Source organism: Haliotis rufescens, unplaced genomic scaffold, assembly GCF_023055435.1.
Source record: "Haliotis rufescens isolate VD_foot unplaced genomic scaffold, xgHalRufe1.0.p SCAF_1, whole genome shotgun sequence".
NCBI classification, from domain to species: domain Eukaryota; kingdom Metazoa; phylum Mollusca; class Gastropoda; order Lepetellida; family Haliotidae; genus Haliotis; species Haliotis rufescens.
The window spans coordinates 29,756,694-29,900,872 of NW_025963779.1; the positions used below are offsets into that span (position 1 = coordinate 29,756,694).

General features: G+C 41.8%; 5 protein-coding genes across 10 annotated transcripts in view; 3 read left to right on the forward strand and 2 right to left on the reverse strand.

The window, feature by feature from the left end:
• The first annotated feature begins 7,096 nt into the window (after window positions 1-7,096).
• LOC124114095 (sodium- and chloride-dependent neutral and basic amino acid transporter B(0+)-like) lies at window positions 7,097-45,858 on the forward strand. The gene is made up of 16 exons (XM_046474648.2): window positions 7,097-7,456; window positions 24,035-24,161; window positions 29,269-29,400; window positions 30,037-30,177; window positions 30,918-31,089; window positions 32,235-32,373; window positions 33,092-33,226; window positions 34,247-34,350; window positions 34,896-35,020; window positions 35,767-35,879; window positions 36,902-37,030; window positions 39,716-39,815; window positions 40,757-40,884; window positions 41,607-41,762; window positions 42,520-42,672; window positions 44,638-45,858. The coding sequence occupies exons 1-16, from the start codon at window positions 7,331-7,333 to the stop codon at window positions 44,692-44,694; spliced, it is 2,037 nt and encodes a 678-aa protein (XP_046330604.2). The 5' UTR covers window positions 7,097-7,330; the 3' UTR covers window positions 44,695-45,858.
• Window positions 45,859-48,365: 2,507 nt separating this feature from the next.
• On the reverse strand, window positions 48,366-59,228 carry LOC124114094 (coatomer subunit epsilon-like). Its single transcript, XM_046474647.2, has 11 exons — window positions 59,071-59,228; window positions 57,954-58,117; window positions 55,236-55,338; window positions 54,106-54,155; window positions 53,848-53,901; window positions 53,112-53,193; window positions 52,507-52,662; window positions 51,536-51,604; window positions 50,231-50,305; window positions 49,121-49,192; window positions 48,366-48,769 (listed from the first exon to the last, which is right to left on the reverse strand). Exons 1-10 carry the CDS (start codon window positions 59,185-59,187, stop codon window positions 49,139-49,141), a joined length of 924 nt encoding a protein of 307 aa, XP_046330603.1. The 5' UTR covers window positions 59,188-59,228; the 3' UTR covers window positions 48,366-48,769; window positions 49,121-49,138.
• Window positions 59,229-62,323: 3,095 nt separating this feature from the next.
• Window positions 62,324-67,037, forward strand: LOC124114093. Its single transcript, XM_046474646.2, has 2 exons — window positions 62,324-62,670; window positions 64,156-67,037. The coding sequence occupies exons 1-2, from the start codon at window positions 62,496-62,498 to the stop codon at window positions 66,855-66,857; spliced, it is 2,877 nt and encodes a 958-aa protein (XP_046330602.2). The 5' UTR covers window positions 62,324-62,495; the 3' UTR covers window positions 66,858-67,037.
• Window positions 67,038-71,827: 4,790 nt separating this feature from the next.
• On the forward strand, window positions 71,828-77,939 carry LOC124114092. The gene is made up of 3 exons (XM_046474645.2): window positions 71,828-71,928; window positions 73,946-74,134; window positions 74,838-77,939. The coding sequence occupies exons 2-3, from the start codon at window positions 73,975-73,977 to the stop codon at window positions 76,844-76,846; spliced, it is 2,169 nt and encodes a 722-aa protein (XP_046330601.1). The 5' UTR covers window positions 71,828-71,928; window positions 73,946-73,974; the 3' UTR covers window positions 76,847-77,939.
• A 6,906-nt stretch (window positions 77,940-84,845) lies between these two features.
• Window positions 84,846-144,179, reverse strand: part of LOC124114090 (ankyrin repeat and death domain-containing protein 1A-like) — a 65,195-nt gene continuing 5,861 nt past the window's right edge. The window contains exons 1-18 of one of the 6 annotated variants that reach the window (XM_048394418.1): window positions 130,951-131,042; window positions 116,731-116,803; window positions 108,459-108,482; window positions 106,937-107,040; window positions 106,146-106,244; window positions 103,119-103,217; window positions 98,780-98,884; window positions 97,437-97,478; window positions 93,717-93,815; window positions 92,771-92,869; window positions 90,808-90,906; window positions 90,346-90,444; window positions 89,458-89,556; window positions 88,621-88,719; window positions 87,812-87,907; window positions 87,209-87,407; window positions 86,444-86,572; window positions 84,846-86,217 (exon numbers count right to left, since the gene is read on the reverse strand). In XM_048394418.1, coding sequence (XP_048250375.1) covers window positions 86,147-86,217; window positions 86,444-86,572; window positions 87,209-87,407; window positions 87,812-87,907; window positions 88,621-88,719; window positions 89,458-89,556; window positions 90,346-90,444; window positions 90,808-90,906; window positions 92,771-92,869; window positions 93,717-93,815; window positions 97,437-97,478; window positions 98,780-98,884; window positions 103,119-103,217; window positions 106,146-106,244; window positions 106,937-107,040; window positions 108,459-108,482; window positions 116,731-116,803; window positions 130,951-130,962 — 1,647 coding nt within the window. In that variant the 5' untranslated portion in view covers window positions 130,963-131,042 and the 3' untranslated portion in view covers window positions 84,846-86,146. Of the gene's footprint in view, window positions 86,218-86,443; window positions 86,573-87,208; window positions 87,408-87,811; window positions 87,908-88,620; window positions 88,720-89,457; window positions 89,557-90,345; window positions 90,445-90,807; window positions 90,907-92,770; window positions 92,870-93,716; window positions 93,816-97,436; window positions 97,479-98,779; window positions 98,885-103,118; window positions 103,218-106,145; window positions 106,245-106,936; window positions 107,041-108,458; window positions 108,483-116,730; window positions 116,804-130,950; window positions 131,043-144,179 lie in introns of those variants that run through there. The other 5 variants (XM_048394400.1, XM_048394422.1, XM_048394402.1 and 2 more) reach the window with 5 other exon arrangements.

The window sequence follows — 144,179 nt, forward strand, 5'->3', positions numbered from 1 at the left end:
CTGATGGGAAATGAACATGCTAACGCACTGTCTGATGGGATATGAACATGCTAACGCTATATCTGACGGGGTATATGAACAGGCTAACGCACTGTATGGCGGCCTATAAAAAGGCTAACGTACTGTCTGATAGGATATAAACAGGCTAACGCACTGTTTGATGGGATATGAAAATGCTAACGCACTATGGCGGGGTATATGAACAGGCTAACAAACTGCCTCACGGGATATGAACAGGGTAACGCATTGTTTGATGGGATATGAACAGGCATACGTACTGTCTGACGGGATATGAACAGACTAACGCACTATGATGGAGTATATGAACAGGCTAACGCACTATCTGACGGGGTATATGAACAGGCTAACGAACTGTATGGCGGCCTATAACCAGGCCAACGCATTGTCTGATGGGATGTGAATAGGCTAACGCCCTGTCAGGGGATATACTGGGTATGTTCATGTTAGCGCCCTGTCCGGGCATTTTTTTAAATGAAAATGCGAAGCGCCAGTACAGCTAGCAGTAGCCGTCTTACACAACAGATAGAATTTGTACACATATTATGCCGGAACATTTTAATTTAATATTTAAAATGATAGTTCATATTGAAAATGTCTTTCGATAAATTATACGACGTTTTACCCACCAACCGATAAATAAACGTCTAAAATAAATGGATTGTGGAAATGGCAATTCTATATATAATAGAATATGAAAAACGTATTTAAAATTCAATTTTCAGAAATTGAGTTTATGTTGTTCACGTTGGTGAAGTCTTGACCAGTGTGAACTGACCTGAGGCCTAATAGGCTGCGGTCGGTTACCTTCACGCCTGACCTGAAGGTCACCCGTCGCCTTCAGGGCATGATCTAGATGTAATCTGTTACTCAACTCTACCCATGCTCATAATTATAGTTACCCCTGTACTAAGACGCATCCTTCTAGGGGATGACAATAATTATTGGCATGGGTATATTACATTCCAATTGCAGTAGGTCTCGCTGTACGGACGTCATAGTAGATATTAAGGAAAGCGCCTAACAGGATTGTCTAGTCAGGCTCGCTGACTCGGTTGATGCGTCTCATCGTGTCCCAGTTGCGTGGATCGATGCGCATGATGTCAATCACTGGATTGTCTGGTCCAGACTCGATTATTTACAGACCGCCGTCATACAGCGGGAACAGTGCTGCACGGGAATAGACTTGCACGGGCTGTAATGGGTTATTAATTTCAGGGTCTGTATGACAGACTAACTCTAGGTGTCGCCTTTTTCATGATATTTCTGTAGCGTATACATTCAATGACATCAATCAATTCAATTCAATTCAATTCAATTCAATTCAATTCAATTTAGTTTATTTCGTAAGTGTAGGCCATCGGCCCATAGTTACATTTGTATTACAATGGACGTGATGTACACAGCTGTTATTGTTGTGACAATAATGTACTACGAAGTGACATCGCTTGATAGATATAGATAGCTAGACGTTCAATTAATTTACAATCAGTTGTAGACATAATGATATTAAATTTGTGTATGGTCGGATATTCATAAAATGTTTGTGGTAAGTGATCCATGCGTAGCTTGTTATAACCGGAGCAAACTAACAAAAAATGATACTCGTCCTCCACATACCCAGCATTACAAACACAACATAGTCTTCTGTTACGTGGGATATCAGCATATCTCCCAGTTTCAACACACAGCTGATGCGAAAAACATCTAAACCGAGCTAGCGCCACTCTCAATTTACTGACGGTCACACAGCTAAGATACAACTCTGTACCAAACGATACCTTGAATAGAGAATACGAGAAAGATTTACTACCCTTTACCAGAAGACTATGCCAATCCTGTTCATAACTACATTTCAGACGCGACATAAATTCTGTCAAAAACGAATGAGGATGACTTATACACTGGTTTTCCCATACAGAGCCAAAACCCAAGCAGAACAATAAAGATTTACATTTTGATACCAATTTAATTTTACCATTACTTTCTGCCTGAAGCATAATATAATAACATTTCTTTGGAAAGCGATATTGGACATACTCAATAACCTTATCCAATAACCAATAACTCTTTTGTATGCATAAATATATAATGGATACCGCCCACATTCACCTCGAACCATGTTGTTGGGTGTTGACGATTTGACACCTAAAAAGCGCTTGCATGCCAATGTATGTATAGTTTCCATTTCATCATTCTGGTGTAGACCCCAGACTCCGGAACCATAGAGCAAAGTTGGGACTATTTTCATATCAAATATTTTAAAATATAAGTCATATCGAAGAGGATGTAATTTTATCAATGACTTTAAAATTCCAAACATTGCTTTTTTCCCTTGTAGACCAGCATTAGAAAAATGACTTGACCAGGACAGGCTTCTCGTAAAAGTAACGCCCGAATATTTATAGGAGGACACACACAACTTTAGACCTTTATAGTACCAAATCTCTTTTCTTATCTAAATTGACATCTAGATCATAATCATTACAATATTTTTCTAGAACATCAATACGCTTCTGAAGTCCACCTATAGTATCTGCAATTAAAATAATATCGTCTGCGAAAAATAACAGGAATATCTCTGTTATATCAGGATGAAGTTGTATTCCTGGTCCAGAATTCTGTTCAACTTCAGCAGCTAGTTCGTTAATAAACATCGAGAATAAAAGGGGGCTTAACACACAACCCTGACGTACTCCTCTTGGACACTGAAACATCAATGACATCAATCCTGAATACAATACACAGTCAGGTAGTTATTGCTATTCCTGTTTCCTTTGAGTAGTCTCCCTTACAGTGGATGACGCAAACCGTCACTCCCACACTTCTATTGTGTTGGCGTCGAGTCCGCCATCTTGGATTTACTGTATGGCTGTGGCCATTGTGCAATCCTCGACAGATTCCCGATTATGTGCGATTACCAGGGTTCCCAAATTCCAATGAAAGGGTGGCCATGCGAATCTGTAACAATTCTCAACATGAACGACATTTGACGTGAAAAATCTTTTCTTCCTCGTTCTTACAAATGTAAAAAATCGTAAAGACGGGAGCATTCCCGGCTTGTCATAAGAGACACAAAATGTATTTCAGCAAGGCATTTGCTGTACGCCAATGCACACAATTATTACAAGGAAATCGCAGAAGGCACTACTAATTTAATGTTAAGACTGTGGGACTGATTTAAGTGTTCTGATTTGAGTTCTTGTGGTACATATGGGGTAAATACCACTATAGTAATTGATATATCTTACCCTACACAACAGACGCCGTTAAGTCCCCATGCCGTCATATAGCTTGAATATTGCTGAATGCTGCGTTAAACAACAAACAAACGTTACTTTGTTGTTTAACGCCGCACTCAGCAATAGTCCAGCTGTGTGACGGCGGTCTGCAAATAATCGAATCTTGACCAGACAATTCATTTATTGATATCATCAGCATCTATCTAATGCAATTGGGATACGATGACATGCATCAACCAAGTCAGCGAGCCTGACCACCCGATCTCATTAGTCGCCTTCCTTAACAACAAGCATGGGTTGCTTAAGATGAATACTAACCCGGATCTTCAATGGGGCTGTGTGCAATCCGCAACTTTCATGACTTGTGTATGTATATCATTCAAAGTTAACTTTGTTGTTTGTCACTGCACTCAGCAATATTCCAGCTATATGACGGCGGCCTGTAAATAATCGAGTCTGGACCAGATAATCCTGTGATTGATACTTTGAGCAATGGCAAGAGTACGATGACATGAAATCAACCACGTCGCCGAACCTGACCACCCCATTCATGTGGTCGCCTCTTTAGACCAGTTTCGAAATCGGTTCGCCCCGATTATGTTTCTAGGTTTGTCAGCACCATACCCGTGCTCTAGGGTTTCACCGAAGTGGTAAACGTCTTAGACCAGCTCGCCGCGAATAGCTGCAAAATTGCTGATGCGGCGTTAAGCAATATTCACTCACTCACTTAGACCAGCATCACATCGGGCTTTCCTCCCACATTAAGCTGACACGCCGTGATATAGCTGGAATACTGTTAAAAGCGGCGTTAAACCCAATTCACTCACTCTTTCGACCAGCATAGGTTGCTGGGGACTATTCTAACGCCACGCGGGCATTCCGTGTCCACTTGGTCACAACCCATAAAGAAATGCATTGTACGCGAAGGGCCGATGGCTTTTCATTGAAAGCAAATATATGAAAAATAACTGTGGATGGTTCTCAGAGGTAAACAGTGCCTGCTGCCTGCCCATCTTGAAAATATGTTAGCACAAGAAGTCGCATCCAGCGTTCTTTGGCCTGTAGCCCCCGTGTCATCGACCCATTGTTCTTCACGCACCTTGGCCAACAAGCCCAAGGCTGTTCTGCTCGGCTGGTTGCACTTAATGGCTGAACATCCTCGAAATGCATGAAGACATTCAGATATGGACATGCACGACTGACGACTAAGTGCGTGATATAGCGGGGTTACACCAATACAAATAACTCATTCCTCCACTCAAGTCCCACTGCAACTACATAGGCAATACTCATTTAATACGTAGGAGCCCATTTATCCGAAAAGGCAAACACAATGAACCTGTAAGACCGGATTCTTAATATTACTGGTATCACTGAGGGGAAGAGATGTCCTCTGAAACAACAACTTGAACGATCCTTCACTCGTGTCCTGGCACAACGGACTGGGGGGGGGGGGGGGGGGGGGGTGTTAAAAAAATGCGTGTTTTTAAAAAAAAAAAATTAACACCACGGTCTCCTTCAGCTCAAAGAGTAACTGGGTGAGTTGGGTTTAACGCCGCTTTTAACAGTATTCCAGTTATATCACGGCGTGTCAGCTTAATGTGGGAGGGAAGTCCGAAGTGATGCAGGTCTCAGACGTTTACTACTTCGGTGAAACCCATGAGCACGGGTTTAGTGTTGACAAACCTAGAAACATAACCGAGGCGAACCGGGATTCGAACGCCCAATCATAGGTTTCTGGCGTGCCTAAGGGACGCAACTCTGCACAGCGAATCGCGGCGCCTAGACACCCGTGCCCCCTCGGCTCAAAGAACGAACGTCATTTGTGAGTCCGCCATCTTGGATTTACTGTATGGCTGTGGCCATTGTGCAATCCTCGACAGATTCCCGATTATGTGCAATTACCAGGGTTCCCAAATTCACACGAAAGGGTGGCCATGCGAATCTGTAACAATTCTCAGCATGATCGACATTTGACGTGAAAAATCTTTTTTTCCTCGTGCTTACAAATGTAAAAAGACGAAGACGGGAGCATTCCCGGCTTTTCATAAGAGAGACGAAATGTATTTCAGCAAGGCATTTGCTGTACGCCAATGCACACAATTATTACAAAGAGATCGCAGAAGTCACTACTAATTTAATGTTAAGACTGTGGGACTGATTTAAGTGTTCTGATTTGTGTTCTTGTGGTACATATGGGGTAAATACCACTATAGTAATTGATATATCTTACCCTACACAACACACGCCGTTAAGTCCCCCTTGCTCCCTCGGGTGTAACACGATACACTCTGAGGTATCGTCTGTTTGCTACAAGTCTCATGGGTGAAAGGTGCTGTGTTACATTGGGTTGGTGATGTCGCCCAGATACCCGACATTCAGTCTTTTGGTCGGCATTAAGACGACTCCATATAACTACTTACATTTATATCTCATACCAACTTCAGATTTGCTCGATTTCAACCCTGTTTAATGAAAAGTATTTGAGATATTCATTGGGCATATGTCATTCAAAAAATCTAACAAGCAGTGACCTCGGCCGGGCTACAGAAATATTTATCCCCCATATTTCCCAAATTTGTTCACTTGCTTTTTTATTTACGACATGGAGAAACATTTCAAGTGGGTTTCTGTCTGGCACTAGTGTTTTTGCACTTACTTTCATTAGAATTGATTTAAGGATTAACTTATGGATATCGACTTTTTTATTATGAGGAACACAAAGTTTAGGAGTATATACTTAGTACCCATTCATAAGGTGAATGTCAGCAATAAGTTCTCTTCCTTATGTGTATCGCTTCTAAATGCCTTTCAAAGACAAGAATTAAAATTTAGTTAGTTAGTTAAGATTGTTTTACTTTTCGAGATGTTTTGAACAAGATTATGAGAATGCCTGTTAAACCGCTTATGGAGTGGAAGTTACAAATAAGTGCACGCGATTAACAGGGGAGAAGGTCACGGTTTTGCTATCGGACATTAGTACAATTCTATAACTGTTAAAGAAATCTTGTAGATCTAACACTGCTGAGTTAGCTTTGACCTATTTTGGAATGAATATAACAGCATACAGATTAACAGCAGCGAAGGCGTTACCTGCAACAGCCATGAAACCGGTTTCCGATCACAAACATCACAGAAATTACCTGGCCTCTCGTCACACTGCCAACACCTGTATAAAACCGCTCCGGTTCAGAAAACACAAGGCTTAAGTTATCCTATATCTTATCCTATAAAATATATATGTTGCCAGAGGGTTTATATGTTTACACTGTACGGTACACTTCATTCATACCGGTCAGTGTGAGATAAACAGGTGCTCGGAGAGAAAGAGAGAGGGTGGGGGTGGGGGCTGGGTGCAAGAGGAGTGAAAGCGAATGGGAGAGAGAGAGAGTAAAGTTCCGGGGTAGAATTGGTCTTCAACAACCCATGCTTGCCGTAAAAGGCGACTATGCATGTAAGAGGCGACTAACGGAATCGGGTGGTCAGGCTCGCTGACTTACCTGATGCATGTCATCGTATCCAAATTGCGTTGATAGATGCTCATGATGTCAATCATTGGATTGTCTGGTCCAGACGTATTTACAGACCGCCGTCATAGAGCTGGAATATTGCTGAGTGCAGCGTTAAAGAACAAACAAACAAATCTGTAAGCGAGCATTTTTTGGGGTGTCTGTCTATCCCTCTCCCCTGTGTGGGGGCGTGCGTGCGTGCGTGCGTGCGTGCGTGTGTGTCCTGTAGATGTTCAATGAAAAAACAATAACCACTCGTGTTCACACCCAGTAAATCAAGTACATGAGTCATGACTCAAGTTTGTTATCACAACCAAACCCATCCTTCCGTGAATCCCGAATATCATCAAATAGTTCATTCAGCAGCCTGTTCTTGCACGTCGGAAAACCGTTTCTGGCCCTGAAACGAGAACAGAGCGCCACAATACCGTACCCGTAGGTTACCCGGGGGTCTAGCGATCAATCCTTGTCGACAACAATCGGTGGAGTCCGTCCTCTGCGCAACATCTTTAGATCTTGGAAAGTGAGGATTTCTTGGACGTGGATTGTTAAGTGCCAGCCATGTCTACAGATACGGCCTTACAGGTGCATTCCTTGAAACAAACAGTGGATGCGCTGTCGGAGAAAGTTGACAGGAACCACAGCGAATTACTTGCCGCCGTTGGTAAGAAGAAGAAAAAGGACGAGGTGAGTTTTGTGACCCTTACAAATGTGAAGCTACTAACAATTTAGGGAAAGAAGGCCAGTTTGTTTTGAGAAATATCAAATAAGTTGTTTTCCTATATGATAACGAACTCGGGTATTTGTCGGTAAATATATTTTTTGGGAGGGAATACGTGATTGCGTTTGCTAAATGGGTATTGGTCAATGACGAAGACGTTACTAACAAATCACAAATACACATTGAACATGCCTGATTCAACGTTTTCGTCGGCAGCAGGGTATGGTATGAAAATGTATAGAAATGTGGTTGCTTTCGATCTGTTATCATTATTCAAAGTTCACATTTTCGACGACCAAAGTAATCGTGTTTTAAAAATTAATTGTGTAACTTGTAAACTCGCTCGAATCAACAACCCTGCGAGCAAAATTGCCACAGACACTGCATGCACCCCACAACTAGTCCGTGCGCAGCTTAATCACGTAATGTCTGATTCTTGGCACGCTTGACTGTACACATAGGAGTGAGCTTACGTCAGTCGAACAGTCATCGTGAAAGTTTGTATATCCCTGAGCGAAATCATATAGGATGTCTCTAAAAGAAAACCTTATCCGACATGGCGATCAGGAAATCGGCTTATGGTCCTCTGGTGTTGCAATTCAAGAAAGACGTTTAAAGTAACTTAAAACATGTTTGTGCTGTAAATGAAAGTAAGTTCCATAAAAGGTGATAACTCAGACTAATATATTACTCAACATTTGTCAAGGACCGCAAACCCACGTTCAATCTTTTTTTGTGTTTATTAAACATGAAAGGAATTGAAAAAGCTTACGGTAAATCAAATTGAAAGGCGAAACATGGACAAAACTTATCTCTGCAAGATCAGGAATGTAGGTCTGGCCCTGGCCGTTGTTATTCATACGGTGTTGGTTGATTGAAAAAAACGCACCATGCAAACAAGGCCGCTCTGGCTACAAAGTGCTTAAAAAATTGCGTTGTTCATACGTGACCGGTTACGCCCGGTATGCCAGTTGTGTTGGGATTGACAAACAATGGCGTAACATTCAGCTTGGGTGTAGGAGGTTGTGTGTGATAAAACATACGGGCCGGTGTAGGAGGTTGTGTGTTATGTAACATACAGGCCGGGTGTTGGACGTTGTGTGTGATGTAACATACGGGCCGGGTGTAGGAGGTTGTGTGTGATGTAACATACAGGCAGGGTGTAGGAGGTTGTGTGTGGTGTAACATACAGGCAGGGTGTAGGAGGTTGTGTGAGATGTAACATACAGCTCGGGTGTAGGAGGTTGTGTGATGTAACATACGGGCCGGGTGTAGGAGGTTGTGTGTGATGTAACATACATGCCGGGTGTAGGAGGTTGTGTGATGTAACATACGGGCCTGGTATAGGAGGTTGTGTGTGATGTAACGTACAGGCCGGGTGTAGGAGGTTGTGTGTGGTGTAACATACAGCTCGGGTGTAGGAGGTTGTGTGAGATGTAACATACAGGCCGGGTGTAGGAGGTTGTGTGTGATGTAACATACAGCTCGGGTGTAGGAGGTTGTGTGTGATGTAACATACAGCTCGGGTGTAGGAGGTTGTGTGAGATGTAACATACAGCTCGGGTGTAGGAGGTTGTGTGTGATGTAACATGCGGGCCGGGTGTAGGAGGTTGTGTGAGATGTAACATACAGGCCGGGTGTAGGAGGTTCTGTGATGTCACATACAGGCCGGGTGTAGGAGGTTGTGTGAGATGTAACATACAGGCCGGGTGGAGGAGGTTGTGTGTGATGTAACATGCGGGCCGGGTGTAGGAGGTTGTGTGAGATGTAACATACAGGCCGGGTGTAGGAGGTTGTGTGAGATGTAACATACAGGCCGGGTGTAGGAGGTTCTGTGATGTCACATACAGGCCGGGTGTAGGAGGTTGTGTGAGATGTAACATACAGGCCGGGTGTAGGAGGTTCTGCGATGTCACATACAGGCCGGGTGTAGGAGGTTGTGTGAGATGTAACATACGGGCCGGTGTAGGAGGTTGTGTGTTATGTAACATACAGGCCGGGTGTTGGACGTTGTGTGTGATGTAACATACGGGCCGGGTGTAGGAGGTTGTGTGTGATGTAACATACAGGCAGGGTGTAGGAGGTTGTGTGTGGTGTAACATACAGGCAGGGTGTAGGAGGTTGTGTGAGATGTAACATACAGCTCGGGTGTAGGAGGTTGTGTGATGTAACATACGGGCCGGGTGTAGGAGGTTGTGTGTGATGTAACATACATGCCGGGTGTAGGAGGTTGTGTGATGTAACATACGGGCCTGGTATAGGAGGTTGTGTGTGATGTAACGTACAGGCCGGGTGTAGGAGGTTGTGTGTGGTGTAACATACAGCTCGGGTGTAGGAGGTTGTGTGAGATGTAACATACAGGCCGGGTGTAGGAGGTTGTGTGTGATGTAACATACAGCTCGGGTGTAGGAGGTTGTGTGTGATGTAACATACAGCTCGGGTGTAGGAGGTTGTGTGAGATGTAACATACAGCTCGGGTGTAGGAGGTTGTGTGTGATGTAACATGCGGGCCGGGTGTAGGAGGTTGTGTGAGATGTAACATACAGGCCGGGTGTAGGAGGTTCTGTGATGTCACATACAGGCCGGGTGTAGGAGGTTGTGTGAGATGTAACATACAGGCCGGGTGGAGGAGGTTGTGTGTGATGTAACATGCGGGCCGGGTGTAGGAGGTTGTGTGAGATGTAACATACAGGCCGGGTGTAGGAGGTTCTGCGATGTCACATACAGGCCGGGTGTAGGAGGTTGTGTGAGATGTAACATACAGGCCGGGTGGAGGAGGTTGTGTGTGATGTAACATACAGGCCGGGTGTAGGAGGTTGTGTGTGATGTAACATGCGGGCCGGGTGTAGGAGGTTGTGTGAGATGTAACATACAGGCCGGGTGTAGGAGGTTGTGTGTGATGTAACATACAGCTCGGGTGTAGGAGGTTGTGTGTGATGTAACATACAGCTCGGGTGTAGGAGGTTGTGTGTGATGTAACATACAGGCCGGGTGTGGGAGGTTGTGTGTGATGTAACATACAGCTCGGGTGTAGGAGGTTGTGTGTGATGTAACATACAGGCCGGGTGTAGGAGGTTGTGTGTGATGTAACATACAGGCCGGGTGTAGGAGGTTGTGTGAGATGTAACATACAGGCCGGGTGTAGGAGGTTGTGTGTGATGTAACATACAGCTCGGGTGTAGGAGGTTGTGTGTGATGTAACATACAGGCCGGGTGTAGGAGGTTGTGTGTGATGTAACATACAGGCCGGGTGTAGGAGGTTGTGTGTGATGTAACATACAGCTCGGGTGGAGGAGGTTGTGTGTGATGTAACATACAGGCCGGGTGTAGTAGGTTGTGTGTGATGTAACATACAGCTCGGGTGTAGGAGGTTGTGTGTGATGTAACATACAGGCCGGGTGTAGGAGGTTGTGTGTGATGTAACATACAGGCCGGGTGTAGGAGGTTGTGTGTGATGTAACATACAGCTCTGGTTTAGGAGGTTGTGTGTGATGTAACATACAGGCCGGGTGTAGGAGGTTGTGTGTGATGTAACATACAGGCCGGGTGTAGGAGGTTCTGTGATGTCACATACGGGCCGGGTGTAGGAGGTTGTGTGAGATGTAACATACAGGCTGGGTGTAGGAGGTTGTGTGTGATGTAACATACAGCTCGGGTGTAGGAGGTTGTGTGTGATGTAACATACAGGCCAGGTGTAGGAGGTTGTGTGTGATGTAACATACAGGCCGGGTGTAGGAGGTTGTGTGTGATGTAACATACAGCTCGGGTGTAGGACGTTGTGTGTGATGTAACATACAGGCCGGGTGTAGGAGGTTGTGTGTGATGTAACATGCGGGCCGGGTGTAGGAGGTTCTGTGAGATGTAACATACAGCTCGGGTGTAGGAGGTTGTGTGTGATGTAACATACAGCTCGGGTGTAGGAGGTTCTGTGAGATGTAACATACAGCTCGGGTGTAGGACGTTGTGTGTGATGTAACATACAGCTCGGGTGTAGGAGGTTCTGTGAGATGTAACATACAGCTCGGGTGTAGGAGGTTGTGTGTGATGTAACATACAGCTCGGGTGGAGGAGGTTGTGTGAGATGTAACATACAGCTCGGGTGTAGGAGGTTGTGTGTGATGTAGCACACAGGCCGGGTGTAGGAGGTTGTGTGATGTAACATACGGGCCGGGTGTAGGACGTTGTGTGTGATGTAACATACAGCTCGGGTGTAGGAGGTTGTGTGTGATGTAACATACAGCTCGGGTGGAGGAGGTTGTGTGAGATGTAACATACAGCTCGGGTGTAGGAGGTTGTGTGTGATGTAACATACGGGCCGGGTGTAGGAGGTTGTGTGTGATGTAACATACAGCTCGGGTGTAGGAGGTTGTGTGATGTGGATTCGGATTCTGGTTAAAAACGGATATGTGTAAATAGCCCAAAAGTCAACAAACTGTACAAGGGACAAACATTAAGGTATGAGTCAATAACTATAGGCATCTTTTACTCCACCATAAGAGAGTTACAGACATATAAATACAGTATTTACAAGTGTACAAAAATAGGCATTCCTATGTTAAGTCTATGCCTGCTCACATTTCAGAAAATATTTTATGTTTCTTCACAAGGTCAATGTATGTCTTCAATTGGAAGAGACCTTTGACTGCAGCGTTTGCAAAGTTCTCTGCAGTTTCCGGATTTGCTGGGATTGGGGGCCCACATGCTAGCAGACGGCAAACTACCTCTATATCCTGCTTGTTAGGGGGCACAGGTGGCCCAGTCGTCTAAGGCGCCGCGATTCGCTGTGCAGAGTTGTGGGTTCGAATCCTGGTTCGCCCCAATTATGTTTCTAGGTTTGTCAGCACCATACCCGTGCTCGTGGGTTTCACCGAAGTGGTAAACGTCTGAGACCTGCATCACTTCGGGCTTTCCTCCCACATTAAGCTGACACGCCGTGATATAACTGGAATAGTGTTAAAAGCGGCGTTAAACCCAACTCACTCACTCACTCCTGCTTGTTATGGACTTGCACAGGACAAGTGTCGACTGTGCTACACCACAATCTGTCTCGGAGATGCTCGGTCTGTGGACAAATATACACAACATAAACGAGCAAGTCCTTGTGGACACTTGCACGTGTCACACACACCCTGATTTCCACAGGTCTCCAGACTGCCACACAGCTGGATCACCAAGGTTGCAGCTTGCTTCAGATCTGGATTTCTGTCAGCAATTCTCCACGCTTTGTGAGGCGAGATATTCGGATCAACTTGTTTAAAGTGTTTTAGATCTGGATCAGAATTTATGCGTTTTCTCCACGCTTCAAATTCATTAATATGTTCTATTCAACCAAGACGCAGGGGATGAACGTTTTGTAAGCTTAGGTTTATTTGTTTGTTTAACCCCGCACTCAGCAATATTCCGGCTATGCGACGGCGGTCTGTAAATAATCGAGTCTGGAACAGACAATCCAGTGATTGATATCATGAGCATCGATCCACGCAATTGGGATCGATGACATGCATTTACCAATTCATCAAGCCTGATCACCCGATCCCGTTAGTCGCCTCTTACAAGCATAGTCGCCTTTTATGGCAAGCATGGGTTGCTGAAGACGTATTCTACCCCGGATCTTCAAGGGTCTTTTGTAAGGTCATAGCTGACAGTTTTCCAGATCGATATCCCTGTCCTCTCTAGTCCAGTTCCGCTCTATTTGCCTCGTCAATAACACGCTCTGTGCCCGAGGCAAGGTCAACACAGTCAGCAGCGCAAGGCATTCAGCTGTATTCACATTTGCTCAGTATGTCTTATTCATGAGAATAAAGGAGATTCAATGTTCAACACAATAACAAAAGATCGATTCAACGGAAACTGTTGCAGAAATTTAAATTTGTAGCAAGGTCTTTGCGTCTCGCTCGACTTGATGTTCGCTGAACGACGAAATTGACGCGTTATTTATTGAATATGATAGGTGTATATCACACGACTGAAGACGGGGTTTACTGTTTGTCAATGTGGAATCCAACAGCATCTCACTCGTGAAGATCCGGAGTAGAATTGGTCCTCAGCAACTCTTGTCGGGATCGGGTGGTCAGGTTCACTTAAATAACAAACAAACAAAAGATAACACTAGTGTTGTCATGGAGAGGAGGGGAGACGGTGTCTTGCGGTTTGTAATGTACATCAGTTCATTTTCATGATATAACATCACAGTATCCATAATTATACAACACACACTCAAACTGGCAAGGTGAACATACAATAGCAAGTGCGTCATGGGAAAGACTTTCTGAGTCAATGTCTTTCTGTATGTTTTAAAGTTACCATATTTTTTATTTCATGAATGAATCTGGATTGGTAATACAAGCAAACCTTTGCCGGTTCAGGAAAAACAGATTACATTTGGTGACTTTATATAAGCATGTTCATGTTTAATATGTGTATATACATGCACAATACATAGAATTAATCTGCATTAATGTCAATAGTTTGCCCAAAATGTAATTTGGATTATACCTACTGTTCCAATCTTTTACTTATGACAATAAAATCGTCGACTGATTTTCTGGGTTAACACAACGTCCCGATGCAAACGTCTTTGGTGTCAGCCAAAGTGTGATCAGCAGGGCATGGAATCGATATGAAATGACCTGCGGAACGCCAGTGGCTTTAACGTTTCTACTCGGATAGTGCGTAATTGTCTCAGTGAGGCTGGTATGCGGTCACGGAGGGCATGCATTCACATCCCACTGATCCGCCGTCACAGGCTGGTACTTTATGATCAGGCTGAAGATCACCTCAATTGGTCAGGCCAGGACTGGGCTCCACTAGCTTTCACCGAGTCGAGAAACTATCTAGACTTCTCAGATCGTCTGCCGGATTGTGGCGTAGACAGGATTCCAACGTAGCCGAACATCAGCTCCATGGAGGGGGCTCAGTGATGATTTGGGGGGATCAGTAGAGCTGGGAGAACTGATCTCCCTGTCCTATATCGAGGTACGATGACTGGTGTGCGCTACAGAGATGACTTTCTGGATGTGTCCGTGAAACCGTATCGGACCGGACTATCTCCATGGACGATAACGCACGACCTCATCGTGCCAGGGCCGCTGATGCCTACATAGAGCAGGATAGCATTGTTTGCACGGAGTGGCCAGCCCGTTCACAAGACCTCAACCCCATGGAACACATGTGGAACGAGATGCATATCGCCCTCTCACGACGCCCTGTCCTCCCGGCAACTCGGCTGTGTTCTTACTGAAGAGTGGAACAGTCTTCCTTTCCGGACACTTACTTGGGGCATGGGACAACGGTGCCAGGCTGCGATCTCATCACGTGAATCACATACGCTCTTCTGGGAGTTGTTTTTGGACAATGAATAAAAATGATGTTTTCGTGATTTATTGACGTTTTGGTCAGAGAGTATTATGTTGACGGCTGATCTGACTGGTTATTGGTCACATGTTGTCTGTTGACATTGTGTGGCACATGACAACGAAGTTTTGATCATCAAAAATGTCTTCACGCTATATTATCTTTGGCTATTTCAACAGATGCACACAATCCGTAGCAAACTGTGAGTAGTATATTACAACAATAGTGGAAAATAGCCATTGTGAGAGATGTATACCTATCTCCTTATATGGACATGGGACAAGTGTTAAACCCATGTGCTTATGTCTTTCTACTTCTTGAATAGGAATGTCGGTCTGTTACCGAGATCTGCTTTACGAGTGAATGTGATGCTTTCAGTCATAATGGGCTTTGATATGCACCTTTTTACAGTTAGATACAGAGGCATACAATAAAATTAAGACGAAACATTTCAAGTCAAGTGTAATTGAAAAGCCATTACTGTCACATGTTCAGCCATTAAAACCACTACCTTTGAAACGCAAGAGGTATTCCAAACTGATTTGGTGTTCAGTCAATTCAGGTCTCACGCCCTTTGATGACACACCAGTTGAGTTGAGCGAAGTTGAGTTTTTGTGAATTTTCACTCTTTGAAATGTAGTAGACAAACGTGAAACCCTTATGTGTATGTCTAGACACCTCCTGAGAGTAACATATATTTGCATGGGTTCTTGTTTCCACTGTTTAACATACTTATTAATATATAACATTTCGAAGTGTTTTTTCTGTTTAATGGGCCTCGTGGCCTACAGTACAAAAGATCCATTCATATTTTATAGAAAAATGTGAAATTTCATCCAATTACAACATGCATGGGTGGAACAAAATGTCATAAAATGATTTGTTTGTTCAGTTTCAGACTATAAAGAAATTAAATTTCTCTTAAGGAACAGAGCAATTCTTTTTTGTACATGTACATCATGTACATAATTGCCATTAACAATTTAAACTTATCCTCTGAAGGAAAATTTATGAAAATATGATGGAATAAATTGTTGGCGACTATTTCTGTATGCCGGGCATACCAATACAAAATGATACTGCCAAATCACATTTTTCACATAAACTTTCTAATACATTTGAGGAATTTAAATCATTTGAGGATTGTAATTTTTGAATATTCAAGTGGTGAGAAGAGCATCTAAATTTACACATAATTCTTATCAAATCCTTGTGTTCTAAATGTAGAATATAGGATTCGGGAGTTAACAGTGTCTTAAAACTAGAATAAGTTTCTAAAAAAAGAGAATTTTCTACTTTACTATGCCAATTTTGAATTCCAATATCCTTACACCGTTGTTTGCACTGCTGCAGAAATGCATCCACAGCACCATACGATTGCATAATCCAAACATATGAAAAACCTGAATTGAACAAAACTTCCCGAACGTGACTGACCCTGTTTACTCTTCCTAACTTATCATGTGATTTCAACATGGCATAACAAGCCCTGGGATATCTACCACAATCTAAGGTTAAAAGTTTACACCAATATTTGATAACTTTTGTGAAACACTCAACAAATATATAATTTCTTCCACAGTCTCCGAGAACCGCATTGCTGGAAGAATATTTGGATAAACCTATGAACCTTTTCTATTTTATCGTTATATTTAAATCCCCAAATCTCGGAACCATGTGTCAAAATCGGTAATATTTTAGTATCGAAAATTCTACATGCAACAGAAAAGGAAATATTTGGAAACTTATAAAATACTCGAATGACAGAAAATGCAGATTTTCTAGCCTGGATCGCCAATGTTTCACATGCCTTTGACCAAACTAAACGAGAAGAGAAAACAATTCCTAAATATTTATAATATGTAACAGCCGATAACTGAATTCCTTTATAGAACCATTTTTCACAAGCTCTGAGAGTGCCTCCATTTCTAAACACAACAACATTTGACTTACCTAAATTAACTTCTAACCCCCATTTCTTAGTGAACTTTTCTAAACTATTTAGCCGCTTTTGAAGATTAATAACTGCATTCGCTACCAACACCACATCATCTGCAAATAAAAGCAGTAAAATGTCTTCAATATCCTGATTTACAAATATTCCCCTGTCTGAATCTTCCTTTATATCATCAGTCAACTGGTTTATAAAAAATATAAACAATATGGGACTTATCATGCACCCTTGTCGAACACCAGATGTAGTACAAAATGTTTCAGTATACTTACTACCGATTTTAACACATGCCTTTACACGGCTATACATACTTTGTAGAACATAATATAATTTACCATGAAATCCATTTAATAATAACCTATATAATAACTTTTCTCTATCAACTAAGTCAAATGCCTTTTTGAAATCAATGAAGACTGCATAAAATCTGTGATTTGGTTTACTAAGGTATTTTTGACATAGTGACTGAAGAACAAACATATAATCCACAGTTGCATGTCCCTTTCTAAAACCGGCCTGTGATTCATCAACTTTATCAAATAATTCTACCCATTTCCTAATTCTTGATTCGACAATATTAGTAAAAACTTTCCCCATAACACCTAACAACAAAATAGCTCTAAAGTTGATTGGGTCTCGAAGTCTCCCCTTATACAAGGGAATAACTGCACCAATATTCCAAGTTTCAGGGAAAACTCTACTATCTAAGACTACATTAAATAATACAACAAAATCTGATGCCAATAATTGGGCATTCTTAAGAAACTCAGCTGGAATACCATCTATACCTGGGGCTTTATCAGCTTTTAATTCTTAATTGAAGTAATTACCTCCTTCCGTAATCCTACTTGATAAAAAATCAATAGTTTCATCCCTACACAACTGACAATTTTCAACATTATGACCTACCACATAAGTCTTAACTAAATCATCAAATTCTGGATCACCCGACTCACTCTGTGGATTTAATAAAGATTCAAAATACTGAAACCATATATGGGCTGAAATACCACCGCTATCAACGCTTTTTGACGAAAGCAACTGTCTAATCTTTCTCAAAAAAAGTTTACAATCATGCGACTCCACAGCAGCCTTCACCTCAACTTCTATATTTCTTTTATAACAAAATACATCAGCTGACATAGGTGAGTTCATGGGTTTAAGTTGCAACTGTAATGTACATGTAATAGGTAGATGATCACTGTAGGTATTGCTACCACTTCCATATCTACTATACACGAAAAAAAGCCAGTGGACACAAGGAAGTAGTCCACAAGACTTACTCCATTTCTTCCAATAAATGTAAATGCTCCATATTTATCTTTTGCAGTTCGTCCATTTACAATGTGGATATTCCAAGTTTTACACAGTTCCAATAAAGACATGCCAACTTTATTGACCTGTTTATCCTGTGAAACTCTTGATTTATTAAAAGTGTCGGCAGTGTAATGTTCATCTAACTGGAGATAATCTTGATCATAATCCTCTTCCAAAATATAACCATCTTGATTTGCCGTTCTCTCATTTAAATCTCCCATTATAAAAATTTCACAGTCATTTCCATATTCATAACTAAGAACACTGACAGCAATTTTACTGTCTAATTCATCCATTCCATCCGTATTAAAATTTCTGTACATGTGAGATTTTTCAGGTAAAATATAAACAGCACCAATAATGAACTGATGAAAAACGGACTGAAATAAAACAAATACACAGTTTTTCCATTCTGGATGGAGTCTTATACAAAATTTGATAGTAAACTATGGAGATACAAACAACAACACACGAAAATCTACCTCTATCATTGTGTCTTGCGGCAAATGAAGAAAAACAAACATGGTCTGGGAAATAGTTTCCATTAAACTAAGACCGCCTCCGTGGTCTAGTGGTAGAGCGTCCGCCCGGAGAGCGGAAGGTCCGGGGTTCGATTCCCGGCCGCGTCATACCAAAAGACGTTAAAAGATGGTACTTGTTGTTACCCTGTCTGGCGCTCGGCATTAAGGGGCTAAAACAAGGACTGGTCGGCTCGGAGTCAGTATACTGTGTCTGAGTGGGGTATTCATGTTAAACTGCGGCATGGTATTTCAGTGAGCCAGCACTATAAATCGGCATCAGTCCGGACTAGTACAAGCAGCCACACAAACACGTGCATGCACGTCGCTATATAAGTGCAATAATCTTGGACGCGACGTTAAACCCAATTTCACCTCACCTCTATTAAACTAATGATGTGATACGAGGAGAGAAAAGAAAAGAAATCTTGATGACACAGATGTGAGCGCAGCCCACATATATTCCACGAACACAGTGGCAGTTTCCGTCTTATCGATTTTCGATTTGATACTTGTGACACAACAACAGGGATGTGCTGTAACTTGTATTTACATTTTAAAAATGTTCAAGACTGAGGTCAGAAAACTTTACATGTACTCTAAAATTCCAGTGTCTTTTCGTTTGTAGAGCCAAAGCATCACTTCACATAAAAACGTTATTAGTAGCTCGATTTCCATCTAGATTATACAAGCGTCTTTAAAAACTTGACACACTTCTCAATCGATTAACAACAGTATCAGACCAACCCATATCGCCAATTTCCTGCACGTGGTTTCACCGAAGTAGTAAACGTCTGAGACCCGCATCATTTCGGGCTTTCTTCCCACATTAAGCTGACACGCCGTGATATAACTGGAAAAAATGTTAAGAAGCGGCTCACTAATCACAACTCACTCACTCACTTTAGCGGTGATACATTCCACCACAGCTAAGGATCCAAAGATGTAGGAGTAAATCAATACTGACTGCGGTAAATGTGTTCTCTAGCTAAGTTAAGACTGGTCGAACCCGTGAAGATTCCGTGGTAGAATAGGTCTTCAGCAACCCATACTTGCCGTACAAGGCGACTATGCTTGTCGTACAAGGCGACTATGCTTGTCGTAAAAGGCGACTATGCTTGTCGTAAAAGGCGACTAACCGGATCGGGTGGTCAGGCTCGCCGACTTGGTTGATACGCGTCATCGATCCCAATTGCGTGGATCGATGCTCATGATTTCAATTACTGGATTGTCTGGTCCAGACTCGATTATTTTACAGACCGCCGTCATATTGCTGGAATATTGCTGAGTGCGGCGTTAAACAATAAACAAACAAACAAACAAACAATAAGACTTGTCGAGTTTCAGTATAGACCTTAAACTGGTTCTACCAACGCAATCGGTCAAATCCACTTATAACAATGTCTTTGTAGTTGGCCGCCAGATATTGTTGCTCAATCGCCAATGTGTCGTATTATTTCTCCTGCTCTTAAGCCCGAACCTCTACCTCTACCCAGAATATGGGGCGGTCGGGTAGCCTAGTGGTTAAAGCGTTCGCTCGTCATGCCGAAAACCCGGGTTCGATTCCCTACATGGGTACAATGTGTGAAGCCCATGTGTGGTGTCCCCCGCCGTGATATTGCTGGAATATTGCTGAAAGCGGCCTAAAACAATTTTCACTCACTCACTCACTCTACCCAGAATATACTCGAGTCTCACTCGGGTCAGCCCGCCTCCGTGGTCTAGTGGGAGAGTGCCCGCCCGGGGAGCGGAAGGTCCGGGGTTCGATTCCCGGCCGCGTCATACCAAAAGACGTTAAAAGATGGTACTTGTTGTTACCCTGTCTGGCGCTCGGCATTAAGGGACTAAAACAAGGACTGGTCGGCTCGGAGTCAGTATACTGTGTCTGAGTGGGGTATTCATGTTAGACTGTGGCATGGTATCTCGGTGGACTAGCACTATAAATCGGCATCAGTCCGTACTAGTACAAGCAGCCATACAAACACACACACGTACATGCACGTCGCTATATATAAGTGCAATACTCTTAAACCCCATTTCCCCTCACCTCACTCGGGCCAATTGTAGCGATGGTGTCCCTGTGCATTTCCCATTGTGCAATGATGTTGTCATTTGTGAACGTTGGTTTTATACCCTCTGGATTATCGAACAGTACTGATATATGTTCCCCCTTGACTCGTGAATTGTAATAAACCTATCTATAAGCCAATTGTTCACTTATCTTGAAAAGAAATATATCTTCGGAGAAAACAGTCAATGTCTCCGAGCACAGTTCACTCATTGTGGCCACTAATAGCCACATTGGAATGGACTATACTCGACATTTGAGTCCATGGGTAGGGACAATCGGCTAAGCCTACTGGATCATAACATTCATCTGGCGGCATTATGTGAACCAACCGTTGTTCATTGTGTCCGACAAGTTGAAGGCCAAGTTTTCGGCATATGTTTTAATGGAGCACGTATGTGTTCAAGGCGTGTATAAACACCGCTCGCGTATACTTTACAGTACACAGAAGGCGATTATGTTGTAAGGAATACCCACCATGCACGCATTTCTAAGAGATACGAAGACTTAGTGTAAAGTTTGCCGAACAATTCAAGACCCAACTCCGTTGGCCAGTAGACTGCTTTCTTACAGGGTGACATGTCGTATGGTGTACAAGCTTTACGAGCAGAAGATAACCCTGACATGTAGTAGAATTTGGTACGAAATTAAAGATACAATTAATGTTTCCCGGACTGCACTAACTATTGCTCTCCAACAGATGGGTTGGTTGTTTTTCGTTGTTTAAGGCCGCAATATTCCAGCTATATGACGGCGCTCTGTAAATAATCGAGTCTGGACCAGACAATCCAGTGATTGATATCATGAGTATCGATCCACGCAATTATTTGTTTTGTTTGTTTATTGTTTAACGCCGCACTCAACAATATTCCAGCTACATGACGTCGGTCTGTAAATAATCGAGTCTGGACCAGACAATCCAGTGATTGATATCATGAGTATCGATCCACGCAATTGGGATCGATGACATGCATCAACCAAGTCAGCGAGTCTGACCACCCGATCCCGTTAGTCGCCTCTTACAACAAGCATAGTCGCCTTTTACGGCAAACATGTGTTGCTGAAGACCTATTCTACCCCGGATCTTCACGGGTTCCAAGAGATTGGATTTCGATACACTGTGCGTGGCAAAGACCGAGCAGTTTTCAGGGGAAAATATTCCATCCTGTCTATGAGGTCACATTATCTCCGGCCCATTCATAACTATCACAGTCAGGGCGTCCAGATAATTTACCTTGATGAATCATTCCACTGACTACATATGGCTGTCGGCAGATGGACAAAAAGCACCCATGGTACCATCAGGTAAAGGTACTCGTGTCATTGTGTTGCTTGCCGCATCCCATGATATGAGGCTTATTGATGGATGTGTGCTAGTTTTCGAGGCGAAAAAGAAAACTGGTGATTTTCTTAAGGAATTTTTAGGAGTTGATGTGTTCATAGACTGGTTGGAACTTCAGCTATTGCCCATTTTAAACAACGTCAGTGTCACTGTCATGGAGACCCGTGAAGATTCCGGGGTAGAATAGGTCTTCAGCATGCTTGTCGTAAAAGGCGACTATGCTTGTCGTAAAAGGCGACTAACGGGATCGGGTGGTCAGGCTCGCTGACTTTGCTGATGCATGTCATCGATCCCAATTGCGTGGATCGATGCTCGTGATGTCAATGACTGGATTGTCTGGTCCAGACTCGATTATTTACAGACCGACGTCATATAGCTGGAATATTGCTGAGTGCGGCGTTAAACAACAAACAAAACCAAACGAAACCATTGTCATGGATAACGCCAGTTAATACGAGTACGTCCGGGAAACAGATACTGTCGCCCCTGCCATGAGTAGTCTGAAGGCGACCATACAGGAATATATGACATTGTCGACTTCAGACCATAGTTCAACTCATGGGGAAAATCCGGCTGAATAAGAACCAAGTAAAATACAAGACACATGTGTTGGCGGCACAACACGGTTACGTTGTCTTACGTACGCCAGTCAGACATTGTGAGCTCAACCCTGCTATGTTGGCTATGTGTAAAGGGTTCGTGGCAAGACATAACACAACATTCAGAAGTACAGATTCATATACGTCATCAGCGGAGATAAATGCTACCTCAAGGAACCATCTGTAGAACAAATTCTTCTTGATTCCAAAACCTCAACCTTCCAATACTCCTCCCGTTTCATTGCTTTTAACTATTCCATCATGTTTCCAAGCAAATATAATGCAGTGCATATCCAGAATTGCTACCCCATCAACGCACATGTCAGTTAAGTACAATAACAACATTATTTTGAGACCACCCCCAACTTGGGTGACATTTGCACCTGTGAGGATGCACGGGACGGTGTGAGGTCATCACCTCGGGACAAGTGTTAGGTTATTACCTCAGGTTATAGGCCGTTTCATACACGTATGACAACACACGATTTTTTTAAGGTTATCATCATTTTACCTGTAAAAGTACATTTTAAGGGTAATCACAATGTCGGTTAGGACAGGCTAGATTAGGTCAATTCACGTTATTTTGATATATACTCTTTTTATAGTCCTATGACTCGTATTTATTAAATGAAGCCAGAAAGAAAACATTTTTCTAGCATTTCCGACAGTACTTATGTGTAAGATAACCCTAATTGCTTTGCCATGCGTTGTGACGCCATGCATAGTCCCTGGACACGCCAGAAACCTATGATCGTGGGTTCAATTCCCGGTTCGCCCCGATTATTTTTCTTATTTTACATTAAGTTGATATATCTTGTGTAATGTTCAAAGGGCGTTCAACCCTACTCACTCTCTCACCAGTAACGAAAGGTAATATGGTACATCCATAGTTTGTTATATTTATAGTTCCTTATAGCCGTAGATGGATATATATTTTAGGGCTGTATATGCATCTACTTGTTGATCGACTGTGTCGATTCCGGGTTAAAAAGGTCCCCAGCAACCCATTCTGGTCGCACCACTCGACTACATGGATTGGGTTGTCAGGTTCGTTGACTGGGTTGAGTGTATAATAATCAATCACTGTCTTTTTCTGGCTTAGTTATTTGTATCACCGATTGCGACGTTAAGCGACAAACCAACAAAACAACAAAAACTGGTTGAGCGTTTTACATTTAGGTTTCTAAGACTCGATTACTTACATGCTAGATCAAGTGATCAGGCTCGCCGATTTTGTTGATGTATAACAGTGTATCCCAATTGCGTGGATTGATGCTTATGATGCCCATCAACGGATTGTCTGGTCCAGACACAATTACTTAGTCAGTCGCAATACATATATCTTAGTGCCGCGTTAAACAAGAAATAAAAAACTGATTGTGTATGTTTTCAGGGAGATGAGAACGAGGAACGCGGCAACTGGGGCAGCAAGATCGACTTCTTCCTCTCATGCCTGGGTTACGCCGTCGGCCTCGGCAACGTGTGGAGGTTCCCCTACCTGTGCTACCGGAATGGGGGAGGTAAGTGGGGGTGTTTCATTACCATAGGGATGAAAGGAATTTGATGCAAGGAGACTTCTAGGCCTTGACCACCTTCTCAGGACTCGAGAAATAATATAATCCCGAGGACATTCCCGTTACAATACTGCCCCAGCAACATGTATTGGTCGTGAGAAGCGATCTGCTGGATCACGTGGTCAGCCACAGTTGCTCGCTGTGGGAATGTGCTCGTATTTCACACTCTCAGGTCTAGATTCAATTGTGCAAATGTCGCCGTGATTAAGCCGTGGTTCAAATTACACACATGAAAACCATATTGTACAAAACGCTTTAAACTAAAAAGTAGGTGTTAAGAGTTAGATATACCCTGATCTCGCCCTCTGGCAGATGAGTAAGTGAGTGTGGATTTACGCCGCTTTTAGCAATATTCCAGCAATATCAAGGCGGGGGACACCAGAAATGGGCTTAACACATTGTACTCATGTCGGGAATCGAACCCGGGTCTTCTGCGTGACGAGCGAACGCTTTAACCACTAGGCTACCCGACCGCCCACTCTGGCAGATGAACGTTGTCCGCGAGCTACCGTTTTGTAAGAAGAGACGGCTACCAACGATCCAGCAGCTTCGCGCATCACTGCAGTTTGTGTCAGATTATCGGCAAAGTCGGCGAGGGGCCAACGTATCAAGTGGAAACATCCTTTGTCCTCTGCCTCTCTCACATTTCATCAATTTAAAGCCCATCATCTCCTTGTAAGATGTTTGCGTCCTTGAAACAGAGGCCCCCCATTGGGACACCTGGTTGGATTTGAATCTTTGCAACCCATACAGGGTTAAACTATGGTAGTTACGCTTTGTGAAACGGGGCCCTGGTCGTATTTTGTTTTGGTTGTTATTTGACGCCGCACTCGGCAATATTCCAGCTATATGACGACGGTCTGTAAATAATCGAGTCTGGACCAGACAATACAGGGATTGACAGCATGAGCATCGATCTACGCAAATGGGATACAATGACATGCATCAACCAAATCAGCGAGGCTGATCACCCGATCCCGTTAGTCGTCTCTTACGACAAGCATAGTCGCCTCTTGCAGCAAACAAGGTTTGCTGAAGACCTATTCTCCACCCGGATCTGCAGGGTCGCCCTGGTCATAAGAGACGACGTAATGGTCAGGCTTAGATCTCTGCTCATAAATAATAATTGGATTGTCTGGTCCAGATTATATACAGGCCGCCATCATATAGCTGGAACCTTGTTGAAAGTGGCTTTACGTAACACACTGACAGAGGAATAAGCCTAGCGGGATTGAAATAGGCGTACTTCTACTACTACTGTTCCAAGCCCAAGAGGTTGCAAGCAAGATCGGTAGATGGCTACACAAAATTCGACCCAAGATCCACCAAAAGCCATACTGAATTGAAAGGAAAGTTGAAATAGCCATCTCACGCATAAGACTCGGTCCGAAAAAAAGCACTATGAAAAGGTTTGTCCATCTTGCAATCAACCTGAATCCATTGCTCACTTGTTACTGGAATGTCAAGACCATGCCCCAGTCCGTGTTCGGCTAAAACAAGAATTGCTGTTAGATCCGCTACCTGTCGTAGAGGAGATGCAATAGCGAAGGCCAAACTAACTCTATTTCTTAGAGATGGACAGCTACTCGAACGTGTATAAACAGAGCAGCCAAGGTTAAAAATGAAATTATATCAATAAACGAAAATAGAAATCATATCAATACAAAAACAGAAACTCTATGAATACCAAAACTCACAATAGATATGTGTTACGCACGCACATGAGTCCCAAAGAGGGACAGATCAGCCGAAATTGCTTAGGCAGAGGGCGACCTCTTAATCACTTAAAAATCAACTACTACTACTGTTCTTTAACTTCTTGTGAGTACTATGTATCGGTTATCTTACCCGTACAGAAACCGCTCATGCATAAGAGACGAGTGAGTGAGTTTGGTTTTACGCCGCTTTTAGCAATATTCCAGCAATATCACGGCGGGGGGCACCAGAAATGGGCTTCACACATTGTTCCCATATCGGGATTCGAACCCGGGTCTTCGGCCTGACGAGCGTACGCTTTAACCACTAGGCTACCCGACCGCCCCATACGAGAACAACCCGGACGGGAGAAGTCTCCTGATTGACCCTGATAGTAAGACGTAAGATCTGACGCTGTAGTAATGAGAAAATGAGGGGTCTTTATGTATTTGGATATTGTGATTGCAATGTTACAGTGATCTGCTCACGGAAAAAGTATCGTCTGACAAACAACTTAGGTTAACCATACTCGTAGCGCTTTGTGCAACGGAGCCGTGTTACTTTAGTCAAGGTGTGATAAATGCGCTCTTTGGCTCACAGCCTTGAAATGAGCACGATCAAAGGAAATTGAAATGAAGGAACTAGACTAGATGTTTTCAGTAAGTGGTGGTGTGATATTTAAGCATGGGAAAATTGCTGATTTCTTTAGATGTAGATAAAGACTACAAACATATAGGGATCAAGCATCTGGGATCAAGGACGGTTTTATTATCGCTTGAAGTTTGACAAAATGTCCTTCATCACGCCCTTCCTCTAGTACTTGATCTCGCCATATATACAAACCTTGCTAGTGTTTTTTGTTTGTTGTGTAACGCCGCACTCAGCAGTATTCCAGCTTTATGACGGCGGTTAGTAAACAAGTGTTGACCAGACAATCCAGTGCTTGACATCATGAGCATCGACCCACGCATTTGGCATACGTTGACATGCATCAACCAAGTCAGCGAGCGAGCCGGACCACCCGATCCCGTTATTCGCCTCTTACGACAAGCATAGTCGCTTTTTACGGCAAGCAGTGGTGGTGAAGACCTGTTGTACCACGGATTTTCATGCAAGTGTGAAAGGAGCACAGACCAGTTGTCAGTCATTTGAACATGCCAATAATTAATTCAAAATTTTACGTTTAAATTCAACCTCATTAAAATCAGATCTTAGTTCTCGCTATCGCTAAACAAAGATCTGAGGACATCCCATTACGGGTCACGTCAGAACGACCATTCATCCGACCAATCAAAGCGTCGCTTACCAGATCATGAAAGTGACAGTCAGAATGTGTTTACTGATCGTGCAACCTCGAAAACGTTAACACGGGGTATTCCAAATGACAGTTACGGCCCTGATTCCGTCCAAATTATCGTCTATCTCTCGCTTCCATGGGAGAAACATTTAAACGGAAGATGTGTTGCACTGCCATACAATCTCAACCATATATTAGACATTCCGGAATGTTCGTTTGTTCAGTTTTCAAAATGTTAATCGAGAACTGTGTCAACATATTTTTCAAGCGTAGTCTGAAATGGAATCGCCAGGTTGAAACGAGTGATGTAAAGCTAGAGAGAGCTGTTTTCTAATTGGCTGATGTCGTGATGTTAGTCATTTCAGTGGTCGGTCAAAGTACACGAAAGGTCGTTCTTATGTGACCCGTAATGGGATGTCCTCAGATCTTTGTTTAGCGGCAGCGAGAACTTAGATCTGATTTTAATTAGATTGAGTTTAAATTTTAATTTCCAGATTACTTTTTATCCCTCTTTATGTCTCACAGGTATCAGTTTGAGGCATGATTTCTAGACATTTCCTCGATCAATATTTATCTCTGTGAAACCTGACCGCCTCCGCGGTCTTGTGGTAGAGCGTCCGCCCGGAGAGCGGAAGGTCCAGGGTTCGATCCCGGGCCGCGTCATACAAAAAGACGTTAAAAGATTGTACTTGTTGTTACCCTGTCTGGCGCTCGGCATTAAGGGGCTAAAACAAGGACTGGTCGGCTCGGAGTCAGTATACTGTGTCTGAGTGGGGTATTCATGTTAAACTGCGGCATGGTATCTCAGTGAGCTAGCACTATAAACGGCATCAGTCCGGACTAGTACAAGCAGCCACACACACACACATACACGTGCATGCACGTCGCTATATAAGTGCAATAATCTTCGACGCGACGTTAAACCCAATTTCACCTCACCTCACCTCTGTGAAACCTCAACCTATCCATATCGGTGTTGTGTGTTATTTTATGGAACGATAAAATTATTCTGGAATATATACTACTCAAAAGAAGTTGAGGAATATCCGATGTTTTTATTAGTTAATGTAATGACATATCAGAGGAACTCTAGTCATATGAAACAAATCAGGTGTTATTTTACTTCTTTTGGGTAATGTATAATACATGCTGAACGGCCAATATCAATAAACGAATAACTGATTCAACACACTAAGCATCATGTCACTTCATTGCCGTGTACATGTAGGTACAAGACTTGTTCATTATGCTATTCAGTCACAGGATGGCGTAACCTTTTATGCGTAACCCACGTGAAGGTCCGGTGTAGAATTGGTCTTCAGCAACCAATGCGTCCCGTTAGAGGCGTCTATGCTTGCCGTAAGAGGCGACTATGCTTGTCGTAAGAGGTGTCTATGCTTGCCGTAAGAGACGACTATGCTTGCCGTAAGAGACGACTATGCTTGCCGTAAGAGACGACTATGCTTGCCGTAAGAGACGACTATGCTTGCCGTAAGAGGCGACTATGCTTGCCGTAAGAGACGACTATGCTTGTCGTAAGAGACGACTATGCTTGCCGTAAGAGACGACTATGCTTGCCGTAAGAGACGACTATGCTTGCCGTATGAGACGACTATGCTTGCCGTATGAGACGACTATGCTTGCCGTATGAGACGACTATGCTTGCCGTAAGAGACGACTATGCTTGTCGTAAGAGACGACTATGCTTGCCGTAAGAGACGACTATGCTTGCCGTAAGAGACGACTATGCTTGCCGTAAGAGACGACTATGCTTGCCGTAAGAGACGACTATGCTTGCCGTATGAGACGACTATGCTTGCCGTATGAGACGACTATGCTTGTCGTAAGAGGCGACTAACGGGATCAGGTGGTCAGGCTCGCTGAATTGTTGACGCATGTCATCCTGTCCCAATTGTGTAGATCGATGCACATGTCAATCACTGGATTGTCAAGTCCAGACTTGATCATTTACAGAACCCAGTCATGTAGATGGAACAAACACGTCTATGCATAACCTTTAATGGAAAAAATTATATTCCTACCAACTGATTCACATTTCAGGTGCGTTCTTCATCCCCTACACCATCATGCTGGGACTCGTGGGCATCCCCATCTTCTTCCTCGAGCTCTCACTCGGCCAGTTCACCAGCAGTGGACCCGCCACCTGCTGGAAGTTTGCACAGCTTTTCAGGGGTAGGCAACTCTTCTAGTGAGGTGGTCTCGTAGTTTCTCCAGTTTACGTGACTATCTCATTACTTTGCACAATATTGTTGCAGTGACTCTTGTGTAAATGTTACTCGATATCAAATTGTATACGGACATGTCTGTTAACCATAAACAAAACGTTTCTCAAAAACAGCTGACATGTCGAAGGAGTGATATTTCACCTCCACTCCGTTTAAAATATTCACAATGATTTAGGTTATTTTGGAACTTATTTGCTATGGCGTGAAAACAATGAACATTAGCCGTTACAATTCTGTATGTAGCATATACTTTACAAATATTTCTATTAATAAAAAAAATGCTTTAAAACTCTGCAATGCAGTGTTTCAGTCTGTATCGTACCAAGGTGCGCAAAGCGTGAGTACGAATCCAATATTTGATTCCATTATAATCCTTCGTCTGTCAGTATCATACCCGTTGATTTCGTCAAATGGTGGCATCACTTCCGTCTTCGTCCCAAGCCGCCGTCGTAGAACTTCATATTCCGTACAAAGCAGCGTTACATCCAAATCACTGCCCAGTATCCGAAGTACAACTTTTGAAAATATACATATATGAATGATGGGTGATATTTGCTTACATTCGATGTGTCTGCCCCTGCAGGTATTGGTCTGGGCATGGTGATCGTTTCTTCCCTCGTCGCCGTCTACTACAACATGATCATCGGCTGGGCCTTCTACTACCTGTTTGCCTCCTTCACGTCCAAGCTACCGTGGTCCGAGTGTGGGGATTGGAGCTCAGAATGTAAGACTTCACTTCGTTATTAAAGCCCCGTGAATAACACGACTCCCTACAGTCAAAACACGACTCCCCACAGTCAAAACACGACCCATCACAACTCCCCACCGTCAATACACGACCCATCACAAATCCCGAGCGTCAACCCGCCACGACCCATCACAACTCCCCACCGTCAACCCACGACCCATCACAACTCCCAACCGTCAATCCGCCACGACCCATCACAACTCCCTACCGTCAACCCACGACCCAACACAACTCCCCACCGTCAACCCACGACCCATCACAACTCCCTAACGTCGTACTTCTAAGGTACCCGTGGAGATCCGGGCTAGAATTGATCTTCAGCAACCCATGCTTGTCGCAAGAGGCGTCTAACGGGATCGGATGGTCAGGCTCGCTGACTGGGTTGATGCATGTCATCGTAACCCAACTGCGTCGATCGATTCTCATGTCAGGCACTGGATTGTCTGGTCCAAACTCGATTATTTACAGACCGCCGTCATATAGCTGGAATATTGCTGAGTGTGGCGCTAAACAACAAAAATACAAACAAACATACATACTACCAAGACGCATCACATGTTGACTCCTATTGGTTTCCTTGTCCTAGCGAGTGTTCTAATGTTCCCAAGATGCGTTGTGAATCAACTGGACCACATTAGATTTCAAGTACCTCGCGTTGTGAGGTGCGACTCTGTTACCATCATTAACATAACCTGCTACTGTCGTGTGTCCTTCAGACTGCTTGGACCGTCTGCCGCTTCTGGAGAACTGTACCATGAGGAACTGGACTGCCACCGTAAATGGCACCTGTTTAGACGTGAACCGTACTCTCATGGCACTCTACAACGAGACCCTATCCAAAGAGACCATGGGTATTAAGAGGAAACTGCCAAGCGAAGAATACTTGAAGTAAGGCAGTCACAGGAGAATAGCAAATCACTAAGTTTAAAATGAGACATAGTTACTGAAAGTTCTCATCTATTATATGATTTGAATACGAAACAACTCGACTCGTGAAGATCCGGGGTAGAATAGATCTTCAGCAACCCATGCTTGCCGTAAAAGGCGACTATGCTTGTCGTAAGAGGCGACTAACGAGATCGGGTGGTCAGGCTCGCTGACTTGGTTGAAGCATGTCATCGATCCCAATTGCGTGGATCGATGCTCATGATATCAATCACTTGATTGTCGGGTCCTGACTCGATTATTTATACAAACCGCGGTCATATACAGTAGAATAGGGATATAACGAACTACAATGGACCGGAGAAATCAGTTCGTTATATTCCTTGTTCGTTATATACGTTTTCGCTCTGAAACGTCAGCCATCTTGGCTAAAACAAAATACAATACACATACACGTTTATACACGTTTCCTCCCGCATCTACCGGTGATTCAGTTAAAAAGTACCAACAGTTTAATGCAATGGTCGGACGAAATTGTATCTGAAGTTATTATTTGATCAGAATTAAGATAAACATAATGCAAGTTTACCTAGGTTGAATCGTCACCAGTAATTGTGTTGATTCGCTTCTGATTGCGTACATCCAATTGTCATTAACACTTGACACTGAGTGAAATTTCTCAGTTCGCTATACACGTCACTAATTAGTGGTAGATGGGCTTGTCGGGGGATCAGATATCAGTTGGCTATATCCGTTAGTTCGCTGTAGAGGGTTCGTTATGTACGTAAATTTTATATGATAATATATAGGAGATAAATCGGGGATGTTTTAACAGTTCTTTGTATCGGTTTGTTCGCTCTATCTGTGTTCGTTATATCCGTGTTCTACTGTAGCTGGAATATTGCTGAGTGCGGCGTTAAACAACAAACAAACAAACAAACAAAATACGAAACAACTCACGGAGTTTGTGTTTGGTTCAGCAAGAGAGTTACACTAGTTTGCAGTGGTCCTCGGAGGAGCTACCAAGTCTCAGGTCCACGCTGGAACCGAGGGCGTTCACTCCCATTTTAAACCGACTCAACGTGATAAAGCTGAAAAAATGCTAAACAGGGTGTTAAAGACACTCACTCACTCACTTCTTCTTGCAGCAACGTGGTGCTGGGATCTGGCTTCAGCGACGGGATTGGTGACCTCGGTCCTGTAAGGTGGCAGCTCGTCTTGTGTCTCCTCCTGGCCTGGATATTCGTGGCAGCCACTCTCAGCAAGGGCGTCAAATCCTCCGGCAAGGTGGGTCATGGCAGGTGGGAAGGTTGGTCATGGCAGCCAGATAGTTGGGTCTTGGCAGTCGGCGAGGTGAGGCATGGCAGGTGGGAAGGTTGGTCTTGGCAGGTGGGAAGGTTGGCCATGGCAGCCAGGTAGTTGGGGCATGGCAGCCAGGTAGTTTGGGCATGGCAGCCGGCGAGGTGGGGCATGGCAGGTGGGGCATGGCAGGTGGGAAGGTTGGTCATGGCAGCCAGGTAGTTGGGTCATGGCAGCCGGCGAGGTGGGGCATGGCAGGTGGGAAGGTTGGTCTTGGCAGCAGGCTAGGTGGGGCATGGCAGCCAGGTAGTTGGGGCATGGCAGCAGGTGGGAAGGTTGGTCTTGGCAGGTGGGAAGGTTGGTCTTGGCAGCCGGCGAGGTGGGGCATGGCAGCCAGGTAGTTGGGGCATGGCAGCCGGCGAGGTGGGGCATGATGGCAGGTGGGAAGGTTGGTCTTGGCAGCAGGCTAGGTGGGGCCGAGCAGCCGGCTAGGTGGGTCATGGCAGCCGTCTAGGTGGGCCACGAGAAGGTGGGAAGGTTGGTTATGACAGCCGGTTAGGGGGGTCATCATGGCAGCCGGCGAGGTGTGTCATGGCAGGTGGGAAGGTTGGTCATGGCAAGTGGGACGGTGGGTCATGGCAGGTTGAAGTTTATCATTTTATCTTATGTTCCAGGTTGAAGTATGTCGTTTTATCCTATGTTTCAGGTTGTTTACGTCACCGCAACCTTCCCCTACATCGTTCTGATCATTCTCCTCATCAGGGGTGTGTTGTTGGAAGGCTACGAGAAGGGAATAGAATTCTACATCACACCTAAGCTCGACAGGCTCTATGACGCCAGGGTACGAGATTACAACAGATTTCATCAAAATCCTTAAGAATAGATTTATTTGTTTAACCCTGCAGTATTTGCAATGTACTTTTATCCCGACGTCCCGGCATTTTGTGGGGATGGTAGCCAAAAGGGAAACTGGTATCGGATGGCTACCCCTTGAAGCCCACAAACCCAGTATAGTCAAACCATGAATCATTATCAGGGTGAAACTGGGATTCGGAACCAACATCCTAGGATGTTTTCATGTCTAACGGCCACTCATATGATCACATGGCGTTGCGTGCTGGTGTCATCGTTCCTCAACCCTGTGGATCGTTCATGCTATAAATCGGGGCGGTGGGGTAGCCTAGTAGTTGAAGCGTTGGCCCGTCACGCCGAATACCCGGGTTCGATTCCCCACTGGTTCAATGTGTGAAACACATTTTCCAGAGTCCGCCGCCGCCGTGATATTGCTGGCATATTGCATAAAGCGGCGTAAAACCATACTCTCTCATGCTATCAATCACTTGTACGCCCCGGGTATGCTTATCAATAGGCCTAAGTTATGCAGCGGAAACATTGCTCACATGTGTGTAGCTTGTACTCCCTCACTAATCTCACAAACCAGCTAGGGGGAATTTAAGGCGCCGCGATACGCTGTGCAGAGTTGCGTCCCTTGGGCACGCCAGAAACCTATGGTTGTGGGATCGAATCGCGGTCCGCCCCAATTATGTTTCTAGGTTTGTCAGCACCATACCCCTCCCACATTAACTGACACACCGTGATGTAACTGTAATACTGTCAACTCACTCACAAACCAGCTGACCCGTGAAGAATAGGTCTTCAACAATCCATGCTTGTCGTAAGAGGCGACTAACATCACCAGGTGGTCAGGCTCGCGTTGATTGATGCTCATGATGTCAATCACTGGATTGTCTGGTCCAGACACCATTATTTACAGACCGCCGTCATATAGCTGGAATATTGCTGAGTTCGAGGTTAAACAACAAACAAACAAAAAACACAAACCAGCTGTTTTTGTCTCCAGGTGTGGAAGGATGCAGCTGTACAGATCTTCTTCTCGCTTTCGGCCTCATGGGGAGGACTGATTGCCCTCTCCAGTTACAACAAGTTCCATAATGACGCTTTCAGGTGAGACTGTCGTGCAGAGTTACGTCCCTTTGGTAGGTCTACCGGGATCATTGTATGATCGTTTCTCAGCACAAAACCTGTGCTGCTTTCTTTCGCCAAAGTGGTTACGTGTACGACATTCATCACTTCTTGCTTTCCTCCCACATTAAGGGCGACACGGATGGCCGAAGGCGCCACCGCTGTGTTGAGTTGCGTCCCTTTGGTGATCCAGAAACAAACATCTTGATTTCTGGATTTGTCCACACCACATCCGTCTTCGTGGGTTACACCCGTGGCAAATGCCGAACCCCTTATCAATTTGGACTTTCCTCTCACATTATCTGTCCCGCCTATATATAACTGAAATCATGTTCAAAGCAGCGTTGACCCGTGAAAATCCGAGTTAGAATAGGTCTTCAGCAACCCATGCTTGCTGTAAAAGGTGACTATGCTAGTCGTAGAGGCGACTAACGAGATCGGGTGGTCAGACTGGACCAGTCCCTTGAATGGAACACTGTACCTTCCAGGGTGTGATCCAAACGTTTATGCAATTATTATGATTTCAGGGATGCTCTGTTGGTTTCCCTTGGGAACTGCTTGACCAGTCTGTTTGCTGGTTTTGTCATCTTCTCGTACCTCGGCTTCCTGTCCACTGACCTCAACATGCCCATAGAGGAAGTCGCGGAGAAAGGTATTTCCTTCATTTGAATTAACGAATGTTCATGACATCAAAACTGTGTACATCCAGAAGAACCAAATGTTACGACAGGTCCATCATAGTATCTTTGCCCATGACGATCCAGGTTAGAATAGGTCTTCAGGAACCCATGCTTGCCGTAAATGGCGACTATGCTTGTCGTAAGAGGCGACTAACGGGATCGGGTGGTCAGGCTCGCTGACTTGGTTGATGCATGTCATCGTATCCCAATTGCGTGGATTGATGCTCATGATGTCAATGACTGGATTGTCTGGTCCAGACTCGATTATTTAGACTGCCGTCATATAGCCGGAATATTGCTGAGTGCGGGGTTAAACAACAAACAAACACAAACAAGCTGTTTTTGTCTCCATAGTATCTTTGTAAATATACTACTCAAAAGAAGTTCATGAACCCCCTATTTTTTTCATTTTACTGTAGTTAATCTGCCATGGCATGATGGAATAAGTGTATAATTGTGAAGGAATCGGGTGATCTTGAGCTTCTGTTTAGTTGTGCATAATGTAGAACGTATGGGATCCCCATTACAGCAAATGTTCGTAGATGTTGTCAAACAAATAGCACGTTCTATTCGATATAATGAAACAACCAACGCAGTTAGTTTAATTTCTATTGGCCATTAACTTGCAATGCGTTGTTAGTTGTCGCTTGAGTTCCTTAACAGTTTGAAGTATCTGGTACCACAAGTTGAGTTGTGTAGTATAGGTCTCTCTGTTCAGGGCCCACGCTGACATTTGTGGTGTATCCATTCGCTGTGACCAAGATGCCCATCTCGCCACTGTGGGCCATCCTGTTCTTCATCATGCTGGTCACTCTGGGCGTGGACAGCGAGGTGAGTGGGCGGGGCGCTAGCCTGCAGGTGCATTAGACACATGTTACAACTGATAACGGTCTGACACTGCCAACTCTCTGTCACATTCATACTCAAAATAACAGCGAAACTAACTTGGAACGCGAAGCAGTGTTGTCAGGCAGTCTTATAAATTCAAACCATTCTATTGTGTAACGTTTTTGTTGAAATGTGTTTCTTTTGTACATTCAAAACAAAGTGGGGGGCACGGGTGGCCCAGTCGTCTAAGGCGCCGCGATTCGCTGTGCAGAGTTGCGTCCCTTGGGCACGCCAGAAACCTATGATTGTGGGTTCGAATCCCGGTTCGCCCCGATTATGTTTCTAGGTTTGTCAGCACCATACCCGTGCTCGTGGGTTTCACCGAAGTGGTAAACGTCTGAGACCTGCATCACTTCGGGCTTTCCTCCCACATTAAGCTGACACGCCGCGATATAACTGGAATAATGTTAAAAGCGGCGTTAAACCTATCTCACTCACTCACTCAAAACAAAGTGAAAATTGCACAAAGAGGTGTTTTTGCAATAAAGTAGTATATGTCGAATGTGTTGGTAAGATAGTAAGTAGTAAGGTGTTACAGATGTAACATGAGGGAGCGGAGGAACATTGTTTGTGAGAACTTTCAAAACTTCCTTGGATTTCTGCCAGTAGAGAATAGGTTAGATTATTGTAAAACATCAAACGTCTGTCAAGGTATGAATATTATGGAACGTTTCAATGCTTATTGAAACATTGTCTATGATCATCATCCATTTGAAATTTTGGGTATGTGTAACAATCAAACTTGGCATATTAGATTTAAAATGTGGTTACCATATATTGTATTTATAACGGTACATGTTGGCGCTGGAGTTTTCACTTTTTTATACTTTCTTGTATAAAGTGAGTGTGGGGTCGGGGCGTTATGAGACACTTTGCCCACTTTCCTCTCATGCTACAATTAACTGATTCTGTGTTGGCCAGACTGGTTTGTTCTACTGGGTAAACTCCACCTGTTTCCTCTTCAGTTTGTCCTGGTCGAGACCGTCACCACCTCCATCATGGACATGTTTCCCCAGACCCGGAAGTACAAGACCTTCACGGTGGTCACGTGCTGCGCCGTGTTCTTCCTGCTCGGCCTGACTCTCACCACTAATGTAAGCCCTGCGTTAATTACTCGTGTAATATATATATATATATGATAGCTACGCGATAAATCGACCGTGTGCGAAATACGCATCAGTCGGAAAACGCACGTTAAATCTCCAAAGTAAGTAAGTAAATCGCAAAGAACAATGACGAACGAAGCGTGGTTTAATTCACGATAAAACGTTGTTCTATCATGACGTCATGTCTGGAGATTCGAACATGCGCACGAGAGGGAAGTGTCTAGAGTGGGTTGTTCCCCATAGATGTAGCTGGGCAAAGCAGATAAACGCAGCGGCCGAACAATCGCACCTCAAATGTCGGAGATATGACAAACCGTATTGGGAGGAAATATGTTTATTGTACGAAAAACAACTCCCACTCGTCGTTTATTTCTTATATATGTATACTCACCGACAAAATAAACGCGAATACCATACATGTTGGTTAGAGATATTAGATATTGTAAAATAACACAAGCAAAGATGAAGTTTGACAGTCCAAGTTTGTAATGGCGTTTACAAACTGTATGTTTAATTTTGGTTTTAATGTCAATTTTAACAATGTGGACAAAAATTATTAACAATGTGATGAAAAATTATGCCAATAAATACCCCCAGTTTTGATCAACTGCTATTAAGTCTATTTGATTTTATTAACAGGGCTCAGTCTCCAAAAAAGTAATAATATTAAGTTATATTAGCTTTCTTGTCTTGAAAACATGTTATTATAAGTAATAAAATGTCAAGAGATTACTTCTTAATTTGGCCTTAAAATGTATCAAAATATGTTACTAGTGGTAGTGAATGATAAGTAGAAGTGTCCAAGACCTTGACCCGTGATCGTCACGACAAACAGAATTTGTGCTAATATCTGATACAATGATATTTAGGACAAGGATAGATTCAGACCAAGCGACTGGGAGGACAGTTTGACAGACGTCAAACGTACGCTAAGACCATTGGCAAAATAGGCTTATAGGAGAAAATATGCCCTCATTCCAAGTATTGATGTTGCCCTATATGTCCTTGAATAATTCGGACAGTAACACGATTAATTAAAATACTTGGCAAATATTAACAGAGAAACGGACAAACAGATTGTCAATATTGCCTTGAACTGTCGGCAATGAAATGTCATAACAGAACGACTGTCATATTGCAGACCTGTACAAATGCAAGAAACATGGGAATGTATATGTTGTCCTCTATGTGTCTGAATATTGCAAATCTAGATTAGACTGCAGGAAAATACTTTATCATGAATCTATGACTGTGATGTGAAAACGGTCATCCAAGCTATAAACAGTCACTATGCCAAGCGTAAACATAATTGACAGGTCACCGTAACCTTAGAAATGTCAAACAGATCAAATGAGTTATTCAGTGCGATCAAGTGTAATTATCATTAATATCCAAAGCGAAATATACTTTGAAACATTTTAGAGCAAGAAAGTTATCAGAAAATCTCCAATAACCAGTGTATTAGGTCATTGTTTATCTGGATCAAATGTCAACTTACTCAGTTACTGTCTCAAAATATCCACGATGCAAGAGTGTATACAAGAAATAGTCCCTGACAAACACCGTTCTTATCACTCAAAATACATCATGAATCCAAACAGTGAACAAATATAATCACAAGGTAACATGGAATGCATCAACCTGTACAATCATAGTGCATAATGATAACAGTAGGTATATTATTCATGAATGTAAATAGCGTAGTGACACACACTGGTAATCAGGTCATTCCTGACAAGTGCTGCTCGCGCGAACGTTCAGTGATAGATAAACATAGCTATCAACAGTGAACATGGCCCACAAAGTTGATTCAGATAGATGAAGTTCATTTCCAGGTAACTATCTATGGTACTATAATCTTATTATTTACTTTAATGTGAAAATTATGTATGGACATTTGCAGATGGATCGTGATATAACGAAAATAGGTGACACTTATGATGGACAAGGTTTACTAAATGTATTTTAATTACAATTATTGCTTATATTGGACTTCTGTAACAATATGTATATCGTTTAAGGGAGGGGGGTGGGAGGGTTGCTTGCGCACAGCTGCGTTAGTGTTGAAGGCGTCATTATGGAATAATATATGTGTATACTAGGGCTGCAATGAATAACCTATGAGGCGAATACGATTCGTATCACGAATCTAGGGTAATGAATACGAATATTAGGCCTAATTCACGAATACAATAATACGTCAGCAGTTGATGTATTATTTGTTATATTCAGTGAAACATTAACAACATAAATTATTTGACACGGTTTGTTAATTATTTATATTATACATTTATATACTGCACTTGTCCAGGTACTTAGTCTTAGTATCTGCTCAAATGCTACAATGACCAGTCACCAAATTCCTGTCAAATTAAATATTATAAGAGTGGTGTCTGTAAAGAAACCTATGCATATCATATGTTCTTATGGACATTTTAGGTACAGGGTATGTAAATGCACATGATTGCATATTCATAAATATTCGATTCTAGTGGCAACAAATAACGAATTCAATTCATGAATGGATACGGTTCGATTCACCGAATACGTGAGTGAATCGTAGCGGCCCTAGTGTATACATGTAGGGCTTTATGTATATATGTTGGGCAGTCTTGTGACTGTAAGGATCTGTGTACACTGTAAACTGCGACTGTGTGACCTTGTCTCGTACAGGGCGGCCTGTACATGCTTGACCTGATGGACACCTACGCTGGTGGATGGAACGTGCTGGTCATCTCAGTGTGTGAATGTATCGCCATCAGTCTCGTTTATGGTAAGTCAAATTCTATATCCTTTGATTTCTCAAACCAAATAGGGGACCTGGGTGGACCAGTCGTCTAAGGCACCACGATTCACTGTGCAGAGTTGCGTCCCTTGGGCACACCAGAAACCTATGATTGTGGGTTCGAAATCTTCCCTCCGATTATGTTTCTAGGTTTGTCAGCACCATACCCGTGCTCGTGGGTTTCACCGAAGTGGTAAACGTCTGAGACCTGCATCACTTTCTGGTTTTATCCCACATTAAGCTGACAAGTCACGATATAACTGGAATAATGTTCAAAGCGACGTTAAAAACCCAACTCACTCACTCACTCTCCAACCAAATGAGTAGCGGGTCATTTGTACATCCATCGGTCATTCTATATCATCAGAGGAAGGATGGTCAGGCGCTAAAACTCGATGTGTAGGGCCGCTGAACCACAAGAAGTCCATGGTATTTTCTACCGGGAGATGCGGGGTAGAATAGGTCTTCAGCACATACTTGTCATGAAAAGCGGCTATGCTTGTGGTAAGAGGCGACTAACAGGATCGGGTGATCAGATTCGCTGACTTGGTTGATGCATGTCATCATATCCCAAATTGCGTGGATCGATGCTCATGATGTCAACCACTGGATTGTCTGGTCTAGACTCGATTATTTACAGACCACCATCATATAGCTGTAATATTGTTCAGTGCGTCGTTCAACAAACAAACAAACTTTATTGTTTCGTTTGCAAATACTACATGGGGCCTCCGAGGTGTGTACAATTGTATCGGATCATCGACGGGAGCCAAGTAGACATTTAGGATCATGGTGGGTGCGGCATTAAACAGCAAACAAACAAACTGGGAGCATGACCTTCACGAATAAGGGTTGGTAGACATCCAATCTTCACAAAGATCTTCACTGTAAACACTCCTGACCAATGCCTGTACTGTTTGTCTTTCTAGGTGTGAGGCGGTTCCTCAATGACATTGAATGCATGATTGGAAAGAAGGTGTGCGGCTTCATCCCGTGGGTGATCATCAAGTACTGGTGGGCGGCCTGCTGGGTCTTCATCACCCCCTTCGCTGTGACCGTGAGTAATTTCCCTATATATATATATATGTTGCCCTGATCCTACTGTCTCAGATTTAAGAAACCAATGATCTTACTAGGTTTGTCGTCACTCCACCTGTGCTCTTGGAATACAGCTATTACACTGACGACTTGTTTTTGTATATTCAGCTGATCTCATGTGTGGACAAATTATATGCTTTATTACAACGTATTCTTTATGATAAAAAGGGGGCGGTCGGGTAGCTTAGTGGTTAGAGCATTTGCTCGTCACGCTGAAGACCCAGGATCCCCGACATGGGTACAATATGTGAAGCCCATTCTGCTGCCTCCCACCATGATATTGCTGGAATATTGCTAAATGTGGCATCAAACCATACTCACTCACTCTTTATGATAAATGTTTTACATCGGTATTCTACCACTTCCCCGGTAATTATGACACTCAACATTGTTCTTTGATGTTGGGTAGGTTCTCAATAAGACTGGATGCGCTCTTGGCATGTGTTGTCTGGAATTGCCAATATATAAAAGAGCATAAGCCATTATCATCAATAATAGGGGCGTTCGCTCGTCACTCCGAAGACCGGGTTCGATTCCCGACATAGGTACAATGTGTGAATCCAATTTCTGGTGTCCCCCGCTGTGATATTGCTGGAATATTGCTAAAATCAGCGTAAAACCAAACTCACTCACTCATCAATAGTAGCAGTATCAAATAGATGTTATGGCTTCTTGTTGCAGTGTGTCATGGTGTTCTCATGGTATGATTACACCCGTTTGGATGGCTACCCGCTATGGGCTGACGCTCTAGGATGGTTGATGACATTCGTGGTCATCCTTGGCATCTTTATTCCTGCTATCATCTACCTCTGCATCACACCAGGAACTTGTGGCGAGGTAAGTATATACACTGTTTGAAGCACTTACCCGGCCCTTCGTGTGTGTGTGCTGATCAGCTCCAAGGATGAGACAGTCGTGGTTCAGAATCCTTGATTGTTGATGTTTGGCCTGTCAGGTGTCTCTCATTGGTTTCCTTTAGTGGCAAACGCCCTGTTGTCCCACTTGAGCTGATGCATGACAGTAGGAAGCATTCCTTAAACAGGGGACCAGTGAAGATCCGGGGAAGAATAGGTCTTCAGCAACCCATACTTGCCGTAAAAGGCAACTATGCTTGTCGTAAGAGGCAACTAACGTGATCGGGTGGTCAGGTTTGCTGACTTGGTTGATGCATATCATCAATCCCATTTGCTAGGATCGATGCTCATGATATTAATCACTGGATTGTCTGGTCCAGACTTGATTATTAATACAGACCTCCGTCATATAGATGAAATATTGCTGAGTGCGATGTTTAACAAAAAAAACAAACAAACAGCAACCTTAAACAGGATTGAACTGCTTCACTGATTGAATCGGAAGACCCAATGCAGTCTGGGCTAAATATGGTTGATACAATAATGGCAACCGATGAAACTCGATCGTGGCTGTGAAATATCATATTCAGTAACGCAGTACCCATAATATTCACTACAAATACACATTCCAAAGGTAAATGCAATGAAGCTGTGTTAGTTCTGTCAACGTAAAGCACCATCAATCAATCGGTCAAACCTTACTGTTGTTTATCTTGTTAGTCAAATTCAATCTTCAACAGAAATTACGGACACTGACGAATCCACTGGTTGAATGGGGTCCCGCCCTCGTGAAGCACAGACGCCTTGTGGCTCGCTACGTCCCGAATTACGTGGTGGATCCCTGGGGAAAGGAGGACCAGAATGGCATCGCACCTTCTGATATAGCTGTGGAGGTAAAGATCTGAACAACCGTCAAGGTTGTTTTTTTCCCATACACCAGGCGTTTACTCATGCTTTAACCGTAACGCCTCCGTTGTCTAGTGGTAGAGCGTCCACATGGAGAGTGGAAGGTTCGGGGTTCGATCCTCGGCCGCATCATACCAAAAGACGTCAAAAGATGGTACTTGTTGTTACCCTGTTTGGCGCTCGGCATAAGAAGCTAGAACAAGGACTGGTCGGCTCGGAGTGCCTGAGTGGGGTATTCATGTTAAACTGGGGTATGGTATCTCAGTGTGCTAGCACTATAAATCGGCATCAGTCCCGACCAGTACAAGCATACACACACACGTGTATGAACGTCGCTATATAAGTGAAATAATCTTGGACTAGATGTTTAACCTCACCTCACCTCACCTCACGCTTTAACCATTGTGATGACTTCACTCTATTGGTGCATTTGATTCAGAGACCCGAATTCGTTTGCCAACTCTGTATGTGCATTTTAACATGTAGGATCAACAAATTCGAGCGATAACTATTTTCCATTACGAACCATAAAGATACTTTTCAATATCAACACTCACTAAATCAACATTACAGTAATTTACACAGTAACTTGTTGTTTTTTTTGTTACTGTTTGTATTTTTTGTGTTTTGGGATGGGTTACCCTCGGTGTTATGTTTGTGTTTTGGGGGAGTTGGGTTCGATTTGTCTGTTCCTTGACAGAATAGGTGACCAGTTCAATATGATTGTCGTGAGAATCGTCACAGATGTTCTGCCGCCAGTTTAGCTAAATGCTTGTCATTGTGTACATGGATCGTTACTCATGCTTTCAGTGGGGCGGTCGGGTAGCCTTGTGGTGTAAGCGTTCACTCGTCATCCCAAAGACCCGGGTTCCATTCCCGACATGGGTACAATGGGTGAAGCCCTTTTCTGGTGTCCCCCCGCCGTGATATTACTGGAATATTGCTAAAAGCGGCGTAAAACCATACTCAATCATGCTTTCAGTCACTGGTTTCTATGGTAAAGACTTTAATGGCAGAAATATTGCTGACTGTTTAACACTTCATAATCTAAGGGGCTACGGGTGGTCCAGTAGTCTAAGGCATGGCAATTTGTTGTCCAGAGTTGTCCCCTAGAGAAACCTATGAGCGTGGTCTCAAGTCCTTGTTCGCTCTGATTATGCACTAAGTTTTGTCAGGTCAAGCTCATGGGTATCGCTAAAGAGGTAAACGTCAAAGACCTACCTCCCACATTAAGTTGACAAGCTGGCTATAGCTGAAATACTAGTTAAACCAACACACCCACTCGCTCATTGGTACAACATATCTGAAAGCATCAGTGATCACTGACCCCACTGATCCCACCACTGCCTCCGTAGTCATACCAAAATACAAAGACACTAATAAATGGTACTTATTGTTACCCTGCCAGCATTAATGGGATAAAACAAGGACTGGTCAGCTCGGAGTCACTATACAATGTTGGAGTGGGGTATCCATGTAACACTGCAGCATGGTACCTCTGTGGGCTAGCACTATAAAGCCGATACTGGTCCGGACTAGAACAAGCACTCACAAGTGTACACACGTCACTATATACACAACTACTAAAAGAAGTTAAAGGCAACCCGATTCTTTCATATCACTATGATCAATCTGTCATAGCAGATGTTTGCCGTAAGAGGTGACTAACGGGATCGGTTGGTCAGGCTCGCTGACTTGGTTGATGCATGTCATCGTATCCCCATTGCGTAGAACGATGCTCGTATCAATCACTGGATTGTCTGGTCCAGACTCGATTATTTTACAGACTGCCGTCATATAATTGTAATATTGCTAAGTGTAGCGTTAAACAACAAACAAACATGGCAGATAGACTATAGTAATGTAAAATAGATCGGGTGGTCCTTGACTATTTTTGAGTAGTATAAGTGAAACCCATTTCACCGCACACATTCCACCACTTTTTTGTTCAGATGCAAGATGCACCTGGCTACACACCAAGTCCGGAATACTACGCCCAGAAAATGTGAGAACTACTACAGCAACGTCTACAACAGCTACTACAGCTATAACTACAACGCAGCGATCAACATTCTCACGATCACGTCTGTTAGTTTGGACATAAGGGGCAAATGCCATTGCATGGAAGTTGTGTGTCCAAGGAAGATAACTATTCAAGACCCATAGAGCATCAAGCATGTAGCATTTCCCCTTCTCTTGTGAGTTAACCTTGGAGAAGAGTTACGCCATAACTGGTTTGGGATACCCGTTAATGTATTGTATAGTTACAAACATGTCGACGAAACCCCAATAATTGTAAATGCAGTGAGTGGATGATCACATGTAAATATGTACAAAGTTGTTAGAACATTCAAGTGCTTGAAGGTCAGGATCATTTGTCGGGTTGAGGTCGTTGCTACATTTTTACAGGACTACATTTGTTTTCACGTGTTACTTTCTTTACTGATGTCAGAGCCATTGATTCCATCGCCCCCATTGACATAAAATCGCAAAAGCAACCGGGTTGTTAAGTCATCAAGGATGTTCCATCGGGTGAAGCTGACATGCAAGTTATACTTGTAAGCAGAAGAGTGTTCAAAGCAGTGTAAAACCAAACTCACTCGGTGGAGCTAAGAGAAAGTGTAAATCAAAGAAAACATGAAATTATAGGTTTTTTCTCTGAATGCAAAATATAAGAGTATTGTCCCTTTCCATACTCTACAAGCTCCTTCCAAGCGTGTGACACCTTTGTTACACTCTCGATAACAGTGAGCTCAGCACAAGGGCTATCGCTGTGAGGAGCTTGATCATTCTAAATGTAAATCTCGCAACTCATCGGCTTTGGAAATAAGGCGTCATTAATACATTACATTTGTAACGGATGTATTTGTAAACCAAGTAAATCCTTGTCTACGCCTTATATATGTTATTGCACTGTAAGTTCTTAAATGATTGTGTCAGATGTAGGCAGTGTTCTATGGGGTAAGGCATGTTGAATGGTATATATATATATGCAATATTTGTACACATACATATATAGTTGGAACAATGTATTTTAGATAAAATCATGAAAAAATATTTTCTTTCTATGAAGCAAAGATTTTAGAATACAGGACTTTACTGATCTATATATGTTTACAAGAAGATAGATTTTTTTTAAACTTTTGTAATAAAAATCACATACTTGTGTCAAATGGACTTTGTTTTGTGGTATATTGCCTAAGTTAACATACTGATTGAAAGACGGTCAAATGGGCATTGCGACATTTCTCCGGAGAAGGTAACGTCAACTGTCCGACAGTTCTTCTGTGGCGGTTGAGTATACAGTGCGACATTTATGTGACGGTTGCGTCGTCTGTGTGGCAGTTCCTCGCGTAGGCAGCGGTGTCTGTCACCCCAAAAGACGTTAATAGATGGTACTTAATGACTGGTCAGCTCGGAGTTAAACTTTAAACTCCCATTTCACCTCGGCTCCTCAGCGGTTTTTAGTGACAACAGCGTCAACAACAGTACGACTGTTGTAACTCAGCAGCATTCATAGTACTTCAGTTCCGACAGTAAGACAGATCTCACTAAAGCCAACATGTGATGGTATTTTAACAGTACTGAGTGAAAGAAGCCGAGCATTCGTGACCAACTCGTGCCATCCAGGAACAAAGCTAATGTAGGTTACATAAAGATACGAAAGGTGAGAAATGGATAGCCGGGTTGTACGACATAACCAAGGTTCTCCGTGAAGTTGATAGTTGTCGAGGCAGTGATGACAGTACATTGGTTTGACTTCGTATCACGCCACATGATGATTTCCCGAAACGACAAAGTTTGGTTCTTTGCACACAAAGAAAGATCACCAGGCCCATGTATAAGATATCTTGCATGATTTATTTGATAATGCAATTGGGATACGATGACATGCATCAACCAAGTCAGCGAGCCTAACCACCCGATCCCCCACAGTCGCCTCTTACAAGCATAGTCGCCGGCAAGCATGAGTTTTTGAAGACTTCAAGGGTTACTTCATTTAGTGAAGTGAAATATGTTGACTCAAAAATGTTTTATATAGATAAAAAATAGGTAAAAATTATATATAAGGTTGTACATATGGTGTTGCTAGAAAAGAATCGTAACACTTTGGTTTACAAATATGAACAATATTTTGAAAAAGTCTCATACATTAAAACAATAAAAAATACGTCTCTTCTGACCAGTCTGAAACAACTCCTGGATGTGGGCATGCCATGACCGGCTGCACAGAGTTGTCTTCCTTTGGCACTCCAGGATCCTATGATGGATTTCTCAGCACCCTACCAAAGAAAGTCATCATTGGTCAGTAAATAAAAATATATTTTTTCGGGTTTCACCGAAGTGCCACTGTGGTAAAAATGTCTGAGACCTGCATCACTTCGGGCTTTCATCCCACATTAAGCTGACACGCATAATGTTAAAAGCAGCGTTGAACCCAACTCACTCTAAGACCTGTTCAGAGTGGCATTTAACTCAATTATAGTACTCGCTACTTGAAATAGAATCAGGAAATATTGCCATTGATAATGAACCAAGATAGTTACGTGTTCTAATACTTCTAAAGTGAAAACAAGCCATTCTGGTGATACAGAATATTACTTATGGTTAGGACAAATTGCAAAGTGCGCTTTTAAAAGATGTTTCAACCATTAGGCTGAAGATCACCATTGAGTTTTGATCACATAGTTACAATCTCAGTAAGGATTAGCAGTCATGTGTCTATGAGCATGTTCAGCAGTGCGTGCATCTGGAACTAGGTCAATAGCACTTTAAATGGTACATGTGGACGTTTTTCTGTCAGTTTGTACCAGTAATCTCGTGAGTGCAGCGCCAGCTGTAAGTTAGTATGTTTGATTCCAGGTTAACTCTGAACATGCAACATATTCATTTACATGCTTGTCCAGTCTAATAATCGAGTCTAGACCAGACAATTGAGTGATTGACATAAGCATCGATCCACACATTTGGGATAGGATGACATGCATCAACCAAGTCAGTGAGCCTGACCACCCAATCCCATAAGTCGTCTCTTACCCCAAGCATTGGTTGCTGATGATCTGCCACAGGATCTTCACAGGTCTCATTAACATGCAATACAATTACACCTAACTTTCATTAAAAAATTTGGCTAGATTTTCATTACCATTTCTATTTACATTTGGTAATGTATTGACTGCATTGTGGTCTTATTACTGCTTCCTCTTTGACAATATCAAGTTATCTATAATTGTAATTTAAAGATGACTTCTAACTTTAGAACCCAGACTAGTTGGTTCTACACTGCTATTGACTTTGTTCAAGATGCATGCACTGCTAAATATAACCACTCAGAGTCAGCTGATGATAACCCGTGATTCTGTTTCTAGTGGGGAGGTTGGTTGGTTTGTTGTTTAACGCCGCACTCAGCAATAGTCCAGCAATATGACGGCGGTCTGTAAATAACCGAGTCTGGACCAGACAATCTAGTGATTGAAATCATGAGCATCGATCCACGCAATTTGGGATCGATGACATGTTTCACTGAAGTCAGCGAACCTGACCATCCGATCCTGTTATAGCCTCTTTCGACAAGCATGGGTTGCTGTCACAACTTGCTGAAGACCAATTCTACCCCGAAATGTTTCCCAGGGATACAGCAACCCAAGGTGTTTGACAATAAACAACCCAAAGTAAGTCAAATTGTGGACATTTTATTACATCTTATAATATGACAGAATAAATATACAGTGTCCAACCCAATCTGACCCTGTCCTGTCGTTGAGAGATGGGCTCTGCAAGTCTATAAGCCTCATCTTCCAGCAGGGGACTCCTGGCCACTGGTGAGTGCAGTTTGTTAATAACAGAAAAGAAATGAGTTCCACGACTGCATGAAATTCCCTCTATGAATGCTTTCCAGCAGAACTGTACAGTAGTGGCCCCTGCTGTATCTGGTGCCACATGCATGGGCTCAACTAAAACACACTCCATCAACCTATACTTCCGTAAATAGTCAGAGAGTTTTTGTTGTAATGTCCAATGCCTGCAGACACAGACAGCTGAGATGATGGATGGTATCAACAAGCTTCTACCATACCTCATTCCCTGAAAAAAAAGAGAGAAAAAAATACCTGTAAAATCTTTCATGTCTCTTGATAAATAAAACTGATTAGTATCCTTAACAAAGTTGAGCAGTATGTACAAGAAAATTGTTTCATGCACATACCGGAAGTTAAATTCAGTATTATTCTGAATAAACCATTGGATATGCGGTATCTGTTCAAGAAATGACTTATTTATATGTTTGTGTTTATGGAGGTACATCCATACAGTGATCTCACTTGGAATGTATTTATTCTGTATTACACTGTTGGATAAACAATTGGATCATAAGTACAATCGACAAATCCTGAACGAACACAACATGTAGATGTCTGCATGGTAAGTCATTCTTACCTAATAAAAGATGTTTGATCAAGCCATGACAGAGGGAGCATAGTTACGAGATATCCGGTCAAACTCACTCTCCTGAAACACATGAATATTGGTCAGGAATATTGGTTGGAACATCAACATTATGGAACAAATAGTTAAGGCTTAAAAAATAAAAGAATTGGTTCTCAGGCAATGACTTTTGGAAATAAAGTGTGGGCTAGTTCGGTGGTATTTTTTTCTTTTGCTTTTTCAAACTGGTATGTAACCAAATAAACAGTTGTGTACTATCAACTTGGAAAAGGGCAGCCCTACATAAACAAGCATACAAACTCATTGCTGCCATGACCATAACATGCGATGCGCAGTAATGCAGTGTGCATGTAAAGGGAAGTAACTGTGTGCTTTTTTGGATCGCAATGTGTTTAAGTATTAGGATTTTTATATTTTTTTGAAAATGGAAATAAAAACGAAACGTGCAGCAGACTTTTTGATGATGTGGACGGTGCCTGAGAACCAAGACTATTAATTTTCTTAGCCAAGAGGACATTCTTTTCATTACAATCCCTTAGAAATTATTTGGGACATTTTGAAAACAGTCTGTCCGGAGATCGGGACAAAACCAAAGCATGTTACTCCATTTGTCAGTTGTAGAGGGCAACAAACCATGCGTGGGTGAGGATGGTTTTACGCCGCTTTTAGCAATATTCCAACAATATCACGGCGGGGAACACCAGAAATGGGCTTCACACATTGTACCCATGTCTGGAATCGAATCTGGGTTTTCGGCGTGACGAGCGAACGCTTTAACCACTGGGCTGACCGACGCCCCCACCATGCATTGATGAACATTCTCAGACTATTAAGGAAGTAACATGCTTTTGTAGTTTCTGACAAACAGTCCTATTGAGTCTGGAATATATGATGAAAGCTGTCACAGGTGAGGATATTGATTTTTCCACAAAATGGGGGATGAACTGGAAACTGCAAAAATGGTAACACATATTTCAGAAAACACTTTGCATTTACTAGCCAAAATTCAATCGAGCGCCATTTTGGCCAACAGATTTATTAGTTTTATGTGACATGATCGTTATGCTTTTGGACCCGTGTATGCATCATGAGCTGTCCTACCTTGAGGAGATAATCTCGGACAAATGGGTGGCTTCGATGGGAGTCCTTCAGTTGCGACACGTAACGATTGCTCACCTGAAATAGTTACATATGCTGTTTTATTACAATTGCATGTTTCTATGTTCTTGAAAACTACTCACTTGCTCAAAAGTCCTAAATGACAATAAATACATTATAACTGAAAGTAACAACTCACATCCAAAATTAAGTAGTTCACCCAAGGAATGTAATGATTCAAACATTCCCTACCTTCCTAACAGTGGAAAAAGAGAAGACATAAAACCCACTTCTAAAATGTTTGTATGACCAGTTTACACTTACTCGATGAACTCAAAAATACTATCAGTCAGCAATTCCTTAAATGAAAAGCATACCTCATACCAGTTGTATCACAGTGACCTGTGATGGATTACATTCATATCAGTGGACCAAGAGAAGAGAGATGAGTAAACAACAAGTACTGCCTCACTACCCATGGGTTAGGATAGGTCTTCAGCATCCCACACAAAAGGGGACTAGCGGGATTGGGTGGTCAGGCTCGCTTACTTGGTTGATGAATGTCATTGATCTCAATAGTGTGGATCAATGCTAATGATATTGATCACTGGATTGTCTGGTCCAGACTTGGTTATTTACAGACCGCTGTCATATAGCTGGAATATTGCAGAGTGCGGTGTTCAACAACAAACAAACAACACTGCCTCGCTTGCTGAATGGGAAACTTAAGGGGTAGCAATGTGAAGCAATCTCATTAAAATCAGATCTTAGTTTTCGCTACCGCTAAACAAAGATCTGAGGACATCCCATTACTGATCACGTCAGAACGACCTTTCGCGAATTTTGACCAACCAATGAAATGACTGACAAGAAATCAACATTAGCCAATCAGAAAGCAACTTTCTCAAGCTTTACGACACTAGTTTCAAACTGGCAACTATGCTTCGAAACATATTTTGACGTGTTCTCGATTAAAAATTTTAAAACTGATAAGAAGGACATTCTGGAATGACTTATAGATGGCCTAGATTGTATGGATATAATCATAAAACCTGTAACTGTCGTTCTTAATACCCCGTGTTAAATATTTCGTGGTCACATGATTAGAAAACACATTCCGACTGTCACTTTCATTATCTGGTAAGCGACGCTCTGATTGGTTGGATGAAAGGTCGTTCAGACGTGACCCGTAATGGGATGTCCTCAGATCTTTGTTTAGCGATAGCGAGAACTAAGATCTGATTTTCATGAGATTGCAATGCGAAGAGTGTTAACATCTGTAACATGGTGTCCGCCTGCTGAGCTTACCTCAGGGGCCTTCCCCATGTGCTGTGTGAGGAGGATCATGTTGACCAGGGTCTCCGGGTTGTTGCTGTCCTGAAACACAATCGGCTGGATGAGAAACACTCCTTGAATCATCGATTGAATCATCCTTGAATTGAAAACCCTTTGGTTTGTCACTACCTTACCCGCACCCTAGACATCAAGATCTGCATCACTTTTCATCATCCTCGTACCTACAGCCATCCCGGAACCTAAGCAACTGAAATACCATCATCCACTCATTCACTGTCTTGACAGGTGGATGAGGCGTCAGTGACTGAGTTTGGATTAACGCAACCTCAAACAGCTTTTCAGTTACATCATGACGTGTCAGTTTCATGTGGGAGGAAAGCACAAAGTGATGCTTGTCTCAGACATTTACCCTCTTTGTGAAACCCATGGGTATGGTGCTGACAAATCTAGAAACATAATCAGGGTGAACTTGGATTCGAACCCACAATCACAGGTTTCTGGCAAGATGTCACAGATCTAAATATTTCCTTCACTAAATCCTTTGAGGTTTTCATAGCTTGGTAACCTACTATATTTGCCACAATAAGCGCCCTTAGACTAATCTGTAATTAATCTTTAGAGGCACCCCCACTAAGAGTCCCAAAACTAACATGACCGTCAGTATTTACTTTGAATACAGAAAACTGTAGCATAGAAGGGGTATATAATTGTTCAGTACCAGTAACTATCATTGAAAACAGAGTTTTATCAACATTTTAACTAATCATGTTCACTACCACTTGATTTCTGAAAACAAATTTAACTTCTTGTGGGTGGTCTTAAAAACACCTCTCTTTGTCAGTTTTTTAAGTGACAAGGGCTCGTATTATGGTGAAAGTGGTAACTTAATTTTGAACATTGTTGAAAAGGTTTCTGTTTTGATTAAGCCACCTAAGTCTTAGTGAGATATGATGCACCCGATGAGGGTGATTGTTTCTCCTCACCTTGTCCATTGCCTCCTGCAACACCGACTCAGCATCATCAAGCCTGCTCTGGGCCATGTAGCACACCGCCTGACCATTGAGGAGCAGCGGGGTGGATGCATGCTTGTCACTCATCTCCTGGAAGATGTAGTAGGCATCCTGGTACTTGTCTCCTCCCTGGAAACAAGCAAAACATTAGAGAGATGGGAAACATCAGAAAGATATGGGAAACATTAGAGAATTGAGAAACATTAGTAACATGTGGGAAACATCAGAGAGGATAGGAAACATTATAGAGATGGGAAACATCAGAGAGGATAGGAAACATTATAGAGATGTGGGAAACAGAGAGATGTGAAAAATTAACAAAATGGAAACAATAGAGATAAGGGAAACATGTAAGATAAGGAAACATCAGTTAGTTGGTTGTTTAATGCCAAAATGCAATATTCCAGCTCCTGATGTCAGCTATCCCAATTGAGCAGAGAACACTTAACAAAGTCTGTCCAGCATGGGTCACCTTTGCAATGAGCCTGACCACACCTTAGTCACTCCTTATAATGAGCAATAGAGTTGTGTGGGCCTTTACTCTGGGCCACTGAGTATCTATGTGCCAGGGTACTCACAACAGAGATGTTAAACCAGGCCTGTGCCAGCTGGGTAAGGATGCTGTCCTCATCCAGTTCCTGCATACGCTTCAGCTCCTTCCTGAAAAATGGACATATCATTGTTATCGGTTCTGTGTAATCAGTAAGCATTTGGATGGTTAATGAGAAGTGCCCTGAGATTTCATTTGGAATCAACAACACTCATGTCCATTTGTTTGACAATGTAACATTACTAGATTTGGGGAGAAAACAAGTATTCCTACACAATTTTGTCAAACACTGATCTTGGATAAGTGGACGATTGGATGTGTCTAACCCTGTTAACAGTACTCTTAAGTCATACATCCATAATCTGCACCACCAAATTTGACATATGTTGTACGTTGGCTCCAGGACCCACTTGCACAAAGCCATCTTAGCGCTAAGATTATCTTAAGCCTATATTAAAGTTTGGGAGTTACGATCATTTTTGCGATAAGATTGCTTTGTGCAAGTGGGACCAGGTCTTACCATTTTGAACTCTCGTCATTCCAAAAAGGATGTGATTTTTCTTATAAATACATGCATTTGTCTTCTAATGTTCAGGCATTTAAGTTCAGATAGTTGATAAGGCAATCATTATCAAATTCCAATCCAATATACCAAAGGTAACATTAAAGTTGTCTCATATTTGTTTCAAAAGTATTGTTTCTGCCATCATCCGTGTTAACAGAGATGTTGGTGAAGGGAGACAACTCTGGAGAAAATGTCTTACTTTGCCAGGTCAACTCGATCCAGTTTCAGCAGGATCTGCACAGTAAGAGCAATGCTGCAACAAATCGTCCAAAATTACAGTATGGAAACAGAGCTATATTCCTCATAATGTCTTATTCCAGTCTGTCATTATGTTGTCTGATGTAAAAACTTGCATAATGAAATGTGCATATCCTAAATTACAGCCTTTTTTCACATGCAGCATCTATTATTCAACTCACTTTGTTAAACTTCATGCACAATTACTTCACAATCTTACCATTCCAGGTTGTCTGACTGGTGCAGTGTTCTGAGTGCAGAATCAAAGTTCTGAAATAGATAAGTAAAGATAGAGACATAGAGAAAAGAGTTTATTTCTGAAATAGAATCAAAAAGGAAATCAAATATATAAAAGAGACAAATCTCACCCATGCCTTGACGTTTACGACATATTGACAAGTGTTGATGCAGCTGATATAACAATTTGTAACAAGTGCAAGTTGTGCATTTTTTTATTTTTCAAAATTTAAAGCCTTACTCCATTGTCTATGTAAAGAAGCATCATATGAACGTCCTCTGAAGTGGGAAAACAAACTGTTCAAATCAATATGCTAATGGTTACTTAGGTGAAGAGTTGACAAGTAGGCAGTATTTCTCTGTCAAATGTTTGTTTGTTGTCAGCAATATTCCAGCTATATGACGGTGGTCTATAAATATTCAACTCTGGACCAGACAATCCAGTGATTGACATGAGCATCTATCTACTCAATTGGGGTACAATGACATCATCATCTAAGTCAGTGAGCCTGACCACCCAATCCTGTTAGTCGCCTCTTATGACAAGCATAGTCGCCTCTTACAAGCATGGGTTGCTAAAGACCTATTCTAACACGGATCTTCCTGGGTTCTCTGACAAATTAATACTCTACCTTGTAGTAGCCAAGGACATGTTATGCAAGGCTGATAATGTATAATCAGCAGAATCATAGACTCATAACAAAAGCTCATGTTGATGATGTCAAAGTTGTAAAAGCTGCAGTGTTTGTGGTAGTAATTTTCATCACCAGAGTGATATGTGTTGGAAGCCAGTAGGAGATATATATATATTGACAGTGGGAGATATATATATACTGACAGTGTATTAATCCGACACTTGTTAATCCGACAATCGGCTTTATCCAACACAAAAGATGGGAACCGATGAAATCATTGCTATTTAGACATGTTAATCCGACAGTCTCCCTCTCCGACTCCAACACACCTAATTTGCAACGAATTGCTGAAATCACTCATTAATCAGTCTCGTTAATCCAACATAATCATGTGCAACCAATCATGTGGGATTTATGGGACTTGACTGTACCATGTTGGTAAGGGCCTACTACACCACTACAAGTGAATCAGTATTACCTGTTCTTGGTAGTAGATGGATGAAGCCATGAGAAGGAATGCACTGTTCGAGACATCAACACTCGCACTCATCTTGGAATCCAAGTCTCGCACAACAGCATCTCTGAAATAAACACATTTGACAAACTCAATCTCTAGAACAATACCCTGCAAATTAGCAACCAATATGACAAAAATATGTGCCTAGTAACCGTCCACTGATTTTACATTTGTCCAAACAAAATTATCAGAAATGTTTCTGAATAATTGATATTGAACATGTTGAAAGACCGTAACACAGCTAGTTACAAACGTGACTTGTGTATTTTAGATCTTGACTGAAACTGCCAAATATCCTAATGACATGTACAAAACATTCAAACACTTACTTACATGTTACTTTAATAGCAACATTAGAATGGCCCCTCACTAAACTCACTAACAGTACATTTGTTTATTACTTTTGGTAACTAGTTATTGCCAGCCACTTACAATAATTGTATCTATTTTCGGCAGAACAAACAAATAAGGGTAATAAAACCAAATGAGATTTTTTTTTGTTCAACCAAGGTATATGCAGTGATCACTCCTAATGTTCATGTTTAGTGTGTATGTGTGCACTAAGCAACATTCCAGCTATATGACAGCGACCTGTAAATAATCAAGTCTGGATCAGACAATCCAGTGTTTGATATTTGTGAGCAGCGACCCACACAGGGGTACGCTGACACGCAATTACCAAGTTGCGAAGCTTTACCACCTGATCCATCAACATGATTAAGCTTCTTCTTATGATAAGGATAGGTTGCAAGGAACAACTTCTGACCCAGAAATCCCACGAGTAACCAGAGGTACAGAAGCTTTCTTTTTTTGGTTGACTTTGACATACTTGAGTAAGAGCATGCTAAAGTGGATTTTTGGTGCTTAACATTACAAAATGTTATATGTAACAGTTTTACATGTGAAAATCCCCAAAATGTTGTTGTATATATATAGATAGTCTTGGGTGTGATATCCAACAATCAGAGCTCCCCAACATTGCTGTATCATCACTGATCAGGCAATAAACAGAAACCAAAACGCCCAAAAGGTAATTTGAACATAAACAAAATCTTGTTTTTGAGAAAGAATAATATTTTCATTGACTGCCTCTATTAAAAAAAATCATCTCCACCTGAAATTCTGCATAATCAGACTATGGTCATGCATGACATAACTGAACAATTTTCAAAAAACTTACTAAACTTCATACCTGTAATATACTATTTAAAAGAAGTTTAAAAGAACACCTGATTCTTTCATATATCTATACAGTTAAACCTCGTGTCAAACTCATGAGGACCCGGAAAACGTTTGAGTCATCCAGGATTCGAGACAACCAACAAAATGAAGTTTCAACAACCAAACAAATTATTAGTAGGTCAGGATGCAAAACTAGATTTCAAGGTGTATATAAATTTCAATGCCCAGACTACCGGTAGTGAAGAGGTCGGTGTATCATCGATCTCACAGTCCCAATCTGGATTGGCGTCATTGTTTTAGTCATATCTCGAATGATAGATTCACTAAGATAATCTTAATCTGATTCAGTCATTTCTTAATTTTCAGGTGTCATCAGAAGTAACTTGCTACCAATGTGTATTCAGTAATCAACTTACACCTTTTAGGTAAGGTGTGCTTGTTAATTAGGCTTGATTGGATATTGGCATGTTGTTAGAAGGTATCATGCCTTTGATGTAATTCTGCCACAGTGAGGTCAGTCAATCGTATGATAAGTGGTAAGGTGAATTGGGGTTTAACGTCGCTTCCAAGATCATTGCACTTATATAGCGACGTGCATGCACCTGTGTGTGGATAGGGGGGGGGGGGGGTGAATACCCCACTGACACAGTATACTGACTCTGAGCCGACCAGTCCTTGTTTTTGCCCCTTAATGCCGAGCGCCAGACGGAGTAACAACAAGTACCATCTTTAAATGTCTTTTGGTATGACATGGGCAGGGATCAAACCGAGGATCTTCCGCTCTCCGGGCGGACGCTCTACCACTAGACCACAGAGGCAGTCGTGTGTTAAGTGGGTTAAAAGTTTGGCGAGTGTGGGTGTGTGGAAGTTATTTTTATTTGAGCTATCATGTCATTGGGGGAATTTTAAACTTGATTCAGGGACTTGGGACTCCCAAATGAGTTTGAGACAACAAGGAAAGTGACGCATCCAGTTCAAGAGATCCAAGTATTAATGATGATAAATATGGAAGAAATTTGCAGGGACCAAAAAGTGAGTTTGAGACAACCGAGAATTTGACACATCCAAGTTCGACACAACAAGATTTGACTGTAGTCTACCTTTCATGACTATATTTACTTACTTTGTCCGGGCAAGATTATTAAAATTTTGTGATATTTCTAAAAAATAGCTGAGATGGCATGAAACAACATTTACCAACTCACTTTACAAAAATAACGGACTTGGTGAAACATTGTGTTGTTCATCTGATTCAGCCACTGTATCTTCCTCTCCCAAGTGTCAGCCATGAAGTCATTCCACCCACCCACTGCTATCTTCTTCTCACACACAATACATGTACAAGTGTCATCTATTAGTATTACGTCACCCTTTCCACTCACTGCTATCTTCCCCTGCTATCTTCCTCTCCACATATGTGCAAAGTAATAAGTCTTCCCACCCATCCCTTGCTGTATGCCTCTCCCACAGAAGTCCAATTTTGTTTGTCTCACTCACCGCCTGCTATCACTGGACAGGTAGTCGGCATACATTCGCACTGCCTGGAGTTCTGATGAGTTTCCTGAGGTAATCGCATCCAGGACCACCCCATACTTCCTCTGTGCGATGTAGGAACGATAAAGGATCACATCTCTCTGTGACTTCAGATCAGAGTTAGACAACTGGAAGCCAAGTACAAAAAGTTTATTAATTTCAATAAGAAAGTGCAAAATGAAAATATTCACTGTTCAACGTTTAATTATAGATCTATGCATGCTATGTGTCTTTTGAAATACTAGACTTCAATCATTTTAGATATGTTAAGATTTGCAAAAAGCTTGGGTATCCAGAATGTCCAGAGGCAGAGAAATAAAACAGTTTCGATAAATAGTCCAGCTTTGTTTCCATTTCCTTGCTAAAACCCTTTTATCAAATTGTGGATGGGACATGATATAGGCTTAATTTTGTTAATAAATGATGTGGTACATTCACAAGACCTGAAGTCAGATTTTAATGGAAATAAACATTTTCATCATATTGAGATGAAGTTTGCACAGACATTCTTTGCCTGTTCAAATCTTAGGGTTAGTTAAGTCAGTCTAGGTAACCACAACTCTAGCCTTTCCGATAAACGCTCATTTTCTATCACTGTGTTAGGTACCCCTCTCCTGACAAATACCTTTTCCGATCCTTAGTGTCATTTGTGAGTTAATCTATGAGAGAGCTACTATATAATTGTTAACGAATTAATTTAATGCAGTGTGAGAAAAAATTACAGCTCAGAGCTGCTGTGTACAAGGTGTACAGTAGTCATGATAGAAGATCAGTTTTACTTTTGCGTTCTTATTTTTAACTTGTTACTAAAATCTTTAGTGGGCTAGTCAAGAGAAATGTGACCGGTAAAGTTCAATACCCCGGGGGCCAATACACCCACAACAAAGTTAGATTTCCGTTAATCTATAATAAAACCGATAACCTAAAATAACTTTTGACAGTGAAAGAATGTTGTCATATGTGACTGTGAGCGAAAACTGGGGGACAATACACTTCCTTGTTATCATCACATGACGAACGTTAATTTTATGATCAATTATTAAAAACATAATTCCAACAACTGCCACAGACTAAGGCTTACCTTTAGCTTTTGAGCTTCATTGATACAGTGCTGATAATTGCCAATATACAAGGATGTTCTGATGTCAAATAATTCGTCTACGTCTTGGCCGGCCATCTTGACAATAATGACACGCATGCGTCGCCAACGTGGACAAGACTCAACTTCCGGGACAAGGGAAATAACTCTTTGCCTCGTTGGAATAAGAGTCGTGGCTCTATCCTTCAATCAAGGACAAGATCTAAAAAAAACGAAACAAAATAAGAAAATGTCCGTCCAAGAGGTACTTAATATAATTGAAAAAAACCACTGTTATTCACACACACACAGGTTTCATGCACGGATACAGAAGGTGGCCCTGCAAAAAGAAAAATAATAATTCGGGAACAATTCTTCAGCAGCAGATGAAGTTATATGCGATTTCGGATTCTAGTTCATGTTCAAATATCCATTTGTTTACGTTAAAAGATTTTAAGGATGTTTTTTAAAGACGTCTTTTTTTTCTTAGTGTTGAATGATAATGCTCACTTTGCACAAAATTGATATAAGTAAATCGAACGTATTTTAGTTACCAACAGAGATAATACATAAAAACCCTTCAGGGCCCTCTTATATGGTCCCTGGTATTCCTGCACCATGACTGTGGAATATATTTATTTTATGAAAATAAACACAATCTAGAAACGTATACAAAAGCAAGTCTAGCAAGCTCTAGCTAGCTCTATTCCACATTATGAAATCAGCATCGGGAAAATTATTATTTTTATTTTTAGAGTCAATTTAAGAAGTGTATTGTGCAATATAAGATTTCAAAGACTAAATGTTAGTCTAGGTCTCTGGTATCAATCATTCAAATGACTAATGCCTCATTCTAGTAGTATTTCTATACTATTCAATCGAATATAAGCAACACATATGTAATTGTGTAAAAATTACTATATCGTGAATATAATTTACGTTTGTCGATAAAGTTATCATAATTCAGAACAAATATGATGAGATACTCCTGTCTCATAGTCTTGAAAGTTTGATATCATCTAAAATACTTAAATGTGGTACGTTGAATAGAATAAATGTAGAACTTAGAGCCAAAAGGTGCCAAAATGCATTTCCGTGTGTGGTTGAGACTGGTTGTTCAAGAGATATTACAAGTTTGGAAACATTATTATTATGTTTCAACTATTTCAACAAAGTTGGCATGAGTTTAAATCATTTAAAAGAGCTTCAATAGTATGTGTTTATACTGCCAGTAGTAGTTTTATCAATCTCACGTGTTAAATCCCATGCAAATGCCTGAGGGTAAAAAAGGCCAAAATGCAGATATTGGCCTTTTCCACAAATTAAAAACGTAAGTTTAGTTCCTTTTTTGAATGTTTTATTATAGCAACATTTATATGTCTGCTGTCAGAATGTGTTAAAGATTAGGAATTTATCGGTGAATAAAACATGTTCATTAGCAGGCTTAAAGTTATTGTTTTCATTACTTTTCTCAAAACGGACTCCACACGACATTGTCCCTTATGGCTCTAAGCTCTTCAAACGAAAAGACAGAAATTGCGTAATTTTTGCAATATATATCGCTTCGGTGAAGGTTCTAACACCGTCATCAAGCAAGTGATGCTAAATGCCTATCAAAGAAGAAACTCTTTCCGTCTGTCAGATAAACGGGGGCACGGGGGGCCCAGTCGTCTAAGGCACAACGATTTGCTGTGCAGAGTTACGTCCCTTGGCCACGCCAGAAACCTATGATTGTGGGTTCGAATCCCGGTTCGCCTCGATTATGTTTCTGAGGTTGTCAGCACTATACCCGTGCTCGTGGGTTTCACCTAAGTGGTAATTTTTAAACGTCCGAGACCTGCATCACTTCGGGCTTTCCTGCCACATTAAGCTGACACGCCGTGATATAACTGGAATACTGTTAAAAGCGGCGTTAAACCCAACACACTCACATTCTTGGCATTCAGGTTTGTACATGGGTTCAATAAGTAATGTTTCACGAAGGGTGATCTCGTGTTTTATCAAGGCTATACCGTAAAGGACATTGGCAATATGGCTATGAGATTTATGCCGTATTTGTATTGTATGTTTCATTGTTTGACGCTAGACCGACTTCTTCTACGATTGAAAGTACAAGAAAGTTGAGTAGAAATACTAGGAGACTTTTTATCTGCAGCTACATTTGTTTGTGATAATGACGACGGACGGGCTTGGTTTAAATTGTAATGTTTCTAATGTACTTTTTGGACAAAGCCTTATAGAAACTGATAAAATTACTTTCATGTTTTTTAGGTACACGGCAGTTTTAAAAAAAAACATATTCCCAGTACTGGCTAGCGATCAATTATCGCCATTTTCTCGTGTTATTTCTGACAAATTCCACGTATAAGCTGACTGTACCAATAACTTTGATTTTTGTGAACTATGAGCAAATACGCTTAAATTATTTCTGTCTGTGGAAAAAAGCTTCAGTAGATTTCTCCGTTGACAATCTGTACCAGTTATCGCCATCGTTTACACATCATGGGCCACGTGCTTTAGTTATACAGGTTACATTTTTTGCTGTCTGGTATCGCATTCGATTATTTTACACTTTAAAATATTATTTTTATCTATTTGTCGTTTGCTAAATGACGTAAAACAATATTCCCCAAATTATCTACACGTGCTTAGCCGTACAGCTATATGTACTATGGATTTGTTAATACATACAGGTTTGGAAAAAAATATCTAAATTAGAAGAAGTGACAGACAGATGGAAAGCAATGACAGAACTAAATGTGCATCATCGTGTTGTCATTTCTGTTACGCGAGGAAGTCACGTGACACCACCCACTTAATATCTTTTCTAAAGTTGTATCATATCAAGGTGCTCATATGGTGTGTTTTTTTAAAATATTTTCTAACACGTGTCATTTTTGTTTATTATATTAGGATAAACATTTCTCATTTCTTATGAAAACGAGCAAACGTAAAACGAGATGCGACAACGTGCGCGCTATAACGGAGGTCGGCGATACTTGGTCCAAGGCCATAACTGGTTAACTGATAATTGGTTTACAGGAACCAAAGCGTACGCGACTATGATCAAAGAACGTTAAACATATCAACAGCCACGGAAGACAACGTTCATGTCAGCAAATGCTCAGTAGAGCATTAGACGGCGAGATTAATCAAGATTGACGAGCACCTGTATGCATGGCGCTGATATTTTAGTGGTATATCACAATAAAAAAAGGACAGTTCACTCCCCTTGCAAGGGGAAATAACTGGGGAATCTCAAAATGGCGTGCGAAAAGTAAAAATATAAGGAACTCACATTTTACGAACAATGTTCAGTTATCTCAGGGCAATGCTGGGTGTGATTCAATGAAGTTTATGGTCGAAAACAAGTTTATCTGTGGAAAAAACAAATCGGATTTAGGCTAAAGTCTTCACAGGCCTTAGAAATGGCAAACATTTCACGGAAAGTAAATTTTGCTCAAATTTCTGTTGATTCATCCAAAAAGGTTATTGACATATCGAGCAAATACACATATGGAATCAATACATTCAAAAAGATTGTAGGTGCTGTCACTATAATCTTCACTGACAACGAAAGCAGCTGTGAAGAGCCTGATCATGGTATGTCCCGAAACCTACTTTACTTTGTACTTACATTTCTTATCATGTGCTTATTTACGGGAGACATGTTATACTTGCCATCGATAGTAATGTTTTCCCCAATATAATAATAATACGTGGGAAAAAGCTCCTATTTGTTACTAAATACTCTTAGCTGTGAATCGTAGCTATGAGCGTATAGTGTTTGTACTGTTCTGCATGTACTAATAAACCTATTTAATATCTTAAATATTGCTGGAAAGCTCCTCCTAGAGTAACAATCTGCCCAAAATCATATTGAGTCTACTACCAGGGATACATATAGCCTGTTAACCCGAGTCAGTGTGTCTGATGTTAATGTTAAAGGATCCTGAGGGCAAGTAGCATTTCAATCTTTTTAGGGTGTCCTTTTATGTTTGCGTTTTTGGGGCTTGTAAATGTTTACAGTTAATTTTACCACTACAAGCATGGAATCTTCCCTCTGTATCTTATTCAGTACATTTGTTTCCTTTCGTACTATCTATCATCAACTAAACATAATGGACAAAGACAAATTCTACCGGACTCAGGCTTCAAAAGTTGCAGACTGTAGTAACACTCAAGCAAGTGATCTAACGGTGTTAGAACATACACCGAAACGGCGCTCCTAGTTGTATTATTGAAGTTGTTCATCCATAAATCTTATCCTTACTTAGTTCCAGAATCATTGAAGTTTAAGTACATCAACATTACTTTACTTTCAAATACAGGTGCAACATTTGATCTATCAGTAATGATTAATCTCATTACTCAGACCCGTTGGTGATTCGAAGTCTGAATACATACCAAATTTGAAAGAGCCAACTAAGCTGAGGGTTGAGTGGTGAAATCTGGTGGCTTGTCTGATTGCATGTCACCGAAATACAATGACATAGATTGGTGTGCATTCTCTCAGTCACTTATTTGCCTGGTCAAGACTATTATTTGTAAGCTGTCAGCTAGAATACTGCAGACGGCGACATTACACAACATGCACTTACAGGGTTTTAGATGATTTCATTTACTGCTTATGCTGACTGGCATATAACAAATAAATTGTCCAAAAGATAGTCTTCCAGATAGTTTGGTAAAGATGTAGACATGATATAAAAATGTCCTTCCAAAAGTTGAAAAATTATTTTATGCTGTTTGTCTCAGTAAAGTCAAAGCACTTACTTAATCATTCATTGCACAGATTGTCATTTGTTGCCCTTACTATGAGCCAAGTACTTTGTACATCAAACTTAGTAACTAGTGTACAGTTGACCAGTTCCATCATGTCCATCTTAGCAATACTTTGACGTGTCTCACATGGTCTAAATTGAAATTAATTGCCATGTTGTTGATCTTTCCCTAGCTAAACCACATGTACAAGGCTAATGATGCAAATGAACGAATGTTACTTCTTGCTTTAATGAAAATATTGAAGTACTAAAAAATAGGACTACATGACTAAATCCTTTTCATTATCGTTTTCACTTGTTGTAGAATCTGACACACAAGACCTGGATAAGACAACATGGAAGAATATTCCGGCTTCGCTGTCTGTTTTACCAACTCCTGGATACAGACAAACCATGGACATGTCAAGACATGATGTAGGTCTCAGTTATCACAACAGCTTGCCTCATTGCTATGGAAACATTCAAGGAAGTGAACAAACACATACTGATATTATGGATGATTCTGTGGCAGGCAAAATCAATGCAGAGAACAATCAAGAGACCTCTGCACTGTCATCACAAGAAAACATCACTTCAGTTTGTTCTGAAGGAGAAACAATATATATCAAGAAAGAGCCAACTTCACCATTTCCAGAAGAGTTTGATCAGAGAATGGAAACAAGTGTTGAACATTCAACCAGTGTTGAACAAATTGGTCTGAGTCAATCCCAGGTTTTTAATGGTAAACAATCGGATGGTTGTTTTGACAAGAAGCCTCTTAATGCTGGACATAATCCCCAATCAACTTGTTCTGTTTGCTTTAGAGAAATTCAAAGCAAAAGAGAATTTATTTTTCATGCTAAGGCACATAAAAATGTTTTAGGTGTTGGAGAAAGCTGTCCAATTTGCCTAAAATCATTCACAAGAAATGTTGGTTTAATGAGACATTCATCCCTGCATATTACAAATGATCTGTACAACTGCCCTGTCTGTGGAATCAATATTGTTCAGTTGGACGGTTTTAAGAGGCATTTCCACAAACGACATCCAGGCTCTTTGTTCAAACTGAAGTGTTATCTTGCAAACTTCCGTCATCATTCAATAAACAGACTGGCATCACAAGACTCTGGAAGAAATGGCCAACCAATAAGCTCAGTATCAGAGGGTAGACACTATCAAGCTATGCAACAGATGAAAGGAGAACCACATGCGGCGATGACAAGCAGTGATTCAGAACAGTTTGAAAACAGACAAGCTTCCTATCATCCCCCGTCGCAGGGAGGTTCCAGCACGCAGATGATGCAGCTGCAGGTGAATGCTGAGGGTGTACAGAGTGTGAATGTGCTCACTGAGCATCCACAATGTCAAGATACTTTTGATGACAGCACCATCACATTGGATGGATGTGATTCTGCTGCGACAAAAATTGGGTCAAAAGAGGATAATCAAAGCAATATTCATGTGCACAAAAACAAAACAGGTCCTCGATCATCGGGCAAATCTAATGGTAAAAAGTCTGCGAAATGCTCCTTCTGTTGGTCTGAAATGACGAACATGGAGGACTTCTTGAATCATATGGAGGCTCATAAGAGTATTATGAAGGTTCCCCACACCTGCCCAGTGTGTCTCCATGAGTTTAGTGATAAGATGAGAGTTAAAAGGCATGCATCAAAACATGTCCTAACAGCAATGTTTGCCTGCCCATTTTGTCCCGTACAGATCCCCAGAATAGATAGTTTCCGGAGACACCTCAGGAAGGTCCATCCAACATATGCAGATGATTTCAAAGTAGAAATGAACTATGCTACTCCACTTTCAGGTCCCATAACCGACCCAGATGATATCAATGTTACAATTTCTTCTATGGATGCAAACTCTTCATTAACCAGATCAACAGAAATTGAAATTAAGAAGGAATGTACCACTTCATCGGGTGAAGATGGTGTCATGTCTGATTATTCATCTTGCCCTGTGTTTGATCTAAACAGTGAGAGGGTGCTGACCAAATTCCCTAAAAGACCAGGTGCATCATCCTCATCATCACCAAGTCCTGTATCTCAGAGTGAAGCAGGCTGCCAGAATGAGTCTGACCTGCCCGAAGCAGGGGCAACAGCAGGGCAGACCTTCTTCAACACATCCACTGGGTCTAGTACTGGTGCAGACCTTCAGGATCAACACAGTAACCATGGTAACTGCTCAAAGAATGAACCTGAGTTGTCATGGAAGCTGAATTCAGATCAGCAGCACACACAGATTAATCCTTTCATCCCACTAAATGTTGACAGGTCGTCATCACCTGTTACACACTCATGGGGACATTCAGCTGGTGTGGCTTCTGGCTCAGGCAGATCACATCCACCCACAACCTTTAACTCTCCTAAGCGAGGGGGTTCTAAACCACACACAGACATACGTAACATCCACATGGATGTAAAAAATGAACCAACCCAGTTTCATAGTCCGAATTCAGCGAAGAAGAAAGGTAAAAACAACAAACAGTTGACCTCTACATGCTTCTTTTGCTCTTCAACCTTAACAAGCACTCAGGAATTTCTTGAACATGCACGATTGCATGCCAAAGATGACAAGATTACATGTCCTGTTTGTGTCACTGACTATGCCAGGAAGCTTGGACTTGTCAGACACTCTGTGAACCATGTTCCAAGTGATGCTCATGTTTGCAGCGTCTGTGGTACAGCATTTGCACGCCGAGATGTGATGTTGAGGCATTACAGGAAAGTGCACAAAATGTGTCTCACATACTTTCGGCAAGGAGCCAGGAACTCGGACAGTGGGGCCACAGCGAGCACCCACGATCATGATGATTTGCAGATACTCAGTTTTGATGCGATCACTGCTCCCAATATTCCCCCTTTGCCCGGTGATGGGGACTGCAACATGTCCCCCGCAGTGATGGGTATCACTGACGATGATGACATGATGTACTCGTGTGGGCTGTGTGGGGCACAGTACCACGATGCTGTCAGTCTCCAGGAGCATGTGCAAAACCACCCTCATGATATCTAATTTAGGGTATGAAACTTGTCCGATTGTACCAAACTACTGAAATAGAGACCCTTGAACATACAGGGTAGAATAGGTCTTCAGCAACCCATGCTTGCCATAGAAGGCGACTATGCTTGTCGTAAGAGGCGACTAACGGGATCGGGTGGTCAGGCACGGTGACTTGGTTGATGCATGTCATCGTATCCCAGAGTTCACACTAGGAATTTTCTGACATTGGCCCTTCTTGTGAAAATATGAAATATTCCAGAGGTACGCCTATACAGCACAATGTTAAAATTAAAATGTATTTGAAAATGTGGGCCTTTTTTTTCAAATTTAGGGACTATAAGCACAAGGCCCCAACCTAGAATTATCCCTGGTATCCGAATTGCGATTGCATGATGTCAAATCAATGGATTGTCTGGTCCAGACTCCATTTACAGACCGCCTTCATATAGCTAGAATATTGCTGAGTGAGGCGTTAAACATGTTAAACAACAAATAAACAAAACAAAGTGAAATACTGCCAGATTCCTTGTTTTATGCAAGTATTTTTCAGTTAATGTGTATTGTTATTATGGTTAAATGTTCTTTATTATCATAATAATTGTGTTGAAAATACAATGTAGTATGAAATGTGAAGAAATTTCTTTGTACAAATATCACTAGTGACAATGTGTAAAATGTTCTATGGCAGGTTACCACAAAGTTATACATTTTAGTACATCAGAACAACTGACCATTAGATTGTTGTAGTCTGTTAACATGAGGCAATAATGTATTCCCTTATGGTGCACATGTAGTAGTCATGTGATTTTCATCATGAAGAAATTGCTTCATCACAAAGAACCGGTTGCTTGTATTGGGAGAACAGATACCTCTCTTGGACATTGTTTTGTCCCATTGTTGACACAATATACAATTTGTACTGGTTACATTTTTGTTGACACAATGTACCTGTGACATCGTCGTTGACACATTGTACTTGTGACAGCATTGTTGACACACTGTAATATTCTTTACCTGTATCATCGCTGTTGTACTTTTTGTTAGGTCAATTTTTGACACATTGTACCCGTGACATCAATACTGACACATTATACCTGTGACATCATTACTGACACATTGTACCAATGTTGACATTTTACCCATGACATAATTACTGTGATTTGCTCAGTGCATGGATCGTGATATGGCTGCAATATTGCCGATGCGATGTAAAATTTTAACTCACTCACTCAGTGCATTGGACATTCTTGAAGTGGTGTACAGCATCCAACGATTTCTTCTGTAGACCTGTGTTCAAGCCTCTTGTGTATGGAATGTTTAGTAACAACTTATTTGTTTATGAATGACAGATACTCTACCAGAATTTGGAAATTACTCAGTGCCGATTGGTCAGTCAGAGGTATCAAATCACAATAACCACCTCTGATTGAAACAGATGATTGAAAGCCACATCACCCCAGAAGATAATATTTATAGAAAAGTACTTTTGTCTTAATCATTGTCGGTAGGTATTTTAAAATAATTATATGTACATTAATAGGTGACAGAGTCCCAAGTTTTGATTAATACAATATTCAAAGTATATGTGGCAATACATTTTGGGCTTGGCTAAGTTAGTGTATTTCAAGTTTTAGGGATAACAGAGAGATTGAAATTAGACCTGTTTCTAATGCCGACTCTGAGTGAGCGGGTTGACGTCAAAATACATGTAGTGACATGCGATGTAAAACTAAACCTTGCGAGGCTTGCTTATTAATATTGAGCGGTGCTCACTTCAGGCTGGCTTATGAAGTTGCTATGCTACCTACTGTCAATGCCTGTTTCATGTGCAAGTAAAGCACAATGAGTTGGAAATAAATAATATTGCACATATACAGCGCCATAATTTGTTTAAAGGCCTTGACTCAGTCTTTCCTTCATTCAAAAGGACAACCCACTGAAAACACTGGACTCAACCCATGCCACTTAACGAGTTTGCTTTCATTTTTTCATGATAGAATGGAGGTAAATAACTGTTTTTTCAATGTCGAGCTTTGTTACCTGTTGATTTAACCATGCTATATTTAAGTTTTAATTTAACTTTTGAAACCTTACGCTGCGCATTTGGTTTCAAATCCAGTTTAGCACGGCTGCATCCACAGCTAACGTAGCTCAACATTGAAAACACAGTATGTTTATTTCCTAATTAACTATACTTTTGTAACATTAATAAATGTTAAATGGATAACCTGGTAAAATTAACACGTTCTTTCTTTTAATTTTTTATATTTATGTTTAATATTAATAAGGATATATTTGTGTTGTTACATATATATCAGATATATCTTATGCTTTCATATTCCTGTATGGCATTTGTACAAATATACAATGACCAGTGATCAAAAGATAACAAACTGAAACTTCTGAGAAGAAAGTACTGACTGTGATTTCCCATGTTCAGCTGAGATATGAGGGATGTTTTGAAAACTCGTACATAGCTTACAGATTGTAAGGAACGTTTATCCTACCATATATGTGCTGTATGTAAATGGTTCAATTCAAATTGAAGTAAAATGTATTCCATTATCTGTATCTTACTAACACTTTATACCTATGTAGGTCTATTTACATCTACTGTAGGTGTACATGGTGAAAACAAAGGCTTAGAAAAATCAAAAGGAAGTCAGTAAGCATGTGACCACTATGACCATGATGCTATTAAGTTTCTGGGGGCACGGGTGGCCCAGTCGTCTAAGGTGCCACGATTCGCTGTGCAGAGTTGTGTCCCTTGGGCACGCCAGAAACCTACGATTGTGGGTTTGAACTGTAATATTGCCGAAATAGGTGTTCATTGGCACCAAAAGTGTCTTTGATTGGTTCTGATATTGAGAGTCCCAGACATACACTATATATAGGAAATGTTTCATCGTGTCTTCTACTTAACTTATCCAGAAATATATTCAGATAGCATATTGTTTGTCTGGTAGTAGACTCATGAAGACGTAGAGGATGGCATAATTGACATTGGTAGATCTAATGTGTCACATTTAGCAAGTAGTTTCCCTGCTGCAAATGTCTTTACATTCTACATTGCCCTGTAGAGGTATTGTGTGGTTGGATATTCAGTGCAACATTCTGAAGTTTCTGTATGCAACAGGTTTTGTCTGCATAGTAAGTGTTGTGTGTGTTTGGACAGCTGTATTTTACATGTATTACAACTATACAATTGTTGGTAATTTGTGTTTTACATGGTATGTAATTACATGTATGTAGTTAAAAATAAAATGATATTTTTTATCTTCAAAACAATTTGTTGAACATTTTTATTTCAACACTAATAGTCCAGTGTTCCTCAGGGCTAAGACTGTTACAGTGGTGGTCAGGTAGCCTTTGATTTGTTTGTTTGTTGTTTATCCCCGCACTCAGCAATATTCCAGCTATATGACCGCGGTCTGTAAATAATCAAGTCTGGACCAGACAATCCAGTGATTGACATCATGAGCATTGATCCACGCAATTGGGATATGATGACATGCATCAACCAAGTCAGCGAGCCTGACCACCCGATCCCATAAGTCGCCTCTTACAATGAGCACAGTCGCCTTTTACAGCAAGCATGGGTTGATGAAGACTGATTCTAACCCGGATCTTCACGGGTCCGGTAGCCTAGAAGTAAAAGTGTTGGTTGGTCATGATTCTCCACATGGGTACAAGTGTGAAACCCATGCCAGTTTTAAAGTGCTAGCCTACTGAAATGTCATGCCACAGTTCAACATGGATACACCACTCAGACACAGTATACTGACTCAAAGCTGACCAGTCCATGTTTCATCCCTGTCATGCCGAGTTCCAGGCAGGACAACATCAAGTACCATCTTTTAACATATTTTGGTTGGACACGGCCAGGGAATCGAACCCCTTGGCCTTCTGTTCTCCAGGCTCTCTGGTTTAGATGGGCACCTGAAACCAGCTCAACACACTCAAGAAAGCAATCTAGGTGCACAACAATTGTTGGAAGTAAGTGTGGAATTATTCCCCAGTATCACATGCTTGTGTAAGAGCTGGGCAAAATGTGTTTTGCAATGTGTGACCTGACTGATTGTGTGCTGCTGGACGGAGTGGATCACAGCTTATGACATTGACGACTGGTCGGTCTGGCTCTCACTTGCTTATTTACAGACCAATATTAGATATAGCTACTCATAAAACTACATTCACACATCACTATATACATGTAACAATCTTGAACGCCACGTTTTATACGCTTTGGGAGTTGATGTGAAAAACATTGCCTTGCACCTTGCACAAATACAGTGAAGAAAAAAACTCACTCCATTCACCATTGATAAACTGGGGATTTAGATCTAGTGGTTTTCGTAAGGTTATTCATACATAGATGCGTAGATATTTGATCCTTTACAAATTTTAAACCACTATATTTTTAAAGGTTTCAAACATTCCGTCGCAATGTGTTTTTTCAATCAGTTGGTGCAATTTGTTCAAACTGAAAAAATATTTTAATGGCGGCACATTTGAGTGAAAGTGTAAACAAGGGGAATTTGACTAACTCCAAAATCCAAATGTATTATTTATTGACAGTAGATTTGGAGATATGACACAAATGTGTTGGAAATTTACTATATTTTGCAAATTATTTGGGCATGGGGCAATCCAAATTGTTTTTATATCAATTCTTTTAACATGATGTTTATGTCCCTTTGGCACAGCAACTGCCTTTTGTGTAGGCCCTATGTCCAAATGGCATCCTGTTTAATTAATCACCTAGCTGTTTCAATCAGTGGTTGTTATTGTGATTTGAAACCACTGATTGACCAAACAGAAAGGAGCATTTTCCATATTGATAGGTGAATATCCACGAGCAATTTGTGATATCACCTAATCACTGCTGCAGATACAACTGGTTCTTATTTTGAAGGACGCTCGTCAAATCTTGACAAGCACCCAGTCGAAACAGGCATATTAGAGTTATGTCCCTTGGTAAATTCTGAGATGCGGAAACGAATTTGACGACAAGCAGCAGTGGATGTGTCTGTCCTCCATTCGCAATGATCCAGTTTGATCACAAGATATAACCATATTACAGGTACGAGGGGCATTATATATGAGATGATTTATCTGTGCTGTACTGTATTAGTACCGACATCGTGAAATGCACCGACCTGACTGCAGATAGCAGACAAGGCCAGATCAAGTGTGTAGCTCTAACAGCAATACTTGAACCGATGTAGCCTAAGTGATGAAAGGCTGTTACAGGACTACGACCAGCGTTTGTGGGCCTTGCTACAGTAAACACAATTTTATGATAGATCGACTCATTTCTTTTACTGATGTTCGTTTGTATATTTCATTCTGAAGATGATGAAACTGAAAAAAAACACACAACTATTTTGTGTGATTCATCCTACAAGGTTTCAGATCGTTCTATTTCTTGGAAAGGGCCCACGCTTGCCCACTTCACTGATTAGGCAATCCTGGTTGCATGTTCTCCGAAAACCTTGGAACCATAGAATCCCCAAGATGCCTTTTTTTTGGGATCTTATAATTAGGACAAGCAATGTCATAAATCTATAGAAAGAATTTCCCAAATTGGAAGTTTTTTTCTTGTTTGAGAAAGGTAGACAAGTAGATCTAGATCTAGTGCACTCATTTACATGTGTGTCTGTTTTTCCTTTCTAATTGGCTTATATTAAATGTTACATAGATTTCTATTCTTTATTCATTGTTTAAATGTCTTTAAATTATACAAAAAGAATTGGTTCAGTTGTATGACAGGATAAGTATTGCAGATAAGGAAAGACTTGTCATTACTTATTAAGCTGTTGCTGCCTCCCATGAGTTGTGGTAAGGCCTTCCTGGACCCACTTGCACAAAGCGATCTTAGCGCTAAGATGATCGTAACTCCCATACTTTAACATAGGCTTACAATAGTCTTAGCGCTAAGATCGTTTTGTGCAATTGGCCCCTGATATTACAGGATGCTGAATTGATTTAGATGGAGACGTAGTAGACAACATGTCTATCATGAGTCTTTCAGATACGAAATAAGATGCTCTTAAATCGGAAAATCAACTGTATCCCATGTACAAAAACATCTCCAGCCAGTTGATAGAGAGCCAGCGGGTTTTGTTTCTGATGGAGATGTAGTGTCAGAGCAGATGTCAGTGTTGTCCATGTCAACAATGTTGAGGCCAATGGTGCCATTATGGCTGAAAAGAGAACAGTTTACTTTACACTCATTCTGCTCTTTGACATTCCAAAATAATATGCCCGCCTATCTGGTCTAGTAGAGCATCCGCCCGGAGAGCGGAAGGTCCGGGGTTCGATCCCTGGCCACGTCATACCAAAAGACGTTAAAAGCTTGTATTTGTTGTTACAAGGACTGGTCGGCTCGGAATCAGTATGAGTTGGGTATTCATGTTAAACTGCAGCATGGAATCTCAGCGAGCTAGCACTATAAAATCGGCATCAGTCTGGACTAGTACAAGCAGCCACACACACACACACACACACACATGAAACTATGCTTGTCGTAAGAGGCGACTAACGGGATTGGGTGGTCAGGCTCATTGATTTAGTTGATGCATGTCATCGTATCCCAATTGCGTGGATAGATGCTCATGATGTCAGTCACTGGATTGTCTGGTCCAGACTCGATTATTTACAGACCGCCCTCATATAGCTGGAATATTGCTGAGTGCGGCGTTAAACAACAAACAAACATGCCTGCACGTCTCTATATAAATGCAATAATCTTGAACATGATGTTAAACCCCATTTCCCATCACCTCACCTTGATTGAAATACTATATAGCAGCAAACTTCAAAGACCCCAGGCTTTATAGCCTTGTAAAGGACAGAATATGTTAACAGTGTATATCTAGCCACTAGTGCTCCACGTCTTGTCATATTATGCAAGTAGTGAAAATACAAAACAGTTGGACAGTTGAGAGCATTGGAGCTGTCATTAGTTGAAACATCTTTAGGTTAACATCATAGTGTTAATGCCCTTATGGATGACTAATACAATACTCGTAGGCCTTATTATATTATGTGGTGTAATTAACAGTCGTATAAACAATATGAATCCATTTTCATTTCAGATACGAAGGAAAAAGCAGACCCTACTATAATGCTGGCCCAGTCAAGTAGCGCAGAGGTGTTTTTTGATAAAATTCGACAGGAGCTTCGAGTGACCAGTGTTCATCACTGTAACAGCCTCAAGTCCCTGGGAAAGATCATAGGAGCAGTGACTGTAGCGTTTCTGGAGGAAGAAGCTAAATATGATACTGGTATGACATGGTCTGACTTTCTTAATGCATACTCCTATATTATGTGGGTATTCTGAGAAGAATATGGAACTATTTAACTATTAAGATGATCATTGATTGCAACTTGATTGCACTGTGTATAAAATATAAAAAGTGTCAGCATTGATAGTACTTTCTTTCAGCAGTTTTCCATTGATGTAAATTAGTATGAAACCTAGACTGCCCAGTGCTAGAGTACAGAAAATATACAGGTGGCGCACGTATCAGTATATTCATCACTGTGGTCCAATTGTGCTGTGCTTCCTGTAAAACATGCTAACAAGAGTTAACTAACCATCCTGTCACTGCCTACATTCAAGAACACATAATAATATGTATATATAATAAACTCCTTTACAGGTTATGCCTAGTTAACATGGTGTCCAATAATACGTTTATAGCCATATACTCACCACCAAACATGAATACCATGTTAGTTAATATTTGAAGAATTACTCATATTCAAGAGATATTAGATTGGTCTGATGTACAAACGAACATACTGGTATGTTGTGTGAACTGATGCTCATGAATGGGTCACATGTGACATCGCAGATTCAGGACTCCAGATACACCATTTGTCTCATGCAGGATTAGCATGTGAAGCCTGTAAATCATGCATAGTTAATGTGTCTGGTAATGACATTTGACAAACCAGGTAAGAGATGGTGTTTGTGTATTGCAGATGACGCTGACGAGGTGCAGAGCTCCGACCAGGTGTCCCAGTTCTTGCTGGACCGAAGCAAGGTCTGGGGAGGTATCCCAGCCTCCCTCTCCTTCATCCCCATGCCAGGCTCCTCCAAATATGGAGATGCCATCCCACAGCAGCTCAGTCCTGTGTCACGGTCAGATAGTGAGGTGGATAGCGTTCCGCAGGCTCCTTCCAGGGTGAAGTCGGAGACAGGCAGCTGTAAGAGATCCGTTCCTGAGATTGTGTCAAGTGCCAACGACCTGTGTGAGTTGTCTGTTCCAGAAAGGAAGAGCAAGGGAGAAGGTGCACAGCCATCTACAACTGGAAACAAGAAACCTCCTTTTAGAGACTCATCTAGTTTTCCAAGAAAAGCAGTTGGTGGACCCTGCTGTGACTCATTGGACAGATACAGCGAAGACTGTAGGTCAGTTGAGGCATCTTCATCTCATGTCAGTAACCATGGTAACATTGAAAGGGATCACAAGAAATTGTCTAGTCCATCTGTGTCAAATAGTGGCTTCTCTCACAGAAAAGCTTTGTGTGGTAAGGATGTCCGAACTTTGCAGTATTCTGCTGCAGCAAAAGAATCCAGTAGATGTCATTCAAGTGATAATGAACACTCACAGAACGGCGCCTCTAAACAATTTGGTCATATTTTGTCAACGCCTCAATCGTTTATGACTGATGATGAACATATTGAGCAACGACCCTTTCCTAAGAATGTCAGACAGTGTAAGTACCTCCCAGAGGAATCTCACGGCCAGGACAGACTTGACTGTCATGTAGAGGACGTTCTGATTAAGGCTGAAGTATATGATGATTTGTGCAACTCTAGCGTCAACATGGAGGACTCGACTGCAGGAGACAACAAAGATGATGACAGTGATGATCAAGATGAGGACATGCTAGAGGAGTGTGATATCAGCAGCCAGGACCACAGTGCTCTGTTCCGACAGTCGGATCTATCGTTAAGTACCTATGCTCTTGGAGAGATGGATTCCCCCTTCATGCAGCCTTATCCCACCTCTGTCCACGGTGAAACAACATTCCCTGGGATTCCAGTCATGGATCCATTGAAGTCTGCTCCAGCAAGTTCCGTTTTTCCTCATGGAGCATCTCCCTCAGCAGGATCTGTGTTGAGATGGAAGAACTTTGTAGGGCATGGGGAGTCTATGCCACATATTGATTCCTCATCCTTGCATGGGCAGACGTCATCTTTCCTGCCTCAGTATCAATCATCATTATCTCGCTTGCATTCAAAACCCCCCAGGAAGAAAAAACCCAACTTTCCGACATGCGCTCTGTGTAATGCTGAGATCAGAGACAAGAACGACTTTGCAGCCCATGCATCCTTACACAGTGTAGACTACCAGCAAAACTGTCCAGTCTGCCTTAAGATCTTCTCCAACAGGGCCAACTTGTTGCGACACGCTTCCCTGCATATCCTGGGTGTGCTGTACCAGTGTCCGATCTGCTGCAGGATGATCAAAAGGGGAGATAATTTCCAAGTCCATATGAGGAAGCAGCACCCCGGCCAGAGTGTCAAGATGGGCAGAAGTCTGTCAGGGCAGGAGCCAGGGAGGGCCAAAATTGTATACTCTGGGACACCCAGCTCGGCAGCTTCTGAAGCTCCTAGCAGCTTATGTATTGGAAGACCTGGCAGCCGCTCGGGAGTCCGACCTAGGTATCTGTCAGAGGGTGACGTCAGCAGAAACAGAGTGCAAGCGGACTCCAGCTGTAGTGCCCAAACTGAAGCACCTGATTTCATTGATCAAACCACCTCGGATTATTTGTGTATTTTTTGTGCCAACAGGTTCATGTCTTCCAGTTCCCTTGCTATTCACATGCAGGATGTGCATGGGAGGTTCTCCTCCGTGAAGAGTAGATCCCGACTCGGTGTGCTATCATTGTCCTCAGATTACCCTGTTGACCTGGAGCAGCCACCTTGGTCAGCCGGCACCAAGGTCGTGGGCAAAGGGCCGGAAGTAGATCAGACTGACTAGCTCAACAGCCTTTGTTATTCTTGTGTTGTCAAGATGTAATGAAGTGAAATCTCCTGCTTCCATGGACAAACGATGGTGTGATACATGTGAAACTTAGTCTAATGTTTTCTGAGGGGTAGCAGTTTCAGTCTTGTAAATGTTTCTTATACAGTGATGGCATGCTACTCAAACAAACTCAAAGAACACCTGATTTTCCGATGGCCATGACAGATTAACTATTAGTCATATGAAAAGATTTAGAGTTCTTTAACTTCTTTTGAGTGTTATATGTTGTTAAATAACTTCATTCCTAAGTCTTCCATGTATCATAATGTAAGTTTGTATTCCTAACTTATTACTTCAGTATTTAATATCTCTTGAATACGCCTTTGTTTGATGAGGTCGATATTAGTTGCGCTGCTATAATGGTGCAGGTTTTGATTCCATAAGGACATATCAACTCTGCACAGTGGATGTATTAGGCTTAAAAAATAATAGTCTTGGTTCTCAGGCTCCGCCCGCATCATCATAAAGTCATCCGCACGTTTTGTTTTAATTTCCATTTTTTTTAAAAACATGAAAAAATCCTAATACTTAAAAATAATCCAATCCAAGATAGCACACAGTTACTTCCCTTTACATGCGCACTGCTTTACACCGCATCTCATGTTATGGTCATAGCAGCAATAGGAGTTTGTATGCTTGTTTATGTAGGGAGGCCCTTTCCCAGGTTGATGGTTCACAACTAAATATTTGGTTACATACTAGTTTGAACAAGCCACACCATAAAAACCGCCTGTCCTTGCTATATTTTAAAAAATCATTGCCTGAGAGCCATTCTTTTATTCGTTTAAGCCTAATACATCTACTGTGCAGAGTTGATGTGTCCATAATCTGACTGTTGCCTTGATGTCAGTCTTTATGTGAACATTCAGCAGGGTGAATCTAATGTCAGGCTATTTGATGATAAGGCAGAGTTCAAAATTACTTGAAGTGAGTGAGTGAGTGAGTTAGGTTTAACGCCGCTTTTAACAGTATTCCAGTTATATCACAGCATGTCAGCTTAATGTGGGAGGAAAGCCCGAAGTGATGCATGTCTCAGACGTTTACCACTTCGGTGAAACCCACGAGTGCAGGTATGGTGCTGACAAACCTAGAAACATAATCGGGGCGAACCGGGATTTGAACCCACCATCATAGGTTTCTGGCGTGCCCAAGGGACGCAACTCTGCACAGCGAATCGTGGCATCTTAGATGACTGGGCCAACCGTGCCCCAAAAATTACTTGTATGAAAGTGTCAATGGCCTGATTAAAAATCATAATGTCATGAATAAAATAAGTTTCTGGTGCTTAAAGCGCACACTTCGAAAACACATTTTGTTTAATAAACATACCTTCTGAGTCTTTTATGCTTTGTATATTGTCAAGCTGGAGATAAACGTACATCAGCACATGTCAAACACATCAAAAATGATGAACATACTCGGCTAAATGAGCAAAAGTTCAAATCACCTATTGCCTTTTTCAATGAAAATAATGGTTATGCTTAAGAAAATAAAAGAATTGGCTCTTTGGCAATGGCTTTTGAAAATATAGTGTGGGTGGGCGGGTGTCGTTTTTTGGTTCAAGTATTGAAATATGTAACCAAATTTTGTTTACATTAATTTCAGTGAAATCATGTTGTTCTTAAGTATTGTAGCATTTCACTGGCGGGCTCATGTGTTCGAGACACGGAATATTTCAAGATTATTTTAAGAAAGAAAAAAAAAAAAAACGTGCGGCGGATTTTATGATGCTGCGGCCGGTGCCTGAGAACCAACACTATTATTTTTTTAGCTTTATCACCCGTAAATCACAAAGGGCACACCTCAACATCCTTACAGACCTCACTTGAGGTTCAGAAGCAAACCATGCTTGTGGTAAGAGGCGACTAATGGGGTCAGGTGATCAGGGTCGCTGACTTGGTTGATGCATATCATTGTATCCCATTTGCATGGATCGATGCTCATGATATTAATCACTGGATTGTCTGGTCCAGACACGATTATTTACAGACCGCCGTCATATAGCTGAATAATTGCTGAGTGCGGCGTTAAACAACAAACAAATGAAAATTAAAATGAGGTTCAGAACATGACACACTGCTTGTAAGGACATCAGGAATATCTCTATTCGTGTGACCTAGTAATATGAAGTTTGGAGAGGATTTCTTTTAACCAGACCATTAAATGATGGCAGGTTATTATTACTGTATCTGACAAAAAACATCCGTCAGTCAGGGAGTTTGCTAGAGACAAAGGCTCTCTGTATTATAGCCTTATCAGTGTGGTAATATTAAACATTGTGATGATAGTCCTGTGACATATTTCCAATGTACGCCAAGAAACCAGTAATGGAAACCAACTTAAGCACTGGAGGTGGCTGTCTTTCATTGGTTGTGTTGACAATACATTGCCTCCAGCTTTCAGTTGATTTGCTTGATGACTTAGGTTTGTCCATTAGGACTCAATGTCAATTCATTGAAATGATTAGTTAGGTCTGTTAGTTTGATCTAACCATTTCACCAATAAGACATCTAGGTCCGAGTGATCTTACCTATTTAAGCCATGGCTCACAACCTCTGCACCGAACTTGCTGAAATAACACCATATTTTGTACCAGTCCACTATTGGAGTGCGAGTAATTCCTACCTGTCTATCCACTATTGGAGTGCTAGTAGTTCCTACCTGTCTATCCACTATTGGAGTGCTAGTAATTCCCTCGTCTCTATCCACTATTGGAGTGCTAGTAATTCCTACCTGTCTGTCCACTATTGGAGTGCTAGTAGTTCCTATATGTCTATCCACTATTGGAGTGCTAGTAGTTTCTACCTGTCTATCCACTATTGGAGTGCTAGTAATTCCCTCATCTCTATCCACTATTGGAGTGCTAGTAATTCCTACCTGTCTATCCACTATTGGAGTGCTAGTAGTTCCTATATGTCTATCCACTATTGGAGTGCTAGTAGTTTCTACCTGTCTATCCACTATTGGAGTGCTAGTAATTCCCTCATCTCTATCCACTATTGGAGTGCTAGTAATTCCTACCTGTCTATCCACTATTGGAGTGCTAGTAGTTTCTACCTGTCTATCCACTATTGGAGTGCAAGTAATTCCCTCATCTCTATCCACTATTGGAGTGCTAGTAATTCCTACCTGTCTATCCACTATTGGAGTGCTAGTAGTTCCTACCTGTCTATCCACTTTTTGGAGTGCTAGTAGTTCCTACCTGTCTATCCACTATTGGAGTGCTAGTAGTTCCTACCTGTCTATCCACTATTGGAGTGCTAGTAGTTCCTACCTGTCTATCCACTTTTTGGAGTGCTAGTAGTTCCTACCTGTCTATCCACTATTGGAGTGCTAGTAGTTCCTACCTGTCTATCCACTTTTTGGAGTGCTAGTAGTTCCTACCTGTCTATCCACTATTGGAGTGCTAGTAGTTCCTACCTGTCTATCCACTATTGGAGTGCTAGTAGTTCCTACCTGTCTATCCACTATTGGAGTGCTAGTAATTCCTATCTTTCTATCCACTATTAGAGTGCTAGTAATCCCCACCTGTCTGCTATTGGAATGCTAGTAATTTTTATCTGTCCACTACAAGATCCGGTTTAGGCGGTTAACGGGGTTGGGTGGTTAGGCTCACTGACTTGGTTGATGCATGTCATCGTATCCAAGTTTCATAGATCGATGCTCATGATGTCAATCACTGGATTGTCTGGCCCGACTCAATTATTTTCAGACCACCATAATAAAGCTGGAATATTGCAAATAAGGCAATGTTTCTAACAGATCACGATCTGAAAAATACTATCATGAAAGTGTATCCCATGGATAAGCTGACCCCTTTCTACAAGTCTTTTTCCGGGTCCTCAAAATTGGGCTTATCTGTGGACATATACGGTACAAGATGTAAGAAACAACAAAACACTGGAGCAACCACATATGCAAACTGTCATTATGAAACAGCAGGCTGGTTTATTGGATGACCAGACTGGGGTAAGGCAATGTAAAATGGAAACACCATTTGGAACTGCTGTTAACACTGATTATTGTTTAAAGGACTGACCACAGTTCTTTATAGTTGGAGGATAAGTAGGATAATGTGAAAATAATAATAATAGCTTCTTATTTTTCAGATATTTTTCGTTTGAATAATGTTTTCACCTGTATATTCAAGCCCTTCAAACAAGCATCATTACACACAGATCCATAAACCCTCATCCTACAAAACACTGATGTTATCAGTCTCTGAAGACACAACTTAATGAGCGTCTTACAACAAAAATTAAGACATCTTGAAAATTCAAAAAGGTATCACACATGACCATCCATAATAGGAACTAAGTTATGGAGCAAGTGCCATACTCTTCACTGACCCATGTGCATAACTCACCCCTTTCCTGTCCCAGTGTACTCGAGTGGTCAAGGAAATTAAGCAGAGTGCAGATTACCCACGTTCTAGGTAGCTCCTTGACTAATTCTATAAAATTATTTACACCTGCATGGATACATAAATTAGCAGGTATTATTACTTCAGCATTATAACTTGAGCGTTATGGAGAATTACCTACTGAGGCATTATGAAGCATTAGAACTTGGCCATTGTAGGGCATTAACTACTGTGCCATTATAAAGCATTATAACTTGAGCGGTATGGAGAATTACCTACTGAGGCATTATGAAGCATTATAATTTGAGTGGTATGGAATATTACCTACTGAGGCATTATGAAGCATTATAACTTGAGTGGTATGTAGAAGTACCTACTGAGGCATTATGAAGCATTAGAACTTTAGTGGTATGGAGAATTACCTACTGAGGCATTATGAAGCATTATAACTATAGCATGTATAGTGGTATTGAGAATTACCTACTGAGGCATTATGAAGGATTATAATTTGCGCGGTATGGAGAATTACCTACTGAGGCATTATGAAGCATTATAACTTGAGTGGTATGGAGAATTACCTACTGAGGATTATGAAGCATTAGAACTTGAGCGGCATGGAGAATTACCTACTGAGGCATTATGAAGCATTAAAACTTGACCGTTGTGGGGCATTACCAACTGAGGCATTATGAAGCATTACACATGGGGCATTATGAAGCATTACAACTTGAGCATTGTGGAGCAATATCCACCAAGGCATTATGGCGCATTCCACCTGGGGCATTACATATCATTACAACCGGGGTGATGACACTTTATAGAACAGTATTAGTTAGTGGAATGTTAGTACCATAGTTATGGAATAGTAAATTGTAAGTTGATTTAACTGGATTTTGCTTTTTTTTTATTGGTTATGGAACAGTGTTACCTTCGTGGGGTCATATGTATTGAATCTTGAATTGTAAGTTCATATAACTGGATTTTGCTCTTGTTTGATTGGTTGTTGCAGACAATTTGGTTTGTGATTAGTTATACAAGCATGATTGATATTTTTTATGTACTGCCATGTATGCATAGTTACCTTTGGGCATTATGAAGGATTGATAATGGGGCATTATGAAGGATTAATACAGGAGTATTATGAAGGATTGATACAGGGGCATTATGAAGGATTGATACTGGGGCATTATGAAGGATTAATACAGGAGCATTATGAAGGATTGATATAGGGGCATTATGAAGGATTGATACAGGGGCATTATGAAGGATTGATACAGGGGCATTATTGAGATGATTTTGGGGCATTATGAATGATTGATACAGAAGCATTATCAATGATTGACACAGGAGCATTATGGAGGATTGATACAGAGGTATTATGGAGGATTGGTACAGGGGCATTATGATGGATTGATACTGGATCATTATGAAGGATTAATACAGGAGCATTATGAAGGATTGATACAGAGGCATTATGAAGGATTGATACAGGAGCATTATGGAGGATTGACGCATGAGCATTGTTGAAGACTGATGCATGGAACAGGGAATTCGAATAGGGTACTGGAACTGGGTGACTATTAAGAACGGAGCAGTAGGCAGCATAACCAACGGGGTATTTATGGAACATTACAACTGGGCATTATCGGGCATTACAACTGGGCATATTTGGGCATCTCAACTGGGCATTATTGGGCATCACAACTTGGCATTATTGGGCATTACAACTGGGTCATGCACGGGGTATTATGCCTGGGGTGTATTTAGAGCATTAGAAATATTGAGAGACGTTGGAAATATATGACGTATTCCGAACAACTTGAAACATCTCTAGAAACAGTTCACTGCAAGGGTAAGTTCCCCACGGGAATAACAAGAAATAGAAAACACGATACACATCTTTGTAGAAAAATCACTTGAACACGGATAAAAACAGCAATGTCAAAATTTAACGGTAACAAACGAGTTCTGATACATAACATAAATAAAGATCGTTCACGAAGTGTACATATGTAGATAGGACTGTCGACGCTCATCTAAAACACGACTTAAAATTCACTCAACAAAGGTAAGATATATCATTCTATTTGGTAACAACCATACACTACACATACACTGACAAATGTCAATGTCTTTGTGTACCGATTCGGCAACAAGATGAAACGTACACGCCAAAGGTAACGGGTATATCACAATCCAGGTCTCCCTGCACAGAGGTAGAAGCAAGCACTCCTGAAAGCCTGTACACCTTGTAGCCACTCTCAAGCATCCACAACGCCATCACCCAGAAGGCCGTCACGCTGAATGACATCCCACTGAACGTCATCACTCTGATAGACTTCTTCGGGACATACCCGGATGTAATTGGTCACCATTAGAGACTGGGTTACTGTTAGGGTACAAGAAACATGTTTAGCAGAGGGTTACTAGGTTACAAGTAGGGTACAAAAATATTCACGGTTTGTCAGGAGGTACAGGGTTTTTATATGGGTACAGCCTTACAAGCAGTAACAGAAACTTGTAGGCATTTAAAAGGACGTTACACGACTGCGCCGGGTTACTTCAGTGATGGTCATATCATCACGAGTTACTGGGCTGATGAAACGACAGAGTTAAGCAATGAAACTGCATTTGCTAGTTTTCAATGAACCGTATTTGCTAGTTTTCTGCACTGAAAGAGATAAGCATGTGACCGGAGGTTCCTGGGTTCCTGGTAGAGTCCAAGCGGTTTACCGGAAGTTACAGGGATAACTTTTAGGGAACGAGTAATGTATGTGATAGATTCATGCAGTGAAGCGGTGTTTGTATTGGATACTACAGAAATAAAAGGGATTCGTACGTTTGATGTTATTACATGACCCGTGATTACTGCATGAACTCGGACAGACACTAGACCGAAAGTCATGGGCAGTATTTCAACTTCACCATGTTGTTTCAGATTGAAGTGGGAGGAAATCCCAAAGTGAAGCAGAGGTTTATCGCTTTGGTGAGTACGGGTATAGTGCTGACAAGCCGAGGATCAACGGATCCCGACACGATAAGGGACATAACTCTGCGATTGCCACACCTACATCACTTGAGTTAGCAGGCTCAGGAAATCACTTCATATGAAAAGATAAAAATGTTCATGGTTACTGAAACTGTAACATGTACAAGGGTTTACTCTGTCACGGGTGATGGAAAGTACCACGATAATACGATGGCCCAGGCAAGAAAAGAGATAAATAGAATTGTTTCACGACCACTTGTAACAATGCCTTCCCGGAATGCTGCACCGGAACTGGCTGTAACACTGAGTGGTCCTTTGAGGGCATCCGAGGCAAGGGAGTTAACCGACTATAAAAGTCCAGTTTCCACCCTTGCCGAACTAGGCTGCAATTATGGAGTTACATTATGGCTGGGCTGACGAGTCTATGCATAGTCAAATCAAAATCGCGTAACGAACTAGACATCCGGTTCGTACACGACATGGATTTCAACGTGAAGATTTCGGCTGCAGTATTTACAAAGCATGTGTACCGCCAACTGAGCGTCGACAGATATTTTGCAAATTCTTTTATGTTTTTAATCAAGGTGTTCACGTAATTTTATGCACATCGCGGGGTAAGACCCGTTTTATTACAATATAGATCTTGATTATCGATCAGATCGTCTTTACAGGGCGCCGCCATTTTGTTTGATGGAAATTCATGTGATATGAGAGATGTACTCTGATTGGTCACTAGGAGGAACATTGAAGGGACGTAACTCGTAATAGCCACTGGTGGCGCTACGATCGAGCATAGAAATTCCAGCCTAGTTCGGCAAGGGTGGAAACTGGACTTTTATAGTCAGTTGACGCCCTTGCCGTGGGAAGATGCTTTGAGGGCTACAGTCACTTTGTATTCATACAATCGGTACATAAGATGCCTTTGATATGTCGTTCCGTCCACTGTGTCGTATCCTGGTTGTAACCCTTCAAAACATCAATGGAACCAATTTCCATGGTAACACCTTTTCAATAACACGTAAGTAAAAGCGATGATATTGCACCATATTCTGCCAAGGCAGGCTGACCGGAATCATTGGCTGTTATGTTGTACAGGTGTGTTGTGTAGGGAAGCGGCTGCCCGGGAGTGCCAACGGGAGTTCCAGGGAGTGCCAATGGGAGTTCCAGGGAGCGTCAAGTCCTAGCGTGTTGGGTACTGATCCTCTAACCCCTGACTCGTGTTTTCACCCCGTATTTACCTTCACCCTGCATACAGTAACGCACATTAGTATACGTTGCGAAAGTAGTACCATGCAGTAGAGTCCCCATGATGTAATTATAGAATCACGTATAATGAATGATCAATTACTCCGGCATGTCGACGCTTCAGGAGCGCCTGTTGGTATCAAGCCTGTCTTACCACATCCGGAGTACACTGGCAAAGTCAGTTTGTGATGATGAGGATACCACGAAGTAGTACATGTATATTAAATAAGGCAACCTACGTTATACGGAATCGCCGCTATAGCACAAACAGTCCTCAATCTTTACTCTACTCCTCGGAAAAGCAAATATCGCACCATTTCGTTCGTATACCACGACAAGGCCTCACTATAACGTGTTTCCGCGAGCAAGGCAAGAAGACTGGAATCGCCCGACGTGGAACATCAGCAGATGGCGCGTTTTACCGAGGAGATACAGTCATTAGCTGCTCATGGGTGTGTTCTTTCCTTGGTGTTCTTCATCCACCTTGACATTGGTGTCGGTGTGACAATACTTGAACATCTTCAGTTCTCATGCACGTGTCGCAGACTCCTGAGAATTTAACACACAGCCACACACCAAGACGCATCTCTGTCCCATGCAGCGTTGACAAGAAGCGACATGCTTTGGTTATATGTCCAGTCTATACCTGGAGGAGCTGCTAAGATATTTCACAAAACGTTGGCGAACATTGTTTCTGAGCTTGTAAGTTGGCTTTCCTTCGTATGGACTCTGTGGAGTAGAAGACGGAGGATAACTAGGTGCACAGATACATGCTCACGGACATATATAAGTCAGAGAGGTAGCGTAGCGTGGTAAAACATATAAATTTAAAGAGGCTGTAACATGGGGTTTGGTTGGTTTAAGGTATTAACATGGATAGTGGTTGGTGTAGACTTTGTGACATAAAGAATAGATAGTGTAGACTTTTTAACATGGAGAATGGTTGAGGCCTCACCTGCTAATTGTCTCTTGTCTACACTGACTAGAGCCTCGAACAGCAGTTTGAGAACATTCTCGTCCTTTCTCACTCCGTGCAGCCAGATCATCAGTAGCCTGTAGCCATGCTCCTTGTAACTGTTAGGACCTGCACAGACATGGGCACATGTAATAGTTTCACGATGTTCTAGGGAGAGCTACTCGTGTGCTGGTGTTCTAGGAAGAACCATCCGTGTTCCTCTGTTCCAGGAAGACTGAACCATATACTGATGGTCGAAGACCCACCCGTGTATCGGTGCTCTAGTAAGACCCATCCGTGTTCCTCTGTTCCAGGAAGACCGAACCATATACTGATGGTCGAAGACCCACCCGTGTATCGGTGCTCTAGTAAGACCCACCCGTGTTCCTCTGTTCCAGGAAGACTAAACCATATACTGATGTTCTAATAGCCACCCATGTATCGGTGCTCTAGTAAGACACACCCGTGTTCCTCTGCACCAGGAAGACTGAACCATATACTGATGTTCTAAGACCCACTCGTGTATCGGTGCTCTGGTAAGACACACCCGTGTTCCCCTGTTCCAGGAAGAGCGAACCGTATACTGATGGTCGAAGACCCACCCGTGTATCGGTGCTCTAGTAAGACCCACCCGTGAACCTACATTCCAGGAAGACTGAACTATATACTGATGGTCTAAGACCCACCTGTGCATTGGTGCTCTAGTAAAACCCACCCGTGTATCAGTGCTCTAGTAAAACCGACCGTGAACCTATGAAGACCAACCTGTATACTGGTGTTCTATAGATCTGATATGTTCTGGTGTGAACCTCCACTGGACTGCAAGCTTCTTCCAGTCGTACTGCTTGAGCTGTTTTGTGGCGAGTTTCCACATCACCTCCTTCATCTGCGAGGCTGCAGGGTGGGCAAGACGACGGAGGTACTGGTGCGGGTCCACGTAGCCGAGGTCCATGTCGTGGTAGTCCTGATACAGACAGAGAGTGGATGGATGTCGTTTAATGCCAGCGATATTCGTGCTACATCAAGGCGGCATGTACATAATCGAGTCTCCACCTGGGAAACCAATGTAGGGGAAAGTCCGCGGTGATGCTGCTCTTACACTTGTACCACTTAAATGAAACCTACGAGCACGGGTATATTACTTACAAACTAATGATCATAATCAGGGCGAATCTCGAGGATCATATGATCATGGAACTCCTCCGGGACGCAACTTTGTACAGCAAATTGAGATGACTGGGCCAGCCAACTTGACAAAGTCTAAAGGCTTTAAAAGTATTCCTTAAAGGAGAGAATCAAATCATGAGTCTTAGCAGCGTTGGTGAACATGGTTGATGGTTAGGATGAAGCGCCACTTATAACACTCACCCTCGCTATGGCGTAGTACCTATCTGCTTTGATGATCATGTCTACTATGGCGACAAAGCTCCCCCTAGCGGCAAGTTGGAGAGCCGTCTTACCCGTCTGGAATTCAACAATATATTCAATCAGATCCGTCCTTGATCGGCCGTCAACATAGAACGTACATATGGCTGACTATGTCCTATGTGTGGTGTAGCTGTTCCAATGCACACATCTCGACTTTCATGCTAAACCGTCCATCTGCTTTGTGTATGACTACTGTATGATATTTGTCTGGCAACTAATGCATCTTCTCTAGTTTGTGCTACTACTGTCTGCTTATCTGCCGTGTGTGTGACTATTGTCTGACCGTCTATTGTGTGCGTGACTTCTGTATAATTGTCTCCAGTGTTCATGGCCCCTGTCTGTCTCCAGTGAGCTTCTCTGGTGCGTGCAACTGCTGTCTGATCGCCCCACATTTTCTGACTATACTGTCTTATCACTTCCACTGTACTGACCGGCTCATCTGTTGCTGAACGTCCACAATGTGCGACATCTATCTGACCCCCACTGTGCCAGGCAAAAGAAAGTACACACCCATGTTTGATGGTGGCAAAAAAATATGAAATAAACGAGAAATGGTTATTCGATAATGATGTATTTTATACCGTTACCGGTATCCTAGTTGTGTTTTGAACCTAACGATAGCAGTGTTTCGACGACTGTCTTCAGCCTCGTAACATTTGGATAATGTTTCTGATTTATTAGTCAAATCCAATTTTCAAGTGTATACTTTCTTTTGCCCGGCAGTGTCTGTGACGTCCCGGAAGCCCCACCTTCTCTCTGGCCTCGAGACTAGCTCCACCGGCCAGCAACACCTCCACCACGTCCAGGTAGCCGTTCTCCACCCCCACGTGTAGCGCCGTCTGGAGACGCTGCCAAACAGATACACACGCCTGCATATACACACAACGTAACTATGAACAAGTATCTATACGCTGAAAATCCCTTTAGGACAAGGAATCAGTATCCCTGTGCCTTTCTATTCAGTTCAAGTCTGCGGTCCATTCTCTTTACTTCATATGAATGTTCCAAAGTACAGGTTGTAGAGTTTGAGAAATGCCAATTAGATATCCCAAACATGTTCCAGTGTTGACATATTCCAAACGTGTTTCAGTGTTTTGATATCCCAAACGTGTTTCAGTGTTGACTTATCCCAAACGTGTTTTAGTGTTGACATATCCCAAACGTGTTTCAATGTTTTGATATCCCAAACGTGTCTCAGTGTTGACATATCCCAAACATGTTCCAGTGTTGACATATTCCAAACGTGTTTCAGTGTTGGCATATCCAAAACGTGTTTCAGTGTTAACATATTCAAAAGATGTTTCAGTGTTGACATATCCCAAACGTGTTTCAGTGTTGACATATCCCAAACGTGTTTCAGTGTTGGCATATCCCAAACGTGTTTCAGTGTTGAGATATTCCAAAGATGTTTCAGTGTTGAGATATTCTAAAGATGTTTCAGTGTTGAAATATACCAAACCGGTTTTAGTAATTCAGAAATGACCCCCGCTACCCCACTTTCACTGCTTACCTATTATCAACAGGTTTTAGAGAAAAGACACACCAACATGTTTACCATTTACAATATATTCAGTTGAATAACTTACGTGATTAGGAAGATCTAGTTCGCAGTTACTCTCAACAAGCACCAGAGCTACTTCTTTGTGGTTGGCTAAAGCTGCCGTGTGTAAGGCGGTATTCCCCTGCTAAAATGTAAAACATCCAAGCATTGATTCACACAGCAACACCGGTCCGTACAGTACAACGCAGCACCCTGTGTTCAGGATTCATACCTCAGTGGAACTGGGTGAGCGCAAGGGAGTTATAAAAGTTTCCTTGCCGAACAAGGCTGGAATTCCCAGGCTCGATCGTAGCGCCAACAGTTGCATTTCCTTCAAACAAAATGGCGGCTCCCAGGCATGACGATCTGATCGATAATCTATATTGAAAAAAACCCAGGTCGTGTCCCGCGAAGTGCATCAAATCACCTGAACACCTTGATTAAAAACATGAAGGATTTGGAAAATATCTGTCGACGCCTAGTTGACGGTACACGCGCTTTGCAAATCCTCCAGTCGACCGAAATCTGCACGTTGGAATTGCAGGCAAGTTCGGCAAAGGGTGGAAACTGAACTTTTATATTCAGTTAGTTACCTTGACTCGGGAAGATGGTGTGAGAGTGAGTGAGTGAGTATGGTTTAACGCCGCTTTTAGCAATATTCCAGCAATATCACGGCGGGGACACCAGAAATGGGCTTTACACATTGTACCAATGTCGGGAATCGAACAGGGTCTTCGGCGTGACGAGTGAACGCTTTAACCACTGGGCTACCCGACCGCCCCTAGACATTCAGAACAAAAGCTGATGATGTTAGGCTGTTCAACCAATACCCATTCTCGCATCTCCGCCAAGCTTTAATTACTAATCGGACAAGAGATAAATGTGAGACTAAATACAGTCTAGATTTGAAGAAGTTAGAAGTAAAAATACTTACAAAGTTTTGAGCATTAGCATTGCATCCGTATTTGAGGAGGCTCTGGCAGACATCCACGTTGGCATGCATTGCCGCCAGGTGGAGCGGAGTGACTTCACGCTGCAAGCAAACATGGCGGCCGTTACACATGCGACGTAACTTTCAACAGTGAGATATCCACATTAAACACACAAAATGACAGTATTTTACGATAACATACCAAAAGCATTAACTAAATACAAATGAAATACTCTATTTGTCTAAATATATTAACATGATTATTTCATGATACTAAATGTGTATTTCACCCTCTCTTAATGACCCTATGATTTCAAGCTAAAAATACCAAATTTGGCGTGTGTGGCAAATATCTTCTCATCTCGTAACCTAAACATTTGACATGTTTATGCCATGACATGTCCGACATGTTATTTGAAAGAAAAGTAAACTATTCTATTTATTTTGATGCCGAGTAATACTCACAACAGTCTCGGCATTGGCACTGGCCGTGTAGTCGAGGAGGAGGTCAACGACCTCTCTATGGCCGTTCTCGGCGGCAGCATGCAGGGCGGTTCTACCCTCCTACAGCAGCAGAAACAAAGTGATTTCAACGCAAAAAATGAACTACCCATGCATTTGAAATAGTCTCTCTACCTTCTTCTGTAGAGAGCGAATTGGGCTCAACGCCGCCTTGAACATTTCAGTTATATCATGGAGAGGGACTGGATGAAAAGGTGAGGTGAGGTGAAATGGGGGTGAGCGTCGCATTCAAGATTATTACACTTACATAGCGACGTGCATGCAGGCGTGTGCATGCAGGTTCTCAGTAATATTATAGTTATGATAGTCTGAGGTAGACTAAATTCTGCAATATTCTGCACAACGTTCACTTTTCCGATCTTATGAGTTTGTGCGTCAGAATTATAACTCGGCATCTTCGTTCTTTACGACACACGTGCACGAGAAATGACGTAATACATCGATCACTTCAGCATGTATTGATCATGTACTGGGGACGTTTTACAAATTGTAGTGCCATCTGGCGTTCTTTATTGTCAACGTTGTCTTTTAGCAGTTCAGTGTCCTTTTTGTGTACTGATGTTCTTTAGTACACTTTATTCTTTCTTTACACATGACGAATTGTTCATTGGTATCGTTTTGTATTTTGAGTTCATTATTCGAATGTCAATAATGACCATTAATTGAAACATTCATTCTTTATATTTGATAATCATTGCGTACGTTTTTCCTGTATTTCAACTTTGTATTTCTTGACTGTATGGCTGCCAATAGGCTGCACTTCTCGCGTTCAATTTTTCATTAGAAACGGAAGTTGAATTTCGCGCCAAGGCCGCTTAGATCACGAACAAAAAATCAACTGAGCTCGATCTCAACTGCGGTGCTTTGAGAAACGTGTTTGAAACTCAGTTTGAGATTTGAGTAGAAATTTGAATTTGTTTTGAGAAATTGGGGCAAGGTCGCAGACCTTTTTCAATTGTATGAATCCCACGAGCAATGGTCGGGTGCTGTCACACTAGAACCATTCAACATCAGAAACATTCAACACCAGAACTGTTAGTGGGGGAAATCTAGTATTCAAACCAACATTCAGCGGTTTCAGCGGTTGATGGATGTAACTCTCCGCTGCGAATCGCGACGCAAGTGCTCCCTTGTCAGAAATGAGTCAGCTTTTTCCACCGTCATCAGTTTCAAATACATATTAACCATCGGACAACAAGGAGTCGCTAGCTCCCAAAACATGCGTTGTAGTGATCAGACACTACCAGGTTGCCGTTGTATGTCTGATGCCTGCCAACGTATGCAATATTAATCGGTTGATATTGACAGTTTTACAAATGACCAACTGAGAAGTGAACTCAGACACGCAAAAGTATTACACCAGTACGCTAATTAGTATCCGGTCAGTTTGTAAGCTGATCCGGTCTGATTAAAAATTGATAAAGAGATCACAGTGCGCATGTCAGAACACGGTGTGCATGACAATAGTGTAGTGTGTATAAGCATCTTTGGGACATGGGATTAAAGCCGGAAGTGTTAATGGTCAACAAACATTATTTCAATTTACAGATATGTCGTTGATCAGTTATGGGCTGGAGAATGGAATCAGGCGAGTCTCAAGTGTGTACATAAAGGAAAGATATGTGTGTTTCAGTCTTTAAAGTTTCAATAATGAGCTACCGGCTCCCTTTATCTCCTACCAATCATCTGAGGATTCGAGACATATAGTATTACATCGCGGCATGGTGACATAGTAGGTGGTAGGTGCATGTTGTATACATACTTTGATATAGCCAGAGTCCACTGTAAGGTCAGGTCACTCAATGTATGTGACCCATAAATTCTGCACCACCATCCTCACCACCATCCTCACCCCCACCCCACACCCGCCCCGCCCCCGGCTCCGCCCCCTGCCCCGCGGCCTTACCACGTCCCTGTCGTCAACCTCGACACCACACAGCAGTAGACGTTTCAGCACCTCAGCGTGGCCGTTTTTAGCCGCCAGGTGGACGGCGGTCTCGCCATTCTGCACAGAAAATCAGTTACACTTTGCAGGGGTCAAGGCCACCAGGAACTCACGTATCGTGGTTGAGATGTAGAACGTTCGAAAGACAACGCTGACTTTAACTTAGAATGAGTGAATGTAGTTTTACGCCGCTTTAACACTAATTTTCATATGACGAACCGATGCGAACAGTCGGGACAAACAATCACCCCTTGTGAAATTGAGTGAGTTTCAAATATTAGCCTTAAGAAAATGTTTAATCATTAATATTTCTCAATAATCAATGTCAATACATTCACTCTCAAGTATATTGACTTAAATGCAACAAAACGTATCTGTGACATCAATACAAGGGTATGCACTTGGGTAATAACAATGGCATCCAGCTACTAACAACGCACATCAGCATAGTGGAGATCTGACGCCGACATAGAGGGACATCTGACACTAACAGAGAGGGAGATCTGACGCCAGCATAGAGGAGATGTGACGCCAGCATAAAGAGAAATGTGACGCCAGCATAGAGGGAGATCTGACCCCTGTATAGAGGGAGATCTGACGCCATCACAGAGGGAGATCTGACGCCACCACAGAGGGAGATCTGATGCCTGCATAGAGGGAGATCTGACGCAAGCATAGAGGGAGATCTGACGCCACCACAGAGGGAGATCTGACGCCACCATAGAGAGAGATCTGGCGCCAACATAGAGGGAATCTGACGCCAGCGTAGAGGGAAATCTGACTTCAGCACAGAGGGAGATCTAATGACCACATAGAGGGGGTCTGACGCCAGCATAGAGGACATCCGACGCCAACATAGAGGGAGATCTGACGCCAGCAAGGACGGGATCAGTCATCTGAGCTTTACCTTATCTTTACGCTGGATCTCTGCCCTCATCTCCAGGAGTTTAAAAATGACGTCAAGGTTTCCGTTTTCAGCCGCTAGGTGAAGCGCAGTTCTGTCATTCTGTGGACATATGAATCAACAATTTACCCTTCAACCCGAAGAATGTCAACAAGCACGTGTTTATAAATGTTGAACCTTGATTAGAAACATTATATGTGACATAATTGTTAATTGATATGTTTAGAGCGGAAGAGTTAGGTAATAGCTACATCTAATTAACTGGAGTATGACGCAAATTCACCATATCAACTATTCAATCATGTAGTTATGCTATCATTAACATTATATGTCTCATGTTCTATCACAGTTAAAGGTGGGTGATTAGAAGCGTTTGTTAATTAGCACAATTAGTCAAGGATCGTGGTATCTGCATCCACCATAACTTCCCAATCTCAAGAGGACCTAAGAGGAGAAAAGGACTTAAAAAACAGTTTTGCCTTTTCTCAAAAAAGTGTTCGATAAATGTCCTAAAACTGTGCGGCTAGAAAGCAAATTGTATTTCTTCAAGCATTGACGGAAAATATATTTTCCCTCTATCAAGAATCCAGAATATTGAATGGACGTTCTATAAAAAGGAAAATAATAAATAAATGGAGAATTAAAAACCATAGAGTTGCATTGTATTATGACTCTAAAAATGTTAACTGTTAAAAACAAACAGCGTTTGCAGGATTAAAAGAAGTCCTGCATGGTTGCCACCTGTTATCGCGTCTGTAGAGTGGTCACATCTAGACAGGCTCACTGCCTGTGCAGGGGGCGGTATATATACTGGCAATACTGTAATATTTATTGATTTATTGTTAAAGAAGAAACATGCCATGCAGAGTCTTTTGGCCACACCATCTGTAGATATCACGTGACAGGCAGTCGATGTAATAAGATAGAAAAGTTGTAATTTTACGGAGAGAAACGAACCAGAGAAGAATATATATCATGAAAATGTATGTTTTTAAAAGATTGTTATAATATTTGATGCTGAATACAGATGTGTTAAAATGAATATATGTAAAGTATCTAATACCATAGTTCCTCACCAATGAACATTTGAGATGATAAAAGACTTGAATAAAATTGATTCAAATTGATAACGAAAAGAACCCACACGATGAAAATAGTCTTGTCCAATGTGTCAGTAGAAATATGATGCAAGGTAAAGAGAAATAGAGAAAAAAGAACAGGCCGTGGCACACTGCAGGGGTTCAGAACCAGGTGAGCTACCGTACGAAGAACCAGTTACAATGTTACAGGAGGGTCAGCTTAGGCTGGAGGGAAACGTGATCTTGTTCCGAAACTGCTACACTGACAGAAATAGTTAGTTAAGTTTCCGGACGTAGTCCTTTTCCACTCAGGCACTTACATGTTAGTAGAATTTACTAACCTAATAGTAACTGTTTACTACTAAGATTAGTAATGGCCTAGCGTAGATTATTAAAATCACTATCGATCTAACAAAGAACTAATGGTTTAAGTAGTGAATTATACTAATTCAATCAGTGCTATTTACTAATCTCATAATTTACCAACTGTAATAGTATGTTTACTGAACTTTTACGTTTTACTACACTTTATTTAAGGCTCGTTTCTAGGTCTTTCTGCTCTCCCTGTTGACATCTGCTAAATCAAATTTGTACAAAAATATAAAGATAACACTTGACATAAACAATACAGGAGAAAGATAACATTTATTGATTTTCAGCGGCATTTTAAGTTTATTTACATAATATTACGAAAAGTACTTACGATATAAACAAATCTCGTTTAATACTGGCAAACTTAATTATCTTTCCTTCTTCATTGAGGACATGCTATGAAGTTCATAACTTTGTCAGACACGAGAAAAATAACATTAACAACGTTACAAAGTCAATACCTAACACATTGACTCATAATCATCTTTCATGTTTCGAAATGGCGAACGTGACACGAAAGTGCGAAAGTGAGCAATTACATCAGGTCTTGGCTCCGAAAGTGAACCTCCAGGCAGGATAGTGAATGTCTACTAACCTTCTAGCCGCTGTTACTAATTAAGGTAGTAGGCTTTTTTCTCAGTTTATATGTTACACCCAGTCTGTGCAACTGCCCATTGCCTAAGACCTACCAATTTTAAATGCGTGCTTTGGGCAGAACAGTTCCCTGCCCATGGCGTGAAATGAGCAAGCTGGTTGCCAATATTGTGAAATATTTGGAGAATTATTTTTCATTCGCATGCAATGAGTGAGTGAGTTGGGTTTAACGCCGCTTTTAACAGTATTAGAGTTATATCGCGGCGTGTCAGCTTAATGTGGGAGGAAAGCGCGAAGTGATGCAGGTTTCAGACGTTTACCACATCGGTGAAACCCACGAGCACGGGTATGGTGCTGACAAACCTAGAAACATAATCGGGGCGAACTGGGATTCGAACCCACAATCATAGGTTTCTGGCGTGCCCAAGGGACGTAACTCTGCACAGCGAATCGCGGCGCCTTAGACGACTGGGCCACCCGTGCCCCCCGCATGCAATGAGCAGATACTTGTTTGCACATTGCATGCATTGGGCAAGCTGTATGCAATGGACAGTTGCACAGATTGGGTGTAACGTTGTGCCGGTGAAGTATAACGTTGAAATGGTTGGAACACATGTAACCAGATCCGGTTGAAGCATTTCCATAGTGCTTTTAGCAATATTAAAAAAATATCCCGGCGGGACACAAGAATGAACTCATTGTACCGAAAAAGGGACCCGAACTCGGAGTTTGGCATGACGAATGGACGTTTAAACAACCAAGCTATGCCACCAACGTGTGTTGTATTGAGAAGAACGATGGTGCCGGTGATTATACCCGACTGACCCCTTCCCCGGCTGATCGCCGTGTAACTTGACACTAGGGAGTGGTGCAACTCGGTAAAACGGGCGTTTTGCCTTTACCGAACCTTAACTACAGCTGTGAGACTAAAATACGAGATTCTAATTATCCCCAGGTGATATCGATTACAGCTTATTACTTTGGTGCAAGGGACTGACTACTGTTAAGCACGTGTAAAATACTAATCGAACAGAGCAGCTAGGCAATCAGCTAATATCTCGTAACTTACGGGTAAGCATTTGGGGAATCTAGAAAATGAACTCGCATCTCTTTAACCTATAAGCTTCTAGAACAACTAGGCAATGGCATGTCTAGAACCTACTGATATGCGGCTAGAACTAGGATAGGCAGAGGAAATAACTGAAACCCATACTTATCCTCGGATATATCTTTATTTACTACAAAACTGGACGACCAGAACCAAAAACTCGAAAAACATCAATCTGTAAAGTCCAGTCTGGATTTCAATACTGATTCACTTGATATTTTAACCGGAAGATGTTATAACCGGAAGTATGGGTCACCTCCGTCATGTGCAGGTGACTCTCGTTATTTGGAAATGGTAAGGAGGGCATTAGCGGATCTGGAGAGGGGTGCCATGTGACTAACCCGGTGCCAAGTGTTTGTTTAGCATGCATTCAGGGTATCCGAGTTTCACATAACGAGAGTCACCAGTTCGCGGAAGACTTTTTGGATTGGTGTCTAGACTGCATTGAACCAGTTATACCTGCACCAATTAAGCAGGGGGGGGGGGGGGGGGGGGGACTCAGGTGCACAAATAGGTCAATCAACTTATCAGAGAAGAGTAAACGTGTACAGGATGGTTACTTATCCCCACCTTGATAGGTGTGTCCACAAACGGTATTTTTCGTCGCTTGAACTGAATGTGAGAAGTGTTAGTGAGACAAGGGTAATCTTAGCTTGACATGCATACATACTGCAACCTGGAAAATATACCAAGTCTCTTAAGATAAAGAAGTGAAACATATTCACGTCACGTCATTATATAACTAACACATGCCAAAATTGAGCCAAATGAAACATAACGTCATGTTATTATATATAGTCTGGAACGGGAATCACGCACGTTGAGACGCCAAACGCTAACACCATATTCGTGCGTGCGTGATTCCCGTGCAATCTTTCGGGTTGAGTTGATTGGTTCAACTGTGTCATATGGCCACCATGTGACGCAGGGGTAGCATTATGCAGATGGCTGTTTCAATGAATGCTCGTTCCACCCGTGACGAACAGGTCTGGTTGTTGATGAAATATAGTGATAGCTAAATAGACAGATTTTTTATTCATGCCCCGATTGTCTTTAAATGTAATATCCAGTTATGTATGACTGTTTAATAATCTCATACCAACTTTGACTGGAGCAGGTCCGATAGTTTTTCAGATATTGTAGCAAACGTCGGTACCTTAAATTACCTTCCAGACTCTAACTCATGCATGCGAAAGTTTAGCCATAGGAGACATATTGTTATGTCATTATATAACTCATGCATGCCAAAGTTTAGCCATAGGGGACATATTGTTATGTCATTATATAACTCATGCATGCGAAAGTTTAGCCATAGGAAACATATTGTTATGTCATTATATAACTCGCGCATGCCAACGTTGAGCCATAGGAAACATATTGTTATGTCATTATATAACTCATGTATACAAAGCAATAAGAGCATACGTTTGACCAAAAGAGCATGGTATAAGTTGACGTAGTGCATTTCGCTGTACATGACACAGTGATGGAGACTAAGGAGAATGTGAGAGCGTAATGGAGGGACCAGCAGCAGAATCTGTATTGGAGGGGGTACGGGAGCGTGGGTAGAGATGGACACAGTCACGGTGTCGTCATGCACAAGCAACAGGCTAAATCACGAAACTCAAGGAACTATAACTGGACAAAGGAGACACACCTGGCGATGTACCTGTTTATTAGTGTTACTAGGCTACACAGGTAACGTTGAAGATGCACAATGAATCTGTGCCATATATGCATAATTTGTTAAACATCTAGCAGTCGGTAGCATTAGAATTAATCTGCATTTAACCTACAATTGTTTTACAGCTATGTAACTATGTATAGCCTGCTACATTTTGCAAAGGGCTATATCTACCAATTGTTACCCACTTACAAAGACCTTAGTTATACAGGCAGTTTAGTGTAGCTACCTTCTCCGTGATGTTGACGTTCGGGTTCTCCAAGGCTTCGAAGAGGAAGTGCATGACTTCCACTTGGTTATTCTCAGCAGCGCAGTGGATCAGCCCGAGACCTTGCTGGAATATTAACACATGAACATGTAGGCCTTGCTGGAATATTAACACATGAACATGTAGACCTTGCTGGAATATTAGCACATGAACATGTAGACCTTGCTTGAATATTAGCACATGGACATGTAGACCTTGCTGGAATATTAACACATGAACATGTAGACCTTCCTGGAATATTAGCACATGAACATGTAGACCTTGCTGGAATATGAGCACATGGACATGTAGACCTTGCTGGAATATTAACACATGAACATGTAGACCTTGCTGGAATATTAGCACATGAACATGTAGACCTTGCTGGAATATTAGCACACGGACATGTAGACCTTGCTGGAACATTCACACATGAACATGTAGACCTTGCTGGAATATTAGCACATGAACATGTAGACCTTGCTGGAATATTAGCACATGGACATGTAGACCTTGCTGGAATATTAACACATGAACATGTAGACCTTGCTGGAATATTAGCACATGAACATGTAGACCTTGCTGGAATATGAGCACATGGACATGTAGACCTTGCTGGAATATTAACACATGAACATGTAGACCTTGCTGGAACATTCACACATGGACATTTAGACCTTGCTGGAATATTAACACACGGGCATGTAGACCTTGCTGGAACATTCACACATGAACATGTAGACCTTGCTGGAATATTAGCACATGGACATGTAGACCTTGCTGGAATATTAACACACGGACATGTAGACCTTGCTGGAACATTCACACATGAACATTTAGACCTTGCTGGAATATTCACACACGGACATGTAAACCTTGCTGGAACATTCACACATGGACATTTAGACCTTGCTGGAATATTAACACACGGGCATGTAGACCTTGCTGGAATATTAACACACGGGCATGTAGACCTTGCTGGAATATTAACACATGGACATGTAGACCTTGCTGGATTATTAACACACGGGCATGTAGACCTTGCTGGAACATTCACACATGGACATTTAGACCTTGCTGGAATATTAGCACATGGACATGTAGACCTTGCTGGAATATTAGCACATGGACATGTAGACCTTGCTGGAATATTAACACATGGACATGTAGACCTTGCTGGAATATTCACACATGGACATTTAGACCTTGCTGGAATATTAACACATGAACATGTAGACCTTGCTGGAACATTCACACATGAACATGTAGACCTTGCTGGAATATAAGCACATGGACATGTAGACCTTGCTGGAATATTAACACATGGACATGTAGACCTTGCTGGAACATTCACACATGGACATTTAGACCTTGCTGGAATATTCACACACGGACATGTAGACCTTGCTGGAACATTCACACATGGACATTTAGACCTTGCTGGAATATTAACACACGGGCATGTAGACCTTGCTGGACTATTAACACACGGGCATGTAGACCTTGCTGGAATATTAACACACGGGCATGTAGACTTTGCTGGAATATTAACACATGGACATGTAGACATTGCTGGAATATTAACACATGGGCATGTAGACCTTGCTGGAATATTAACACATGGACATGTAGACCTTGCTTGATTATTAACACACGGGCATGTAGACCTTGCTGGAATATTAACACACGGACATGTAGACCTTGCTGGAATATTAACACATGGACATGTAGACCTTGCTGGAATATTAACACATGGACATGTAGACCTTGCTGGAATATTAACACATGGAAATGTAGACCTTGCTGGATTATTAACACACGGGCATGTAGACCTTGCTGGAATATTCACACATGGACATTTAGACCTTGCTGGAATATGAGCACATGGACATGTAGACCTTGCAGGAATATTAACACACGGGCATGTAGACCTTGCTGGAATATTAGCACATGAACATGTAGACCTTGCTGGAATATTAGCACATGGACATGTAGACCTTGCTGGAATATTCACACATGGACATGTAGACCTTGCTGGATTATTAACATACGGGCATGTAGACCTTGCTGGAATATTCACACATGGACATTTAGACCTTGCTGGAATATTAGCACATGGACATGTAGACCTTGCAGGAATATTAACACACGGGCATGTAGACCTTGCTGGAATATTCACACATGGACATGTAGACCTTGCTGGAATATTAGCACATGGGCATGTAGACCTTGCTGGAATATTCACACATGGACATGTAGACCTTGCTGGAATATTAGCACATGGACATGTAGACCTTGCTGGAATATTAACACATGAACATGTAGACCTTGCTTGAATATTAGCACATGGACATTTAGACCTTGCTGGAATATTCACACATGGACATGTAGACCTTGCTGGAACATTAACACATGGACATGTAGACCTTGCTGGAATATTAACACATGGACATGTAGACCTTGCTGGAATATTAACACATGGACATGTAGACCTTGCTGGAATATTAACACACGGGCATGTAGACCTTGCTGGAACATTCACACATGGACATGTAGACCTTGCTGGAATATTAACACATGGACATGTAGACCTTGCTGGAATATTAGCACATGGACATGTAGACCTTGCTGGATTATTAACACACGGGCATGTAGACCTTGCTGGAATATTCACACATGGACATTTAGACCTTGCTGGAATATTAGCACATGGACATGTAGACCTTGCAGGAATATTAACACACGGGCATGTAGACCTTGCTGGAATATTAGCACATGAACATGTAGACCTTGCTGGAATATTAACACATGGACATGTAGACCTTGCTGGAATATTCACACATGGACATGTAGACCTTGCTGGATTATTAACACACGGGCATGTAGACCTTGCTGGAATATTCACACATGGACATTTAGACCTTGCTGGAATATTAGCACATGGACATGTAGACCTTGCAGGAATATTAACACACGGGCATGTAGACCTTGCTGGAATATTCACACATGGACATGTAGACCTTGCTGGAATATTAGCACATGGACATGTAGACCTTGCTGGAATATTAGCACATGGACATGTAGACCTTGCTGGAATATTAACACATGAACATGTAGACCTTGCTTGAATATTAGCACATGGACATTTAGACCTTGCTGGAATATTCACACATGGACATGTAGACCTTGCTGGAACATTAACACATGGACATGTAGACCTTGCTGGAATATTAGCACATGGACATGTAGACCTTGCTGGAATATTAACACATGAACATGTAGACCTTGCCTGAATATTAGCACATGGACATTTAGACCTTGCTGGAATATTCACACATGGACATGTAGACCTTGCTGGAACATTAACACACGGACATGTAGACCTTGCTGGAATATTAACACATGGACATGTAGACCTTGCTGGAACATTAACACACGGACATGTAGACCTTGCTGGAATATTAACACATGGACATGTAGACGTTGAAGATGCTCATGTCATGGACCTACAGCACATGTTATACGGTCATGGGTGTATATGACATTATCAAGTAACATATTGGGAACTTCTTAGGTCCACACCATGCAATATGTATGTTGACATTTTTTGTGATATACTACATTGTAACATGACATTAACAAAGCCGCATTTCTGCATATTCGCATAAGGTATATAATACTTATCTGTGAACTGTTTTCCGTTTTACAACGAACATCATCTTCCCGAGGCAAGCGTGTCCACTACCCTATATCTAACCCTAGTTTCTACCCTTGCCACATCAAGGCCACGTTTCTTGGCTCGACCCTGGCGCCACCTCGCGTAGATCACGAGTTGTGCCCCTTGTATAGCTTCACAAAGATGGCGACGGCCAAGTCGATCAGGCAAAGAAAACATTCGCGATTTCATCCCTGACACAAAACATAGGCAATCGTTTGGGGGTTTAAAAGATGAAAAAGACACATCCCAGGGGTATATCACTTTCATACGAAGGTGTACCAGTCGTGGATGTTGAGTTTATGAAACGTTCTCTGATTGGACTAACGATATGTGCGGATGGCCCAATCATATTTAGCACAGGAACGACTTTGATAAAAAGGCTTGTGGACGCTCTTGCCTCCGGGAGATGAACGAACAAATCAGGATTTCATTTTCTGCAGTGCTCACAAAACTGACAAATTCTAGATACTATGCAGCTATTAGAACTCTGACCATTTATCTGATAGCTGTTCACTTGAGAACCACCAGCAGTAATGCTCGAAAACCGATTCCATATTAAGATGCTGTATGGGGTTGCCACATGATCAGGCATATTCCGCTCACCTTGTTCTGACAGTGTGGGGTAGCACCAGCGTTAAGAAGGCATTTTAATACTGGCAGGTGTCCAAACCAAGCCGCCCACAGCACCGCTCTCATCCCGTACTGAAACAGACAAATAGTGTCATACACGTGCTTCTATTTTTACCATCAGAGTGCATTATATATGATAGCCGAACTTCGGGCAACCACCACCACACATATATATGATACCCGACACCAACACTCATATATATGAAGACCGTACTACGGGCCAACATCAACACACATACATATGATGACCCTACTTCGGGCAACCACCATCACACTCATATATATGAAGACCGTACTACGGGCCACCATCAACACACATACATATGATGACCCTACTTCGGGCAACCACCATCACACTCATATATATGAAGACCGTACTACGGGCCACCATCAACACACATACATATGATGACCCTACTTCGGGCAACCACCATCACACTCATATATATGAAGACCGTACTACGGGCCACCATCAACACAAATACATAAGATGACCCTACTTCGGGCAACCACCATCACACTCATATATATGAAGACCGTACTACGGGCCACCATTAACACACATACATATGATGATCCTACTTCGGGCAACCACCATCACACTCATATATATGAAGACCGTACTACGGGCCACCATCAACACACATACATATGATGATCCTACTTCGGGCAACCACCATCACACTCATATATATGAAGACCGTACTACGGGCCACCATCAACACAAATACATAAGATGACCCTACTTCGGGCAACCACCATCACACTCATATATATGAAGACCGTACTACGGGCCACCATCAACACACATACATATGATGATCCTACTTCGGGCAACCACCATCACACTCATATATATGAAGACCGTACTACGGGCCACCATCAACACACATACATATGATGACCCTACTTCGGGCAACCACCATCACACTCATATATATGAAGACCGTACTACGGGCCACCATCAACACACATACATATGATGATCCTACTTCGGGCAACCACCATCACACTCATATATATGAAGACCGTACTACGGGCCACCATCAACACACATACATATGATGACCCTACTTCGGGCAACCACCATCACACTCATATATATGAAGACCGTACTACGGGCCACCATCAACACACATACATATGATGATCCTACTTCGGGCAACCACCATCACACTCATATATATGAAGACCGTACTACGGGCCACCATCAACACACATACATATGATGATCCTACTTCGGGCAACCACCATCACACTCATATATATGAAGACCGTACTACGGGCCACCATCAACACACATACATATGATGACCCTACTTCGGGCAACCACCATCACACTCATATATATGAAGACCGTACTACGGGCCACCATCAACACACATACATATGTTGATCCTACTTCGGGCAACCACCATCACACTCATATATATGAAGACCGTACTACGGGCCACCATCAACACACATACATATGATGATCCTACTTCGGGCAACCACCATCACACTCATATATATGAAGGCCGTACTACGGGCCACCATCAACACACATACATATGATGACCCTACTTCGGGCAACCACCATCACACTCATATATATGAAGACCGTACTACGGGCCACCATCAACACACATACATATGATGATCCTACTTCGGGCAACCACCATCACACTCATATATATGAAGACCGTACTACGGGCCACCCCCAGCACACATACATATGATGATCCTACTTCGGGCAACCACCATCACACTCATATATATGAAGACCGTACTACGGGCCACCACCAGCACACATATGCAGGCACATCATCAACGTGGATTATCAATAACTACCCTACTACGGGCAAAAGCAACATGCATTATAAATGAATTGCCGAATACAGGCAGCTCATCAGTTGCACAATCCATGATCTTCACAAATTGATTAAGTGGAATCATCGTAAATATGGTTCAGACCTTTCACCAACTACATCGTACTTGAACATAGAGACTATACCCTGTCTTAAATATACATAGATACTATGCCCTGTCTTTAACTAAACATGGAGACCACCACCTTGAGTTTACTAAACATAGAGACCACACCCTGTCTTTAACTAAAGATATAGACCATACCTTGTCTTTAATAAACATAGAGACCATGCATTGTCTTCACTGAACATAAAGACTTTACCCTTGCTATAACTAAACATAGAGACCATACATTGACTTTACTAAACATATAGACTTTACCCTTGCTAAAACTAAACACAGAGACCATACCTCGTCTTTACTAAATATGAAGACTATACATTGTCTTTACTGAACATAGGGACCACGTCTTGTGTTTACTAGAGAACATACCTAGTCTTTACTAAATATATACCCCATACCTCGTCTTTACTGAACATAGAGACCATACCATGTCTTAACTAGAGACTATACATTGTCTTTATTAGATATCATGCCTTGTCTTTACTGGATACCATACCTTGTCCTTACTAGAGACCATACCTTGTCTTTACTAGATACCATGCCTTGTCTTTACGAGACACCATACATTGTCTTTACTAGAGACCATACCTTGTCTTTACTAGATACCATGCCTTGTCTTTACGAGACACCATACCTTGTCTTTACTAGAGACCATACCTTGTTTTTACTAGAGACCATACCGTGTCCTAACCAGAGACCATACCTTGTCTCACTAGATACGAAACCTTGTCTTTACTAGATACCATACCTTGTCTTTACTAGATATCATGCCTTGTCTTTACGAGACACCATACCTTGTCTTTACTATAGATCATACCTTGTCTTTACTAGATACCATGCCTTGTCTTTACGAGACACCATACCTTGTCTTTAATAAAGAGATCATACCTTGTCTTTACTAGATACCATACCTTGTCTTTACTAGAGATCATACCTTGTCTTTACTAGATACCATGCCTTGTCTTTACTAGACACCATACCTTGTCTTTACTAGAGACCGTACCTTGTCTTTACTAGATACCATACCTTGTCTTTACTCTCCAGATCGGCCCCGCCCTCTATGATAGCTTCAGCGGATTCAACATTTCCGTTAGCCGCGGCCCAGTGAAGAGGAGTCCGGTCCAACTAAAACATGGCACCACGCATATACAAGGTCATATTCAGTTCTGTAGAACACGTTCCATGGTTATTAATGATGGATACAAATATTCAAAGACCAGTCAGACTCCAGTATGAAGGACCGATTCTACATTATATAGGTGCATGCTCTAAAGCCGACGAAGTGAGTGAGTGAATTTGGTTTTACGTCGCTTTTAGCAATATTCCAGCAATATCACGGCAATATTCACACATTGTACCCATGTCGGCGTGAGGAGCTAACGCACCTAACCACTAGGCTACCCGACCGCTAAGCCGACATAGTCTTATTATTTTAAAGTAAAATGCCAATAAGTGAAACTCCTACTTCATTATCGTGGTCCAACTGAGGCTCATCTTAGGCTCACGCTACACTGATCTTTACTTGTGTAAATATTTAACTACAACGCCAGAGAATAATGAGTCTCGAGTTTCTACCGCAACAGATTCCATTGGGCGTAAAAGGCAAAATAGTGGTGAAACAACTGAAAATCAGGTAGTAGGATTTTTTACAAAACACTTTTCGGTCACTTGTTCGAGACAAGAGTTGTTGGCCTCTGAAAGGTGTATCGAACCAGTCGTTCAAATAGTCGGTCCCTATAGGTAGATTCTACTGCATCTTCCATCCCTATCACCATGGCAACCTGACACAAAGACTTTGATGTAGATAACGGACATACGTTGTTCCTGCAGTTCAGGTCCACCCGCTCCTTGGTGAGCTTCCGAATGATCTCGACCTCGTTGTCCCTGGCCGCCTTATGCAGCCGGTGCTCCCGCTTCGACACTGCAACACGACGTGGACGACGACGGTTACATCACCAGCCCCACACAATGTCCTACATATTAGCCTGAGCCAGACAAACCTTGGACGAGAAGCGACCTCGCATTCGCGTCACGAGGTCTTCAACTACCGCTGGGAAACATCTTCAAGCTATATCAGGGCGTTATTATATCACAGGACACATCAATGGTCAGCAACGATTCACGCACTCAGGTTACGAAGTAGGGTTTGGTTTAACGCCGCTTTGAACTGTATTCCAGTTATATCACGGCGTGTCATCTTAATGTGAGCGGAAAGCCCGAAGTAATGCAGGTCTCAGACGCTTACCGCTTTGATGAAACCCACGAGCTAAAGGATGGTGCTGTCAAACCAAGAAACATAATCGGGTCGAACCGGGATTCGAAACCACGATCATAGGTTTCTAGCGTGCACAACGAACGGTTACGAAGACACATAGGAACATGTTATAGCTCCCTGGCGGCTGACAAACCATTGAGGAACGATGATCCACGCCTTTGGGTTACCAAAATACGCATTTGACCACCTTCCTGTAGTTATTCAGCTTGCGTAACTTTATAGTACGGATACCGCTATGCGTTGGCCTGGAAACATCCCATACCTTAACGTCTGCATCCCCATCGGTCTTACTTGAAGTATATGTTTGTAGCAGCAAGAATTGTAGTTGTAAAATACAACGCAACAATATTTCTAGCGAAAGTACGAAATAATTCTAAATGGTAAACACTTCTAAACATTGTTTAACATGTAACATCAGCAACTTTGAAAATACATTGAGAACTGAAAATAAATACATTCGATGCACGATATTACAAAAGACAAGGGCATTCCTATTTTCTCTTCTTTGATGCTGATATGACATTGGATTGAAAAATAGGAATATCCAAATTCTAATAAAATGATAATTACTAAAGATTAAGCATTAATTTTTCACGCTTGAAAATTCCAGAAGACACACATACCTTTAAACAGACATAACACTGTGCAAATTGTGCATGAAATCCAGAACTATTAGAAACATGTTTATTTCGACGTGGACATTCGAGAGAAAATACAAAGACAAACATTACACATGTATCCGATCTTTCCGGGATAAATGTTCACGAAATAAAAACAAATAAAAGCTAAAAATTCATTAAGATATATAGGAATATATAAGAGTAACACTACATTCAAGAAGATATGAAGATAAAAACGGAGATACGTAGGAAATGTACACCTTCATGTAGACAATGGTGGTGCTCTGACCGGAGTCTCGCTTTATGGGCCCTTCAGAGCACCATACATTAGAAAGTTGTGCTATACTCAACAGTACAGTTAAAAGCTGAAAATGACACCGTGTACAAAGGAGAGATTTGAGAGAGAAACCGTCAAAATGCAGTTACTCCATGCTTTATGCTTACTGATGTCAAAATCGCCGCTCCGCACTGAAACACAAGCGAAATTATGCTTGATAGAGGAAAGAGGTTCCTTGCCCAGAGTGTGGGCTATAGTTCAGTTGCTATGGAAAGGTAAGGTCAATACAATACGTCCAGGCGGTACATTCTTGCACGGCTCCATGTTGTGAGATGTACAACACTCAGGACAGATTCTGAACCAAGGATGCACATTGGTCACAGAGAAGCAAAGGCTTTCAGATTGGAATTCATACGGACAGAAACCATCGCATGCAATACAAAAGGGAGACGTCATCATATGCATACACATTATACCTCTGTGTTTGGTGGATGTGTCCTGTTTGAGACCGACTACATTTTGCCCGAGGTATAGTGTCCAAGTACCAGATCTATATAACGGCAACTCTGGAGAATAACCAGTCTCGATTATTTGCCGAAACTGATTTCACTGAGCGTAGAAGGAAAAATACTGATGATAGTTATATAAATGGATCACTGAAGATCAGTGATGACACCAGATGTTCGCCAAAAGACTTAAGCATGTCTTGTATCCGTACTTGCCAGTAATACCGCCAGTAATATTCTGGCCTGACACCGCACCCAGTAATATTCTTGCCTGACACCGCACCCAGTAATATTCTTGCCTGACGCCACACCCAGTAATATTCTTGCCTGACGCCACACCCAGTAATATTCTTGCCTGACGCCACACCCAGTAATATTCTTGCCTGACGCCACACCCAGTAATATTCTTGCCTGACGTCACTCCCAGTAATAATCTTGCCTGTCACCGCACCCAGTAATATTCTTGCCTGTCGTCACTCCCAGTGATATGCTTGCCTGACACCGCACCCAGTAATATTCTTGCCTGACGCCACATCCAGTAATATGCTTGCCTGACGTCACACCCAGTAATATTCTTGCCTGACACCGCACCCAGTAATATTCTTGCCTGACGTCACCCCCAGTAATATTCTTGCCTGACGTCACTCCCAGTAATATTCTTGCCTGACGCCACACCCAGTAATATGCTTGCCTGACACCGCACCCAGTAATATTCTTGCCTGACGCCACACCCAGTAATATGCTTGCCTGACACCGCACCCAGTAATATTCTTGCCTGACACCGCACCCAGTAATATTCTTGCCTGACGTCACTCCCAGTAATATGCTTGCCTGACACCGCATCCAGTAATATGCTTGCCTGACGTCACACCCAGTAATATTCTTGCCTGACGTCACTCCCAGTAATATGCTTGCCTGACACCGCATCCAGTAATATGCTTGCCTGACGTCACACCCAGTAAGATGCTTGCCTGACGCCAAATTCCAGTAATATTCTTGCCTGACACGGCACCCAGTAATATCGCCACATGACGCACTCAATAAAAATGGAATATCGGCACGCACATAATAATTTCCTCAAGAAATAACACTAGAATCCGAAATGTGACGGTCACGGCATCAATGTACGAGTACATACGATATGTATGGAATACTGTGTGAGACATTCTCCCGATCTCGCATTCTTGCACTTTGGCATTTATTGCTTGTTTCCAAAGGTCGAGACAGCAAGAACGCGAGAATGCTCCTTACACTATTCCATAGATATGGACCATGAGAAGATTAATTTTCGTAGACACGTATTGGTAAAACATCAAAGTAACCAAGAGGCACGGAGGCCGCGGTGTCATGAGGCCCGATAACACTGAAATACAGATGAAGCAGTTCATTTTAACCCAGATAACTAGTTCATACAATGTCAGCAATAACATCACACCTTCACAGCCACTTGGTGCTGATGCCGTTCATGACGTCGTTGTAAAGACGAGGGGGATTTTTCTTTGTGTTTGGTACTCTGTCCATTGTTAAGCATCAGATTTAATGACGTCACATTCTAAAGCAGGCTGCTGTACAAGGCGAGCTATGTTTTCAGCACATTACGGAACGCTAACACCTAGATCGTGGTTCCATGAATATAGATTAACAGTGGACAGAAACAAGTCGTCAGGAGATGGCATCCCCCCGGCTCCAACAAACATTAAACGGTTTTAAGACACGGCTTGAAACGGTCTTAACTTTCTACTTATTCCAAGAAAGGAAAAAAAAGTTAAAACATCCATTAGTAGCACATTGCAAAGTCTGATGTTTCCTGAAGATGAATACAGTCGTTCCTATTGTTCATTCCGAGTGAGGTAAACAAACTTATTTAACTTGATCTAATTATCCAACTTGACATATTTGTCCAACTTGGTTAAACCTAACTGCGAAATAGCAGTATTATACTCCTACGCTTGTACTATCCGACATCCTCGCTGACTTGGTTGATGCAATGCATCGATCCCAATTACGTGGATCGATGCTCATGATATTAATCACTGGATTGTCTGGTCCAGACTCGATTATTTACAGACCGCCGTCATATAGCTGGAATATTGCTGACTGCGGCGTTAAACAACAAACAAGCAAAGAAACAAACACCACACACCTCAGCCCCTCAACACACACCTCAACACATTCCTAAACCCCTCAACACACCTCCAACCCCTCAACACATTCCTCAACCCCTCACCACACCCCTCAACCCCAACCCATGTCACAGAAACATATCAGAGCGAATTAGATATTAAAAAAAGCAATTAACGATGAAGTAACCATTTTGATAAGAAAACCGTTAATTTCCCAGGAGATGCCCTTTAACACTATAATGCTAGTCAAGGTGTCAACTCGCCAGGTGTTGTGTGATGTACAACAACATCTGCAGCTGGCTCCTTCCACCTGATACAACACACGGCCTGCAGTATCGACCCCGCACGTGTTCTTATGTAACAAACCAACACTTCGAGACCGACGTTTCTCTCCTACAGGAGTGTGGAAGACATGGGCGCCAGGGATATTAAACCTTAATACAGGGTCATTATAAACGTTCAGCGAAATAGAAGACACACCATTCTTTGTATTCTAAAATGTCATGAGGATTACAATATAGGGATAATAGATATTTCGTCCGACAATTGATATAGTATAAGTAACGGAGAATTCATGAGAACTATTGAAGAGGTGAGTTTATTTTAATACAAAATCGAGTGATTTTTTCAACATATAATTTATATTTAAATTCTCTATAATTCTGCAGAGTGACCTACAGTTGTTTCAGTTTTACTTGGCTGGAATGTTTACTCGTTTGTTTGTTTGTTTGTTTGTTGTTTAATGCTGCACACAGCAATATACCAGCTATTTGACGGCGGTCTTGTAATTTCAAAAAAAAAAATCCAAAACAAATGACCCTAAAAGGTTTCCGTACATGACGTCATCATAATGGTTTAATAATTGAAACTTCGATCCAAACCAGGTCGGAACAAAACTTCTACCAGATGCGTCAAATAACATTAGCTATCATTACCCATACAGCCGAAAAGCCATCTTCGCTCTGGGGCCTGGCATCAGTCAACATGGATGCACGTTTTGTTTGTTTTTATAACAAAACGCATACTCATTTGACCTATACATTCTGCTAGGGGAGTGGTTGAGTAGCATCGTGGATCGACATGCTGCCGATTCGGGTTCGATTCTCAACATGGCTTTAATTAGTGAAACCATCCCTGCAGCCCCAGCAGTGTTATTGCTGTCATATAACAAAACCGTCGTCTCGCTCCTGTTATCAGATGATTGCCTCTGTGTCGTCGGTCAAACCACGCGCACATGCTCACTCCGCACACAGCATTGTCGTCGCTGTATACACAACACTACTTCTCCACAGTTAGACAGCACCACAACTACCCCCGGGACATCACGAGGTGACCCAAAGGTCTGGTTCTGGATGAATGGCGGGAATCGTCCCGGAGTGGCGCGGCGTGTGGCTTCTAATGCTGATAATCACATACCATACCATAGAGGTACTGGTTGGTTGTTTGTTGTTTAACGCCGCACTCAGCAATATTCCAGCTATATGACGGCGGCCTGTATATAATCGAGTCTGGACCAGACAATCCAGTGATTAATATCATGAGCAACGATCCACGCAATTGTGATCAATGACATGCATCAAGCAAGTCAAGCGAGCCTGACCACCCGATCCAGTTTGTCTCTTACGACAAGCATAGTCACCTTTTACGGCAAACAGGGGTTCCTGAAGACCTATTCTACCCCGGATCTTCACGGGCCATACTGACCTATACAGGTAGGTATATTGTCTTTAAATGCCTGAACCCGCAGAAGGTTGTCTGTGGGATGGGATCATATTGTTAACAGTTTAGCATTGTTATCGATTCGACCAACAAATAGTTTTGACCTTTACAGAGGTGCTCTATCAGATTTAGCATCAATGTATTTTTCTTTCTTTAATTTTTATGTTGTAATAATTACGATTAGCTTTCGGCACAATCAACTTAATGTCACAAATACGTGAACATGTTAGTACGTCTATTTTAAGGTAAGGGTGTTACGACAGCGGTGGAGTTAAGAGGTCTTTGGAGAACGTGGCCCTCCACAACCGTTATAACTTAACTGATATCTCGCGAGAACCGTATGTCAGCTGTACAGACAGGAGTAATATCGGTTTTCATATTCGATAAGCCAAACAAACAGTACTGACAGTTTCTAGGGGAGGAGATATTGACGCCTGTGATGTTTTAAACGCTGCTAAATGTCAATCCTAAATTAATAAAAACAAGGTGTCTGGGAAATGCGTGAGTATATGGTTGCTTTCATTACTAGGGCAACACAAGGATGTCGGTCAGTCCAGCGTGTTGATGGCGTAATAAGATTGAAACTACACATTCTAGCAAGACACGATGCTTCTACGGTTTCTTCCCATTCCCCCACTTTCCCCCGGTTGTTTTGTTTGTGTGTTGTTTAACGCTTCACTCAGCAATATTACAGCTATATGACGGCAGTCTGTAAATAAGTTTGGGCAAGACAATCCAGTGATTGACAACATGAGCATCGATATCTTATCGATTAACGGATCGGCTGGTCTGGCTCGCTGACTTGGTGGAAGCATTTCATTGATCACAATTGCGTGGATCGATGCTCATGATATCAATGTCTGGATTGTCTGGTCCAGACTCGATTATTTACAGACCACCGTCATATAGCTGGAATATTGCTGAGTGCGGCGTAAAACAACAAACCAACAACAAAAACAACTAAATGTGTCAAACCTCTCTCATCAAATCGTAATAACCTATACAATACAAGGCGTTTCTGTGTATCTGACCGATATTTCAAACATGTTACTGCTTACGAGTAACATTTTGTTTTTTCTCGGGACAGATATCTGACATTGAAATCTGATTGAAATGAAAGCTTCTCTGCTCTTCTTATCATAGTTCATAGCTTATGTCTTAAACATAACCTGGATTTTATATCTTAGTTCACGACTTAGTATCATACATAACCTCGTGTTTCTATCTTAGTTCCTAGTTTGTCTCATATATAACATCGTGTTTATATCTTAGTTCCTAGTTTGTCTCATACATACTCTGGTGTTTATATCTTAGTTCCTAGTTTGTCTCATACATAACCTCGTGTTTATATCTTAGTTCCTAGTTTGTCTTATACATAACATCGTGTTTATATCTTAGTTCCTAGTTTGTCTCATACATACTCTGGGGTTTATATCTTAGTTCCTAGTTTGTCTCATACATAACCTGGTGTTTATATCTTAGTTCCTAGTTTGTCTCATACATAACCTGGTGTTAATATCTTAGTTCCTAGTTTGTCTCATACATAACCTGGTGTTTATATCTTAGTTCCTAGTTTGTCTCATACATACTCTGGTGTTTATATCTTAGTTCCTAGTTTGTCTCATACATAACCTGGTGTTTATATCTTAGTTCCTAGTTTGTCTCATACATAACCTGGTGTTAATATCTTAGTTCCTAGTTTGTCTCATACATAACCTGGTGTTTATATCTTAGTTCCTAGTTTGTCTCATACATACTCTGGTGTTTATATCTTAGTTCCTAGTTTGTCTCATACACAACCTGGTGTTTATATCTTAGTTCCTAGTTTGTCTCATACATACCCTGGTGTTTATATCTTAGTTCCTAGTTTGTCTCATACATAACCTCGTGTTTATATCTTAGTTCCTAGTTTGTCTTATACATAACATCGTGTTTATATCTTAGTTCCTAGTTTGTCTCATACATACTCTGGTGTTTATATCTTAGTTCCTAGTTTGTCTCATACATAACCTGGTGTTTATATCTTAGTTCCTAGTTTGTCTCATACATACCCTGGTGTTAATATCTTAGTTCCTAGTATGTCTCATATATAATCTGGTGTTTATATCTTAGTTCCTAGTTTGTCTCATACATAACCTCGTGTTCCTATCTTAGTTTCTAGTATGTCTCATACATACTCTGGTGTTTATATCTTAGTTCCTAGTATGTCTCATATATAACCTGGTGTTTATATCTTAGTTCCTAGTTTGTCTCATACATAACCTCGTGTTCCTATCTTAGTTCCTAGTTTGTCTCATACATACTCTGGTGTTTATATCTTAGTTCCTAATTTGTCTCATACATAACTTGGTGTTTATATCTTAGTTCCTAGTTTGTCTCATATATAACCTCGTGTTTATATCTTAGTTCCTAGTTTGTCTCATATATAACCTCGTGTTCCTATCTTAGTTCCTAGTTTGTCTCATACATACTCTGGTGTTTATATCTTAGTTCCTAATTTGTCTCATACATAACTTGGTGTTTATATCTTAGTTCCTAGTTTGTCTCATATATAACCTGGTGTTTATATCTTAGTTCCTAGTTTGTCTCATATATAACCTGGTGTTTATATCTTAGTTCCTAGTTTGTCTCATACATAACCTGGTGTTTCTATCTTAGTTCCTAGTTTGTCTCATATATAACCTGGTGTTTATATCTTAGTTCCTAGTTTGTCTCATACATACTCTGGTGTTTATATCTTAGTTCCTAGTTTGTCTCATACATAACCCGGTGTTTATATCTTAGTTCCTAGTATGTCTCATATATAACCTGGTGTTTATATCTTAGTTCCTAATTTGTCTCATACATAACTTGGTGTTTATATCTTAGTTCCTAGTTTGTCTCATACATACTCTGGTGTTAATATCTTAGTTCCTAGTTTGTCTCATACATAACCTCGTGTTTATATCTTAGTTCCAAGTTTGTCTCATACATAACCTGGTGTTAATATCTTAGTTCCTAGTTAGTCTCATACATAACCTGGTGTTTATATCTTAGTTCCTAGTTTGTCTCATATATAACCCGGTGTTTATATCTTAGTTCCTAGTTTGTCTCATACATAACCTGGTGTTAATATCGTAGTTCCTAGTTAGTTTCATACATAACCTGGTGTTTATATCTTAGTTCCTAGTTTGTCTCATACATAACCCTGGTGTTTATATCTTAGTTCATAATTTGTCTCATACATACCCTGGTGTTTATATCTTAGTTCATAGTTTATGTTTTATACCTGACCTTGTGTTTATATGTTTGACTAATAATTGCAGCTTGTTCATTGTCCGGGCTTTTATACATTCTAATGTGACTAACTGACAGTATGCCTTGTCTGTAATGAGTCTAGTTTGTATATTCGGATGTGTAGATCGGCTATTTCAGCCTTAGTCTTGACCATATAACTGTACAAGATCTATATACGATGTTTAGATCCCATATGGAATGTTTATGACGTTAAAACCGCCTAATCTCGAGCTTAGTAAGAAATCATAGACACATACAAAGCATGATTCCTGAACGTATGATATAGATCTATTGTAAAAGGGTTGGATCTGATGTCTGATTATAACAGTCAGGCATATCACCTCAGACACAATACGGGGATTTGCCCTTGCAGGAACTGGCCTGTTGCCGCATGCTACAAGTACCCCGCTCAGGGCACACCTACCCGTGTTTATGTCGGGCACACTGGTGAATGTACACACTGTCCGTAGACGATAATCTACTGGAGAATTACACATATTAGAGGCATATTTTACTGAATGTCACAGCGATCCACTGCAATGTTTTAGAGTAACTCCACATGCAAACACGAGGAAGAGGAAGGAATCGATAACTGGAGCATGGGATGAGCACTGCCCCATCCAATCTATTATCATACACAGTCGTAGTGGACATCATGCACTGCACCTACGACCTCCACAGCTGCACCACGACGGCACACCCAAGCATGCGGGTGGATAATATGCCTGGACAGACGGACGGTTGGTCAAATGCCATTCCAGGACGGGCAGACTATACACGAGCGTGACCTCCATAGAAACTAAGGTAATACATACTGTCGGTCGGCTGCAGGATGGTTGTAATCTCACAGGCGAACTCATTCTCTTTCTTCTTCATGTCGTCCGCAGTCTGTAAAAGATACACACAGTTGTTATCATTCTATAAGGGAGGATGTGCAGTGGATGTGCTTCCCGCGCTTCAAGTGGAGCAGACGACAGTGACTGGTTGCCGCTTGGATCGATACACGCGCCACCATCGCGTCACTGTTTCTCTCCACATTCAACTGTGGATAATTTATTGGGTCAGGGGGAGTGGGAGAATTAGACTGTACTACGGCCAAGGCCTTGAAATGATACGGTTGATGTCACGGGGGATACGGCGTGGTGTAATGCCAGTCCGCGCTCCCGTGGATGTCGATAATCCCCAGGGGAGTACGATGAAGTCAGCGACTGTGAATAATAAATGACTTCTGACAACCCTGAGCAAGGTATTCTTAATAGTTAACACTGGAAGGCATCTAAGGGCACATCAATGACCTGTGTGCAATATGCAGGTCAACATATTTGCCAACCATAATGTGGACGTGTACGTGTGAAGGCGGGAGACGAACGTTTCTGTTCATCAGGATGTCTATACCATTCTCTCTTATATTCAGTGTTCCTATCGCTAACTGTTCCCCCTCTATGATTAACAGTTGACAATCTATGTAAAACAGTTCAGTATCACTTTATGACGGTCAACTGTCGACGTATTCAGTACTTTGCAAGCGTGTTCAGTAAAGAACAGTACAACATATCAAGTTTCTTTATTTCGTACATGTTTAGGCCAACGGCCTATGGTACATATATTGATCCACAGTATCAATTATTGACTCACGGTAGATAAAGCATAATACAAATACATTGCGGTATTTCGAATTGTAGTTTGGTTACAGTCAGACATAAACATATTCAATTTATCCAGGGTAGGATGGACATAAATCTTTTCTTGGATATATTGTTGTCTTAAATTATCATAGGCTTTGCAAATTATCAAAAAGTGGTATTCATTTTCCACATAACCAATATAACATAATTTACAAATCCTCAAGTTTCCAGGTACATTGTTATATCTTCCCGTTTCAATATATAAGGAATGCGAACTGCAACGAAAACGAGCTATTGCCGATCTAAATATACCAATAGGTACAGCAGATATATATGGTTCAACACCAAATGACATTTTAAATAATGAAAAATGATACATTTTAGAGCTTCCGAAAATTGCTGAATGCCAATCCTGTTCATAAATACATTTTAGACGTGATACAAATTCAGTAATAAACAAGTTTGGGGAATCAACTCCCTAAACATATCATGTATGTACCATAAACCTAGCATGAGTTGCAGGCAACACCAGAGAGAACGTAAAGTACTGCAATCAGTGGAGGTTGTGTCACCGACAGTAGACATACAGTGTTATATATAGTCGAGGTTGTCACTGACAGTAGACATACAGTATAATATATAGTCGAGGTTGTCACTGACAGTAGACATACATAGTTGTATATAAGGCAAGGTTGTCACCGACAGTAGACATACAGTATTATATATAGTCGAGGTTGTCACTGACAGTAGACATACATAGTTGTATATAAGGCAAGGTTGTCACCGACAGTAGACATACAGTATTATATATAGTCGAGGTTGTCACCGACAGTAGACATACAGTATTATATATAGTCGAGGTTGTCACTGACAGTAGACATACAGTATTATATATAGTCGAGGTTGTCACTGACAGTAGACATACATAGTTGTATATAAGGCAAGGTTGTCACCGACAGTAGACATACAGTATTATATATAGTCATGTATGTACCATAAACCTAGAATGAGTCGCAGGCAACACCAGAGAGAACGTAAAGTACTGCATTCAGTGGAGGTTGTGTCACCGACAGTAGACATACAGTATTATATATAGTCGAGGTTGTCACCGACAGTAGACATACAGTATTATATATAGTCGAGGTTGTCGTCGACAGTAGACATACAGTATTATATATAGTCGAGGTTGTCACTGACAGTAGACATACAGTATTATATATAGTCGAGGTTGTCACCGACAGTAGACATACAGTGTTATATATAGTCGAGGTTGTCACCGACAGTAGACATACAGAGTTGTATATAAGGCAAGGTTATCACCGACAGTAGACATACAGTACTATATATAGTCGAGGTTGTCACCGACAGTGAAATACAGTATTATATATAGTCGAGGTTGTCACCGACAGTAGACATACAGTATTATATATAGTCGAGATTGTCATCGACAGTAGACATACAGTATTATATATAGTCGAGATTGTCACCGACAGTAGACATACAGATTTGTATATAAGGCAAGGTTGTCACCGACAGTAGACATACAGTATTATATATAGTTGAGGTTGTCACCGACAGTAGACATACAGAGTTGTATATAAGGCGAGGTTGTCACCGACAATAGACATACAATATTGTATTAAAAGTCGAGGTTATGTCACCGAAAGTAGACGTACAGTATTATATAAAGTCGAGGTTGTCACCGACAGTAGACATACAGTATTATATATAGTCGAGGTTGTCACCGACAGTAGATATACAGTATTATATATAGTCGAGGTTGTCACTGACAGTAGACATACATAGTTGTATATAAGACAAGGTTGTCACCGACAGTAGACATACAGTATTATATATAGTCGAGGTTGTCACCGACAGTAGACAAACAGTATTATATATAGTCGAGGTTGTCACTGACAGTAGACATACAGTATTATATATAGTCGAGGTTGTCACCGACAGTAGACATACAGTATTATATATAGTTGAGGTTGTCACCGACAGTAGACATACAGAGTTGTATATAAGGCGAGGTTGTCACCGACAATAGACATACAATATTGTATTAAAAGTCGAGGTTATGTCACCGAAAGTAGACGTACAGTATTATATAAAGTCGAGGTTGTCACCGACAGTAGACATACAGTATTATATATAGTCGAGGTTGTCACTGACAGTAGACATACAGTATTATATATAGTCGAGGTTGTCACCGACAGTCGACATACTGTATTATATATAGTCGAGGTTGTCACCGACAGTAGACATACAGTATTATATATAGTCGAGGTTGTCACCGACAGTAGACATACAGTATTATATATAGTCGAGGTTGTCACTGACAGTAGACATACATAGCTGTATATAAGGCAAGGTTGTCACCGACAGTAGACATACAGTATTATATATAGTCGAGGTTGTCACCGACAGTAGACATACAGTATTATATATAGTCGAGGTTGTCACCGACAGTAGACATACAGTATTATATATAGTCGAGGTTGTCACTGACAGTAGACATACAGTATTATATATAGTCGAGGTTGTAACCGACCGTAGACATACAGTATTATATATAGTCAAGGTTGTGACCGACGGTAGACATACAGAGTTGTATATAAGGCAAGGTTGTCACAGACAATAGACATACAATATTATATTAAAAGTCGAGGTTATGTCACCGAAAGTAGACGTACAGTATTATATATAGTCGAGGTTGTCACCGACAGTAGACATACAGTATTATATATAGTCGAGGTTGTCACCGACAGTAGACATACAGTATTATATATAGTCGAGATTGTCACCGACAGTAGACATACAGATTTGTATATAAGGCAAGGTTGTCACCGACAGTAGACATACAGTATTATATATAGTTGAGGTTGTCACTGACAGTAGACATACAGAGTTGTATATAAGGCAAGGTTATCACCGACAGTAGACATACAGTATTATATATAGTCGAGGTTGTCACCGACAGTAGACATACAGTATTATATATAGTCGTGGTTGTCACCGACAGTAGACATACAGTATTATATATAGTCGAGGTTGTCACCGACAGTAGACATACAGAGTTTTATATAAGGCGAGGTTGTCACCGACAATAGACATACAATATTGTATTTAAAGTCGAGGTTATGTCACCGAAAGTAGACGCACAGTATTATATATAGTCGAGGTTGTCACCGACAGTAGACATACAGTATTATATATAGTCGAGGTTGTCACCGACAGTAGACATACAGTATTATATATAGTCGAGGTTGTCACCGACAGTAGACATACAGTATTATATAGTCGAGGTTGTCACCGAAAGTAGACATACAGTATTATATATAGTCGAGGTTGTCACCGACAGTAGACATACAGTATTATATATACTCGAGGTTGTCACTGACAGTAGACATACATAGTTGTATATAAGGCAAGGTTGTCACCGACAGTAGACATACAGTATTATATATAGTCGAGGTTGTCACTGACAGTAGACATACAGTATTATATATAATCGAGGTTGTCACCGACAGTAGACATACAGAGTTGTATATAAGACAAGGTTGTCACCGACAATAGACATACAATATTGTATTAAAAGTCGAGGTTATGTCACCGAAAGTAGACATACAGTATTATATATAGTCGAGGTTGTCACCGAAAGTAGACATACAGTATTATATATAGTCGAGGTTGTCACCGACAGTAGACATACTGTATTATATATAGTCGAGGTTGTCACCGACAGTAGACATACAGTATTATATATAGTCGTGGTTGTCACCGACAGTAGACATACAGTATTATATATAGTCGAGGTTGTCACCGACAGTAGACATACAGAGTTTTATATAAGGCGAGGTTGTCACCGACAATAGACATACAATATTGTATTTAAAGTCGAGGTTATGTCACCGAAAGTAGACGCACAGTATTATATATAGTCGAGGTTGTCACCGACAGTAGACATACAGTATTATATATAGTCGAGGTTGTCACCGACAGTAGACATACAGTATTATATATAGTCGAGGTTGTCACCGACAGTAGACATACAGTATTATATAGTCGAGGTTGTCACCGAAAGTAGACATACAGTATTATATATAGTCGAGGTTGTCACCGACAGTAGACATACAGTATTATATATACTCGAGGTTGTCACTGACAGTAGACATACATAGTTGTATATAAGGCAAGGTTGTCACCGACAGTAGACATACAGTATTATATATAGTCGAGGTTGTCACTGACAGTAGACATACAGTATTATATATAATCGAGGTTGTCACCGACAGTAGACATACAGAGTTGTATATAAGACAAGGTTGTCACCGACAATAGACATACAATATTGTATTAAAAGTCGAGGTTATGTCACCGAAAGTAGACATACAGTATTATATATAGTCGAGGTTGTCACCGAAAGTAGACATACAGTATTATATATAGTCGAGGTTGTCACCGACAGTAGACATACTGTATTATATATAGTCGAGGTTGTCACCGACAGTAGACATACAGTATTATATATAGTCGAGGTTGTCACTGACAGTAGACATACAGAGTTGTATATAAGGCAAGGTTATCACCGACAGTAGACATACAGTACTATATATAGTCGAGGTTGTCACCGACAGTAGACATACAGTAGTATATATAGTCGAGGTTGTCACCGACAGTAGACATACAGTATTATATATAGTCGAGGTTGTCACCGACAGTAGACATACAGAGTTTTATATAAGGCGAGGTTGTCACCGACAATAGACATACAATATTGTATTTAAAGTCGAGGTTATGTCACCGAAAGTAGACGTACAGTATTATATATAGTCGAGGTTGTCACCGACAGTAGACATACAGTATTATATATAGTCGAGGTTGTCACCGACAGTAGACATACAGTATTATATATAGTCGAGGTTGTCACCGACAGTAGACATACAGTATTATATAGTCGAGGTTGTCACCGACAGTAGACATACAGTATTATATATAGTCGAGGTTGTCACCGACAGTAGACATACAGTATTATATATACTCGAGGTTGTCACTGACAGTAGACATACATAGTTGTCTATAAGGCAAGGTTGTCACCGACAGTAGACATACAGTATTATATATAGTCGAGGTTGTCACCGACAGTAGACATACAGTATTATATATAATCGAGGTTGTCACCGACAGTAGACATACAGAGTTGTATATAAGACAAGGTTGTCACCGACAATAGACATACAATATTGTATTAAAAGTCGAGGTTATGTCACCGAAAGTAGACGTACAGTATTATATATAGTCGAGGTTGTCACCGACAGTAGACATAAAGTATTATATATAGTCGAGGTTGTCACCGACAATAGACATACAGTATTATATATAGTCGAGGTTGTCACCGACAGTAGACATACAGTATTATATATAGTCGAGGTTGTCACTGACAGTAGACATACTGTATTATATATAGTCGAGGTTGTCACCGACAGTAGACATACAGTATTATATATAGTCGAGGTTGTCACCGACAGTAGACATACAGTATTATATATAGTCGAGGTTGTCACTGACAGTAGACATACATAGTTGTATATAAGACAAGGTTGTCACCGACAGTAGACATACAGTATTATATATAGTCGAGGTTGTCACCGACAGTAGACATACAGTATTATATATAGTCGAGGTTGTCACCGACAGTAGACATACAGTATTATATATAGTCGAGGTTGTCACCGACAGTAGACATACAGTATTATATATAGTCGAGGTTGTCACTGACAGTAGACATACATAGTTGTATATAGTGAGTGAGTATGGTTTTACGCCGCTTTTAGCAATATTCCAGCAATATCACGGCGGGGGACACCAGAAATGGGCTTCACACATTGTACCCACATAGTTGTATATAAGGCAAGGTTGTCACCGACAGTAGACATACAGTATTATATATAGTCATGTATGTACCATAAAACTAGCATGAGTCGCCGGCAACAACAGAGAGAACGTAAAGTACTGCATTCAGTTGAGGTTGTGTCACCGACAGTAGACATACAGTATTATATATAGTCGAGGTTGTCACCGACAGAAGACATACTGTATTATATATAGTCGAGGTTGTTACCGACAGTAGACATACATAGTTGTATATAAGGCGAGGTTGTCACCGACAGTAGACATACAGTATTATATATAGTCGAGGATGTCACCGACAGTAGACATACAGTATTATACATAGTCGAGGTTGTCACCGACAGTAGACATACAGTATTATATATAGTCGAGGTTGTCACTGACAGTAGCCATACATAGTTGTATATAAGACAAGGTTGTCACCGACAGTAGACATACAGTATTATATATAAGGTCGAGGTTGTCACCGACAGTAGACATACTGTATTATATATAGTCGAAGTTGTTACCGACAGTAGACATACAGAGTTGTATATAAGGCAAGGTTGTCACCGATAGTAGACGTACAGTATTATATATAGTCGAGGTTGTTACCGACAGTAGACATACAGTATTATATATAGTCGAGGTTGTCACCGACAGTAGACATACAGTATTATATATAGTCGAGGTTGTCACTGACAGTAGACATACAGTATTATATATAGTCGAGGTTGTTACCGACAGTAGACATACGGTATTATATATAGTCGAGGTTGTCACCGACAGTAGACATGCAGTATTATATATAGTCGAGGTTGTCACCGACAGTAGACATACAGTATTATATATAGTCGAGATTGTCACCGACAGAAGACATAAAGGATTCATTCAGTGGAGGTTGTGTCACCCACTGTTGACTTACGGTATTGTATATGAGGCGAGGTTGTCACCGACAGTAGACATACAGTATTTCATATAGTCGAGGTTGTCACCGACAGTAGACATACAGAGTTGTATATAAGGCAAGGTTGTCATCGACAGTAGACATACAGTATTATATATAGTCGAGGTTGTCACCGACAGTAGACATAAAGGATTCATTCAGTGGAGGTTGTGTCACCCACTGTTGACTTACGGTATTGTTTATGAGGCGAGGTTGTCACCGACAATAGACATACAATATTGTATTTAAAGTCGAGGTTGTGTCACCCACTGTTGACTTACAGTATTGTATATAAGGCGAGGTTGTCACCGACAATAGACATACAATATTGTATTCCAAGTCGAGGTTGCAGTTGGACTACAATGGTATTGACAAGTGAGTCACCAGGCTGTTTGTGGATGGCAGATGTGTTCAGGAACAAGGCCGTATTACTCTCATGTTGCTGCACTGTCCTTTGGGGAAATATATTACATTGTCCATATTGCCTAATAAATTGATTAACGTATTGAAACCATGGCTCCTGTGAGCCAGTCATTCTTGGCATTGACGAAACTTCTAATGTTGGTCATATGAGAAATTGCATTCTTGTCCCGGAACACGCATTTCATGGTCCGAATCGCCAAAGAGGGAGAGAGAGGTGCACGTGGGAAATGCTTAGGGAACATTTTTCACGTGCGAAAGGTTCAGGGAACATATGTCACGTGCATCACGTAAGGTCGTCTCACAAAGTGTTCTTACAGTTAAAAAGCTCTTGAGTATCTCTTAAAATACGACCCGTGAAGATCCGGGGTAGAATAGGTCTTCAGCAACCCATGCTTGCCGTAAAAGGCGACTATGCTTATCGTAAAAGGCGACTAACGGTATCGGGTGGTCAGGCTCGCTGACTTGGTTGGTGCATGTCATCGATCCCAATTGCGTGGATCGATGTTCATGATGTAAATCACTGGAATTTTCTGGTACAGACCGCCGTCATACAGCTGGAATATTGCTGAGTGTGGCGTAAAACAACAAATCAACTAAAACTCTTAAAATACGGTTATCAAAATACGGTTTGGTTCTTTGAATGGACGTTTTTCGTGATTTATATTGGTTAAACCACTCAGACGGGTTTTAAAGGACCGTGCCAATGATTATACGTCTAACACTCCTAGTCAAACCTACACTTTCTCGGGGCGGTCGGGTGGCCTAGTGTTTAAAGCGTTCGATCGTCGCGCCGAAGACCCGGGTTCGATTCCCGACATGGGTACAATGTGTGAAGCCCATTTGTGGTGTCCCCCGCCGTAATAGGGCAGGAATAATGCCAAAAGCGGCGTAAAACCTCATTCACTCAATACTTTCACATTCAGATATTAGTACAGTGTTGTCGTACTCGGGGGCCAAACAGGGATTTTATGTACGCCTCCTACAATTTCTCAACCCTGCTGGTGATTTCTATCCTCCAATTAGTTTACAAATTCCTGTTATGTGGAGTGTATTATAAGGTTCACATATTGAGCATAACGAACTTTGTGGAAGACAAAAACCAATAGGTAAATGACAAGTAGATGTGTTACACACAGAGACGCTGTCTATCCCACAAGGGGATCGGGGGCACGGGTGGCCCAGTCGTCTAAGGCGCCGCGATTCGCTGTGCAGAGTTGCGTCCCTTGGGCACGCAAGAAACCTATGATTGTGGGTTCGAATCCCGGTTCGCCCCGATTATGTTTCTAGGTTTGTCAGCACCATACCCGTGCTCGTGGGTTTCACCGAAGTGGTAAACGTCTGAGACCTGCATCACTTCGAGCTTTCCTCCCACATTAAGCCGACACGCCGCGATATAACTGGAATACTATTCAAAGCGGCGTTAAACCCAACTCACTCACTCACTCACAAGGGGATGCTTTTCTGACAGGGATATGTCGCATGTTCCTTGGCCAGGTTCGTTGGCCAGTCGGGCTGGGACAGCGTAATTTGTTTGCAACCGCTTTTCTGAACGTCAGACTTTTACAAAGCCAGCTATAACCGATGAGGTTTTTACATAACGATTTACCTATTCTTCTTAAGGGTGGTGAAATCATGCCATAGATATCCTTGTTTAACAAAGTTGATAACAAATTGAGCTGTGTCAGGTGGATGCGGTCGTCTTTCTTTGTATGTTCATCATACGAAGCGCAGGGTATCTTATTGGACCAGAGTTTTACGTATGTGTGACGAAACATGCTTATTATTTAATATGTGTAGTCTAGACAATGTTTAGGTAAGTTTAGATATCATGGGTGAATATAGAAAAAAAATATTCAGGGATTACTTTGGTTGTTGTTAGATTATTCAGAATGTAATATGCCTATTTGTTGTATTACAATTTTCTAAAAGGCTGAACGATTTTTGAACGTATACAAATGTTACCACACCCTCCAAATTTTCCACCTCTGAAATCCTGAAAAATGACTATTACAGAATGAATTAAATTATAATAGATATTGAACGCACTACGTGGGTTTGGGTGTTCTGGACATAACGACAGAAAGATGGAGATGGTTAGGGAGAGCCGGATACTGTCCATTCTGTAAATTAGAAAACGTATCTAAAGATTGGCACCATTTGTATTGATGTCCTACATTTAAAACTTCGAAACTCCTACATTCAGAATGTCTAAATAATGCGCCCATGTATACTTTTGTTATCTACCTCATGATTTCTAACAATAAAACCATTTTAGACAAACTGACAAAAGATATCATCTATGTTTGGTGGCGTTGTAAAAGGCTCATGGATTAGGTAAACTATATATTCATGTCTTCATAGATACTGTATATATGCGTGTAGTTGTTGACACTGAGAAAAACATATTTTCTCGCTTTCTCTCTACATCAACACGGTCGCCGGCAGTTTGGGGGTACTCGGATATGGATGTGTCAATTCCTAGCAGCGTGTTTACTGTGATGACCCTCAATGTAATGATGTTTATTTATTTGTTTGGTTGTTGTTTAACGCCGCACTCAGCAACATTCCAGCTATATGACGATGGTCTGTAAATAATCGAGTCTGTACCAGACAATCCAGTGAGTGACCTCATGAGCATCAATCTACACAGTTGGACACAATGACATGCATCATTCAAGTCAGCGGGCCTGACCCCCGATCCCGTCAATCTCCTCTTAAGACAAGCATGGGTTGCCGACGGCCGATATAACTCGGATCTACACGGTTTCCATGTAATGAAGTAGCGGTATATGTATGATTAATAAAACTACAAGCCAAACACATATTTTAGATAAATCTTTAGTTGCCCTTGAGCAACGAGTCTCAACTTTAAAGCCATGGAGTTGTCCTTACAACCGCGTTTACCACTGTTGTTGCCCTAACGCACTGAATCGAAATTTTGGAGCCATCGACTTACAGCTGTGTCTGTCATCAGTGATGTGACCCTAACGTAACGACTCTGGTATGGGAGCCATCGTGTTGTCGTTACAACCGCGTTTATCACTGTTGTGTCCCTTACGCACCGAATCTAGGGTTCAGAGCCATCGTGTTGGCATTATATCTGAGCATGCACATCGTATAGGACGACCACGCTTGTCGTTCCATGCAGTATGGACCATTGCACCTCAATTACCCTCATCCTAAAGGGAAACAGCCACTACGGAATGGACTGAGATGGCGTTTGAAGTAGGTTGGAACATCCATGCACAGCCAGAACACATGCTTGGGGTTCCTGAGAGAGAATCGGCTTCTGGTTATGGCGCGGTCCAATGCGGTCTAGACGCTGTAATTGCTGCCTTGTGTGCAAGTGTGGCATTGTCGCTATGTAATTAGGACACTCGTGTATTTCTATATTGATCTAGGTCTTTGAGAGCCATTTAGAAGTGATTCACATAAGGAAGAGAACATATGGATGTCAACTTCTTTATTATGAGGAACACAACGTTTCGGAGTATATGCTTACTCCTTCATTGGTCACCTGATGAAGGAGTAAGCATATACTCCGAAACGTTGTGTTCCTAATAATAAAAAAGTTGACATCCATATATTCTCTTCCTTATATTGATCTAGATAATAAAAAATGAGCTGGCAGAAGGTGAAGGTTGTTTGAGTGACCCTATTATTCCAACTTGCTAAGACCCAGACCATTCATCTGACCAAAGCTGTATCTGGTGTATACATGTGCCCGGCCAAGAGACAATACGGTAAATTTAAGAGGTAACAAATCCTAGACATAGATGTACTCATAACTGTTTCAAGGGAACCATGCCTTCAGATGCACCTGATTGCCGCCTCGATGGTATATCATTGCAAGTAAAGAGACGGTAGTAGCGATCTAGCCTGGAGGTGGTGTCCTCTATGAATTTCTGCACTTATGCGCAGCAGAGTAATTCAAAATTAACGTATCGGAAAAAAAAAAAAAAAAAAAAATATAGAAAAAAAAAAAAATAAATAAAAATTAAAAGAATTAACGGGCATTACTTATAAGTTGACGGATGATAAAGTAGACTATGGATCTATACCGAAACGTCGCCTTTACAGTATTAAAGAAGTTGTTACCCGTAAATTGTGTCTACTTTAGTATCGCGTTTAGTTTCAACAATTTCAGTAAACGCGTTATCGTGTCACTCCAGTGTTTGGTCTGTCACGGGGTTGTCTGGTCAAAACTTGATTGTTTTCAGGCCGCAATGGTATGGCAGGAGTCCTGCTGTGGGGCGTCAGGTAACACATTGTGTGAGGGGAGGGTGCTACCGGTAGAGCAGGACATGCTTCCCCCTTTTCGCGAACTCCCGGTGTCATCACTGGTTTTCTGTCATCCATTCACAAAATTGGCACAACTGTTTTGCCTTTTACGCCCAATGAAATCTGTTTCGGAAAATAATCAAGACTGGTTATTTTCTGGTGTTGACGATTTATATTCACCTTCCGGTGACTCTGTTGCCGTCATTGACTTTAGTATAGGGGTATATACAACTCCAACAGAGTGAGTGAGTGAGTTCGGTTTAACGCCGCTTTTAACATTATTCCAGAAAGCCCGAAGTGATGCAGGGCTCAGACGTTTACCACTTCGGTAAAACCAACGAGCACGGGTATGGTGCTGACAAACCTAGAAAAATAATCGGGGCGAACCGGTGAACCCACAATCATAGGTGTCTGGCGTGCCCAAGGGACGCAACTCTGCACAGCGAATCGCGGCGCCTTCGACGCCAACAGGATATTAACATTACTCATATATATCTATGAGGATATTATTTATTGTCTGTGCCTGACTCGGAATGTAATAATGAGTTTATTTAATAAGCGTACGCGACACGGAACCAATACATGGCGCATTGTGGATATACGGTAACACTGGGCATTGTATATTGAGTAGAACTTACTTCTGTGTGGTTCAATGTTGGGAGGCTGATCGGCTGTGATAGAGGATGGGATAACCACGTTCTATTCTAACATTCACAGATTACAATGATATTGGTCTGTAGTTACTGAATTAGATTACAATGGAAGGGTCTTCCACACTTGTCAACTTAAATCTGGCTAAGACCTGCCTTGTTGTAGAGTACTAAATATCAGCACGTATTTATGGTAAAGTTGACACGTATTTGTGACGCGTTTTCGTTGCAATGTCCGCGAATATGTGAGGCATATCAGCACATATCTTTTACAATATCAGCACATATTCAAGTCATATCAGTGCGTATTTGGGGAAAAAATCAATGCGTATATGTGGCAATATCAGAACGAATTTGTGGCAGTATTACGTATTCGTGTCAGTATTAGGGCGTATTTGTATTTTTTGTAATTTGAAATGATTAACATCAACATTTATTTGTGGCATTATCGGCAACTAGTTGGGGTTATGACAACATGTATTTGAAAAAACTCGAGTGGCATTTTCATTGCTGTTACCACGGACTTGTTATGTAGGTCCGTGCTGTTACATATGTCAGCATCATACAACATAACTTGTCGCTTCTAAGATTCTTCGAGCATTGCAACGAGTATAACGAGTCTGTGGCCACTTTCACATCACATCGAGGTGACGACGTGAACACCACCAGACACCCGCCCACAAAAACACACACATCTCACACTCCTAAGTCTCGTATCTCTCACGCAAAGCCTCGTACCTATCACGCAAAGCCTCGTAGCTCATACTCAAAGCCTCGTATCTCTCACGCAGAGCCTCGTATCTCTCACACAAAGCCTCGTATCTCACATTCAAAGCCTCGTATCTCTCACGCAGAGCCCCGTATCTCTCACCCGAGCCTCGTATCTCTCACGCAAAGTCTCGTATCTCACACTCAAAGCCAGGTATCTCACTCAAAGCCATGCATCTCACTTAAAGCCTTAAATCTCATTCAATCCCCCATGGAGTCTGAAATGATTAACTGCCGTGTTATACAAAAGATATAACATGCCTGTCGTGCCCTGCCAACAGCGATGACAAATGCTTCACGATATAAGCGCCACATTCCTTCCCGGTAAACCTAAGTACATGCATATGCAAATGGGGGAGTGAAGGGACACGTCCAGCGCTCTCAGTGGTAATAGTTGATGTTATTATAGATATTACCCATTTTCGTAAAATATACATATGCCCTACTTACGTTTGCTCCCATCTCTAGTGTAATTTGTGTTCTCCGTAAGACAGTTGCGTGTGAATGTTGTGCTGCTGCTCCACAAGTCGTGATGGCGTCGCAAGTATGTAAATTGCTCAATTATCTGGGTAGGTAATTAGTGGAAATCGCAGAGTTAATTGTATCGAGCTGAGCGTCCATCAGAAGTCGGCCATCTGGCGACGATTTACGTTTGCAGTTGGCCACACCCCTTTAAACGTTGCAGACAGGGCGGGGTGGTGAATGATTTGAGATCGGGGGAGTAGTAGGGGGGTGGGTGGTTGTAGAGGGTTAAGGGTAGATGGTAGAGGCAAGGAGGTTGGGAAGAAGGGTGTAGAGTGGTAGGGGTTAGTGCGGTGGGGTGGAGTTGGTGGTCTTGGAGGTATAGCCAGGGTTGGGTGGAGCAAGGTGGAAGTGGGTAGTTGAAATATGGTAGAGTGGTCGAGAGGAGGGGTTGTGATAGAGGGTAGGAGAGTTGGTTGTAGATTGTAGAGAGGAGTGGGTTGTGGTAGAGGGGGTTGTGGTAGAGAGGGTTGTGGTAGAGGGGAGGGGGTTGTGGTAGAGGGTTGGTGTTGTGGTTGAGGGTAGGGGGTTGTGGTAGAAGGTAGGTGTTGTGATAGAGAGGGTTGTGGTAGAGGGGAGGGGGTTGTGGTAGAGGGTTGGTGTTGTGGTAGAGGGGAGGGGGTTGTGGTAGAGGGGAGGGGGTTGTGGTAGAAGGTAGGTGTTGTGATAGAGAGGGTTGTGGTAGAGGGGAGGGGGTTGTGGTAGAGGGTTGGTGTTGTGGTAGAGGGGAGGGGGTTGTGGTAGAGGGGAGGGGGTTGTGGTAGAGGGGAGGGGGTTGTGGTAGAGGGTTGGTGTTGTGGTAGAGGGGAGGGGATTGTGGTAGAGGGTTGGTGTTGTTGTAGAGGGGAGGGGGTTGTGGTAGAGGGGAGGGGGTTGTGGTAGAAGGTAGGTGTTGTGATAGAGAGGGTTGTGGTAGAGGGTAGGGGGTTGTGGTAGAGGGTTGCTGTTGTGGTAGAGGGGAGGGGGTTGTGTTAGAAGGTAGGTGTTGTGATAGAGAGGGTTGTGGTAGAGGGGAGGGGGTTGTGGTAGAGGGTTGGTGTTGTGGTAGAGGGGAGGGGGTTGTGGTAGAGGGGAGGGGGTTGTGGTAGAAGGTAGGTGTTGTGATAGAGAGGGTTGTGGTAGAGGGGAGGGGGTTGTGGTAGAGGGTTGGTGTTGTGGTAGAGGGGAGGGGGTTGTGGTAGAGGGGAGGGGGTTGTGGTAGAAGGTAGGTGTTGTGATAGAGGGGAGGGGGTTGTGGTAGAGGGTTGGTGTTGTGGTAGAGAGGGTTGTGGTAGAGGGGAGGGGATTGTGAATGTGGGAAGGAGAGTTGGTGGTAGAGGGGAGAGGGTTTTGGTAGATGGTAGGTGTTGTGGTAGAGGGGGTTGTGGTGGAGGGTAGGGGGTTGTGGTAGAGGGGAGGGGGTTGTGAATGTGGGAAGGAGAGTTGGTGGTAGAGAGGAGAGGGTTTTGGTAGAGCGTAGGTGTTGTGGTAGAGGGGGTTGTGGTGGAGGGTAGGGGGTTGTGGTAGGGGGTTGGTGTTGTGGTGGAGGGTAGGAGAATTGATGGTAGAGTGTTGAGGGTAAGGTTTACCTGCGCAGGATCGAGTATCATTAAGTGTCTGTAACATCAAGGTAACACCATGCAAAGGAAATAAGACAATGTCATACGTTTTGACGGTCGACACTTCAGACAACGCTGACCACGTGAATGGTGAACTTAGACCGGGTCAACATTCGGCATCCAGCCTCCTTCAGTGTAGCGTTAGATTCTGTCTGCACAACGCATTAAGCACATGCATTCTTCAGTCATTGTTGTAGACCATAGCGTTACGCCGTCATATTGTTGATGATGGTGGCAATTACACATATGGGACACGCGACCTCCACTTTGACACATGATCTCCTATGGGACATGTGACCTCCATCCTAATAATGAAATTAATGCGAAAATGCGTGTGTCCCTTGGTCTCATCACTAAAGAGACAATGTAAAACTTCAATAAACCTTGTTCTCTGTGATGGGACCATCGCTCCACATAACGTGATAACACCAAAAATTATTTTTGCAAGAATGCAACCCTGGGACATGTGACCACAACTATGTCACGTGATCACCCCCCGAACATTTCCCACCGCTGTCGCGTCAATAACTCTGTGATCCAAAATGTCACGAAATCAACTCTGGGACAGGTGACTTAAACTGTCACTAAATCAACTCTGGGACAGGTGACCAAAACTGTCACGAAATCAACTCTGGGACAGGTGACCAAAACTGTCACGAAATCAACTCTGGGACATGTTACCAAAACTGTCACGAAATCAACTCTGGGACATGTGACTAAAACTGTCACGAAATCAACCCTGGGACATGTGACTAAAACTGTCACGAAATCAACTCTGGGACATATGACTAAAACTGTCACGAAATCAACACTCTGGGACATGTGACTAAAACTGTCACGAAATCAACTCTGGGACATGTGACTAAAACTGTCACGAAATTAACTCTGGGACATATGACTAAAACTGTCAAGAAATCAACTCTGGGACATGTGACCAAAACTGTCACGAAATCAACTCTGGGACATGTGACTAAACCTGTCACGAAATCAACTCTGGGACAGGTGACCAAAACTGTCACGAAATCAACTCTGGGACATGTGACTAAAACTGTCACGAAATCAACTCTGGGCAGGTTACTAAAACACTCACGAAATCAACTCTGGGACATGTGACTAAAACTGTCAAGAAATCAACTCTTGATTATGTGACGTCACTGTAACATGTGATCACTTCTCGGCCACAAGACCATCACTAAGGTCACGTGATCAGCTCCTGGCAATGTGAACACAACTGTGACACTATACTTCATCACCACAGGGGCGTGACCTGACCTGTCTCATTTAAATATGCCTTATTTGACCTTTCTTTCTTTTCATTCACGGACGTGAGAGATCACGTGTCAAGTGGAAGAAGTATAATTGCGAGAAAGTAAACGCTATCATACAAACATAATTGATCTTGCCGGTCGTATTTACTTTCAATTCTTATCAAATGTAACTGCTTAAAGTGTTTATGATTTTGTTAATGGCATTTTGACTATAATTTCTTTCAAACATATCAAAATTTAAGCGGAAATACTCAATGATCCCAAACATGCATGACTGATTATTATTATCGACTGCGTCTACTTTTTGACATTCATTGTCAAAGTTGAACTGTTTGATTAGCATTTTTTAAAGTTGGTAAGTGACAGTAAAGTTATGGATGACAACTTCTTTATTCTGTTGTTAAGCAAGCATTCAAACGTTGCTGCATAATAGAATCCAATACGTCTTCATCCATAAAATATGTTGTCTTTTCTCTCTCAAAGTTCTTGAAATAATGGCTGGTTTTGGAATGTTAACGTTTTTACCGATATTCCTTCCATGGTTTTTTTATACGGTCAACGACTGTTAAAGAATCAGTGACAGATTTGCATCCGTTAATCGCTGTAATATGGCGTCCATATAATACTTTCAATGAACGTTAGACCAGGATATTTTCTCAGCTCCTTTTTTATCCGATTTTACTTCGTACTGATTCAACCCGCACTAATCGTGTACTGGGGACACAGTGATGACACACTGGTGACACACTGGTGACACACTGGTGACACGGTGATGACACATTGATTACACATTATCTGCCATCAATAAGTCATCAACGTCCTCGCATCAAAGGTTACTGAGTAGTTCAATCGAGAAATGTGAGACAAGAAACATAACTTCGTACATTTATAGAAGAGACAAAGAGATTTTATCAAGCGAATCCCACTTCGCAATGATCTGTAATGCTGGCGGTTGTAAAATCGTTCTAGCAATTACCTTCTTGCATACATAACTGTTTTTCACTAGTATATTTATACCCACAACGGGGATGCTGGTCACGTTTAGAGTGAACAAGTAGAATTAGATTTAGTTATTTGTTTAAAATAGAAACACCCTGAAAAGTTGATTTTTGTCGAATGAAAAAATGCAAACTTTTTAACTGAAGAGATTAGGATTTTTATCCAACATCGAACATTTGGACGACTACATTACAATTAGTTGTAGAGGAAATACTGATCCACGAGCTGACGTAGACGCTGAGGTGAATTGTGATGCATGTCTTCCGACTATAACACATCTCTTGTACGTCGGCTGAAGGTCTCAGTTGGCAGGGTCGGAGTCAGCTATCTGGTGGGCCGAGTATTATTGATACTAACACTATTGAGAGCTGATTAGAGGGAGATGTTATGAGTGAGATAAATAGATTACCTCATATTATTTGTAATTGACTTAGTCTGATGACGAAGAAAGAACCGTCTATCACAGGTATAGCCCTCGTCGTGCCTGTCTGGAACGTCGCTGATGAATATTCACTCACTCGCTCACTCACTCACTCACTCACTCACTCATTCACCAACCAAAGCCCAAACAACCAACCCATTCACCCACTCACTCACTCACTAACTCACTCACTCACTCAAACACACAAACACCCACCTAAACACTCACTCACTCATTCCCACCCACCCATCCAATCACTCACTCACACACTCAACACACAAACACCCACCCAAACACTCACTCACTCACTCAAACACACAAACACCCATCTAAACACTCACTCATTCACTCTCTCTCACTCACTCACTCACTCACTCACTCACAAACTCACTCAGATCAATCTTATATCGCCTGGTTGTATGTGACTGAAGTTTATCACAGGTCATCATGTACAATATGTTTCATGTCACCAACATGCTGACATACGATTCCGACCAGACTGTGGCTAAACGACTCTTTTCTATATGTTAATGTGTTCTGTGAGGGCAGAACATCGCCAGGGCAAACTTGGGCAGTGGTAGTAAAGTTTGGGTTTAAACAATGTAACTTGGATCTGTCATGGAACAGCGTCCCGACACCGTCCAGACAACACAGACACATTGTTACGATTTTGATCCGATACAGCAGAATCTGTCAAGACAGTCCGACTAGACACAATCGGCTGAGTTTCCCGGATGTTACGGGACGCACCATACTGTCAGGAGTGCTTGGCCGACCTCTCTGGACCTCTCCCGATCCGTAGGACTCTGTAACGAACGTATACGACTGCGTTCAGACAATGATAGGACATTCCAGATCATTGAGCATAGTAATCCGCCTTTTCCCCTTTCGTGTCGTAGCGCTGTCGGGTCTCAAACGGGAGCCATAATCGGCACTGTGTGAACCTGGCCTCAAAGGGCGTCGTGATAACACTGGAGAAATGCTGAACGCGGCGTAAAACAACAATAAATTGCTCGGTATATCACATTATCTGGGCAGATGAAACTTAATGTAAAAAGGTCGTGTAGATCTAATTGAACCGATACGTTAATATTTCATACTTGCAGCTAAGTTTGTTTCAGCATGTCTATTGAGGGATATAACCATCAATTCAATATCGGTTTGCACTAACAAAGCTTGTTGTGATATCTGTCGTCACGCAACACAGCTTTGAGACAGGAATATGATCATGTCGACCGGGGCACAATCAACACAAACGCTGTCGGCCACATTGAAATGCACAATCAATACACATACACACTTTTTTTTAAATGATGTCAGCAATGTCTGAACAATGGATAGAGTTGCGTCATTTAAATAATTGTTTCATGCAGCCGAGTGAATAATTAAATCCTGCATTGTTCCTTCGTAAACTGGATGTTTTCCGCGGATTACCCGCATCTGCCGGATCGGTGATACCAGATCGATACCGGCTGAGACCACGGCGATGGGAGGCGTTTGTTTGGGCGCAAAATCCTTCTCGTGTGAGGTGTTTCCATCTCAAGACCAGAATAGATAATCAGGTCGTATATTTGGCAGTGTAACTATGTTGAGGAAAATGTATTCTTGTATTTGGAACTTGGGTGTGAGTGCAGTGAAGACGGTGTCACAGACACATATCTGATTTGACCGAGAAACATAACAATACCCTATGCGAGGGAAAGGCTGAGGGTAAGTGAGTGCGTTTTACGCCGCTCCAGCAAATTCAATGCAATATCACGACGTGGGACAGCAGAAATTGGTTTCACGGATTGTACCCATATGAGGAACGAACCCAAACCTTCGGCGTGACGAGCTAACGCTTTAACCACTAGGCTATCTCACTGCCCCTCACGTGCACGAACGTGAGATGACCAACGCTGTCGGAGTACGAAACTACCCTTAATCAACCGGGTGTAAGAAAATGATATCAGCAGAGCAGTTTGATACTAATTATCGCACAAAATAATATTTTCTATTTTACATTTGTAATCAAGGTTGCTAAGCAATTGCTCCGTAAATGGTACAGAGTTTTACCACGTATGGCCGCAAAATGTTGTCTTAAGGCGGTAAACTTGCTGAGCGAACCAACAGAGGAACCAGTTTAGTGCGAGTGCATCTGTGATGCCATTACAAGACTACCAGATTTGCTCCAGTGTGAAATGCGTGTATGGGGTGGATGGGTGTATGTGAGTGTGTAGCCGTGCGTGTGTGCGTGCGTGCGTGTGTGTTTATGAGGGAATGGGAAGGGGAGGTGTGCTTCTTACATCGGTGATGATTCGATGCGCTGCAAGACTGGGTAATGGGACAGAAGTAATGTATTAAACAATGTCATGCTCTTGTGGGTGGCTGCTTTCTTTGTAGACTGCTAGGAGTAGGTGATGTTCTCTGGAGCACATCCCATGACGGAGAAAGTAATTGCCACAACAAGAATACGACGGCTGATCATTCTGCTTGAGCGGAGTAGAACACCTGTTTCCGAAAATCCCCTGTTATTGTTGCGTCAGCAGATCTCTGGTGTTGCTGTCTTCGGTTGATCAGCAGGTTCACTCTCACAAGTGAATCACATGGCTCATAAGCGCCGCATTCCCCTTTATCACAAGAATGTCGGGATCACTTGATTGATTAGCGTTATTGCAATATGATAATAACTAATCGGTTAATCAATGTTCGCAGTGGTGCGTACCATCGATCTTAGTTTGACATGTGAGTATTGCAGTGTGTGTATTAATTAAGTCGTGTTTCATATCTCTGGCGGTGTGTTGATGTTTCCTGTTTCGTTACATCATCACTGTCGTCCCATTTAGAATCGTTCTAGTATCACAAAAGACGACCAAGCTTTTGTGTCGTCTAGATTGTCTAGTCTTTGTCTCATTTTGATTGCTATGTCTGTATAATATCTTCTCTTGTCGTTCTCGAGCCTTTGTCTAGGTCTCGTGGAGTCTGTATGTATGGGTGATCGTTGTCTGGTCTATGTCTGACCTGTGTCGAGCCTTGTTTTGTCTGTGTCCAGTCTTGTTTCGTCTGTGTCGAGCCTTGTTTCGTTTGTGTCTGGAGCCTTGTTTTGTCGAAGTCGAGCCTTTTTTGTCTGTGTCGTGCCTTGTTTTGTCTGTTTCGAGCCTTGTTTTGTCTGTGTCGTGCCTTGTTTTGTCTGTGTCGAGCCTTGTTTTGTCTGTGTCGTGCCTTGTTTTGTCTGTCGAGCCTTGTTTTGTGTCGTGCCTTGTTTTGTCTGTGTCGAGCCTTGTTTTGTGTCGTGCCCTGTTTTGTCTGTGTCGAGCCTTGTTTTGTGTCGTGCCTTGTTTTGTCTGTGTCGAACCTTGTTTTGTCTGTGTCGTGCCCTGTTTTGTCTGTGTCGAGCCTTGTTTTGTGTCGTGCCTTGTTTTGTCTGTGTCGAGCCTTGTTTTGTGTCGTGCCTTGTTTTGTCTGTGTCGTGCCTTGTTTTGTGTCGTGCCCTGTTTTGTCTGTGTAGAGCCTTGTTTTGTCTGTGTCGAGCCTTGTTTTGTGTCGTGCCTTGTTTTGTGTCGTGCCTTGTTTTGTGTCGTGCCTTGTTTTGTCTGTGTCGAGCCTTGTTTTGTGTCGTGCCTTGTTTTGTCGAAGTCGAGCCTTGTTTTGTGTCGAGCCTTGTTTTGTGTCGTGCCTTGTTTTGTCTGTGTCGAGCCTTGTTTTGTGTCGTGCCTTGTTTTGTCTGTGTCGAGCCTTGTTTTGTCTGTGTAGAGCCTTGTTTTGTCTGTGTAGAGCCTTGTTTTGTCTGTGTAGAGCCCTGTTTTGTCTGTGTAGAGCCTTGTTTTGTCTGTGTAGAGCCTTGTTTTGTCTGTGTAGAGCCTTGTTTTGTCTGTGTCGAGTCTTGTTTTGTCTGTGTAGAGCCTTGTTTTGTCTGTGTCGAGTCTTGTTTTGTCTGTGTCGAGCCTTGTTTTGTCTGTGTAGAGCCTTGTTTTGTCTGTGTAGAGCCTTGTTTTGTCTGTGTAGAGCCCTGTTTTGTCTGTGTAGAGCCTTGTTTTGTCTGTGTAGAGCCTTGTTTTGTCTGTGTAGAGCCTTGTTTTGTCTGTGTAGAGCCTTGTTTTGTCTGTGTGGAGCCTTGTTTTGTCCGTGTCGAGTTTTTGTATATTATGTGCCGAGTCTATGTCTGGACGATACTTGACTGGACAAGCGCAGTTCTGTCTGATAAGGCATTGTGATCATGAGCTGCAGAAGGTGGACGGCTGTTTTGGATAAATCAAATCTATGTGTTCAAATGTGTGCGTACTTGCGTGCGTGCTTGCGTGCGTGCTTGCGTGCGTGCGTATGTGTGGTTTATTCTTTGCATATAACCAAAGTTGGTGCCACCAGGTCCTGCAAGAGATAACTCAACGATTTTCGCGTGGCTTCTCACTGACTTAATTAGATGGGTGTTGGGTATATATGCCACAATACGAGTAACAGGGGGCTTAATGGCTGTGAGCCATGTTGGTCGAATCCATGGACCATGAGGAGCAAAAGCACTTCCCACTGCACGTTCCTGCTTACCCCCGCCTGGTGGAATCCCACGGTGTATACAGGGGTTTGTACAGTGTAGGTGAGTTGCCCCGTCTAATCACGGTGACCCTGACCCCTCCAGCAGGCAAGTGTCTAGACGCTCTGGAATTAGAGTTCCATCGACTCGTCTGTCAGCTCTCCCTGTGGTGAGATTCGATCCACTTTGAGTGCAGAATAACTCTCTTTGACACAACAAGCCTAGCCAACTTATTTCAGATAAATTAGGTGTTTTGTACGTCTTCTTTTTATTGAACTATGATGAGATTTCTTGTTTGAAAATTTTCATGCTTATTAAGAAGTTTCGTTGCCAAATTGTGGTTTTCGCCCGGATCACAGAGGACGGGTAATAGTGGACGTTAATTGCCCGAATTTTTATGGGTTGTTTTTTTCTGTCTTGCGGGGCCGGAGTGCTTTTGCCAGTCAGGTACTATTACTATTTATTACCCTTATCGTGCGTGGCATAGTTATCTCCCTTTGTTTACCTCTTCTTTGTGTCTATAGATATACCCACATTCTCGATATACACAGTTGAACAATAATAGTATATACTCCTTGTCAACATTGTACTATGTGAAATTACGCGGACAGTATTTACTTATTATACCAAAACGATTAAAGGGCCACTTGGTTCGTTTTAAGGATTAATGATAAGCTAATCGCTCTGCACGTTAACTGACATTTAACTGAGACAAGTAACAAGTTACAATGAACAAAGATACTGTGAAACGACAGATATTACAATGAAATGGAAATAATTTACAATGAGAACAACGGAACCAACAGCAAAAGCGACCGAATCTACAGTAAAAGCGACCGAATCTATAGCAAAAGCGACCGAATCTGCAGCGAAAGCGACCGAATCTACGGAAAAGCGAACGAAGCTACAGCGAAAACGACCGAAGCTACGGCGAAAGCGACCTAATCTACAGAGAATGCGACCGCTTCTACAGTAAAAGCGACAGAATCTACAGCGAAAGCGACCAAAATTACAGTGAAACCAGTCGAATTTGCAGTGAAAACACCAGACGAAAACTACGGGATATAAGTTATAATTAAAAGTGTATATCGTACGTTGAAAGTTGCAATGGCATGGGCGGAACCTGCACTGAAAGCTCCACGTTGTTTGTTAACAGGTGTTGACAGTTGACTACGGCAGTAATTGTGAATACTCCGACGAAGGCATACCCTTGTCGCAAAGGTCTCACTTCGACTGGTTCCAAATAATGGAACGCCTGACAGTTAAATAAGCTTTAATGCGCCCAACAGACGCCAGGGTGTTAGGCTACGTAACGCGGTCTCAACGACGTCTAAATGAGGTAAACGGCTCTACCCGAGCCTCGTAGTAAGCTTGCCCTTTGATCTCCTTCTATAACCTATGTGGTTGTTGTACGATGTAGGCCATATAGGCTCCCCAAACACACTGAGTATCTCTGACATAAACGTAATACGGGTTTCTCCGCCAGGACAGTAGCGTACTGGCCGCCGCTCACAGCACTATACACAGGGGCACAGGGCTTTGTTTTCTGTCTTCGTGTATCCGGGATTCCACTGTGTGTCAAAAACAATTAATACTTAATTATTAATATGTCAGTATCGGTACAAGAATCGATCAATGGTATACAGACTGGCGACAGTGTTGCTCCCTGGCGAGGCATGTTTGGCATTTGGTCCCGGAAGCAGTGCGCCGTTAATCCGGCAGCTGTTACGAATCTAGATGTTGGGAACGGACCACAATTTAGGACATGCCATATTTCATACTCTATCTTTGTCAAAAACATTTCTGAAACGTGATATGAAATGTGGAAAGGTCACCCATTTGGGGTCATTTTTGATTGGACATCACTACCAGCTGGTCATGTGACTAGGACATTACTACTAACTGGTCATGTGACTAGGACATAACTACAAACTGGTCATGTGACTAGGACTATGGGCCGGAAGCGTATCGTGAATATACGCATCTCGTGTATACAATGTGGGTGTTGAACCAGGCGTTAGACTATCTTGAATATATGCATCTCGTGTATACAATAGTTTAACCAGGCGTTAGACTATCTTGAATATATGTATCTCGGGTTGACAATAGTTGAACCAGGCCTTAGACGTATCGTGAATATACGCATCTCGTGTATACAATGTGGGTGTTGAACCAGGCGTTAGACTATCTTGAATATATGCATCTCGTGTATACAATAGTTGAACCAGGCGTTAGACTATCTTGAATATATGTATCTCGGGTTGACAATAGTTGAACCAGGCCTTAGACGTATCGTGAATATACGCATCTCGTGTATACAATGTGGGTGTTGAACCAGGCGTTAGACTATCTTGAATATATGCATCTCGGGTTGACAATAGTTGAACCAGGCCCTAGACGTATCGTGAATATAAGCATCTCGTGTATACAATGTGGGTGTTGAACCAGGCGTTAGACACCAGCAAATAGTGAACTGCTAATTTCACCTATATAGAAAGCACTTCACGCGTTCGTATTCAAACCTTAAAGTTATCCCTCAGCCAATTTCTTAGCTATCTCAATACAATAAAACGCTGCCCCCAAACGAGTCGGATACCCGGGGATTGTGGTATCCCATAATTACATTGATGGTTTACTTTTTGCGCATTGGATAGATGATGTAGAATTCATTGGGAACTTAAAATATAATCGATTACCCTTGAGAATTCGTGTCCACGTGGCCCATGTAGCACTCATGTCTTATATAAATCTATTCAATAATGTTTGATATGATCCACCGTGTATTGGATAATGTTTGATATAAATCGCCATGGATTAGATAATGTTTAATATGAATCACCATGGATTGGATAATGTTTGATATGAATCACCATGTCTTGGATCATGTTTGATATGAATTGCCGTGTATTGGATAATGTTTGATATAAATCGCCATGGATTTGATGATGTTTAATATGAACCACCATGTATTGGATGATGTTTAATATGAACCACCATGTATTGGATAATGTTTAATATGAACCACCATGTATTGGATGATGTTTAATATGAATCACCATGTATTGGATAATGTTTAATATGAATCACCATGTATTGGATAATGTTTAATATGAATCACCATGTATTGGATGATGTTTAATTTGAATCACCATGGATTGGATAATGTTTAACATGAATCACCATGGATTGGATGATGTTTAATATGAATCACCATGTATTGGATGATATTTAATATGAATCACCATGGATTGGATAATGTTTAATATGAATCACCATGGATTGGATGATGTTTGATAGGACCCGCCATGTATTGGATGATGTTTGATAGGAACCACCATGTATTGGATGATGTTTGATAGGAACCACCATGTATTGGATGATGTTTGATAGGAACCACCATGGATTGGATGATGTTTGATAGGAACCACCATGTATTGGATGATGTTTGATAGGAACCACCATGTATTGGATGATGTTTGATAGGAACCACCATGTATTGGATGATGTTTGATAGGAACCACCATGTATTGGATGATGTTTGATAGGAATCACCATGGATTGGATGATGTTTGATAGGAACCACCATGTATTGGATGATGTTTGATAGGAACCACCATGTATTGGATGTTTGTAGCCACCAGGAATAGACACAGAAAAGAATTCTACTTTGATATAAATACTGATTCTCATATATCAAAATGTCTATCCGTTTAATTTCTAGCCTGTTCATGTGTTTTGGATACTGTATCGTCAGTTTGGGGGTTCGGCCTATCACCGGAGGACTATTGTTTGCCCACATATAGTTTCGATTTGGCAAATGTTGATCTGCGGAATCTATATTAACTTACAATGTACTGGATACATTAACACCATGTATTCGATATTGTTTAATATGACCCACTGTACTAGTATACAATAATGTTAAATATGACCAACTATATGTTGTTTATTCTATAATAGCACCACCTACCTTTGATATATAATCCTCAATACGACGTACCCAGTACTGTATAATGCTCAATATGACCTGTGTATTCGATGTTTCGGGATTGCCCTAATAGTAATGACTGATCCTGTACAATGGCTTTCCCTGTATTGGATAATGCTCAATATGACCTGTGTATTCGATATTTCGAGGTTGACCTATGAGTAGTGACTGATCCTGTACAATGGCTTACCCTGTATTGGATAATGCTCAATATGACCTACACTACACTTGATAATGCTTACTATGACATACCATGTTTACCATAATGCTCCTTATGACCGACCGTGTTTTGGTTAATCGTCAATATATGACATACAGTGTACTACATAGTCATCTATATTGCGCTATATATTATCTATGCATGAATATCAATGTT

What these genes read in the sequence shown, in the direction of transcription:
- LOC124114095 (XM_046474648.2), top strand. Translation starts at nt 7,331, where the DNA reads ATGTCTACAGATACGGCCTTACAGGTGCATTCCTTGAAACAAACAGTG. An exon ending in TGGGGATTGGAGCTCAGAAT is followed by an intron (nt 30,178 to 30,917) that starts GTAAGACTTCAC and finishes TGTGTCCTTCAG; the next exon opens with ACTGCTTGGACCGTCTGCCG. An exon ending in TCACCCCCTTCGCTGTGACC is followed by an intron (nt 40,885 to 41,606) that starts GTGAGTAATTTC and finishes TTCTTGTTGCAG; the next exon opens with TGTGTCATGGTGTTCTCATG.
- LOC124114094 (XM_046474647.2), bottom strand. Translation starts at nt 59,187, where the DNA reads ATGCGTGTCATTATTGTCAAGATGGCCGGCCAAGACGTAGACGAATTA. An exon ending in CTGTCCAGTGATAGCAGGCG is followed by an intron (nt 55,339 to 57,953) that starts GTGAGTGAGACA and finishes TGTTTATTTCAG; the next exon opens with AGATGCTGTTGTGCGAGACT. An exon ending in TGCAGGAGGCAATGGACAAG is followed by an intron (nt 51,605 to 52,506) that starts GTGAGGAGAAAC and finishes ATTGTGTTTCAG; the next exon opens with GACAGCAACAACCCGGAGAC.
- LOC124114093 (XM_046474646.2), top strand. Translation starts at nt 62,496, where the DNA reads ATGGCAAACATTTCACGGAAAGTAAATTTTGCTCAAATTTCTGTTGAT. An exon ending in CTGTGAAGAGCCTGATCATG is followed by an intron (nt 62,671 to 64,155) that starts GTATGTCCCGAA and finishes CACTTGTTGTAG; the next exon opens with AATCTGACACACAAGACCTG.
- LOC124114092 (XM_046474645.2), top strand. Translation starts at nt 73,975, where the DNA reads ATGCTGGCCCAGTCAAGTAGCGCAGAGGTGTTTTTTGATAAAATTCGA. An exon ending in AGAAGCTAAATATGATACTG is followed by an intron (nt 74,135 to 74,837) that starts GTATGACATGGT and finishes TGTGTATTGCAG; the next exon opens with ATGACGCTGACGAGGTGCAG.